At 35.1% G+C, this 144179-nt stretch overlaps 2 protein-coding genes and 1 long non-coding RNA gene across 5 annotated transcripts; all 3 read right to left on the bottom strand.

Moving 5' to 3' along the window:
* Positions 1-4206: 4206 nt before the first annotated feature.
* On the bottom strand, positions 4207-13947 carry LOC136027265 (uncharacterized). The gene is made up of 2 exons (XR_010617555.1): positions 13858-13947; positions 4207-4919 (listed from the first exon to the last, which is right to left on the bottom strand). It is a non-coding gene; the product is annotated as an uncharacterized LOC136027265 (long non-coding RNA).
* Positions 13948-37488: 23541 nt separating this feature from the next.
* LOC136027713 (uncharacterized) lies at positions 37489-37824 on the bottom strand. Its single transcript, XM_065705167.1, has one exon. It carries the CDS (start codon positions 37822-37824, stop codon positions 37489-37491), a length of 336 nt encoding a protein of 111 aa, XP_065561239.1.
* Positions 37825-47439: 9615 nt separating this feature from the next.
* On the bottom strand, positions 47440-125550 carry LOC136027264 (follistatin-related protein 1-like). Of its 3 annotated transcripts, none has more exons than XM_065704341.1 (9): positions 125471-125550; positions 102392-102451; positions 95869-95905; positions 94562-94741; positions 89841-89969; positions 83994-84234; positions 79473-79585; positions 72445-72508; positions 47440-47806 (listed from the first exon to the last, which is right to left on the bottom strand). In XM_065704341.1, the coding sequence occupies exons 1-9, from the start codon at positions 125477-125479 to the stop codon at positions 47581-47583; spliced, it is 1059 nt and encodes a 352-aa protein (XP_065560413.1). In that variant the 5' UTR covers positions 125480-125550; the 3' UTR covers positions 47440-47580. The 3 variants fall into 3 exon arrangements, with proteins under 3 accessions (XP_065560413.1, XP_065560411.1, XP_065560412.1); XM_065704339.1 differs by having other exon boundaries at positions 125439-125483; XM_065704340.1 differs by lacking the exon at positions 125471-125550 and adding an exon at positions 110022-110082.
* Positions 125551-144179: the final 18629 nt, after the last annotated feature.

Genomic DNA, 144179 nt, shown 5'->3' with positions numbered 1-144179 from the left:
ACTTCACACAAATCCATAATACTTCTAACAGAATAAAAGATAGTTGCTGCAAATAAAAAATACTGTTTAAAAGCAAGACCAGTGTCTTCAGCCAGTCTGCCACACCTTGGTTACCTGCAGAAAACCTACAGCTACCACAGGTACCTGCAGCCGGATACTGCAGCTGCATTACCTGCTGCCAACCCAATTTTTTTTACCTAGGTTATATTATGCTAATTGACTTAACCTAGGTTTGTTTGGGTTCAGTAAACGTGTCCGGACGTTTGCTGAACCCAAATGACCTTTTAAACGAAACCCAAACGAGATTTTAAACGAAACTCAAACGAGTATTTGTATTTGTTTAAAGTATTTATTTTTTTGTAAGAACATATTGATCGATTGATTTCTTCAGATTAGTCTTGTTTTTAGAGGTTGGTCTTGATTTATATGAATTCGTCTGGATTTATACGGATTGGTTGTGATTTTTATCCATTTGTCTCGATTCCTAGGGATTGGTCATGATTTCTAGGCATTTTTCAGGATTTCTACATATTGGTTTCTTGATAACTTTGGATAGTCTTAATTTCTAGAGGTCAGTCTTGATTTCCACGGGTTGGTCATGGTTTTCATGAATTCGTCTGGACCTTTATGGATTGGTCATGATTTTTTGGGGTCATTCTGAATTTCTACATATTGGTCTCTTGCTTTCTTCGGATTGGTCTTGTTTTTTCGAGGTTAGGCTTAATTTTTACGCGCTGGTGCTGATATTTATAAGTTCGTCTCGATTACTAGGGATCAGTCATGATTTTTAGAGATTGATCTGGATTTCTACATATTGGTCTTGATTTCTTGTGATTGGTAAGGATGTTTAGAGGTGGACATTGATTTCTACGGGTTGGTCTTGATTTGTGTAAATTTGTCTTGATACTTAGGGATTGGTTATGATTTCTAGGAATTCTTCGGGATTTCCACATATTAGTCTCTTGATTTCTTTTACTTGGTCTTGAGATATAAAGTTTGTCAGGTTTTTAAGGGATAGTCTTGATTTTTATGAATTCGTCTGAATTTTCTAGGGATTGTTCTGGATTTCTACATACCGGTCTCTTAGCTTTTAGAGCTTGGTCTTGATTTCTAGAGCCTTGCCTTGATTTCTATGGCTTAGGCATGATTTTTTTGTGAATTAGTCTTGATTTCTATGGATTGGTTATGATTTCAAAAGTATGTTTCCTTCATATGGTTTAAGCACCCTCAATCAGGGCTCACCTTTAGTCAGAATGGGTACATTCCTGACCTTAGATATCATTTTCCTTTACCAAGACTTGGCCATCGATGAGCAAAGCTTCTAGATTTTAAATCAAACAGTTCGTGATAACGAACGGTAAGTAAGGAGGGATGCAGCACAATATTAACAGAAACTCTAAGAAGCAGAGTTTAGATAACAATAGATACATAAAAAAAACTGAATTGTGGTGTTTATGCAAAATATGGAAAATCTAAATTTAATGGTACCCATTAAAAGTTGCCAGCCTAAGAAAATTTGAAATTTTTTTTGAAAAAAGAGGAGAAACCCCAATCAGAAGAACCCATCAGATTCAGCCTACCAGAGAGCCCTAATTTAGAGGTTTTAAGCCTCATGTACAAAAATGTGAAATTTTATATTTTTGCTAGAAGAAAGATCACGAATGCGTGTTTGTTTGTTTTTTTTTGTTTGTTTTTTTCTCAGGGATGGTCATATTGAACCAGTGATCTTAGAAGGTCAAGAGAGGGTTATTGGACCGGAAATCAAAAGTTCTAGGGCCCTCTTTAAGTGACAAAACTATTGGAGGGCAGCTAGCCCCCCTCCTACCCTTATTTTTTCTCCAGAGTCACCCGATCAAAATTTGGACATGTGAATTTCTCATGTGGAAAGGAAACAATATTAAAGAAAACAGAAATTATTGCTTATGTAGGGGGTTGCCACTCGTCAATACCTAGCTCTTTGCGCTAAAGATAGTTTGTACTTTTTAAAGAGTTATTTATTCTAATTATATGGTCAGGGGTCATTCTCACAGAATTTGGTTCGGACTTTATTATAAAACGTGAGGTATTGACGAGGTGGCGACACCCCTCATATACGTAATAATTTCTATTCGTTTAAGTCTTAATGTTGCTCATTACTTTCGGCTGATTTTTTTTTTAATTTTTTAAATGAGTTGGCTCTCTTTCTTCATATTGATTTGCTTAATGTTTTGCCGTATGTATAATAATCACAAAAAGTTATGTGTTTTTATTTTAACATTCTTCATTGTAAATTAAAACCAGCAAGGATGTGATTGATATAGCAACTATTTTAGACAAGGCTCAAAGACATTAATGAAGTTTTGTTTCCTTTGTATCTTAGTTCATATCTCTTACCGAGTACACATATTTTGATATGTGTATACATGAAGCATATACACATTAATCTATGTAATAGGACGGTAACAAGTGCTTTGATTAGGAATGAGAAACAAGTTATTTTGAGGCAAATAATATTAATAAGTATATATACGATATACGAATTCTTTGATGAGGATTGTCGGAGGCTGAAAGTAAACCTTGTTCAACTTCTCAGGAAAGTGGAAGGAGCACTAAATGACCAGGAAATGAATAAACACTTATCGGAGTACCGAACAGAGAGAAAAATTTACGAGAGGCTAATAAAAAAGAGAAAAAAACAAGTAGAAGAGATTATGGCCATAAAGATAAGCGAGGAATACTTGTCAAAAGACCCAAAACAGTTTAGGAGTGAAGTAAGGCAGGAATTCAAGGCCAACGACAAACACATACCTCCAGCTGAGTCGTGGAAAACATACCTGGAGCAGGACGCTAGCAAAAGGGAGCAATATGGAGACGGTATAGGGAGTTTAGCAGAGGAGCTATGGGAGCACAATGGTTTCCCCTTAAGATAAGAGGATTATAGTCTATTAGAACCGATCGAGGTAGAGGAAGTTTCGGCAAGTCTAAAAGGAATGAAGGGATCTTCGGCGCCGGGGGTGGATGGAATACCAGCAAAGATTTGGAAAATAGGGAAAACAGTTCTAGTACCAGTTTTAGCAGCAGTTTTCAGTTTTGTGACTGAAAAAAGGAAATGGCCTGTTCAGTGGAATGTTTCAGTAGGAATACCAATTTTTAAAAAAGGTAACAGGCAGGATCATTGTAATTATAGAATAATTAGTTTAGGAAATGTGATGAGTAAGATTTTCTGCAAGGTTATAGAATCAAGATTAGGGAAGTGGTTGGATGTAAAGGAACTGTGGAGATTAAGGATATCTTAGATAAGTGTGGATTAGGGAAATGGTGGAATGAAGAAAAGGGGATTATGGGTATGGAGGAAATAGCAATAAGGGAGGTACAAGAGGTTGAAGAACCAAGAAATACAGATATGGTGGGCAAGTCTGGATCGTTTAGGTCGTTAAAATTGTATAGACAGATAAAGGGTAGTTGGGGGAGGAGGTATTTTGGAAGGCTGGGTTAAGTAGAGAGGATTTGAAGGCTTATTTGGATTGGAGGGGAAATGGATTTTTGATTGGGGAGAAAAGAAAGTATCAAGGGAGAAAAGGGGAGAAGGTAGGATTTATTGCTTGTCCTATGTGTGGATCTCAGGATGAAAGTTTAATACATTTTTTGTGTGAATGTGTCGAATTGAATGAATGGAGGCGAGAGATGTATGGTAAAGAAAAATTGAATGAGATATGAATGGTAGATAGAATGAAAGAGACAAATTTCTTGAGTATTAAAAGGATAGCAAGACTTGTAAGGACTGCAGCGGCACATCGGGAGCGTTTTCTTAAATAGTATTAATTTAATTTATTTAATTTGTTGTTTGTTTTTGTTATGTAAATTTCCTATGGCCCACGGGCTTTTTCTGGAATAAATTATTATTATTACTATTATTATATTTTACGTTGCCTAGACTCTCAAAGTGGAAAAAACTCCTTGGTTGCAGCCATATTGCGTAACACATGAAACCATTAGAGGTGCTGTCCAGCATGAGCTTCGCTTGGATCCGACTCCTTCCATTTTCTTTTCTCACTCTACGATGTTCCTAGTCCCACTATATTAGGAACATATTCAGGTACTTCTTCTTGTTAAGACAATATTAAATAATTGTCCTTAAAATATTTTTTTTTTAATTATGCCTATTAATCAAACTATCAGTTCTAATGGAAGATGACTAGACCCCCAACAGACTAAGTGAGACTGCCACACTTGTGACTCTTTTATTAAGAAAATGAAATTAAATTACAACTCTATCCCTGTCTATTCTGTCGAATCAATCCAACAGTCAAACCAGTTAAAGAAAACCACAAAATAAAAATCAGCCACGAAGATCCACTTCCAATTCTTAGTCCAGTATCAGTGTACACACCACTTTGCTCTTCGTTGAAAAAATAATCTAAAGCGTCATAGTGAAATTTACAGTCCATGGAATTGATAAAAGCAATTGCAGTTTCGTTGGGTCTCCCAGCAATGTTGATCATGTTATTTTTTATAAGGATGTATCGAATCGCTGCACAAGTAGTTGCATATCCAACTGACATCATACAGGCTTGGACAATTGAAAGCATTGACATAACTAGACATACACAAAAAATGCCAAGTAGTACCATTCCATCATCAGTTTTCCCTCCTTTAGCTTGAATGAAATAGTAAATTGCTAATGGCAAGCAAACAAAAATGAAAAGTACCGGAACAAAAGCTACATAATCACAGTTTGAAACATTTGAACCATGTAATCCATAATATTGTTCACTTGAATATGTGTCACTCACTGACCCATATAGCAAACATGTATTATTCGGCAGATATCCTCTCCACGTTTCTGTAATAATCCCAACTGAAGTTGAGGCAACTATTGAAATTACGATTATACCAAGAGACACAAGAAAAGATCCTTTTTGGAATGTTGGTACAGTCATCTAAAAAAAGAAAAATACGAAAATTAGGGTAGATTTAATACAAAATAAATAGTTCAAAATAGAAAACAGCTAGTAAGGAGTGGCCTGGCCTAATTGTGATCAAATTCTCAATATTAGGTTTTTGGTAACAATATATGCACAAGAAAAGCTTTGTTATTTAAAGTTATCCATTAAATATTAAAGACCTGAGAAAACTTGCATAGATTTCGAAAAAGGGGAAACACCCAGAGGGCAAGGGATGTTGACGAATATTACACCATCAAATTTAGCACATCAGTCAACCCTATTCACATAAGATAAAGTCCAAACCCAAACACATAAGAGGTTTGAAGTTCCCATGTACAAATATGTTGAGTTAAACAAAAATTCCGAGAGGGAAGATCACTGATTCGGGTTTATTTGTAGTTTTTTTCCCCAGGGGTGACTGTGTCCTATCAATAGTCCTTGAAAACCAAGAAACGGCTGAATCAGACGCAAATGAAAAGTTTTAGAGCCACTTTTTAGTAGCCAACAAGATTTTGCCATAGAAGAATGGTGTTTTCTGCCATTTAGTAGCATGAAACTACAATTTGTCCCCAAATAGGGCCAAATTGTTATCCAACGAAAAGATTGCCAATCGATTTAAAATTATAGAAAACCTATACAATGAACTTTTCAGTTTCAAAGGTCGCCTAGCTGCGTAGTTGCATATTCGTTCCTAAAGAGTCACATAATTCAGATAAAAAAACGCTCAATAGAACCCTTTATTTTAAAATTTCACTTGTTTAAGTTGATTAACTTAATGCTTGATAGAATTATGTAGAGATGAATAGTAGCTCATCAGCTGGGTCGATGGGTCATTGTATGGGTGGGAGAGGGGGCACGGACATTTTTAGTCAAATCTTTTAGCCTTCCTCGAGACTTCAGAAAAATACTGAAGGGGGGGGGGTGAGAGGTTGATAAGTTGATATCTAATCTTCTTCAGTTTGATCGAGCCTGAAAAAAAGGTGCTGCAGGGTGATAAATCCTTATTTACTGCTGAAAAGGTTTTCTTCGTAATATAAAAGATTACGTTCATATTCTTACCAGCACAAAATACTGAGAGGTGGAGGGGGGCCATCTTGAGTGATTGCAAAGAATTTTCTCGGAGAGGACAAGCAAATATTACCATAAACTTTGTTTTTATCGACAGCCAAACGTAAATGCTGGGTTTTCTTTCAACGATATTTTATCATCAAACGAAGGGTTATATTACTTTCAAATAATATTATTCAGCAAATTATTATATTATATTAATTGTTTTATTATTATATTATTTTCAACGAATCGACGATATTCTATTATATTTTTTTCAACTATTTGCAAGTAAGGAGCTACTAGGCGTAGTCATAGTAATCAAAAGAGAAAAAATGTCTTGATTGCAACACATACATCAAAATCATTCAAAATTGTGGTTTGTATATTATATCCAGCAAACTATTGAGATTGTAAAGATTTATATAAATTTCTATAGAAAAAAGAATATAATTATCGACACAAATCGGTTATGTTATCGACATGTTTTGGATTTCAACAGTAGATGGAAATTTATTTATATTGAATTTGACTATTATGCCGTTTAAATAACATGTTAAATGAAAATGAAAATTAAATATTTGAATTTTGAGAGAAAAAGCAGAAGCTAATTGCCTTTTTGAGCTGAAACTATAATATAAAAACAAAGGGAATATATTTTGACTTAAACATGAGTCAAATTTACGTGTCTTCAAAGTGCACACACATAAATTTATGCGCGTTACTGTGTTGGTCCCTGGCGGCTTGGTGCTGCGATGAGTTGTTAGTAGTAGTAGTAGTTACGTGAAATCAGCTTATTTTTTGCAGTGCAAAAATTTTCAGCTTATTTTTTGCAGTAAGCAAACATATCAGAAAGAAAAAAAACGTCTATAAACGTATTTAAGTCTTTTACGTGCACAGATGAACCAAGAGCTTCCCAGAACTAGGGAATTTTTCATACACCACACATTTTGTCTGAGCTTAAAAAAAATACTACACTTTAAAAATATAGACAGTGCTTACAAAGCTAACTAAAGTTTAACTTCATTTTGCCATAGGATTAGTTGAGAAGGGAACATTTAGCCAGAAAGTTTTATCAAACAGATCATACTATTGGATTGTAATTAAGGAGCGGCTCAGCTCAATAGTAACCGAAACTCAAAAATAGAATTGATAAGAGTTGAACAAATTGGGGTTTTATGCAGATTCCAAATTTAAAAATATCCTTAAGTTTAATGTTACCCGTCAAAAACTACGATCCGCAGAAGAAATCGAGATTTTGATGGATTGATGGATTTTAAAAAAAGGGGGCCCTTTTTTCAAAATCCTTCAACTCATCAAAACCAATATTTATTTCCAGGCTCGTAGATTTTGATGGGTAACATTAAACTTAATGAAATTTATATGTTTGGAATCCTCAAAAAAAAAACGCAATTCTTGTCATTTTTTGTCCAAATTCCATTTTTGAGTTTCGGTTACTATTGAGCTGAGCCACTCCTTAATTACAGTTCAAGGCTATGAACTGTTTGATTAAACCTTTTGGCTAAATATTTAATTTTTCGAATAATCCGGTTGCAAATTGGAGTTATATTTTTGTTGGTTTTCGAAGCAAAATCCATACTTTTGAACTGTAGTATTTTTTAGCCTAGTTGAAACATGCGGTATTTTGAAAAAAAAAAATCCCTAGTTTTTGGGAATCTTTTGGTTCCTTTATGTACGCATAAAGGACTTAAATACATCTACAGGTATCTTCTTCCTTCTGAAGATTTTGCCTTCTTAGATAACGTTAGCAGCAAATTTGTGGTAAATGTAGGTAAGAATTTTTTTAACACTTTGTGGTGCTCATAGTAAAATGGCTTTCAGTGCGAAAATCAGAGCTGCTCTCACGTAACGATTTTGTTATTAATTATAAAAAATCTGAGTTCAGAAGGTAACATATTTTAAGCATTAGTATTGTTAAGTAGGGTAGCAGCTTTCCAGCTGCTACCTCAGTTTTCTATGATTAGGGTAGCGGATTTTCTAACTACATACTCACAAAAAAAATGCATTAAAAATCGCCTATAAAAGTTTTGAGATAATGTAATGTTTGCACATATATTTCTGTGTGTACGCTTCATAAACACGTAAATTCCACTTATTTCTAAGTCAAAATATGTTTCTTTTAGTTCCAGATTATTTTTTCCGCTCAAAACGGGCAATTAACTTCAAAATTTTTTATTTTATTATAGAGGTCCACTGTACCTCTTCAATCTTTGAGTTGTTCCAATTAATACCTGTAAGTTCAGTTAAACATGAAGCTTCTTGAAAAAAAAAAAAAAAATAAGATAAGTCTCCCAATAGCTTCATCAAATGACTCGTTTAATTTCTCAATACTAAAACTGGCAAAATTCTCTTTGACTTGCGAGGCTAAGTTTAGCCGTTTTGAAATTATGAGAATACTAGCTATTGGGGTAGCGCCAACTTCATGACACATACAGCTCAATCCTCAAAATGACGTCAGTCAACAAACATGACGTCAGTCGACACACAAACATGACGTCACTTGACACACACACACACACACACACACACACACACACACACACACACACACACACACAGACAACTTATTTTTATATATATAGATAAATTCATAATAAATCCACAAAAATTGATAGCTGACAAAACACTATCATCTGAAGGAATACGGTTATCTCTAACTATACCAGTGATCTTTCCCCACCGTACTAAGAACCAAAATACTGGAAACAATTACGGTTTGGAGCTTATTAAAGACTGGATGATTTCTGTCTTATGTAAACCCATGCTACCGATAGAAATGTCAATGCTTTTCTTCTCTTATAATTCCTGCACTTAAATTGAATTTCTCGTTTAATATGTTACTTTAAACTGCATATTAGTCAAATTCAATATTATATTAAAGAGATTTCAATCTACTGTTGAAATCCAAACCATTTTTATTAATAAAATCTATTTATGTCGAGAATTACATTTTTTCTACTGAGAATTATATACATCTTAATGATTTCAGTAATTTGGCTGAATTCAAATGTGAATCACAATTTTGACATAAATTTTTAATTTGATTTGACCGGCTTAAATTCCAGCGAAATTGGTTGGAAATCAATTTTTTTTTCAGTCAACTTCGTTTAACTGCTGATTTCTACCAAGAGAACTACAGTCACCAATAGGTGTCATTATCTGGAAGAAATTTGTTGCAAATTTCTGTTCTTGTGGAATAATTAAGTACTTATTTGGTGTTTATTGATGCTTCAGAAACTTGAAAGAGAACCCGAATGATAAAAACTAGAAATTAGACTTTATGTCAAGGAATTGAATAACGCTAATGATAGAAACCCAACAATAAAAAAAACTAAAAATCCAACAAAAAATATGGAAATCCAATAATCCTGCATATATTTTTGTCAACACATTGAAAACTCAATAAAGTAAGAGGACATCCAAGTAGTTAATTGTTGAAGAAGTGGAAAATTCGATTCGGGTGTTTGAACCCAACATTTTGTTTCTCAACAAATTGGAAGTTCAATAATGATCAGGCAATTGAGCATCATTTGAGCATTTAAATCGCATTGAGCTAAATGGCTTCAATTTCAACAAGGATTTAGTAAAACTGGGTTTGAATTTAATTGATGTTAACAGGGCTGGGTTAAAAGGGGATTGGTTTGAATGGGGGCAAGTTGCTTAGGGTTAAAATGAACAGGGTTTGAGTTTTCTGGAAGTTGAGTTAAATAGAGATTTAGCGCAGGGATAGAGGTTATTAACGAGAAGAAAATTTTGAAAAGAAATAGAGGTTTCTGCAAACTGGTGCTCAAGCAATGTGTGCTACTGAACGTTAGTTAAAGGGGCTAAGCATTAGTTAATTTCAACAAGGACTGAGTTAAATTGGTTTGGAATTAATTGCGTACAACAGGGTTGAGTTGATCGGGGTTGGGTTTCACCGGGTTAGTTTGAATTGGAGCTGGGTTAAACAGAGATTGAGTTGCACAGGGTTGAATTAAACTGGATTGAGTTGTAAGGTTGTTGAGTTAAATAGAGGTTTAGCTGCACAGGATTTTAGTTTAATGCGGATTAGGATAATCCGGTTAGGTTGGATGGGGTTGATTTGAATAGGATCGAATCAAATTGGATTGAACTGAATAGGGTTGATCTGAATGGGGTTAAGTTGAATGCGCCTTGAATAAAATGGGGGGTTGAGTAGTATGGAGCTGAAATGTACGGAGTTGAGCTGAATGGGTTGAATTATACGCTTCTTTCTAGACTCCTCCTCAGAAAAATCAAAAACTTGTTCCTCTGTGGGATATGCATATCATAAACAAAATAATTCATCTAAAGTGAAAACTTGGTTGACGCAACCTCTCCCCTTTGTTAAAACAACGCCATTTTTCTCTTGAAACCTTATGTTAATCACTGTTGTGGCAAAAGCTATATCGTAGTAAAGAGTAGATCTTATTTTTTAGGTGGTTGAGGGGGGTGGTTGTGGTAAAACATAAAAAAAAATATTGAGCAATCATTTTCACAGCTTCTTAAGGAAGTTTACGCACCATGCTTACCCTTTCGGGGCAAATAAACATGTGAATGTATTGTATGTTTCACTTAAAATGTTTCTTCAATAGGTGGAGAGCTGTAAACTGATAGGTTCCATTTCACGTGCTTAGTTAAAAAACACCCCATTTAGGTTTAATGGAGACTAGGTAAGAAACCTTTCCTGCCTCTCTTCTTTAACATTTATCTGATTGCTTACTGAAAATCAGAAGATCTAAACAGTCCATTCAGGGCTTCAGACATCCCACCCCTACCAGTACAAAGATCCACCAACTCTCCCCAATCGCTAGTGCTCACCGACACACCAAGGCTCGTAACTTTTTGATGTCTCAACTGAATAAAATCAGTAATATGGAGCTTAAAAGTAATTGTCGTTTGTTTACTATGTACTTCGTGCAGCTCTTGAAAAGTATTTGCCATTATAGCGAACGAAACTATGAAGCAAAATATATACTCTTTTGATAATATTAGCAAGTCTTTGGTCACTCAACACGGCAAGAGATAGTGGGTGTCATTCGGGGTTACATTGGAAGATAGTTAGTGCCTCACGAAATTGCATTGGGACGTAAGAGAGTCTTCACGGTATTGTGTTGGGTTTACCACATTTTGTCTTTATTAGACCAAGACAAATTCTTTGGTTTGTTGTCTACTGCTTTCATACCCTTTATTTGTGGGTTATTTAAATAACCACCTATGGCTATAGAATGTGATAAAGTTGACAATAGTATTTATAAAACATCTGTTTAAGTGGTACATAATATTCATCTTTATTTAGTTACATGGATAGGAGAAGGATATTAGCTGCTTGTTTTTTAACAGTCGGAAATTTAGGGGTACGAGGCGCAGTATACACTATTTTGAAAGGTTTAATTATTATAGGAACTTATTATGACTCTGAAAACTCTTTTCCAGAAACCCTTTTTAATTTTTAATCCTAAGAAACAGGGCTATGCAAGAATACGAAGTTCCCATTTTCATTTTTTTAGCTTATTTATTTTAATTTCTTCATCGAAATTTCTAGTTTTACTTTCTTAAACATTAATTGTAATTAAACCTACCAAAGGTAAACCTTTTTTTAAAACCAATTTCCAAAGAAAGTGATTTGTGCAAGAGTTTTTCACGCCAGGGAATAAGATCGTATAGGGTGAAAAGACCACCTCGTGAGACCATGAGGATTGGAAAAGACTACACCAAGTCTTAAGCAAGGGAAAGGTTGTCGTATGAGTGAAAATAGTGTCAGGTGAGAACAAGAAGGCTTGAAAAAATAGATCATGTCGTAAGACAGGGAAAGGAAATCTCATAGATGACAAACGGGCCAGGTGAAACCAAAAATGTTTGAAAGAATAGTTTAAGTCTCTAGCCAGAGAATAGAATTATATGGGGCAAAAAGAGGTCCAGGTGATAGCGAGAAGCTTGGAAAAGACTCGAAAAAGTCTTAAACAAGAGAAAAGAAGTCGAATGGGCGAAAAGAAAGCCAAACGAGACCAAGAGGGTTGGCAAAGATTAGACCAAGTCTTAAGCCAGGGTGAAGAATTCGTAAGGGGCTAAAAGATAAACAGGGCAGCCCTCCATTTTCCCAAAGAAAGAGTAGCAAACAACTGGCTCGTTTGGAGGTTGCTGCTTATAACAAGAATCAATATGTACAAGTCTACTACATGCCGAGTGCCAGGGCCCAGCTTCAAAATCAGCTATTTAGTTTTTGTTTCTTGACTGACATTTTGACGCTTCTTGCAACTAAAACAATCTAAAACGGTCACACTTTCAAGGACAAACTTGTATTTTCCATATGATGGTTGTATCAAGCCTATGGTGACGCCATGGCAAAAAGAGGCTCGCCTTTTCGGCGGTTGCAAGATAAGTAACAATGAGAATCAATATAAGCAAGCCTGTTGCGTAGCGATGCCGGGGCCCGGCCTCGAAATCGGCTACATAGTTTTTCCTCACAAAACTGGCAAATTGACATTTCTGGTGACAAGAACGGTCTAAATAGGTCATAATCTTTAGAAAGTATTCGTATTTTTCCCAGGATGGCTGTATCGAACCTGTGGTGAGGTCATGACATCAACAAAAGGCTCAAATTGTATACGGTTAGAAGACAAGTGACAATGAGAATCCATATATAGAAGCGTGAAAATTGTAAGGCTGGACACATTCAAATAAATGATAAACCTAGCATGGAATTGGAAAAGAAGTTGGCTCTACAGATCTAGCCTATGAGACTAGAAAAGAACTGGAATTCCTCTTTTTTCGAGGACCAACATCCTATCTATTCTACCTTACTAGGTACTAATCACACTAATTCAAGGTAAGACTTGGCTAGAGTAGGCTACTAAGGTGTGTGGAATTATTCTGATGAGACAAAGACGTGCCGATTGGGATGGAGACCTAGCCCATCCCTGAGATCTTCTGATTCATGTGTTTGAAGTAATCTGCTATTTCCATGGTATTGAGGAAATGTGCTGAGCACCAGGGCCCGGCGACGAAAACGCCAGGTTCCCAGTACTATTTATATATGTGCATACAGGTGTCGGTGGTTCTATGTTTGATATACTGGATGTGAAACATCTAGTTGCGCATAGGATGCGAAGTGCGCAAGGGCGTCCTTGCGCACTTCGATGAAGCTTAATTTCTTGTAGAGAGCCAAGTCAAATACCCAACACAAACTAGAAATCCTTTAAAAAACGATCGTTGCTCAACTGACCCTTTGGACTTTCTCGTACTTGTAAGTCTATCGGTAAAATGTAGAAATGCACTGTAACCTTTTTCTGTGTAAACTGTTATTTAAGCTTACCCTTCTTAAAATCACTTAAGAGGGAAGGGGCGTTAAATTCTTTGAGAATTTGTTTGCTGATATTTCGCATTATCCCATTTCTTCGTCAGAGCCAAGTCGAATTTTAGAAATGAAAATGCCCTCCTTGCAAAATGCTTGTTTTTAGTTATGCTTATCTAGCCAACTAAACCAATTGTTGTAATCAACTTAATCACTAGACTCCTCATTTTCTACCTTATCTCTTATCGAAAGACAATATTTGATATCATTTTCCTTATAACCCTGACGCTAAAGACCACATTTTCCTTCAAACCATGGATGCTGAAAAATAAACGGCCTCTAGCATATTGCTTGGAGCAAGGGAGTTGCCTTTGAGTCAAAGCCCATCAGCTTTAGAATTAGAGCTCTTTTCGAATCCTTGCTCCAACATTTTTCTTTACTGTAAATTGCATGCCACCAATCACAAGACTTCACTAGAGGAAAAGCAAATTGGATTCAGCCGATAAAGGTTTTACTCTACTTCATATACTTCCTGGTGAAATAATCCTTTAAGACTAAAGAGCAAAAAATTACCTTGAATGTTCCTCAAAAATAAAAAAAAAAACATTAATTCAAACTTAGCACACAGCAGACTGATATGGAGAATTACTACGACTTATGAACATCGTTTATTTGCTCTGTGAGATTATTTTTATCTTGCCCTAGATACCAAGATAACGATCCTGAAAGAAATTAGTGTTATCGGTAACTTAAAAAAAAATCTTCAGATAAAAAAAAGGCCTAACAAGATTCTTTTGCTAAAATTCTTCAACTTTACGATCAAAACTTTTGACCGGCAGGTTTCATTGTGATTCTAATGAAACATTGTCGGTTGGAGTCATTTTTTAAAACAATAATGCAATCAAAATTACATTAGCAATAAGATTGTTAAATTTTTTCTTAATGATTATTCTAATTTTTTGGTGAGACAAGGGTTCCAGACTTGCTTAAGCAAAATTTAATTGGTTTTAAATACAACTCAGATGATAAACAGCAAAATTGCATTACTTTTATATTATTCCTATATTCAAGGTGCCAGGTACTTTAAGGTATTTGATACGCCGCTTTTCCTTTTCCTTTGTTCCAAAACCTTGAGGTTTCAAATGTTTGTCGAATCTTCTTTTGACGGAGTCAATTGTGGGATTTGCAGGAATAATATCCCCAGGAAAGTTGTTTCAGATACAATTAAATAAAAAAAACGAGTGTTTTTAACTAAAAGTAATGAGCGACATTAAAACTTAAAACGAACAGAAATTAGTCCGTACATGAAATGAAAGGGGTTGTCTCCTCCTCAACACCTCGCCCTTTACGCTAAAGTTTGACTATTTCTCACAACTCTACCTTTTAAAACAATAAAAAACTTTAGCGTAAAGAGTGGGGCGTTGAGGAAAGGACAGCTCCTTTCATATACGGAATGATTTTATGTTCTTTTTAAGTTTTAATGTCGTTCGTTACTTTCAATTAAAAAAATTGATTTTTGTATTTAATTTCTGAACATTTTTGAATTAATGCAGGTTTTGAATTTGGTTCAACGTACATGGATAATTAAAACGATATTTGCATATTAACTTCACTTTTTTTGGCTCAATGGCTTACTCAAAGTTTTGATCGGACGAAAATAAGAAAAAAGGGGCGGGAGAGGGGGCCTAGTTGCCCTTCAATTTTTTGGCTACTTAAAAAGGCCACCAGAGCTTCTATTTTTTTACGAACGTTTTTATTAGTAATAAATTTATGTAACTTACAAATTAACTTACGTAACAAACTTCTACGATCGGACATTTTTAATACATATATGAGGGGGTTTGTCCCCTCGTCAATACCTCACTCTTGGCACTAAAGTACGGATTTTGTTCGAAATCTCTAAGAATGAACCCTTAATCATAAAGGCCGTTTAATTAGAATAAAGAGCTCTTTTGAAATTGCTAAAAATACTTTAGCGTAAAGAGCGAGGTATTGAGGAGGGTATGAACCCCCTGATATACGTTATAATTTCTGTTTGCTTTAAATTTTTTATGTTGCTCCTTACTTTCAGTAGAAAAAACCTTTTTTTTGTTTTATTTAATTTCTGAACGTTTTTGGATTAATGTAGTTTTTGATTTTGGCTCGCCGTACATGAATAATTAAAACGAAATCCGCATTTTAATTTTACTTTTTTCGGCTAAATGGCTTTTTCAAAGTTTTGATCGGACGATTATTAGAAAAATGAGGTGGAGGAGGGGGTCTAGTTGCCCTTCAATTGTTTGGCTACTTAAAAAGGTTTTTACTAGTAATAAATATACGTAACTTACAAATTAACTTACATAGCGAACTTCTATGTTTGTATACTTTTATTAAGTTTATGTGGAGGTTTGTCCCCTCGTAAATACATAGCTCTTTACAATAAAGTTCGAGTTTTGTTCCAATTTTTTAAGAATGGCCCCTGAATCACAAAAGCCGTTTAATGAGAATAAATAGCTCTTTTGAAATTACTAGCAATACTTTAGCGTAAAGAGCAAGGTATTGAGGAGGGTACGAATCTCCTCATTTACGTAATAATTTTTGATCGTTTTAAGTTTCAATGTTGTTCCTTGCTATCAACTGAAAAAAACTTGTTTGTTTTTTTTAATTTAATTTCTCATTGTTTTTTAAACAACGCTGAGAAATTCAGCACCCCCTTCATGGAAATTCTTTTCCCCTATGATAAATTCCTCCATAGAAATATCCTCTCACGCAAGGAGGGGCCTAGTTGCCCTCAAATTTTTTGATCACTCAAAAAGGGCACTAGAACTCTTAATTTTCATTAAAATGAGCCCTGTCACGACATTTTAGGACCAATGGGTCGAGCCGATCACTCCTGGGAAAAACAAAAACATAAAACCAAATAAACACGCATCCGTGATCTTTCTTCTGGCAAAAAATACAAACTTCCACATTTTTTCAGATTAGAGCTTGAAACCTTCACAGTAGGGTTGTCTGATAGGCTAAATCTGATGGTGTGATATTCATTAAGACTCTATAACTTTTATGGAGTCCATCCCCCTTTTTTTAAAACAGGGTAAATTTTTTCAGGTCATATAGCAATTTCCTTTCAAACGAGCCATCAAACTGCTCTCTATGATTTTCCAGTGCCCCAATAGCTGCAACCAAATAAAAGTGGAAAAAATAAAAGATGTCGTTTATGCAGAATATCGTCCTTGGAGCCACTTTTCTTGTTTTTCAAACCAATGAATTTTCCTCGTTATTCAAGCCAAGGGCCAGTTAGTTTCCTATATAGGGGTACTGGACAGGGCGGTTCTAACAGTGTACTTCTTTTTTTGGTCTGACTCTATTTTTAGGAGTTACGGGTTATTTTATTTCTTAGTATTGGACGTGATCGTCTCTTATAGTTTGTTAGCTACCGCTGTGCACGATTCAGGACAGTATTGGTTCGGTCGAAGAACCATTTGACGTGCTCTACCGTCGTCCTCCAGATTCGAGAATTTAGCAAAAGCCTTATTAAGAGCTTTAACCTTTGTTTTTGAATCTTGTACCACAGTCCCATTAATCTGTAGAGTAAAAATTGAAGCTCCCTTGGACTACGGTAAAGCTTCTTTTACAATTCTGCACCAACTCTTTGACGAAGCAAGTTGAAAACTGGTCACTTCTTACACTTGTAGTCGAACCAATGTTTATCTTTACTGCCTGCTCTGACCTGACACCTGGATCTGCTCTGAAAAGGTATATTTTTATTACTTCTCTGCAGCTTTCTCTGGGCCTTTAAGAAGGAAGGCTCTCTACTCTGAGAACAGAGAGTGTTTCTCAAACCGTCCCAATCACCTCTTTTGTACTACCAGATTGTTTGCTCACGCTCTATTGAAGGTGAAATATGAAGGTTTCCATTTGTAATGACGGCAACGTGGTCAGTTTTGAAAACATGACTGTCTACCTTAAAGGAGCCAGGATGATCTGTAAGGAAGGGGTCAAGACGGGATGATCTGTTTGGGCCTTGATACGCGTGAAAACTGACGAGTTGTTCCGGTCCGTATGAAAGAGATAGACCATACAAATCCAACCACTCTTTATCAGTATTTCTTAGCACTTTTTAGTACTCTTTATCAGTATTTTATCTCTATATTCCATGGTTGAAATTGGTATCAGTGATACAAATGATCGATGGTTTGACTGGGTCCACTAAATATAGGAACATATCTTACATCTAAGACCACGTACATTGCAGTTGGCTACCATAAACACGTCCACTTGGATGGTTGGTGGACGTGCTACAGGTCGTCTACAAAAGTGCTGTTTGGTCCAAGGCTTTTTATTATTGTCAATCATAACCACGTAAAAAAAAGCTTTGCCGAGTGGTTAGCCAAACCAAACCTATACATCCATTGCCATGTATCATTAGACAGGGGACAGTGCCACCTACTAACGCACCTCATTACTGCATCTTCAACATGGAGGTGGTACCCGTAATGGGCTTGGATTCGGCACAAGTGTCTCTCAACTTCTTATTTAGTCCCCCCCCCCAAAAAAAAAATCGTGCATAGTAATTGATTGGATTGGTGCAAAGTTTTTTTTTCTAAGCTAGCTACGAAAACAATAATATTCTTCATTCTCATCAGAGGAACTCCGCTTAATTAATTTTTGCATTCCCTTCCAGTCTAACCCCAAACATCATCGATAGCTCAGAGCTATGTTTGGCACAGATTCAGTTGATTTGTCCTCTGGATTTGGGTTTGCAAGACTCTCCCTGGAAATTTAAAAACTGTTTGGCTGGCCATTACATAAAGGTTGTGGGGCCTCTGACCCCAATATCGTGTCAGAGAAGTGTCTTTTTTCATGATTTATCGTTCTCTTTTAAGCTCATTCCTTCTTTTTCTCTTTTCCGTTGAGAATATTTTTGCGTCTTTTTATAAATAAACTATTTAATTAAGGTTCAGAGGAGAACAAGACTCGGCCAATACCCCAGACAGTTTTTTTTATGTTTTCTAGACGAATAGAAAAATTGATGAGTTCTCCTCGAGAAATTCATGGATCCTCTCTAATTAAGGAAATGTTTGGCCGTCCAAGATTGGTCAAAGTACCGGGCATGGAAGAAAGGTAGTAATGTTGGCGTTATTGCAAGTGAACCGAGAACCCTGCGCTGTTGTCCTTGACAGAGCATGTAATTCAAAACCAAACACGTAGCTCAGTTCAAGTTATCTGTCGGTTAACTTTACCTCCCGAGGAAAGAGTAGCAAACAAAGGTGACTCATTTGGAAGGTGTTATATTCCACGAGAATCAGTATATACAAGCCTGCCACATGCCGAGTGCCGAGGCCCGGCATGGATATCAGATGCATAGTTTTTCTGTTTTTTTTTCTTAACTGGCATATTGACATTTCTGGCCACTATAACGATTTAATAAGGTCACGACTTTAAGTAAGAATTTTTATTTTTCCCAAGGTGGTTGTATCGAACCTACGGCGACACCATGATATCAACAAAAGGCTGACATTGTCTGAAATATTCCGGTTTAAATTCCGATAAAAATCAAGTACTTGACAACCCTCTCCTGAAAATTCGTTGACGACGCTCAAAATACTCTTCCCACACATCTACGCTATTTGCTTGGTTGATCATAATCATTTGATCTCTTCTTGTACATGCACAAAAAAAAATTGCCACAAGTGGAGAGCTGTCACCCAGGGGTAAATTATATTAAAGGCTTAATCTAAAATATTCCCGCAAATGAATAAAGGCTGGAGATTATTTTTGACTTAAGACCCTTAATAAACCCTTTAATAAATTCTTAATAAACTTCATTTTTATAAAATCCCTAACAAGGGGGGTTAATGCTAGAATTGCCTCTCTCTCAATTGGACTATCTGTCTTGGCTTTTTCTACAATTAGCCGTGGCTTGATGACCACAACAATTTGATTCTAATTCAAAGATTCAATTAACTGTTAGAGTTAATTCAATTTAATGTTGTCGATTTATTTGAACATTCCCGGAGAATTAGAAAATTTGGGCACAAAAATACACCTCTTAGGCTTCAGTCACACTCCTTATCCCACCACGGGAAAGATCTATCAACACTCCTCAATAATAGCTTCTGAACAATTACACACCATCATACCTAATTTGATAAAACCTTTAACCAATTTACTCCGAAACTTGAAGCTTTAAATGCCTGTTATAACTGTTTATTTTTGTAGATTGCGTGCATAATTAGCAGCGAATGTAGCCTTGCACAGTTGTGCTACCTCTGAAATTAAAAGCATTAATAACTTATACATTTTTTTGATAATTCTAAATCGATTGGCTCTTTCAAAATTTTCAATTGATAGCTTTTTCTCATTCTTTGAGACATAGTTATTCTTTAGTTGCACAAAATGGCGGGAAACAAAAAGTTCTCGATAGTACAATATTTTTGATACTTGAAAAGAGCACCAGAACTTTAAATTTTGTTCCAAAGATACCCCTGCTTACATCCTAGAACTGTTGGTTCGATGAATTTACTTACGAGTAATTAACAAACAAACAAATAAAAAAACTCCGTGATCATTCTTCTCGGAAAAAATGTAAAATCTATTTCAATGCTACTTCTTTCGGAATATCGGTTACTTTTAACACGAGTTTACTCCTCATGTCCAGCTCTTTATCATGAACTGTTTGACAAAATTTCAGCAAATAGATTAAGATGATGTTTAACCCCCTCCACGTTAATTGATTTGAGGTCGGTTGGCTAAGATTTTATTTTGCTACTAATATTACTATTAGATTATAACTGATGCAGTACGTCCATGTGATTTATTCAAGGAGCGATGACCTGGCTTTACATGAAAACAAAATTGACCTTACATTAAAAATTTAATCTTCTTTAACATTAAAAGCTTAAGTGCTTAAGTACTTCTTAGATGGTTTTGTTTACTTTCAGTATGAGCACAAGCTCTCCAATTCATTGAAATAAACAATTATTGGAAATAAACTTCAGATCTGTCTGTTGATTTTTCTTAATTTTAGAGCACTCTTATTCGACAGCAGATCCAGAGTTTGAAAAAGTTAATTATTTCTCTCATCTTAACTATTCCCTCACATTTTGTACGACATTCCCCTTGACTGGCTTATTCCTTCAGAATTTAAGCTGCTATTGCTACAAGTGCCAGGATTCCAGAGCTTCTTTTATTTCGATATATTTCACGCATGATTTCTAGGTGTTTCGAATATCTTGTTTCACAGAGAAGTAAGGTGATCTAGTAACTCATTAGGATTCAGACATTTAACAGAAAGAAATAGCAAAAGTAAGACTTTGATGGTATTTTTACAAGTATTTAATAATGAATTTCACAATGAGTAATTATAATATTTCCTTTAGTTGTGAATTTCTGGGTACAGAGGATAGGCTTGCCTTGTTAAATTAGAACCTATATCTATCTACTAGTTTAAAATTTGAACCTTTTCATAAGCTTACAATGTCTTTAACGGTGATTGTTTTTTTCTTCTATGGTTTATCTCTACACAGTTTTTCCACTTTCACACATTTTGGGTCTTAATAAGTTCCTGTTACATTAGTAGGGACATTTTAAAAGGGATGTTTTCATTAAGGTCATTTCCGAAGAGAAGTATTTGGGAGATTAGAAGACCTGTCGTTTGTAGGTGTAAAGGTAACTCCTAGTTATAGCTGCATAGAAGAGCCTCCAGTTCTTGCTTTAGTAATTAAAAATAATAATAATAATAATGAGGCCTCGAACCTCTCAAGGGAGCAATTTACGTTCCCTAAATGCTTGGGAATAGGTTTGCGTGACTCACTTTGAAAAGCTTGTTTGTCTGCGGAAAGATTCAAAGAACACAAGTCAAAAATCAAAAGACAACTACTTTATATTTTTGTATAGTTACCTCGGTAAATAGTTTAAGGTTAGTAATGACATAGATAATAAAATTCATTCTGTTAAGCTTTAATCATGAATAAAATTCAGAAGATTATTACATAAAAAAAACTAGTTTTTCTAACTGAAAGTAAGGAGCGACATTAAAACTTAAAACGAACTTAAAACGAAATTACTCCGTATATGAAATGGGTTGTCCCCTCCGCAATCCCTCACTCTTTATGCTAAAGCTTTTAATTGTTTTAAAAAGCAGAATTGTGGTAAAGAGTCAAACTTTAGCGTAAAGAGCGAAGGATTGCGGAGGGGACAACCCATTTCATATACGGAGTAATTTCTGTTCGTTTTAAGTTTTAATGTCGCTCCTTACTTTCAGTTAGAAAAACTAGTTTTTTTACGTAATTTCTGAACGTTTTTGAATTAATGCATATTTGATTTTGGCTCTCCACACATAAATTATTAAAATGAAATTTACATTTTAATTCCTTTTTTGGCTAAATGGCTTTCGCTTAGTTCTGATCAGGCGATTTTGAGAAATAAGGGATGGGGAAGGAAGCCTAGTTGCCATGCAATTTTTCGGTTACACAAAAAGGCAACTATAAATTTTAATTTTTAACGAATTTTTTTTATTAGTAAAGACTATACGTAACTTAAGAATTAACTTACGTAACAACCTTGATGAGGGGGTTTGTACCCTCGTTAATACCTCGCTCTTTACAGTAAAAATCGTAAGTTTTGTGCCGATTCTTTAAGAATGACCCCTGAATCAGAAAGACCGTAGAATAAATAGTTGAAATTACTAAAAATACTATAGCATAAAGAGCGAGGTATTTATCTCCTCCTAAATACCTCGCTCTTTATGCTAAAGTAATTTTAGAACCCCTCACATGCGTAATAATCTCTGTTCGTTTTAAGTTTCAATGCTACTCCTTACTTTCAATTGAAAAAACTTTTCCATGTTTATTTTTTCATTGTTTTTTTTTTTTATAGTAATTTCAGAAAATCCTGCGCCCTTTTCATTGAATTTTTCTTCCCTCATGACATATTTCTCCAAGGAAAGCTCCACCCACATAGCCACCTCCCCTCAACCCCACCCCCAAAACCAAAAAATCCCCTGAAAACGACTGTACACTTCCCAATAACCAGTATTATATGTAAACACTGGTCGAAGTTTGTAACTTGCAGCCCCTCCCCCAGGGACTGTGGGGGAGTAAGTCATTCCCAAAGACATAGTTATTATGGTTTTTGACTATGTGGAACAAAATGGCTATCTCAAAATTTTGATCAGTTGACTTTGGAGAAAAAATGAGCGTGGGAGGGGGGCTAGGTGCCCTCCAATTTTTTTGGTCACTTAAAAAGGGCACTAGAACTTTTCATTTCCGTTAGAATGAGCCCTCTTGCAACATTCTAGGACCGCTTGGTCGATACGATGACCCCTGGGGAAAAGAAAAAAAAAAAAAACAAATAAACACGCACCCGTGATTTGTCTTCTGGCAAAAAATGCGAAATTTTGCTATAGGGTTCTCTGATACGCTGAATGCGATGGTGTGATTTTCGTTAAGATTCTGTGACTTTTAGTGACTTTTTCCCCTATTTTCTAAAGTAAGACAAATTTTCTCAGGCTCGTAACTTTTGATGACAAAGACCAAATTTGATGAAACTTATATATTTAAAATCAGCATGAAAATCCGATTCTTTTGATATATATTTTAGCATCAAAATTCCGGTATTTAGAGTTATGTTTACTATTGAGCCGGGTCGCTCTTTACTACAGTTCGTTACCACGAACTGTTTGAAAAAAAGGAGCCCGAAGAGATGGTTTCCATTTGGTAGAACCAATTGTTCAGGTTATGCTCAGAGCTAGGAAAGTAATCACGGCTATAAAGAATTCTATTGAACTGGTAGGTTCTTTAGACATAAAAGGCTATTCAATTTATCTATAAAATTTTTAATATTCGAAAATTTTTACCACGTTTAGATCATGCTAGTAGATCGAAACTAATAGGTGCGCGCATAGAGATTTCTTCTTTAAGGCCCCACTAACCGACGAAAATGTAGGGAGGAGACATATTTTTTTCTTTTTTTTGAAAATTAAAAAAGTATTTTCACAAATCTAGGGGGAGGGATAATCAAATTTTTCTTCGATGCTTTCCAATCTATATATATATAAAAATAAGTTGTCTGTCTGTGCGTCTGTCTGTCAGGTGATGTCATTTTTCTGTGTCGACTGACGTCATGAAGTTAGTTGTCGTCATTTTTGCTATGACGGTGACGTCATTAAAGATATTTAAGACATGCGTTCACGGAAAAATGTTTAATTGTAAAATGACTGAAGAACCTACAATGGCAACAGCCGAGGAAGCTGCTCAAAGAGTCTATGCCAAAAAACTTGCTGCTGATAGAGAAAGTAAGAAAAGAAAGCGTGCCGAGGAATCACAAGAACAGCAAGAAAACAGGCTTGCAGCTGATAGAGAAAGTAAGAAAAGAAAGCGTGCCGAGGAATCACAAGAACAGCAAGAAAACAGGCTTGCGGCTAAAGAACGCAAAACCGCGCAGTTAGATGAAAATCCACCTGGAAAGCGAGAGTCAAAACATATCAAAACTGAAAATGATAGCGATGATGATTGGGTTTGGGATTTTGACTTGGATAAGGTCATCAATGCCTACCAGATTTAAGTTAAAAAACAAAGGTTCGGCGATATGTACTTCATAGTGACGCTGAAAAATAAAGAAGAAAAAAAAAACTGAAAAAATATAAAAAACTAAAAAAAACTAAAAAGAAAAAACACTCAAAGATAAATTACAGACCGGGACACAAATGACGACCGACACAGAGGGAATATAAATGACGACCCGGAACCTCAAAGAAAAATTACAGACTGGGACACCCGGACACAAATCACGACCGGGAATATAAATGACGACCGGGACACAGGGACACAACTACAACGGGGACGCCGGGGGCACAGGCGGGATATATAATTGACGACTGAGACGCAGGGATTGTTTGAATAGAAATTACAGACCGGGACACCGGGACACAAATGACGACCGGGACACTGGGACACAGGGAATATAAATGACGACCGGGACGCTCAAAGAGAAATTACAAACTGGGACACCAGGACACAAATGACGACCGGGACACAGGGAATATAAATGCTATTTATATGCACAGACAATGGGACAGCGAAGAATGTTGTATATTCGCATGTTTTACATAGTTAAAAATATATATTTATATCTATCTCTATTCACAGGTGGGACACAGGGACACAGCTACAATGGCGCGTAACTAATATGGCGCGTAACGACTTACGCGCGCGGGGGGGCTTGGGGGGGGGGCGCGAAGCGCCCCACCAACTAGGTGTTGGGGTGGCGCCAAGCGCCACCCCAACAGCTAGTAAATATATAAAATGTATTATACAAAATCTACGGGTTATTTCTTCTCCCCCCTTTTGGTGTCTCTGGCTGCAAGTTAATCAGAACTCCCCAAAACATGTAGTTAATACACAAACAAGAAAAAGTGCAAAACATGGGCATTCTAACGAACCAGTGTCTCACCTCTTGAAATAAACACTCATCTACAGAAAAACAACTTATCGACGATATTTGATTTAAAAAATCATGAGAGATGATTCCAGGCCCTTCCTCCATGCTCTCTCCCCTAAAAAATATTATTGACGATTTTAATTCCAAATTTTATGGGAACTCATCCCTGGCCCTCCATTTCCCGACCCCAGCCCCTTATTGTCGACCCCACCCCCGCTAAAAAAAATTATTAACGACATTTTATTCCGATACTTATGGAAGATGACCTGTCCCTCCATGGCCCGATCCCCCTCGCTCCTAAAACTTATCAATTACAGAGCATGTGAGCTTATCCCTGGTCCTCCTTCCATGGCCCAACCTCCTCCAAAAACAAGTTAATCAATGATATTTTATCCCATAAATCCTAAGAGCTGACCCCTGGCCCTCGCTCCATGGCCCAATCTCTCCCCCCCAAAAAAACTTACTGACAATATTTTATTCCAAAATTTATGGGAACTCACACCTGGCCCTCCATGACCCTTTCCTCCTCCTCCACACCAAATAAACTTATCAATGATAAATCATAGTCAGCTTCCATAATATTTATATTAAATGTCTTACTGCATTTTTTGTTGGGGGCGGGGGGTACGAGTCACCTTCCATTATTTTTGGAATAAAATATCGCTAAAAATTGTTTTCTTCGGAGGGGGTCGGGTCATGTAGGGAAGACCAGGTGTCAGCTCCCATGATTTTTTTGATAAAAATCCGTAATAAGTTGTTTTGGGGGGTGGGGTCAGGGTCGGGCCATGTAGGGAGAGCCAAGGGTCAGTTCTCACGATTTTTGGAATAAAATATCGGTAATGAGTGTTATTTTTTTAGAGGGGAAGTCCAGCTATGGAAGGAAGGCCGGGGGTCAGCTCGTATGATTTTGGGATGATATATCGTTGGATAAGATGTTTTTTGGATAGAGATAGCGCCATGGAGGGGGGACTGAAGGTCAGCTCCAATGATTTTTGGAATAAACAATTGTTAATACGTTTTTTTACTGGAGAGGGAGAAGGGAAGGTTGGGCCATGGATGGAGGGCCAGGGTCATAACATATATTTTTGGAATATTCTATCGTTAATATTTTTTGAAGGGAGGGGCTGATTTCTGGAATAAATGTAAATAAGCCCCTGGCCCTCCCTCCATTGCCGATCGCTCACCCCCCAAAAAACAACATATTAACGAATTTCATTCAAAGAGTCATAGGAATTGACCCTTGGCCCTCCCCTCCTTCATGCCCCCCCCACCTACCAAAAGAGCAACTTACTAATGATATGTAATTCCAAAAATCATGGGAATTCATTTTGGTTTTATTAGCTTTTTCCAAGATTGTTCAAAATACCTATAGTTTTCACAACAAACAAGATTTTGGCTACTACCCATATCCCTTTACGGTAAAAGCAAAAAGTCTACCGCGCATTTGGCGCTTTACTAAACGAACTATGTTACAAATATTTTCTTTTGTACTTGTTACAACATTGAAAATAACTATTTTGAAATAGGAAATTTTGAAAAACTTGAAACTTTGGCAATTAAAAACGAAGAGAAATTAAATGAAAAATATAATTTCCGAAAAAGATATTTTTCAATGAAAAGCAAATTCCAGATTAAACTTTAGATCAGAAGAAATAGAAACCTAAAATAACTCTAACTCAAAACAACCAGATATCACTTTTAAAAATAAATGAAACCCAAAACGAACAGAAATTACATTAATAATCATAGTTAAAAAAAAACAACATACAACAGGTGCTAATATGTATGAATAAATAAATCTTAAAACGAGTGATGCTTAAATTGAATATGCAAATCAAGCGTAAAATGAACAAAAATAATTAGCTATTGAAGTATAAATGAAACCCGAAAACGAACAGAAATTAAATAGACAATCACAACAAACTAACATGCGCTACGTATTAATATAAATGAACAAATGAATGTAAAAACGAGTGAAACCTAAATTGAATATGTAAATCAAACTTGAAACGAACAAAAATCACTATAAACACGAGTTTGGAATTTGCCTCCTTCTCTCACTGTAGAAGTCTAAAACCTACTGCATCATTGGCGCTTTACTGAATTAAATAAATAAAAAAAGTTTTTTTAACGGAAAGTAAGGAGCGGCATTAAAACTTAAAACGAACAGAAATTAAATAAACAATCACAACAAACTAACATGCGCTACGTATTAATATAAATGAACAAATGAATGTAAAAACGAGTGAAACCTAAATTGAATATGTAAATCAAACTTGAAACGAACAAAAATCACTACAAACACGAGTTTGGAATTTGCCTCCTTCTCTCACTGTAGAAGTCTAAAGCCTACTGCATCATTGGCGCTTTACTGAATTAAATAAATAAAAAAAGTTTTTTTAACGGAAAGTAAGGAGCGGCATTAAAACTTAAAACGAACAGAAATTACTTTGTAAGTAATTTCTGTTCGTTTTAAGCTTTAATGCCCCTCCTTACTTTCCGTTAAAAAAACTTTTTTTTTATTTAATTTCTGAACGTTTTTGAATCAATGCATGTTTTGATTTTCGCTCTCCGCAGATGAATAATTAAAACAAAATATGCATATAAATTTTTTTTGGCTAAATAATTTTCTCATAGTTTTGATCGAATGATTTGAGAAAAAAGGAGCGGAGGAGGAGGCCTAGTTGCCCTCCGATTTTTTGGTTACTTAAAAAGGCAACTAGAACTTTTAATATTTTACGAATGTTTTTATTAATAAAAGATATACGTAACTTACAAATTAGCTTACGTAACGAACTACTGTATTCTCATGTTTTTTTTTACGTATATGAGGGTGTTCACCCCCTCGTCAGTACATCGCTCTTTGCACAAAAGCTTAAATTTTGTCCCAATTTCTTAAGAATGACCCCCTGAATCACAAAGGCCGTAGAATAAATAGTTGAAATTACTAAAAATATTTTAGCGTAAAGAGCGCGGTATTAGGAGGAGGTCATCCTATAGTATGCGTAATAATTTCTGTTCGTTTTAAGTTTTAATCCTTCTCCTTACTTTCAGTTGAAAAAACTTGTTCAAATTTATTTTTTCATTTTTTTTTTAATAATGATAGAAAATCCTGCGCTCCCTTCATGAAAATTTTCTTCCCCCATGACCAATTCCTCCAAGGAAATTTCTCCCAACATATCCCCCTCTTCTCAACCTCTGCCCAATCTAAAAATCCCCCTGAAAACGTCTGTACACTTCCAAATAATCATTACTATATGTAAACACAGGTCAAAGTTTGCAACTTGCAGCCCCTCCCACGGGGACCATGGGGGAGTGTCCCCAAAGACATAGTTATAAGGTTTTTTGACTACGTTGAATAAAATGGCTACCTCAGAATTTTGATCCGGTGACTTTGGGAAAATAATTAGCGTGGGAGGGGGCCTAGGTACCCTCCAATTTTTAACTTTTGATGGGTAAGACTAAACTTGATGAAACTTATATTTTTAAAATCAGCATTAAAATGCAATTCTTTTGATGTAGCTATTGGTATAAAAATTCCATTCTATTTTAGTTTTGGTCACTATTGAGCCGGGTCGCTCCTTACTACAGTTTGTTAGAACAAACTGTTTGAAAAAAATTATATTACAAATATTTTCTTTTGTACTTACTACAACATTGAAAATAAGCATTAAAATTGCAGAAAAAAATTTAATTTTGAACTGATGAGCTTTTAGCAATTAATATAATTAATTGATTAAACTTAATTAATATATTCAGTTTAATTTTATTAGTTCTTTTCGAAGCCATTCAAGACAAATATAGTTTCACCACAAACCAGAGCTTGGATACTGTCCACTTCCCTAACTGTAAAAGTCAACTTCGTCACTGTCGCTTCACACAAAACAAAATATATTACAAATCTTTTCTTCTCCAGTTATGATAGCACTGAAAAGGAAAATCAAATTACGGTGAAATAAAATCTTGGACAGGTGATCTTTCAACGATTAATCGCGTTATATATCAAATTTTCAGTTTGATCTTATTTGTACTTTCCAAGACTGTTCAAAACACCTATAGTCTTCAGTAAACCGCCAATGACGCAGTAGGCTTTAGATTTTTACAGTGAGAGAAGGGCCAATACCCAAACCCTTGTTTGTAGTGATTTTTGTTCGTTTCAAGTCCCCTGCTCTAGCTATTCTATTTATTATAATTATTTGTGTTTTACTATACTTTCTCAAGGAATTAACTTTAGAGTAAGAATACATTTTATTCCGAAAATGACTGGGACATTCTAATATTTAAAGAAGTTTGTTTCAGTTAAGCTGGTCCTGAATTTTCTTTACTGGAATAGGTTGATAGAAATTTGGCAAATGATAATCAAGTTATTACAGTTTGCATTAAAACAAAATAATTTAATCATTCAACTCAACTAGGAGTTCAACTTGCAAGCACATAAAGACACTAACTCGTTTAAAGTAGGAATAGTCTGACAGCAAAAAGAAAAAAATAATCGGTCAGTCTCTTTCCATATAGGCTATATATATATTTTCTTGCTCTTTATCTTTATCTCTCTCCTTCTCTCTCTTGCTTTCTCTCATATATGAAATAGGGATCCAAAATGTTTCTGTTTAAAGAATGAATGAAGACATTTTTTAAGAGCCAAGTATTTCAATCTTTTTTAATTATATCGTGAACTGTCCTCCATTGTGTTAAAAAAATAAACCAGTAATACTATTTCTAGAATCAGCAGTTCAAAGGCCTTTGAACAACAAAGCATGTATGTCAGAGAACAATAATCACCAATGAAATAAGGAGTCAAATTTCGTATAATATTCTCATAATAGAATATTTTTCTTCTTATTTTCTGTAGGCTGCTTTTCGAGGTCATATAATCAGGAAACAAATGAGGGCACTAGCTGAAGAAAAGGACTCAAAGAATGATGAGGTGGACATTGATCTGGAAGATCCCGACGTAAAGAATGCTGCCGCCAAAATTCAAGCTTCATTCCGTGGTCACCAGATCAAAAAACAGAATAAAAAAGGGGACAACATTAGTGAAGAAGCAAAGGATCCCAACCCGTCGTTAGATGTGAGTATATTCAGATATGTTTATTCTGCATCTCTCTCCTTCTCCTTTCTAACCCTCCCCTCTCTCTTTCTCTCTGTGTCTTTCTATATGTCTCAGTATCTCTATATCTCTTTGTGTTTTTGTGCCCAAAAGTGTATGCCTGTGCATGTACATATCTGTATGTGTGTCCCTGTGCATATTTGCATATGGGTGTATACTCGAGCTTGTGTGTACGTTTGTGTGTTTATTCGTATTTATTTTTGCAGGTGTGAGTGTATAGTAAACTTGCACACTTATATGTTGTCGGGTTTGTGTGGGTGTTCGCACGTGTCTCTGGGTGTACATATGTTTATCTATGTATGTGTGTATGCGTGCCTGTGTGTTTATGCATATATTTGCATATGCCTCTTTAGGCAAGCAGTATATTTGTGAATATATATTATATAAATTAAAGGATTATCTATATATATATATATATATATATATATATATATATATATATATATATATATATATATATATATATATATATATATATTGATGGGGGCACTTCGCGCCCCCCCAAGCCCCCCGCGCGCGTAAGTCGTTACGCGCCATATTAGTTACCCGCCATTGTAGTTGTGTCCCTGTGTCCCACCTGTGAATATAGATAGATATATATATATATATATATATATATATATATATATATATATATATATATATATATATATATATATATATATGTTTTTAACTACGTAAAACTTGCGAATATCCAACATTCTTCGCTGTCCCATTGTCTGTACATATAAATAGATTATCAGGTTTACCGACTCTTGAACATACAACATATAATTGTCCATGGGAAAAACAATCCGTATTCAGATCTATACCTCATTATTCTAAAGACTGCCCTTGAGCTTTGTTGATGGCGATTGCTAATCAAACATTCCCTGTGTCCCGGTCGTCATTTATATTCCCTGTGTCCCGGTCGTCATTTGTGTCCCAGTCTGTAATTTCGTCAGTCGACAAACAACTTCATGACGACATACAGCTCAATCCTTATAATGACGTCAGTCGACAAACATGACGTCAGTCGACACACAAACATGACGTCAGTCGACACACACGTCCCAGTCGTCATTTGTGTCCCGGTGTCCCAGTCTGTAATTTCTCTTTGAGTGTCCCGGTCGTCATTTATATTCCCTGTGTCCCGGTCTGTATATACATTCGTTTTTGAATTGGTATATGATGAAATAAATTTTTTGTTTTTTCCTTTTTTTTCTTTTTAGTTTTTTTTAGCTTTTTTAGTTTTTTTTCTCTTTTCTTTTTAGTTTTTTTTGTAGTTTTTACCTTTTTTAGTTTTTTTTTTATTTTTATTTTATTTGGTTTTCTTTTCTCCTTTATTTTTCAGTTTTTCCCTTTTTTAGTTTTTTTTCTTTTTCAGTATTTAGTTTTTTTTAGTTTTTTATTAGTTTTTTTTCTTTTTAGTTTTTTTGTAGTTTTTACCTTTTTTTAGTTTTTTTTATTTTTTTTTACTTTTTAGTTTTTAGTTTTTTACTTTTTTTATTTTTTTTTAGTTTTTTAGCTTTTTTAGTTTTTTTAGTATTTTCTTTTTAGTTTTTTGTGTAGTTTTTACCTTTTTTAGTTTTTTTTCTTCTTCCCGGACCTAGAACCTGGAACATAACGCTTTACCAACTCAGCTACTTCGGCTAGAATACATTCGTTTTTGAATTGGTATATGATGAAATAATTCAGACGTCATATGCGGACAGACAGACAGACACACAAACAAACAACTTATTTTTATATATATAGAAGATATATATATATATATATATATATATATATATATATATATATATATATATATATATATATATATATATATATATATATATATATATATACTAGCGCTTCGCGCCACCCCAACACCTAGTTGATGGGGCGCTTCGCGCCCCCCCCCAAGCCCCCCCGCGCGCGTAAGTCGTTACGCGCCATATTAGTTACGCGCCATTGTAGTTTTGTCCCTGTGTCCCACCTGTGAATATATATATATATATATATATATATATATATATATATATATATATATATATATATATATATATATATATATATATATATATATATATATATTTAACTACGTAAAACATGCAAATATACAACATTCTTCGCTGTCCCATTGTCTATGCATATAAATAGATTGTCAGGTTTACTGACTCTTGAACATGCAACATATAATTGTCCATGGGAAAAACAATCCGTATTCAGATCTATACCTCATTATTCTAATGATGTGTCCCTGTTTCCCGGTCGTCATTTATATTCCCTGTGTCCCGGTCGTCATTTGTGTCCCGGTATCCATGTTTGTAATTTCTCTTTGAGTGTCCCGGTCGTCATTTATATTCCCTGTGTCCCAGTGTCCCGGTCGTCCTTTGTGTCCCGGTCTGCAATTTCTATTCGAACAATCCCTGTGTCCCAGTCGTCATTTATAAATCCCACCTGTTCCCCCGGCGTCCCCGTTGTAGTTGTGTCCCTGTGTCCCGGTCATGATTTGTGTCCGGGTGTCCCAGTCTGTAATTTCTCTTTGATGTTCCCGGTCGTCATTTGTGTCCCGTTGTCCCGGTATGTAATTTCATCAGTTGACAAAAATGACGTCAGTCGACAAACAACTTCATGACGCACACAGCTCAATCCTTAAAATGACGTCAGTCGACAAACATGACGTCAGTCGACACACAAACATGACGTCACTCGACGCACACACACACACAAACACACACAGACAACTTATTTTTATATATATAGAAGATATATAATATATAATATATATATATATATATATATATATATATATATATATATATATATATATATATATATATATATATATATATATATATATATATATATATATATATATATATATATATATATATATATATATATATATATATGCTCTTCGCGCCACCCCAACACCTAGTTGGTGGGGGGCTTCGCGCCCCCCAAGCCCCCCGCGCGCGTAAGTCGTTACACGCCATATTAGTTACGCGCCATTGTAGTTGTGTCCCTGTGTCCCACCTGTGAATAGAGATAGATATGAATATATGTTTTTAACTACGTAAAACATGCGAATATACAACATTCTTCGCTGTCCCATTGTCTGTGCATATAAATAGATTGTCTGGTTTACTGACTCTTGAACATGCAACATATAATTGTCCATGGGAAAAACAATCCGTATTCAGATCTATACCTCATTATTCTAATGATGTGTCCCTGTGTCCCGGTCGTCATTTATATTCCCTGTGTCCCTGTCGTCATTTGTGTCCCCGGTGTCCCAGTTTGTAATTTCTCTTTGAGTGTCCCGGTCGTCATCTATATTCCCTGTGTCCTGGTGTTCCGGTCGTCATTTGTGTCCCGGTGTCCCGGTCTGTAATTTCTATTCGAACAATCCCAGTGTCCCGGTCGTCATTTATATTCCCTGTGTCCCGGTCGTGATTTATGTCCGGGTGTCCCAGTCTGTAATTTCTCTTTGAGGTTCCCGGTCGTCATTTATATTCCCTCTGTCTCGGTCGTCATTTGTGTCCCGGTCTGTAATTTCTCTTTGAGTGTTTTTTCTTTTTAGTTTTTTTAGTTTTTTACCTTTTTTCTTTTTTCAGTTTTCTTTTTCTTCTTTATTTTTCAGCGTCACTATGAAGTACATATCGCCGAACTTTTGTTTTTTTTAACTTAAATCTGGTAGGCATTGATGACCTTATCCAAGTCAAAATCCCAAACCCAATCATCATCGCTATCATTTTCAGTTTTGATACGTTTTGACTCTCGCTGTCCAGGTGGATTTTCATCTAACTGCGCGGTTTTGCGTTCTTTAGCCGCAAGCCTGTTTTCTTGCTGTTCTTGTGATTCCTCGGCACGCTTTCTTTTCTTACTTTCTCTATCAGCAGCAAGTTTTTTGGCATAGACTCTTTGAGCAGCTTCCTCGGCTGTTGCCATTGTAGGTTCTTCAGTCATTTTACAATTAAACATTTTTCCGTGAACGAATTTCTTAAATACCTTTAATGACGTCATCGTCATAACAAACATGGCGACAACTAACTTCATGACGTCAGTCGACACACAAACATGACGTCACTCAACAGACACACACACACACACAGCCAACTTATTTATATATCTATCTATCTATATAAAAATAAGTTGTCTGTCTGTGGATGGATGGATGGATGTGTCAGGTGACGTCACCTGAAAAAACTGGATTAGGTGACGTCAAAACTGAAAAAACTAAAAAAAGGCAAAAACTACAAAAAAAACTAAAAACTAATAAAAAAAATAAAAAAGCTAAAAAACTAAAAAAACTATAAAGGTAAAAACCAATAAAAAACTAAAAAAAAACTGAAAAAACTAAAAAAAGGCAAAAACTACAAAAAAAAACTAAAAACTAATAAAAAAAGTAAAAAAGCTAAAAAACTAAAAAAACTAAAAAAACTAAAAAAAGGTAAAAAACTAAAAAAAATAAAAAATAAAAAAAAACTAAAAAAAAAGGAAAAAACTGAAAAATAAGCTAAAATAAAGGTAAAAACCAATAAAAAACTAAAAAAAAAAGGAAAAAACTAATAAATGACGACACTCAAAGAGAAAGCGACCAGGACAAAAGGAATGTTCGATTAGCAATCAACAAAGCACCGGGACACAGGGAGTATAAATGACGACCAGGACATAAGTAAAAAAAAAAAACTATCTATATATATAAAAATAAGTTGTCTGTGGATCTGTGGATCGTGGATCAGGTGACGTCACCTGAAAAAACTGGATCAGGTGACGTCAAAACTGAAAAAACTAAAAAAAGGCAAAAACTACAAAAAAAACTAAAAACTAATAAAAAAAATAAAAAAGCTAAAAAACTAAAAAAACTAAAAAAAGGCAAAAACTACAAAAAAAACTAAAAACTAATAAAAAAGCTAAAAAACTAAAAAAACTAAAAAAAAGGCAAAAACTACAAAAAAACTAAAAACTAATAAAAAAAATAAAAAAGCTAAAAAACTAAAAAAACTAAAAAAACTAAAAAAAGGTAAAAAACTAAAAAAACTAAAAACTAAAAAAAAACTAAAAAAGGTAAAAACTAAAAGAACTAAAAAAGAAAAAAATAAATGACGACACTCAAAGAGAAAGCGACCAGGACAAAAGGAATGTTCGATTAGCAATCAACAAAGCACCGGGACACAGGGAGTATAAATGACGACCAGGACACAAGTAAAAAAAAAAATTAACAAAACTAAAAAGAAGGTAAAAACTACAAAAAAACTAAAAAGAAAAAAAAACTAAAAACTAATAAAAAAACTAAAAAATCTAAAAATCTAAATAAACTAAAAAAGAAAAAAAAAAGGAAAAAAATAAAGGAGAAAAACAAAACTAAAAAACGAATGTATATACAGACCGGTACACCGGGATACAAATGACGACCGGGACACAGGGAATATAAATAACGACCGGGACACAGGGACACAACTACAACGGGGACACCGGGGGAAACAGGGGGATATAAATGACGACCGGGACAAAAAAACTAAAAAGAAATAAAAACTAAAAACTAATAAAAAAAAACTAAAAAATCTAAAAATCTAAATAAGCTAAAAAAGAAAAAAAAAGGAAAAAAATAAAGGAGAAAAACAAAACTAAAAAACGAATGTATATACAGACCGGGACACCGGGATACAAATGATGACCGGGACCCGGGACACAGGGAATATAAATGACGACCGGGACACAGGGACACAACTACAACGGGGACACCGGGGGAAACAGGGGGATGTAAATGACGACCGGGACACCGGGACAGGGAATGGTCGATTAGCAATCACCATCAACAAAGCTCAAGGGCAATCATTAGAATCATGAGGTATAGATCTGAATACAGATTGTTTTCCCATGGACCATTATATGTTGCATGTTCAAGAGTCGGTAAACCTGACAATCTATTTATATGCAAAGACAATGGGACAGCAAAGAATGTTGTATATTCGCAAGTTTTACGTAGTTAAAACCATATATATATATATATATATATCTATATTCACAGGTGGGACATAGGGACACAACTACAATGGCGCGTAACTATTATGGCGCGTAACGACTTACGCGCGCGGGGGGGCTTGGGGGGGGGCGCGAAGCGCCCCCACCAACTAGGTGTTGGGGTGCCGCGAAGCGCCACCCCAACAGCTAGTATATATATATATATATATATATATATATATATATATATATATATATATATATATATATATATATATATATATATATATATATATATATATATATATATATATATATATATATATATATATATTTATATATACGCATGCAATATGATTGTATAAATTTTTTCTTCAAAACACCTCCATTTTCATTTGTTTATTTATTTACTTTTTATTTATTTGCACTATTGGGTTTCCTGGCCTGAATTCTTTTGCAGCCTTAATTCTGTAAAAGATTCATGTGAGTGACGTCACATTTACATACATTTTAAGACCGGAAATTACATCACTTTTCTCCAGGAGTTGGCATATATGACTCTTTCAAAATTACACAAGATGAGGAATTACTCTGAACAGAGTAGTGAACTGAGTAGAGTAGAAGACAAAACGCAATTACAATAGAATGAAGGGGCATGTTAGTGCAGCGTTTATGAGTCTGTGAAGGATAAACAAGAGGGAATAATTGAATTAGTGCCAGAACGACTTAATTCAATTGAAATTGCTTATTTTTCACTCTAGAATGAAGAAGTGTTATTTTAGCGTCTGCAAAGATAAAAAAGAAGGAGAAAATGAATCGATGCCTGAATTTCTCAACCACCCAGGAATGGAATAAATTTATTTAGGTTTCTCTGAAGATTAAACAGCAAACAGGAATCTAAATCATACAAGAAAAAAAATCACGTGAGTGTTGTCAAATTTATATGCATTCAAAGAGCAAAAAATAATAATTTTTCCCAATGTTGATCTTATCATTTTAGTATCTATGACGCATGCAAAAATTACAAAGATAACAAATGACTCTGAACAGCTAAAGAAAAAGGCATGGAAGAAGAAACAGCAAAAATCACGTTGAATGAAAATGTTTCGAAAATGCAAACGGAAATGTTTCAAAACGAAATATGGAGTAAAGTTACAATAAAGTGAAAAAAACATGTTAGTTTAGCATTTGTGAGTCTGCGAAGGATAAACAGGAAGGAGGAATTCATGTTCTGTATTTATGACACGTGCAATATTACACGAGAAGGCAAATGACTCTGAACAGCTAAAGCAAAAAGGAATTGAACATGAAACACTAAAAATCACACTGAATTGCTAACAAAAATTTTACTTAAAACCAAAGAATAACAACATAATTATGCAATTGCGCAAATAAGATAATTCAGAAATTATAATGGAATAAAGAATGTGTTATGTAAGCGTCTGTAAAGGATAAACATGCAGGAGGGTTTGAATTCTCACAAAAATTTCTTAACTCAACTGACATTGTCGTTTTGCTTGAAATTAAAGAATAAAACGATAATTCACCGGGTACTAGGCGAATCATCTTATTTGATATTCTAATAGTGCCGATTTTTTAAATTAATATTTTATTGCAAGTGAATAGGCACAGCTTTACTGAGCAATGATTTGAAGATTATGATTTTGTTGTTACAAGGCTCTAGTTAGCTTTTAACAATTAAACTGCTTATACATTTAAAAACTTCTGTTAAATTAACTTTAGTTAACTCCTGATTCAATATAGAACCAGCTGCTAACCTTATTTCCTACCTTGACCGCAGCAGTATTATTCTCGTACATAGCACAAATCACTTTAATGTATTTGTCTGGTATACCATATAAGGATAACAGCTTTGCTAAAGCTCCTCTATCAACAGAACCGAACGCTTGCTCATAATTTATAAAACTGACCAAAGATGTCTGACAATGAGGACACTTCTCAATCATTAACCTAAGATTGAAAATTTGGTCGATACATCCTCCACCTTTCCTAAAGCCGCACTGTTCTTCTCTTAAAACTTTGTCTACAGCCTCTCTCAGTCTAAAAAGTATCATATTTCTAAATAATTTGCTACCTACAGAAACTAGACTAATGCCTCGATAATTACAGCACTCACTTTTGTCATCTTTCTTATACAGTTATTTATTTAAGGTTTTCCTAAAATCATTAGGTACTTCCCCTTTTCAAAAATCATATTCATAATCTTCAGTAGCTTATTTCTAACCTCAGAGCTACCGTATTTAAGAAACTCATTTATCACACTATCAGCACCTGGAGCCTTATTATTTTTTAGTCCTTTTAGTACTGCCGCTAATTCTTCCTCACAAAACAAATCTTCCTTCACATCCAAGGTATCACAAACTTTTTGATTTTCATCTATATCATTTCCTACAACTGCATCTCGGTTTAGTACATTCTTAAAATGTTCCGCCCATCTCTCTTTAACTCTTTCCTTATCACTAATTGTAGCCCCATTCCTATCTTTAACTGGGACTAGTCTGGATTGACGTCTCCCTCTCAATTTATTAACATGCCGGTATAATATTTTACTATTATGCCGTCTAGCTGCATCTTCCAGATCCTCGGCAATTTTATCCACAGCCTCCACTTCACACCTCCTTAGTTCATATTTTAACGCTTTTTCCACTTTCTTAACGTTCCTTTTGTTTCCATATGATCTATCACTCGGATAATTCTCGTACAAACCCCTTCTGCTCTTTATTAAACACAAAGCTTGTTCACTAATATTCCTAGCTGCAGTCTTAACTTTCTTCCCTAAGACATCATCAGCAACTTCACAAACTGTTTTTCTATAGCTATTCTATCCATCTTCCACATTGTCAAATTTTGAACTCTCAAGTTTAGTATTCAACAGTTCATGGAAAGTTTCTCTCAAATTTTCATTCGTGGAGTCTACTAACATCATGACTTCCCGTGAGGTAGTTACCCTTCCGAAACTTCAGCTTCAAATCATCCTTAGACACTACTAGATGGTGATCTTTACTTTTAACATCAATAACAGCACTGTTAAATACCTTAGTAGCTTGTATTGATCCTGCTAGTTTCCCGTTTATATTAGCATAATCAATAGAGTTTGCTGTCTTCACCGTATTGGTTATAACTTGGTTGTTATACCTACAAAACTGCAAAAGCCAGTAGCCATTACTGTTTTCTTTTCCTACACCAAATTTACCTAGGCTAGGATACCATCTATCCCTATTTCTACCAGCCAGGGCGTTAAAATACCCTTGTAGAAACACCATATTTCTACCTGGTACCCTGTCTTTTTGCTCCTGTAACTGTAAGCAAAATTCATCTGAATCACTAGTATCTCCCTCAGTTGGTTCAACAGGGGCATATACTACTATAACTGATACCCTGAACTTTTTAGTCAAAAAATGAGCAATTAGTATTCTATTATTAATAGCTTCCCAGCCTAAATAAGACTTAACAGCTTCCTTATTCGCCATGAGCCCTACTCACTGCCTATGTATCCCATCCTTCCTACCTGAGCAAACAAAGTCTAAGTCACATAATTATATGCTTCCTACCCCTAGGATATGAGTTTCTGAACCTCCTAATAAATCCAGTTCAAATCTTCTGAATTCGCTAGTCAAAATAGTCATTTTTTTAACGTCGTAACATTCCAAGTTCCAATTTTCATGTTCTTTAAATCATTGAAATTATTTTGGCCTCAGAAAAAGCAATGATCCCGGATACTAGTGTAGGACGGGAACAAATATATCTTCTAAAATCTACACAGAAGCGCTGAAGCCGGCTTAGAACCGGACAGCAAGAAGTCCCTGGGTCCTCCAGTTTGGTTGGAGGCTTTGTGACATCCTGAGCCCATCTTGGTCACTACATGGTTTTCAGCACTTGGTGATGCTCTTCTATCAACAAGAGTCGAAATTCTGCACAGACAGTCCCAAGCCTATAACCTAAGACTCATTATATATTCATGCCTACAAATATTATGCTACTAGATAAATTAGCTAGGAAGAGGTTTTTCAGCCCAAAAACGCCCATCAAAACAGATCAAGCCCAGAAACAATACCCAATAATCAGAATCCCGTGCGAATGCTGTGTTGTTTACTAGGCTATAATTTCCACGAGAGGCGCCACTCCTCAAGTGGGAAAAGTTGACCGCGAGTGTTGCAAAGTTGACCAGTGTTGCAGGTACCCCGAAAGGATCGAGGGAGCCCTTTGCAGAGGCCGTTGTACATAGATCTGGATCTTACACCCTGCCGCAGTTGTCCTCCTATAGAGGATCCTCCCACGATGGTGTTCTGCATCATCATGCAATTTAACACATTACTGGGACACGCCAGTTGGCCCTGTTGAGTGCACATTTGAGGGGCCTTCTTCGTCCTTCACCTATATTTTTGAGACTAACTTGTTTTAACAAGAACTACAGAAAAAGTATATAGAGACCTACAAAAAAACATACGGAACTACGAAAAGTAGATAGGGATAGGGAAAAACTATATAGGAGCTAGAAAACAACTAGATAGGGACTATTTACAAGGTGACTAAAAAATGAGGTCTTAAAATTTATAGAACGCACTTCTTAGGTATATTTTCCAATCTTGTGAAATTACGCGTTAGTATTCTTTGCATTTTTTTTTATGTAAGAAAACATGAGAATCTTTAGTCTTTTTTGTTTTATTTATCTAGAGCAGGATGGTAGAACAAAATTGAAGCCCCCCCCTCCACCTTCACACAATTCTAGAGATGAAGGTGTCATTGCATGGCTTCAAATAAAGTAGGAAATTCTTCATGATCCGCGGAACGACTGATCACCTCCGTGATAAGTTCTTTGCGTCCAGCAATAAGATTTACTCCCTATAGACTAATGTCCAAGCAGCCCCAAAGAGGAAACTTGGGATATAACTTCTGTAATGTTGAATATCCTCTCAAAATACCTTTCTAAACCCCTCACACGATCTCCAAAGATCCTTTTAAGCCAGACATCTTAACTGTGAAGGCTCGCTCTGTCTTGTTGAAGCCGGAAATGCGTCTTAATTGGCCATTAACAGTCCAATCCTATCTGTAACTTCACAAAAGTTGCAAATATTTTGAGGTTTTGCACTTGGATGTTTAGTTAATAAGTAAATTATATATAGAAAAAATATGCACAGTGCCCACTTGTATGGGTCACCCTTAATGTTCCGACTAGGTTACGATTTTTTTTTTTTCTTATTTGGAATAAGAGGCTTTTTTAAGTCCTAAGACCTTAGCATAAGGTGTAAGTGATTGAGGAGGGGATAGCTCCCCTCATAAACGGAATAAAATTTGTTTGTTTTAAGTTTTAGTGTTGCTCCTTACTTGTTGTGTTGTTGTTTTTTTTTTTATCTAATCAACAACTGGATTATATTATCAATTGCAGCTTATCAAATAGTAAAACTTTCTTTTTCTTGAAAAACTTTTTTTTATTGTCGTTTTTTTGGTTGTAAATGATAAGGTTTTTGTACTGATAGTACTTATATTAAGCTATTAAATTAAATTAATAATTATTTAATTGTAAACTAGTAGTAGAAACGTTATCATAGTGTAAGTAATTGTCTTAAAAGTTGTCATATAGGAGTTTTAGACTTATCTTTGAGAATATATCCCTTAAATTTTTAGTAAACAGCCCCAGAAATCTTTCCGATGACGTTAAAATTTTAGCAGTTTCTTTATTATTATGTGTCCAATCAAACAGTTCGTGGTAACGAACTGTAGTAAGGAGCGACCCGGCTTAATAGTAAATGAAACTCTAAATAACGGAATTTTGATGGTAAAATATACATAAAAAGAATCGGATTTTCATGCTGATTTTAAATATATAAGTTTCATCAAATTTGGTCTTTGTCATCAAAAGTTACGAGCCTGAGAAAATTTGTCTTATTTTAGAAAATAGGGGAAAACACCCCCTAAAAGTCACAGAATCATAACGAAAATCACACCATCGCATTCAGCATATTAGAGAACCCTATAGCAAAATTTTCAAGCTCCTATCTACAAAAAGGTGGAACTTCGTATTTTTTGCCACAAGACAAATCACGGGTGCGTGTTTATTTTATTTTTTTTTCCCCAGGGGTCATCGTATCGACCAAGTGGTCCTAAAATGTTGCAAGAGGGCTCATTCTAACGGAAATGAAAAGTTCTAGATCCCTTTGCAAGTGACCAAAAAAATTGGAGGGCACCTAGGCCCCCTCCCACGCTTATTTTTTCTCCAAAGTCAACAGATCAAAATTTTGAGATAGCCATTTTGTTCCGCATAGTCAAAAATCATAATAAATATGTCTTTGGGAATGACGTACTCCCCCACAGTCCCTGGGGGAGGGGCTGCAAGTTACAAACTTCGACCAGTGTTTACATATAATAATGGTTATTGGAAAGTGTACAGTCGTTTTCAGGGGATTTTTTTTTTGGTTTTGGGGGTGGGGTTGAGGGGAGGGGGCTATGTGGGAGGAGCTTTCCTTGGAGAAATATGACATGGGGGAAGAAAAATTCAATGAAAAGGGCGCAGGATTCTCTAAAATTACTATAAAAAAAAACAATGAAAAAATAAACATGGAAAAGTTTTTTCAATTGAAAGTAAGGAGTAGCATTGAAACTTAAAACGAACAGAGATAATTAAGCATATGAGGGGTTCTAAAAATACTTTAGCATAAAGAGCGAGGTATTTTGGAGGAGATAAATACCTCGCTCTTTATGCTATAGTATTTTTAGTAATTTCAACTATTTATTCTACGGCCTTTCTGATTCAGGGGTCATTCTTAAAGAATCGGCACAAAACTTACGATTTAGTGTAAAGAGCGAGGTATTAACGAGGGTACAAACCCCCTCATATACATAATAATAATTTAAGAATATAAAAGTTTGTTACGTAAGTTAATTCTTAAGTTACGTATAGTCTTTACTAATAAAAAAATTCGTTAAAATTTAAAATTTATAGTTGCCTTTTTGTGTAACCGAAAACTTTAATGGCAACTAGGCCTTCTTCCCCACCCCTTATTTCTCAAAATCGTCTGATCAGAACTAAGAGAAAGCCATTTAGCCAAAAAAGGAATTAAAATGTAAATTTCATTTTAATAATTTATGTGTGGAGAGCCAAAATCAAACATGCATTAATTCAAAAACGTTCAGAAATTACATAAGAAAAACTAGTTTTTCTAACTGAAAGTAAGGAGCGAACATTAAAACTTAAAACGAACAGAAATTACTCCGTATATGAAATGGGTTGTCCCCTCTGCAATCCCTCGCTCTTTATGCTAAAGCTTTTAATTGTTTTAAAAAGCAGAATTGTGGTAAAGAGTCAAACTTTAGCGTAAAGAGCGAAGGATTGCGGAGGGGACAACCCATTTCATATACGGAGTAATTTCTGTTCGTTTTAAGTTTTAATGTCGCTCCTTACTTTCAGTTAGAAAACTAGTTTTTCTTATGTAATTTTATTTCAGAACAGCAAATCTACAGCCAATTCTTCGAACTTTGTTTTATGTTCTTTAAATTTACACCATGCTTTTTGACCGAAACTAATATAGAAAGGAATCTTAAGTCCGTACAAAATATAATTCAAAACATTCGAGGATGTATTAGACAGAATTAGGCTTGATGAGCCTGACCTTAACAAGGCAGCAACGAAAATTCAAGTAGCGTTCCTTGGCCGTAACGCTCCTAATCCAGTTCAAGTATCAAGTGATTTGTATTTAGTGATGTGATTAAGTTTATTTTTCTTCTTACAGGTAAATCGGAAATGATTTTAGAAGACAGTGTAGTATCGAAAATATTTCTAAAATTCTACAGAAGACACGGTGCTAATTCATTATCTTAAGCATCGATTTGTTTTTAAAATCAGTGTTTGTTATGTGTGTCAAAAGAAAAAAAAATAGAAGTTTTCATAGTAGTTTTATGAATTATTTAGTTTCAATACAAAATCTAGAGATAACATATATTGGATTTGGTGGTTTTTCTGAACATTTCTTAAGTATTTTCTGGCAATTTGCATTATTCCTTAGAGATGTTTCCTGAAACAATTAAACATGCTTCGAAACTTCTTTGTAACTATTTATCAGGACACTCCGTTGGAGACAAATTTGCGTTGAGACCTCCTCTTTTTTACTAACAACTTATGGTCACAGATGCCATTTGAACTCACAATAGCGTAATCCACAAACCGACCACAAAAATATTGCTTCACAGCAGGAATTTCAATTAACTCAAAATAAAAAGTGCCTTCCATATATAAAACTCGACTATGCAATGTTCACGTAAAGGGTCTCAATGATTGCTAGCCTTTTGCACCTTTTCAGCCAAATTGCATGCAAAATTTATTGACATTTCGGTTTTGAGACTCTTTCTCAGGAGCTTTGATCATGGGGTTGGTTTTGGAATTTTTCTTCTAACCATCATCCTTGTTCAACCAGAGGGGTGGTTGTATCTTTAGATGATCGACTGCCAAGAGCATATTCTAAAGTTCGCATTGTCACTCAAACGAGTTTATGTATTTAATTTTGGAATGTATATAACATCAAATCACTGCAGTCTATTACAGACGAACGAATTAAAGAGCTAGAAAAACATTCATTAGAGCCACAGCATCCAATTAGACAGTAAACGACCAGCCGGTGGAGATTGAAATGAAATTTTAAAGGCGTTGGGGGAAGGGTGCATGCCATTGGTGGCACAAAATGCACGTCTTAGCCCCACAGTGTCTGGGGCAAGTGTTGCAACTTATATAAGTTGTCCATTGCTTACATACAAGATAGATTATTGGGAAAATGGGCAAATTTGATCCTGGATCTCCAAAAAAAACTAAGAATCTTAAGATAAAAAAAAAAAAAAAAATTAAGGGGCATTTCAAACAAAATCAAAGCACAGTATAGTATAGTACTTTGCAGAAAAGTTTTCAAAAGGACAAAACAGTAATATCTAAGGGACAGCTAAGAGTATTAAGCTTGAATTTTAAAGGCATGCTGATAGGAATGATGAAAAACAAACTAATATTTACCCCTCCCCCCCTGTTCTCGCCCTTTTAGATGTTATTCTTAACACTGATATCCATTTAAAAAGATCTCAAAAAGCCATTTTATTCGGAATATTCACAACGATTATTAGCTATGCCTCTGGGAGTACCATACCTCCACATTACCCGAGGCAAGGAACTTAAATCATGCAATTTGTCCATTTTTTTTAAAGTAGGACTTATCATTAGAAAAGAGGGGAATGTTTGATCCTGGATTTGTCCGAAAAGCCTAAGGGTATTGAAGTAAAATTTCGGGAAATTTTCAGGATATCTAGATCTAAATCGAAGAAACCACAGCCACACAAGTTATCAAAAAGTGTGTGTGCAATATCTTAGGAATGGGTAAGAGAAACTTTCAGGGCCACTGCTGCTACTGCTACTATTGCGGTGGAAAATGATACAGGTTGCGACTGCAGTTGTGACTTCTTCCAACTGCGACAGCTTGCAACTGCTACTGCTTGCAACTACTATCACATCTATTTCTGACTACTTTCAGGGAATTTTGATGGGCTTGTTGAACTTTGAATCTTCAGTGTTGAAAAAAACATTTCTTTGATGTTTTGATTCTTTGGTAAAACTTTGATATTAAAAATAAAAGCCTTGGTGTTGAAATGGGAAACGTTGAAAAACTTAAAACTTAAGACGACAAGATATTAATAAAAAAATCCAAAATAGAGGTTTTTCACAGAATAGTTATTAACATATAAAAAAAAATTATATGATAATCCAAACTCAAAACAACCAAAAATTACTATTAGAGAATAAATGAAACCCAAAGCGAACAGAAATTCAGCGAAGAAACATAAAATTGGTACTATTATAAGTGAATAAAATAAATCTTAAAACGAGTAAAACTTAAATTGAAGATTAAAACCAAACTTAAAACGAACAAAATTCACTACGAACAAGAGATCGGCTACTGCCCCCTTCCCCCCCTATATGTAAAAGTCTAAGGCCTACAGTGTCATTTGCGCTTTACTGAAAACGAATTATATAACATATATTTTCTTTTGTACTTGCAACATTGAAAATAAAATTAAGATTACAGTGAATAAAATATTGAATTGCTGATCTTTCAGCAATTAATATAAATATACAGTTTTCATCTTTCAGTATATATCGAATACACAGTTTTATCTATAAGTCCTTTCCAAGGACTGTTTTGGATACACAAAATTTTCTATCTCACATAGCGTTCTATACCTGCCAAACCAAATTTGACAGCAAAAGTGGAGGCAAGACAAAAAAGTACATTGGTTTAAGTGGTAAGTATTTCCAGAAAAATTGTGACATCCAATTTTAGTACTAATTTCAAAGGATACTTCTTTCGTTTTGCATCGAGGATTTCTGATTCTAGACAAATCACAAAGGAGATCTCTACTTTTCAACTGGATTCAGAAATCCAACTTAAAACAATGAAAAATATAGAGCTTGGGATCCCAAGGTCTTTGCTTGAGAATGCAGCGCTAATCAGATACATAGGCAAAAAAAGAACGCGAAAAAAATTCGTTTATATTCATTTTTGTTATGTTTTTATGACTCGGGCAAATATTTCAGGGGGATAGTTCCCCTACCCCCTCTCCCATGGATACGGCCTTGGTTGGCCCTTTCCCTTTAAACATCAAGGTCTTGACATTCACCTTATTATTCCAAATATTTTTTTTATATTTTAACTTTATTTTTGAGTCTACAACACCCAACACCCCAAAATAGAATCATACGTACGTTATAACATATTTTCTGAGCACTGGTGTATACAGTGAGTACTGCTCACAGGTCAAAAGTATCAAGTTTGTTAGAGTTAGTTTCTAAGCCTAACAAGATCGAAACAGTAAATTTTTTGTCTCTCAGATCGAAAACGGATGGATTCCGTTGTTCAAAATTATCCTATTTCAGTATCAAGTCACTTGATTTACTTTTACCTTTTTTATTGTTCAAACATAACTTTGTTCAAAATAAGGACTGGTATCCGAAAAATAACCATAAATGTCTTGGTTATCGAATACTGAATAATTTTTAAGATGAAAGTTTGACTAAGTCCATACTGCAATGTGATTAAGCCTGTTTACCATATTGACATGACTAAACAAACATCAAAACATCCTGAATTGTCTTTTGTCAAGTTATTAGTTTTTGTGTATTTTCAAGCCCTAATCAGATACTCACCGATCTAAGCCCAAATACGAATGTGACACCTATAGAAGACAAGTAACCACAGGGGAAGCTGAAAAGAAATACAAAGTGAGAGAGTTAAACGTTGCGTGAAATACTTCAGGAGTTTAAAATGGAAGGACTTTCAAAGTTAGGTCCATTTTAAGGATCACTACTGCGGGTACAAGTGTCAATGAGATTAATGACGGCAGCCTAGATTGTCTTCAGGTCATGTTAGTTGTCGGTGTCACTCAAGCGTGTATTCTACCGTTGCTAATTCAGTAACGAACACATAATATTTTATTTTGACAGTTTTACTGATTTTCAAATGGTGTTTCATTCATTCTTACAAGGAGGCAACAAAAGAAGTAAAACTATAATCAAGTCTATGGCAAAAGCCGCACACTGAAGGGATAATTTATCACAAGGACAAGATAATAAGTATTGATTGATTGGATAATTAAATGATTGCTATGATTTGCAAATCTGAACTTGTCCATTACTAAAGACGTTGATAGTAAAAGTTTATTTGAGGTTTAAAGCTTTTGTTGTTACAGACGGAAGACCCATGATTAAGCATGATACAACATATGGAAAAATACAAATATAAAATAAGCACAAGGTAAAACGTGCGGCAAAATCTCCTATTTAGTTATATTTTGTTTCCAAGTTTTTTCAATAGTTTTTTCCAGTCTTCTGGACCAAGAATATCCTCATCACTATCAAAATAGTCATCATCAAATGGCTCGTCCCCCAACAATTCTTCTATTTCTTCGTCTGAATAGTCATCATCCGGGTCTGAGCTGTCGTCAATTTCATTTTCTTTGCTCTTATCACAACTCCTAGAAGTGCAGACCCAACTGCCACACGCACAGACACTAAAAATAATATTTACTGTAAGTAGCTGATATTGGAACTAAAGTTTCTACCTTCTTTAAATTTTTCTTATTAAATCTTACCACCTTATTCCAGGATCACCCAATTTTTGTTTATCCAAGCCTATTCACTAAAAGTAGGACTTTTGAAATTGCTAAAAAGTCCAACAAATATATACTTCATCAACAAGACTTGGTCTTGAAGTTTCATAAACTTTTTTTTTTTTTAATGATACCCTAGAAAGTGTGGAAATACCATGTTTTTGACACATATTTTTTTCACTGTGTTTTGATAATTAAAACAAGGAAATGAAAATACCAGTTGACAATTATCTTGGAAAATATTTAGCATACTTTTCTCAATCTTTTGAAACATCCAAGTTACCTCATCAGTGTCATGTCGCCGGCTTCAAGTCTCCTATTCTTATTTCTAAGACTTATCCTCTAATAATTGTCAAACATTTCTCAATTACTAAAAAAAAACCTAGGTCATTTCAATTTTTATATTTTCGCTGCATCCAGCATTATTACCATTCATATTACTTAGGGAATTGAAAACATCTACTCAGTCAATTTTGTAGAACATTAAATTATCTCTTCGACCTTTTTGTACCTTTCCGAAATGGATTGGTTTCCATCAAATCAGTCTTCAAAACTTCTTCCTTATATCGAATTCTCAAAATAGCAAAAAAAAATTCATTATTTCGCTAGCATTATCATTTTCTAAAATGGTCTTTACTGTGTTCCTTAGGACAGAGCTCATCAAGACAACTCATACAAACAGCAAAAAGGTACAACCTAGCTTAACTACTAATTTCATAACAGACTAACTACTAACCTTACTTCCAATTCTAACTGCAGTAGAATTATTTTCCTACGTAGCACTAGTGACTTTAACTACAAGAATAAGTTCTTAACTGGGGTTTACTATCAGCTTAAGCAAATGCTTGCGTATAATATACAACAGGCATTGTTTAACAGGTGTGATGATTCATATACTCCTCGGTAACCCATCTAAATGTGAAAATTTTATCAATGCTTTGACCCCCCCCCCCCTCATTTCTTAAACCGCACCTCTGCTAATGGCGGTTAAGCCGGCTTCAAACCCGACAGAACGAGGTCTCCGGGACCATCAGTTTAATAGTCTTATTGAAAATTTGGGTTCATCATCGGCACAACATGGATCTCAGTATTTGGAAATGCCAACCCTACTACAGGAGTTGATATCCTGCATAAATCATTGTTAAAGAAAATATATTTTTTTTGAAATTGTAACCACAAATTTTAATATCGCCATGCATGATCATGTGTCACACACTAGAGTCAACACTTGTGTTCTGATGAATTTCTTTGGGAGGTTGAATCTTTCTCCTTATGTTCAGCTCAAGATGACTTTTAAATTTCATGAAAATACTTTGACAAATTTCTATGTTTCTTACTTGTCTTATATGTGATTAACCAAAAAAACCTTTTCCACAAAAGAAGTCTTTCAATGTAAAGAAAAGAGTTACATTAAACTAAAAGATGTGAAAAAAAAAACAATCCAATAATATTTTATCAGGGGTAAAACTAGTATATATCACCATAAATAAACAAAAGAAACACACAACGAACGGAAATTACAATAAATAACCGACTCAAACTAAAAACGAGCAGAAACTAACCACAGTAGGGTTGACACCCCGCTTGCTCTTTAGAAACCAATATATAATTGACCAATATACGAATGTGAACTGACAGTTCAATATATATATATATACTGATATTTGTTCCTGAAAATTGTAATAATTTTGGATTTATTAAACTTAAAAAAAGATAAAACATTTAGAATATATTTTGTTTTCGGTAAAGTGCAAATTACGTTCTGGCCTTCAGAGGTCAAGTGTGACGTTGGCTCCTCTTAGTTTTTGAGTTTGACTCGGTTATTTATTGTAATTGAAAAAAAAAACTAGCAATTATATTTATACTTCACCACGTAAACTGTTCATATAGGGATTACCCACTTTCTGAACTGAGCTCAGGTATGTATGTCAAAGCACCTGTTGTTCTGCACGTGTAGCATTGAGCTCAAATTCCCGCCATCATTCTCTGACAATTATTCCTGAGACAGTGCACACACCATTTTAATATGTTGGGTTACATGGTAATTTTTGATTTAATCTAAAATCCCCTCAAAGTATCAACTAAATACCATTTGCCAATCAATCTTCAAATATTGCACACAAGCATAATTGACAGCTGGGAAGCACATAGTCGTGGTTTAATTAAGTTCAAAATCCCCCCAACTCTGGAAGTTTCAACTTAATACCCTTGCCTATTCCAGAGATATAGCACACATGTCATTTTGACAATCAGAACGCATATGATTTCTTTTGATTCCGTCCAAACATCGTACCACATTTCATGAAACTTTCACCGTACTAATCTGAGCCGTTCCTATGATATTATAGTAACGTCCACGAACAACTGGTATGCACATAGTGTCTTTAGGTTCAGAATCCCCCTACCATTCTGTGAATGCTTCAACTTGATACCCTTTTCTAACTTTTCCTGAAATGTGAAAATATGTCATTACGACAACCTGGATACATGTAGTATCTTTTTATTTTATTTAATATCTCTCTTAGTATTCTGTGAAAGTTTCAACTTGACATACATAGCTGTTCCTAAGATCAATAGTCAAATTAGTCGCATTAGATGACACAAATATTCACAGCCACAGTCACGAGTGGTAGTAGCTGCCGTCACAAGTAGTCGCAGCCGCAGTCCCAGTCTAAAGCAGAGCTGGTCGAAGTCACAAGTAGTGAAACTTGCAAGTAGTCCCAAATAATTTTAGTCGAAGTCAGAAATAGTCAAAATCTCAAGTAGTCGCAGTTGCAGTCACAGCGGTAGCAATAGTAGTAGTCCTGAAGGTGTAAAGTTCATATCCATTAGCCGCTTTTAATATATTGAAGACATAACCTAAAATGGGCACCTGGAGAAATCTATGGAAGGTAAACAGGAAGAGTGTGCGAAAGCATAGAATATACCCCCTCCCCTCATTGAACTTCCTGTCCGAAGGGCAATGAAACGAAGATCAGCACCGCATGTTTAGACTTTAGAGTCTAGTGCCGCATCTTTTACCGTCTTTTTTTTTTACCTTAAATAGTGTCTTCTGGTTTAATTTAACATCTTCATCGACATTCCCTGATATTTCAGCTTAACATCCTTAGCCTTTTCGGACACACTCAGGATCAAACTTTCCCTTCTCTCCCAACGATAAATCTTGCATGGAGCTCTGAGGGGTACGGCATCCCCAGAGGCATTGTTATTAGACCTTTTGGCTATTTTGAACGAAAGTGGCTAATTCATAATTTGGATCAGTGATTAGGAGGAACAAAAAGGACAAAGGAGGCCCTTTGCCCTCCAACCACGGTTCAGTGTGCCCTGAAAGTTTCAACTCAATTCCTTCAGCCGATAGTGAGAATTTGCTAATGCGTCCTTTTGACAATCAGCATGTACATAGTCTGTTTTTATTTTTTTTTATTTTCAGCATCTCCCTCTACATTCCGAAATTAGTCAAAACTATACCTAGTCGCAGCTGCAAGCTGTCACAGTTGCAGGTGAAAATTGTCGCAGTCGGAAGTAGTCAAAGTTGCAGTCACAACCAGTCGCATTTGCAACCGCAGTAGCAGTAGCAGTAGTGGCCCTGAATTTTTCAAGTTAACACCCTTAATCATTCCAAAGATATTGCAGATAACCCTATTGCTATCCTGGGTGCATGATGTAACAACTGATTTAGATTAGCAGCCCCTTAACATTCCCAGAAGTTTCAACTTAACACCTTTACCCACTCCCAAACTAAACATTCCTCTTTTCACAATGAAAAGTCATTTATATAAACTATGGGCAAAATAAATTATTTACAATACTTAGCCCAGAGGCTGTAGGGGGGGGGAATCTTAATACCTCCACTGGCATAGTTATTAGACATTTCGACTATTTTGATTCAATGTATTTTTTTTAAGTTTGATTAGTGTTGGGGAGGAGGATTTAAATAAAGTGGATGGGGGAGAGGCTTGCTGCCCTTGGAGCAGTTTTCGAGCATCCTCCTAAATATGCCCTAAAAGTTTCAGCTTAATACCCTCAGCCGCCTCTGAGAAAATGCTGATATGCTCCTTTGACAACCAGTATGGAAATAGTGTGTTTTGTTTTTGTCCAATATCCTTTTCAGAATTTCTGAAAGCTGTCAACATGTTTTTGTTGATTTTACACATGGTGCGTTTTATTTTGCTCAGTATCATTCTCAGAAATTCCTAAAAGCAATCGAAAGTAAAAGTAGTCGCTGTCACCAGCAATTGCAGTCACTGTCACGAGTAGTCACTGTTGCAGTTACACAGCAGTTGCAGTACTGATTTCCGTGAAGTTTTCAAGTTAATACCCTTACCCGCTCTTAAGATATTGCAGATACACAGTTTTGATAGCTTGGATGCACATAATGTCTTTTGATTTAGCTCAAAATACCCCTCAACATTCCCAGAATTTCACCTCGAATCCCTTGGCCTTTTTGGACGAACCGAGGATGGAACATCCCCAGTTTCACAACGATAAATGTTGCATGTAAAAAATCGACAAATTGCATAATTTACATTCTTTGCCCTGGGGGCTATGGGGGGCACGGCATCCCTAGAGGCATAATGGTTAGACCTCTTGACTATTTTGAGTAAAATAGCCTTTCAAAATTTCTACTAAAGTTAAGGGAGACATCTAAAATGTAAGCAGGGGTCCTAGTTACCCTTTGATCTCTCTTTAACATCCAACTCGAGATACTTCAAAAGTTTCCACTTAAAACCCTTATCCGATCGTTAGATATTGTTGTTGCATTTTTTTTTACAACCATCCTGCATATAGTATTACTTTATTTTGTTCGACACCCCCCCCCCCAACATTTTCTAAAAGGTTTACCTTATTACCTATAGGCTTTTTGGAGACTCAGGATCAAATGTGCCCCGATTTTCTAATAGCCAGAGTCACAAATAATCAATGGACAGCCCATATAACACAACACTTTCCCCAGGTCCTTTGGGGAGGGGCTATGTTATCCCAGGAGGTATAGCTTTTTAATCGTTGGACTACTTTGATACAAGATGGTTGTTTCAAATTTTGATCCTACATCTTTGGGGAAGGGCAGCAAAAATATGTACGGGAGGGGGCCGTTTACCCTCCAATCACTTTTCAACATCCCCCTTAACATACCCTGAAAGAATAAATTGAATAGCCTCAGCCGTTCTTACGCAGACACACTTTTTTCATAAACTAGATGGACATAGTGCATTTTGATTTAGTTTAACATACCCCTCAAATTTCCTCTCAAAAGTTTTACCTTGATATCCTTAGCTTTTACGAACAAAAACAGAATCAAATATTACGCCTTTTCCTAACGGTATTTCTGTATATTAAGAAATAGGAAAATTGCACAATTTGAAATATTTGCACCATGGCTGTGTTGGAAGGGGCTATGGCATCCCCTAATGCAAAGTTACTAGAATGTTTGACTGTTTTGACCAGAGTTTCTTTTTCCAAGTTTTGAGCAGTGTTGAAGGGAGGAGGCACACAAAAACGGCAGGGGGGCTGGCTGTCTGTCGATCACTTTTCAACACACCCTGACAGTCTCAATTTAATGCCCTCAGCCACTCCTTAGATATTGCTGATATTCCCTTTTGACAGCCATCATGCACAGAGTGTGTTTTATTTGTGTTCAGCTTCCCTCTTAATATTTCCTCAAAGTTTCACCTTAATACTCCGAACCACTTTGGAGATCCAGCACAAAATGTGCCCCCTTTTCCTAATGAAAAACCTCATATGATAGCCATGGGGAAATTACAGTTTTTACAGCTGTTGCCCTGGGGGTTGTATTGGGTTTCGTCAACCCCAAAGGCGTAGTCATATGACCTTTGGACTATTTTGAACAAAATGGCTATTCCAAAATATTGGTCAGATACATTAGGGGGATAAGGGTGTGGGAGGGGGACTGGTTGCCTTCTGATCGCTTTTAACTCTTAAGTGAGCACTAGAAACTTCAATTTCAAATCAAATGAGCCCCTTTCGATGTTCCTATGACCACCCTTTCCATATAAAGTGGTTCTGGAGAAAAGTAATAATAAACTAACACATCATGGCTCTTTACTATAGTTATTGCTAGAGCGATGCCTTTAATTTGAAGATAGTGGCTATTTTATAATTGCGATTAATTTTAAGGCGGGGGGGGGGTCTAAAAAGAACAAGGAGGATCTTAGCCCTCCAAATACTGTTCAACATGCATTAAAAATTTCAACTTTAGGCCCTTAGCCGTTCTTAAGATATTGCTGATGCACCTTTTTGACAATTAGCATAAACAAGTTTTTTTCGATTTTGTTGCAGTCAGTTGTTGCAGTCAGAAGTAGTCACAGATGCAGTCGCAATCAGTTGCATTTGCCGCCACAGTAGTAGAAGTGGTAGTAGTAATTGTGGCCCTTGAAGTTTTAAGTTAATACTCTTACCCATTCCCAAGATATTGCAGATACGACTTTTTCGATAGCTTGGATAAAGTGTTTTTTGATCTAGCTCAACATACCTTCAATATTACCGGAAATTTCACCTCAATACCCTTAGTCTTCATAGACAGACCCAAGACCAAACATCCTCTCCCTTTCCCAATGATAATTTCTGCTTGTAAAAAATGGCTAATTTAAATTTCTTGCCCCGGGGACTATGGGGGCATGGCATCCTCAGAGGCATAGCTATTAGACTTCCTGACTATTTTGAATGAAATTGCTTTTTAAGATGTCTATTAGTCTTAAGGGGTGCAGAAGAAAAGGCCAGAGGGGGGTTTGGTTACCCTCTCTTTCTCTTTCAACATCCCATTCAGTATCTTTTTAACCCTAGAATACTAAAGGGGGGTACCGAGGAACATTACTATTAAAGGTGGGTAAATTATAGCCATTCATCTTCGACGTCGATGATCTCGGCAAATGTTTATTCAAAAGGATTGGGATGAAAATCAGACATAAAAGCATACTATTTTTTTGAATCACTGATTTTTCCTAAATCTTTAGGCTATTCTTGTCCGCACTAGGTACAATAATCGGTCTTAACTATATAATTGTTTCTGGCATGAAGTGAGTATTTTTGCGGCGGTTACTGAATGGACAGAACCGGCAGTTTGTCCTCTTGCCGTCCCTGAGACTGTTGTTTGACAAACATGATTCACCTTTAGAATGTCTCTGATCGTATCTCAGAGTCGAAGTAGAAAATCTGGTGTTTCACAACGTTGTTGCATATGTGACCTTACGAGCGTCTCATACAAAGTCATCATGGAGCCACGTCACCGAAGAGGTTTTTGTTCACGGTGCAAGTGATAAACAAGTTGATGAAAGCTACATCCGTCATGTCGTAGAGCACGCACATTGGCCCACACCTCGTGTTTTCACTTGCGCTCATGCTCAAACACGTTTGATCAAAGGAGTCGACTCTCCCTTAGCTCTATTATAGAACTCAATTGAGGCGGGCTTTTTGGAAGATTTTGATAGAGCATATCCTTCGTGACAATTTGACAGCAAACGGACTACTTTGCCCTTCTTCGGGCAGTATGGTCTATCCTGAGGCGTCACTTGTTCTGAGTCGTCACAAGGAACGCAGGTCGGATCTTCCTTGTCAGTGCCAGACAGTTCTAGGTCCTCTGCTTCAACTGAACCGTCTTTACCGCTGCTGCTGCTTTCTTGTGCATCTTCATTTTCTCAAGCCTACTCAAGAAGCTGGGGAATTTCTTTTTCAGAAAGCAGACGCCGGCTCATTACAGAAAAAATACCCTGAACAGACCCCAATAGTAATACCAAAAGTGGGTGAAATATATACTGTAATTGCTAAAGTATGACCTAACATCGGTAGAGCCTCGTCAACTGCATAAAGAAACTAAAAGCAAAGCCAGGTTCGCAATTAAGCCCCAAATATTAAGAAATCAAATTACTGAAAAAGGTGCATAAATACTACAGATAAATAAAATTTACCCACTGAACTCCTGTATTTCTGTCTCTGTCGATATTTAATGCAAGACCAATTGACCGACTAGCTCCCTTATGGGCGAAGACAAAATACAAGAAATCCCAACTCCTCTTTACAAACATCAGGTTAAGACTAAAGATAGATTAAATTTCACAGGGGTAAAGGTTACCCTCCCTTAGCATTCCGGGGTTAAATATTTCCAGTTAATACCCCTATCTGCGCCTTAGGGATTGCTGTTGTACCTTTTTGATAGCCCTATTGCATATAACGTTATGTTCTTTGACATCCCCCTCAAGATTTTCTAAGAGTTTTACTTTAATACTCTTAGCCTTCTTGGAGATTCATGACCAAACATACCTCCTTTTCCGAATAACCAACCTTATAGACAACTTGACAATCTTACAACAGTTGCTTCAGAGTCTTTGGGGGTTTATCTTGTCCCTAGAGGCATAGTTATTTGACTTTTTGACAAAATTGAACAAGATTGCAATTCCAAAATTTTGATCAGTTATCTTTGAGAGGAGGGAAGTTAAAGAAAATGGGAGGGGACTGGATTTCTCCAGTCCCCTCCCATTCAGGGAGGGGACTCCCCTCCAGTGTTAAGCATCTGACTTAACACTGCTACAAGTTTATAGTAAATGATATTTTACGGTTTTGTCTCCAAAGTGACGTGAGTTGAAAACAAGTTTTAGTAATTAACGGTAAGTGAAGTCCTAGAATGTTTCTTTCTCTGACTAAGCCATCACATGAACAAATCATGTGATGTCACGTAGAGGTATCATTAATATTTAGCTTTTAATTTTCTTAATGGCAATTCCTTAGAAGTGTTGTACTTCACAAAAGACCAACTAGTACCTTAAAAAAAGGTTGGATGTGAAGTCGGTGACTGTGCTCTTAAATCTTATACCTTCGTCTATGGAGCTTCCTCCAAATGTACCACCATCTGCCAGTTAAATCAGACAAACATTGAGACATAGAGCTTAATGTGATTATCTAGACTCCTTCAGGATCCAATTTCCAAGTAAAACCTACGGATGAGTGATTGAAAAACAGTTTTATCCTACGCTATCCGTCCATCTGGAACCCAGCCCTTAAGGTGTAATTCCTTTAAAGCTACATGTTGATCCTTCAAGCTATAGTCCAATAGATAAATTAGCAAAGAGCAATTCAAAAGTAAAAAAGAAACGGCAAATGGGGATAAATTGACCCTAACCCGAGTGTCATATCTGCGATGACGCAATATTATAACTTTCCAATATAATAACAAGTTTATTCCTGAAAAATTTTAGTTTTATCGGCATTACTTCAAGAAACGTAACTTGAGATACAATACGCTGTAACTCAAACTATCAAACAGTTCTTCGTACAAATTGTATTTTTTGCAAGAAGAAAGGTCACGAATGCGTGATAAGTTATTTATTTTTTCCCCAGGGGCGATCGTGTCGACATAGTTGTCCTATAATATCATGAGAGAGCTCATTCAAACGGAGATTAAAAGTTCCAGTGCCTTTTTTAAGCGACAGGAAAGATTGGACGGCAAACAGCCCCCCCCCCACCCCCTTTTTCCCCAAATCGTCCGATCAAGATTTTGATATTGCTATTTTGTTTATCATTATTGAAAGGCCCAATAGCTATGGTTTTGGATATAACATGACTCCCTTCAGCCCCAGGGGAAAGGTCTTTAAGTTATAAGAGTTCCCCATTGTTTACGCATAGTGTTTGATATTGGTAAGTATGTTCATATTTTTGTATGGAGGGAGGAAGAATTTTCTACAGGTGGTTTTTCTAGGGGGGAATTTTCTATGAGGAGGGATGTTTACAGGGGAGAAATTATCAGAGGATATTATACACTGGAGAAATTTGTCCGAATTCCTAAACAAATTATTTTTATGTATCTTGCTTTCTCTTTTCTGTCTCAATTTTACGTGTGGAGTTGTTAAGGGTAAAGGTCAGGACTAGTATCCCATCAAGGACTAGTGTCCCCTAACATCCCTGTCAGATCCCTACCCCTTACTCTTTTCTTCCTTACGGGTTTAAGATCATGAAGAAGGCTTAACGGCAATTCCACTAGTGGAATCCAAAAGTCATCTATGCAACTAAATTCATAGATGGTGTTGTTGTTAACAGCAGTAATAAAATGCGACATGTTTTCTTTTCCAACAACACATTTTCTAGCAGCTAAGCAGTTTTTTTCTTATGAATTTATGAAATTTGTGTCTGGTGTAGGAATTGAACATGAGACCCAAGATTTCCTATGGTAAAAGAATGACGCGTTGGTCAATTGATCCAGCAAGTCATTATTATTATTATAGTCTTAGAAATTCATTCAAGCCCAATGTTATCAGTGCAATGTTTCCGGGCGCAAGCCACCTGGTGTTAAGCATCGCTGTATCGTACCAAATTATTGTCCAATTGCTGTGCCTTGAGATAAATGTTTCCGGGAATTTCTTGGCATCATTCTAACAAATCTTTGTTTCCGGTAATTTCTTGAACGTATCTCAGTTTCCAGTTGATATGCAATTGTTTGCCAAGAATAAGATCTGGTCAAAATTCTTAACATTACTTGAATTGAGGAGATCAAATATAAAGAAATCAAACATAAAGAAATCTTGATATGGATTCTAATACATATGGGGTTCATAATCTATGTATTTTTTTTTAATGTATGATTTGTGGATGGGGACTGCTTTTTCACACAATTTTGTTTGGTACTGAGCACACTGGTTCTTTAAATAGTCAATCATTTTAGCATCATTTCGAGAACATACATACCACAGTGATTTGAGATGACTCAAAGCAGACACATTCTTTTCTTTACTCTAATGGTACCGGGCACAGTGGTTCTAACGATAGTCAATGACACTTGTTGCGATTCCAAAAATTGTAATGACTACTGCCATCCAGGTATCTTTTTTGTAATGTAATGATCCCGAACACACTAGTTTTCCATTACTTGGCTTGCGCATGAATTTGGGTCCCCAAGTTTCCCTCCAGAGGCAATGCTCCCTTCAAATTTTTGCTTCCATCCCCAATTTTTCGCCCCCCTCCAGTTTTTTTGGGCTTATATTTTCTTAGACTTAATTTTTTTTACTTAAAAATGTTTTTAACTAATTTTTTTTAACTTAATTTTTTTTTAAGTTTTTTTCATGTCTTAAAATGGCATGCAATCTTTATTGAACATGATTTTTGGATTTTTTATGCGGCAGTCCCCGTGGTATTCTGTGCTTGGTCATTGACAGTAATTGGTTTATTGTATGTTTCGATAAATATTAATTTCGCACTGAAAGGATAAACCCAAACATCTTATTTTAAAAAGTAAAGATGGAATTACTCAAGAAAGGGTGTCTACATGATAGAGTTGTCGTAGCATTGAATGCTAACAATGATAAATATTTGAGCAATAAAACAAGCACCAATGGTGACATCATTGGAAATGTATGCGAGCGTTGACATGGTAATGAGGGATTAAATTTCTTTGGAGTACCGAAAAAATTCAATAGTCGTAGTGGTGGATATACCAGAGTCAAATTTCAAGAGATGATAGTACTTAAATATAATGCAAGCTTAAAACTAAGAGTTGATGACAAGGGCCAACTTCTTGCTAGCGCTAGTGGTAACAAGTTACCTGTTGATAAATCATATGAGAATCTTTCTGGTATTACCATTCAACGGAACGTAAAAGGAAGAAGAAAAGAGTAGCATACTCTTCTACCATTATTATAAACCATATCTTGTCTTTGTATCAGAACTGTTACTTTTATAAAAATGATGTGGTAATTGGCAGTTAAATCAAAGGAAAAATGAAAAGGGTATTGGCAGATAACATTACCAAGGAAATTAAAGACAATTCAATGAAAAGCAAATCATGACTGAACCTTATTAAGTATCATTGGTGTCTTACTAGCAGATGTCATCACTGAACAGAATAATATCAGTGATGAAAAAGTTAAGATAAAATACTTCAAGGAAGTGTGTAGACATGATAAAATTATCGTAGCATTGAATGCTGACAAAGACAAATACTTGAACTACGAAAAAAGCACTAATAGTGACACCATTGGAAATAAATGTGAGCTTTATCATAATGGTGAGAAATTAAATTTCTTTGGACTCCCATAAAAAATTCAACATTGCTGACGGTGGATAAACTAAAATAAAATTTCCAGAGATGGTACTGCTTAAATATAATGCATGTCCAAAAGTTGACAATGAGGGTCAACTTCTTGCTCACAGCACGGGTAACATGCTATCTATTGATAAATCCTATCGCCATCTTTTGAATATTAGCATTCAACGGAAGGTAAAAAGAATACAGGTGTATTGGTGCACCAATGTCATAAATCATATCCTGTCTCGGTGCCGGAGCTCTTACCTGTATAAAAACAATGTTGTAATAAACAGTGAGATCTATTGCAAAATAAAAGGGGGATTGGTAGATAAAATCATTAAGGAAATTAATGACAATTCAATGAAAAGCAAAGTATCGGTGGACATTAATAGTATCATTGGTAGTTTAACATCAGCTACCATCATTGAACAGAATAATAACAATGATGAAATGTTTTGGAATTGACTCGAAACATTCAAATTTTTATGATAATATCCTACATGCCATTATTTCAATAAAAAATATTTCATTGCATTACTTTATCATGCTATCAATATTTTTAGGATACAACAGTAGCTCCAACGTTTTGAATTTTTAATTCAAAAGTCAGAAATGCGAGAAAAGGAATTTTCAGATACATATATATTACTAATAGGCTAATAGGGGGTTTACTGGTCTGAGATAGGTCAACAGAGTTTTTACCACAGCCTAGAGAGTTTTTTAGAACAAGAATTTTTCGAATTTGGTTTTTGAACAGAAATTTGTCAACTTTTTTTTAACAAAAGAAATTCACTTTTAATATTTTCGGGATATGAAATGAAAATTATTTGAGTGTGCTAGAAATGATTTTTAATTTAGAAATGTAATGTTTGTGGTGTATTTTTCTTACTTAGTTGTTTTAACTTCGAAAGCTTTTCTTGTCTTAAAATCATACTATGCTTGACGAAAGCATTCATTTGTGATATTTTTGAGATATAAAATGAAAATAATATACTTGCGTTAATCATGATTTTTCTATTCGCAAAATAATGTTTGTATTGTCATTTTTTATTTAGTTTTTTGCTTTTTTTTAACTGAACATTTTTCAATTTTATTTCCATATGTCATAAAATAACATTACACGTACTTATAACAGACTTCAGAATGATCACATTGTGAATAAATAATTTTGTTCACAGAAACATATGAGAGATTTCACTCTGTTGGAAGTTGAAGCTTCCGAGTCGTTTAATTGGTGACTGAGTATCAAAACATTAAATAAAAGCAATTTTGCATACAACAAACTCACCTAGTATGTAACTTCCGAGTGTCTTAGTTGCTGCCTGAGCACGAAAATTAACAAAAATAGCTTCGACTGCAATAAACTCAGGAACTTGATAAATTCCGAGTGTTTTAGTTGCTGCCTTAGTACAAAAAAGATTAATAAAACCAATTTTGACTACAATAAAATCAGCCAGCTGGTAAATTCGGAGTGTTTTAGTTACCAACTGCGTATCAAAAAATTTAATAAAAGCAATTTCTAGAGCACAAACTCATCTACTTTTCCAAATCTTTTAATTACTGACTGAGTATCAAAAACTTAAATAGAAGCACTTTTGCGTACAACGAATTCAGCTAGTAAATAAATTCTGAATTTCTTAGCTTCTGACTGAGTATCACAATTTAATGAACGCACTTTTCAGGGCAACAAACTCAGCTACTTCGAAAATTCCAAGTCTTTTAATTCGTGACTATCAAAAATTTCAATAAATGTACATTTTTATACAACAAATGCAGCTACTGGGTAAATTCCGAGTGTCTTAGGTGCTGATTGAGTATGGAAAAATTAATAAAAGCGCTTTTGACTACAACAAACTCAGCTAGTTGGTACATTTTCAGTGTTTTAGTTACCGACTGCGTATTAAAAATGTTATCAAAAGACTTTTGAGTACAGCCAACTCAGTTACTTGGTAAATTCCGAGTCTTATTATTTGTGATTATTAAAAATGTCAATACAAGCCCTTTTGCAGGCAACAAACTCAGCTAATAGGTTAATTTCGAGAGTCTTAGTGCTTAGTTGCTTAGTTCGAGAGTGCTTAGTTGCTTCAGTTATCTAAGTGATAAACGAACTCAGATAATTGATACGTTCCGGGTGTTTTAGTTGCTGGGTGAGTATCAAGAATATTATAAAAAGCATTTCCGACTAGAACAAACTCAGTTAGCTGGTAAATTCCAAGGATTTTAGTTACCGATTGCGTGTCAAAAATTTAATAAAAGCGCTTTTAAGTACAACAAATTCCGTTACTTGGCAAATTCTAAGTCTTTCAATTGGTTACTGAGTATCAAATATTAAATTAAATCACTTTTTGATACAACAAACTCAACTAGTACGTAAATTTTGAATGTCTTAGTTGCTGACTGCGGATCAAAATATTAATAAAAGCACTATTGACTGCAATATACTCAAGTAGTTGATAAATTTCGAATGTTTTAGTTGCTGGCTCAGTAGCAAAAAAATAATAAAGCACTCCTTACTGGAACAAACTCAGCTAGCTGGTGAATTCCGAGTGTTTTAATTACCAACTGTGTATCAATTTTTTTTTAAAAAGCACTTTTGAGTATAACAAACTCAGCTGCTTATTAAATCCTAAGTCTTGTAATTGGCGACTATCAAAAAATTAAATAAAGGCACTTTTTCATACAACAAACTCAGCTAGTCGGTTAATTCCGAGTGTCTTAGTTGATGACCGAGTATCAAAAATTTGATAAAAGCAGCTTTGACTATAATAAACTCTTGTAGATAATAAATTCTGAGTGTTTTAGTTGAGCCTTAGTACAAAAAAATGAATGAAAACCCTTTTGACTACAATAAACGCAGTTACCTGGTAAATTCCGAGTGTTTTGGTTACCAACTGCGAACAAAAAATTTAATAAAAGTACTGGCAGATCCCTGACCATCTGGAGAGCCTTATTGTCATTAATTGAATAGCGATTTGTTTGACAACATGTCTATCAAAACAAATCTTGATAAGCATTCTAATATATCAACAAGTTCAATTTCTATGCATAATTTTTCCAAAGAAGAGATTGTTCAACTTCTGTTCAGTATTTATTCAAAATATAATTGGTTTTTAAGCTAACAAACAGTTTGTAATTTTTTCGTTTGTTCGCGACATCAAATACTTTGCTCACGTCCCTACTGCAGTCATCTATTCATTTAAAGTCGTAGATCACAGCATTTTTCATTTTCCTACCCCAGTGCCACCATCTTTTTTTCACTAAAGTTATAGATGGCACCAAAACTAATTTTCTATTTAGCTTACCTTACGGTAACTGATTTTGAGTTAGGTTCGTTTGGATTCAGTAAGCGTGCTTGCAAGCAAAAAAAAAGATTGGGTTCAAAAGTGGGGGGGCAGTGGAGCCCCTGGAGGGGAATATAGGTACCCAGACTCATACAAAAGCATGGTAATGGGAAACTAGTTTGCTCAGGATCATTACATTACAAAAAGGATACCTGGTCGGTAGTAGTAATTACAAGTTTTGGAATCGGAACAAGTGTCACTGACAGTCAGTAAAACCAGTATGCCCGGTACCATTAGAGCACAAAAAAGAATATGGTCTGCCTAGAAATCATCTCAAATCCCTGTGGTATGCATATCCTCGGAATGATACCAAAATGATTGACTATCAAAAGAACCAGTGCGCCTGGTACCAAACAAAATTGTATGAAAACAGTCCATATCCACTAAGCATACGTTAAAAGATATATAGAGTATGAACCCCTTGTATATCAGTATCCATATCAAAATTTGTATTATTTGACATCTAACAACTTGGACCAGTTTTCATTCTTGGCAAACAAATGCATTGTCACCAAAAACTGAGATACGATAAAGATTTTCTCGGAAAAAAAGATTGGTCGAAATGGTGCAAGGAATTTCTGGAAACATTTATCTTAAGGCACAGCAACTGCATATTAACTTGGCACGATATAATGATGCTTAACACCAAATGGCTTGCACCGGGAAACATTGCACTGTTAACAGGGTTAGAATGTAATTCTAAGAACATAATATTAATAATGACTTGTTGGCTCAGTTGACTAATGCATCGTTGTTTTACCATAGGAAATCTTTGGTCTCATGTTCGATTCCTAAACCAGACAAAAACTTCATAATTACATTGGAAAAATTGTTTAGTGGCTAGATTATGTGTTGTTGAAAAAAAACATGTCGCTATCTATAACTGTAGTTAGCAATAACGCCATCTATGACCTTCTTTGGTAGATGAAAGCACTGATGGAATCGCTGTTAAACCTTCTTCATGACCATAAAACAATAAGGAAGAAAAGAGTAGGAAATAAGGCTCTGACAATCCCTGTTGAGGGGTTACTACTGTCAAGGGTAAATTTTCACCAGGATTGAATTGTCTAAACAATATTTCTGTGAGGAGGGGGATTTCTTCATGGAGGTTGGGCCAGATGTTCTGGCATTATTTAAAAACGATCAAAAGTTAAATAAAAAAAGTTTTGAAGGGGATTGACTTCTCCTCAACGCATTGCTCTTTACGCTAAAGTTTGAATTTTGTCTCAATTCCTTAAGAACGACTCCTAAAACACAAGGGTCGTTTAATTAGAAGAATAAAAAGTTTTTTTTTAAGTAGTAAAACACTCTAGCGTGAAGAGCAAGGTGTTGAAGAGGGGGGAATTCCCTTTATATACGTAATAATTTCTGTTGCTTTAAATTTTAATATCGCTCCTAACTTTCAGATAAAAACTTTTTTCGTTTAATTCTGTCTTAGCACCAAATGTTAATGGCTAAATCAGTAACTTGATAAGCTGAGGAACAGTTTTTAGCCAGGAAAATGTTATTGGATTAGCGTTGGATAGATTATGAAGCCGTACTTCCAGAAGGGATCTCATGATAGCCCTTTGTTAAAAAAAATGAATGGCTTCCTGAAAAGGCTTCTTGTAAAAACGTAATAGGCTTTTGTTAGGTTCTAACAAACATAATTATTTAAGGGTGGCAGCCCAAAATCCCACTTTTTACGCTGCAATGTAACCTGTGATTTTGTGAGAACGTATTAGAAAGTTAGTCATGACAGGCCTTGTCTTAACGACAAAAAGTGTCAGTTCCAGAGACCCAATGGAAAGTAAAGCTAGCGTCTTACACATGGTTGGCAAAACTCTCACAAACAGCGACTAAGAAAATAAGAGATTTGAAAATCGGCCGCACATTCATTGTTCTGATAAATTTATATCAATAAAGTGGCATAAATGATCTCCGTTATGGTTCAGCTAGGTTATCAAAAATAATACTCATTTATAAGGTAATTTATAAGACAAAGAAAATAGGAAACTTCTCAAATTGTATCGTATTGTATCAGATTAACGACGCTTCTTGACTACTAAGGTCCCTGCGTCGGCCCTGCAGTGCATTTCTGCAGCATGATTCGATCTCTGGGTCCCGTATTACCAAGCTAAGGTCAAACCCACTGCGCCACCACAGGACAAAAAAATAAAAGCGATGAGTACCATAATTTGAATTTAACGCTAAAACACTAGCCAGAAGCACTTTCCACTTGCACCCTGTATTCACTTTCCATATGTAGTCAATTTATGTCTTCAAGGTAATGTTGGCCTATCAAATTTCTGCTAGTTGCAAATATTGAATGGAAAGCTGCTCGAGTTTTATTAGCCATCTCGCTAATAACGCCCTTAGAACACAGCGAAAATAGCAAGTTTTCCTAGGTTATTTAATACTGAATGCCTCCATAACAAGCCATGGAATTAATAAGCCATCGTAGCATTAAAGAAAAGATGCCATTTTTTGGCACCCGAGGGGAAGGGATGCCTTTCAGCCAATGTCCCCTGAAATCTTAAGATTTGCACCACTCTTCCAAAAAATCTTCATAGAAAAAAGGTAGTGTCTTTAGTTGTACCCAGTTAAAGACCCCAAATGATGGTAACGCCCTATTCATGACGAGTTTGTTATCAATGAGTTTTATTTTAATTTGTTTGTAGACTTTTGAACTATTAAGGCCTAAACAGGTCTATATAATGCTTTAGTTTCATTTTTTGTTTTATAATAATATTCATAGCACTGTTAGTTAATCTGGCACGCAACATATCTGAAAATCAAATAAATGAGATTCTGTGTGGAGGGGAAATCATCGATAAAGAATTATTTAGAGGGGAATAGTGCGAAAACAATGCTATACTCAGTGCTGTAGAAGGTTAAATTGGACATATCAGAGACTTGGATCTATTTTTACTCGAAAAAGAGAACTCACTACGGACTATCTTTGACCCGAAGTTTGTTGTCAGATTGCCTTAGAAAAGAAAACAGTAGTACATTTTTATATTGAGATTCTACACGATTCTCGTCAATTTTGTACAATTTTTACAAAAAATATCGTGTACCAAAAAGATTTTGCATGTTTCAATATCAGGGAGACGTTTGCATATTGTCAATTTTCAATTCTCGCTGTCGATCTACCAAAAAAGTTGTATATTTGGGCCATCACAACTCGAAGCTAGTACTTTAGAGACAATCCGATCAACTATACTAGCAACTTCTGACTTCATGTCTTCTGCTGCGGAATGACAAATAAAGACATCACTCTTTTTACAGCCTGGTTAATCTTTTTTTCAGATCTAGGATACTCTTTAAAAAATGGGGTCCAAGAGCTTTGGTTGACAAATATAAAAACTTGGATCGCTTAAAGGATAAAGATAGCAAACAGGTCTAACAGGACAACTTTTCAGCATTCCTTCATTTGGTGTACAATTGCATATTTGTCTTAAGACCATGCTGTTTTTGAACTTACATTTTACCCATTCTTATCCCAAGTGGTTCATTTTCAGGCCGCAGCTTTAAGAGACCTGTATCCCCGATCTAAATTGTTTCGTCATTCAAGCCTCCTTGGCCACGTGACTTGTGAATATAAGCTTCACAGCCCCCATTTCCTCCCCAAAAAAGAAATAGGAAGTCCTCCAAAAGTCCCCAATACTCATAGAAAGCCTCAACTTGATCCCTCTAAGTTACTCCCAGTAAATTGCAGATTTGCTATTTCGATCAACTGGATTTACACAGTTGTTTTCAATTTACCTTGCTTATTCTATGTGCACTGATTCTGTGCTTATACATTAAGTTTTAGTCAGATCAGGGACACCAGTTTTTCAACAGCCCCTTTTTCTCCCCTCTCCCAAAACCACATATGAAACAATAAGGAGAGAATAGAATAAATGAAAAAAATCAAATAGCAGTAAAAAAAAAAACGAAGGTTAGCATCAGCCAGTGGAACAATATGAAGCGAGAATAAGCAAATATTTCATCAAGGTCCTCCGCCAGGTCGTCCTCAGTAGTAAAAAAAAATTAAAACGAAAAAAAAACTAACCTTTTGAAGTAAACTTAACAAGAGACAAATAGACAGTGAATCAAAACAAACCAGAATAAATGAAAGACACATTCACCAATTTGATAGTGCAAAACTTCTTTGCTTAGAAATAGATTTAGCTTGTCTACAGACTTGATTTTCAGTAAAAATGCGGACAGGTGGTTTTACTTTTAACTGAGGAAAAATTTCATTTGAATCTTTTAATATTCAGTTATTGTAACTGAAGGTTAATCAGGCCTTTGGATATTTCTTCAGTATCTCTATTTATAGCAAGGTTCCTATTTATAATTTTTTTTTTTTTAATCTCAATTGCCTCTCTAAAAGATTATGGTAAGCCATTTACATTAGATATTGAAGATTGCCTTCTCAAAAAGAACTAAATGATCTGGATTTTCAAAAATGTGGATTTTCAGAATCAAAACTGTCATTTTTATTTTTATCCTAACATCTTAGGTGTTTATCTATTGAAACCTTGTGTTTATGCAGTCGTTCCCCGTGCTACCCAATACTGGATCAGTTTTAAGCCTTCCCGAGTTGAAAAAAACGTTCAATCTTTAGTTCATTTTTGGAACAAACGGAGAGGTTATGTTTTTTTAAAAGTTTCCCAAGTTTGTCACTGAGTTTCGGGATATAAAGTATAGTGGCTGAAGTTTTGTTTTCAATTGCTGGAGTAATTGAAGAAATGGGGATGGGTTCATTATTTTTCTGTTCTATCTTTTTTATTTTCTGTCTATGATATTTTAAAATAAGCTTAATTGGGTAGACGTTAAAAAATAAAATATCTTTAGCATATTTTATTAAGATTCTAGATGATTGCGTGAACATATTTTTAGAACCCTTTCGACTAAAGAGATTACAACCTGTCTTTTTACAGAAGGATGTTGGTTTGATGAGAAATGCAGATAACGATCACTGTGTTTAATTTTCCTATATATAGGACATTAAAGGTTGTGAGTATTTTTGATAATTAAAACATCCAACATTGGAAGCTTTCCTGCATCTTCCAGTTCTAGAATAAATTGAAGATTCGAGCCGAAATTCTTCAAATGTACCAAAAAATAATTTAGGGAGTCATGTCCATGTTTCCAAACAGATAAAATATCGTCAACAAAGTGTTTCAAGTGGAAACTATTCAAAAAAGAATTTCCAATGAAGTCCATGGTTAAATTTGCCAAATATGGAGATAAACCGGTTCCATTGCTAAACCCGTAATTTCAAGAAGAAATTTGTCTCGGAACCTAAATACAAAGAAAATCTGTTGCAAAGACGAACAAGCGTCATTATTGCATCAATCTCTAAGGTTTCATAATCTGCCCAAGCCAAATTTCGCTCTAATTACCTTTGTATGGCTTGTTCACATTTGTGGACATCACAGGAAGCGCACATGGAAACTACATCAATACTGGCTAAATCAAAAGAAATAATCAAGCCTAACATGAAAAAATAATAAATAAAAATAAGATTAGGGCGGCCATCTTCTCAATTCCTTCAAAGGCGAAAGTTTCATTTGCGCTTTATGCTATAATTATATGTATTTGAAGGAATGTGTTTTTATTTCTCATAGCATTAACACCAACAGCAAAACCACAGTACTAATCCAGTTTACAGGAAAGAAAAAATGTCTTAGAATTATTTCTATTTCCTAGAAAACAGTTTATTTCGTAACTACTTTCCTTTTGATGGCATGTCATTTGGAAGTATAGACAACTGATTCCTAAATAAAATGTTCTGAACAACAGTTGGTAATTTTTGAAGCCATTTATTTAGTTTGCCGATGTAATGTCTTAAATTGACCAATAAATAAATCATTCACCCTTTGATTTCGCAAATTTCTGAAAGGAATACGTTTTAACAGCAAAAGTGTTGGTGAAATGAATTTGCAGTTGTAAATCTTAATGTGATAAAAATTTTATTTGTTATCTAAAATTTGTTGAGTATTTTGATAAATGAAACTACATAGATCGTTTAAGGCATAAGGACGCATAGAAAAAAAGAATTCATGGAAGTTGGAGCTTCTTTTAACTTTCTTCCAATTTGAGGGGCTTGGGGGATCTAGCCGCCAACGTATTTATCAAATTAAATGATCTTCGTTAGTTCTAGTAAATATCATAACGCTGCTGAAGTAAAAAAACGATATGTCTCCATTATTTATGTTTCCCCAAAGCCATTTCATATTGTACCCATTACAAGAGTAAGGGGCACCTTGCTGAAGTAAAAAAATGATATGTCTCCGTTGTTTATGTTTCCCCAATACCATTTCATATTGTACCCCGTACAAGAGTAAGGGGCACCTTGCTGAAGTAAAAAATGATGTCTCCATTGTTTATGTTTCCCCAAGGCCATTTCATATTGAAGGAGTCGACTGGAAACTGAAAATTCTAGTCCCCCTTACAAGAGTCAACAGTAATTTAAGGGCTAACAGTCCTCCTTTGCGCCTCCTACGCCCTTTTTAGCTTTCCGTACCCTCAACCACCAAAGAAATCCGATCAACATTTTGAGATTGCCATTTGGCTCCAAATATTCAAAAGGTCCAACAACTATGCCTCCAGGGATGACATGACCATGCAGCTAATGGGTAAAGTAGTTGTAAAATGTGCGAGTCAACCATTGTTTACGAATCGGTTTATCATTGGGAAAAGGGGGGAGGATGATTGATCCTGGGCGTCCAAAAAAGGTAAGGGTAATACCGTAAAACTTTCTAAGAATGATGATGGGGATGTTGAGCTATATCAAAAAGCCCTATGTGCATACAGGTTGGCAAAAGGACATATCAGCACTATACAAGGAACGGCTAATGGTGTTAAGTTGAAACTTTCAGAGTATATTGAACTGAATTAAAAGACAACATGTGCATCCATGCTGTCAAGATGACATGTCTGCCATATATCAGGAACAGCTAAGAATGTAAAGTTGAAGCTTACTTGGGGTGCTGAAGCCGATGTTGAACTAAATCAAAAGACACTATGCATATCCATGTTTTCAAAAGAACGTATTTGCACTATTACAGAAACAGCTTAGGGTATGAAGTTAAAACATTCCAGGGTATTCCTTAATCAAGAAACATTATGTGCATGCTCTAAGTCCATTCAGGTTGTGAAAGGGAGTATATATACTGCAATATCTAAAGGCTGGCTAAGGATAACAAGTTGAAACTTTTAGGAAGTGTTGAGGAGGATACTGAACGAAACCAAAAGTCACTATGCACAGTCCTGGTTTTCAAAAGAGTGCATCTGAAGTATATAGGGAAAGTCTAAATATATCAAGCTGAAACTTTCAAGGACTATTAAGGGGGACTTAAATTCAATCAAGATGCACCATAAGCAATTAGGTTTAAAAGAGGGTGTCTCTGCTAAAAATAAGAAGCAACTAAGAACATTAAATGTGAGCTTTCAGAGTATTCCAAGGGGGATGTTTAACTAAATCAAAAGACACTAAGCGTATGTAGACCTCCAAAAGGGCGTGTCTGCAGTTTCTCAGGAACGGCTATATACAATATCTCAGTTGAAAATTTAAGGGCAATTTGAAAGGATGTTGGTCAGAGCTAAATGCATCCAGGCTGTCAAAAGAATGTATCTGAAACATTGAATTGCAATTGTTACGGGTTGTTGCACTTAATCATGAGACAACATTTGCATCCAGCTTGTCAAAAAGGCACATCTCCAATAACACTGGAAATGTTGAAGGTTTCGAGCTGAAACTTTCAGAAAATATTTAAGAAAATTTGATATACGTCAAAGGACACTACGTGTCTCTTGGTTGCAAAAAATATCTCGTATATAAAATATCTCGGGAGTGGCAAGGGGTGGTATTAATTTCAGTTTAGGGGACACTGAACTAAATCAGAAGACTCTTTTTGCATCCAGATTGTCAAATAGGAGTATCTGCAATATTTCAAATACGGCTAAGGATACGAGTTAATGGCTTAAGGATTCCAACTGAAACTTTGAAAAATTTAGTTATATTGTTTCTCAGAGCGAAATATCCTTTCTTTTGTATGCTGATTAGCTTAAAACTTAAGATCATGACGATGGCTCAATTAAAGCTGTAGAATCAAGAGGACCTCAATCAAAAACAAGCCTGGCAGCATTGGTCCATGACGGCCTATGTTTTTTTAATTTTTAAACAACAAAACAGTGGCCTTTTTAATTAATAATCTAAAATGTATTTATTTGAACAAGCAAGCAGTTGAAATTAAATTTCATAAAATAATATTTTTTCATAAAATAGTGCATCAATGTTCTTTTATATTAACAGTTGTAGCCGGATAGGGGTTAAGATAACTTCATCTCTATAGAAGACCGTAAATTAACCGGATTTTGAATCCATTTACTTGAGTAATATTTCCATTACCCATCTACCCAGAATTCTATAGTGAACTATCATTAGAATTTGTTAAAAAATTGTATTAATGGTATAAATAGCAACCCTAAATCTTCAGTCTTGTGCAGAGAAACCAAAGAAACTTTACAAATATTCCTTATAGTAACGCATGAAAAAACAACGTCAATCAAAAAGCAAACAGGACGTGATTTTGAAAAGCTTTTGTCCGTAAACAAAGTTTTTCAAACATAAATATAGAGCTACATTAAGCCAAAGACAAGCAAAAATAAAGTAAACTATCAAATCAAACTTAAAAAAACAGAAATCATTATAAATGAATATATGAGACCAAAGACGAATAAAAATTACAATGATTATTAATTTTCGGTTCTTTTTTATCTAACTTATGAATTTAGACAACGCTCTAACACGGCGTTTCTAACTAATGTTTCGATTCCTTTATGAATCGGAGCTCAAACTTCCGTGGTCTGTATGTACTTTTTTATGTATTCTCCCCTATTTTTTTCTCTTTTTTGTGTGCTATCTGTGGAAAGGGCCACTCATGGCGGTCCGCACCCCTTTAGTTACGACACTGGGCGAAATATAGCTGTTCAAATTTCTTTGGAAAACTTCTTTTTCAGAAAGTTTTTTAAAATTGATTCTCTTGGAAATACTGCAATCTTGAGTTCACAGCCTTATGAATAGGAAAAAAGAAATGTACTCGGTCAATCTTATCATGAGATACTATTTCTGAAAACCAGCTGTAGGGAATTGAAAAACACGGAAAAATAATTGAGGAAGGAACGATAAGACTCACCAATCATTGCAATCAACGTCAGTTTCAGCTCCGTCTTCATATTGCTTTCCTTCTAATGAACACACTGAAAGGTAAATCAATAGATTAATGAGTTGTTTACAAGGTAAAACGCAAACATGTTCATTTGTGTAAATTTTTAAGTTGCAGAGCTTGCTAGTTTTTCTTTAAGATCTCAATACCCCAAAACATGTTTGAAAAAGAAACATTCTTTATGTTTGAATCCCTAAAATGATAACGGTAAAGTAGGTATGTTATGTTGGTCATTTTAATTCATACCATTATATTCTCAAATCAAGGTGTTTGGTGTTCTGGATTACATAGATTTCTAAGAAAATTTACAGCAGGAAAGCAGTTCAGTGAATGGCAGGAGGGAGAGATATGTATAGCAACTTTCTAGACCCAAACATCAAGTCTTGAAGATAGATTCTTCTAATATCAATTTATTCTTTCTTTGGCCAAATCACACACTTAGCTTCTCCTCCTCCCATATATTGGCGTAAAGTAATACTCATGATCAATTAGTGATACTTAGCTATTTAAAGTGGAGTTTGTTTATTTATATATGTCATAGTAAATAGGATTTAAAAAATGTTCTCGCCCCATTTCCTCCCACAATTTTTTAATATTTATCATGGCTACTTAACTTTCCTCTTTCCTTGAAGAACAGACATTTTTATATCATGATTCCCAGTGTAAAATAAACTTGCAAAATTATATTTCCGCCATTTCAATTTTTATAACCTTAACTACATAGGCTAATGATTAAGTTGAAATACATTTTCCATACAAATACTTCACTGAGAGTGCTATTCTGTTATCGCCTCTTTACTGTATATAAAATCATGCCATATCATAGGCTATCTCACTAAATTCCACATCTAATTCTTTTAATCAGCAGAAGTAAAAAGGACTGTTCCTGTCTGCTTTAGTAGCAGGAGCGAAACTTTACACCACTGGACTTTTTCTAAATCTTTTAAAAGTGTGAAAATATTATCAATTATACTATACTACACCTCCTTCAGTTTGCATATCATTTTCCATTTCGTCGGTTTCTACTTTTAGGTAGTTGGGAGTTCTTGATAGAAAATCCACAAAACCCATCCAATTCAACTATGCAAAAATTGCTGTAAATCGAAATAGATATAAAGAAAATCTTTGGCTAATTATATTCGGTTTAAGCAAAAAAAATTTTTCCACGCTTAACCAAATTTTTCATAAGAAAAAGATGTCAGTTTAGTTCATTCATATTATTGCCGATTTTCTCGTTCTTTGCTATATCTGCATCTACGGGATATCTTTAAGTGTCCTTAAGGACAGCTTAGAGAATAAAAATCGAGACCTCAAGTCTGTCTAAGGATTCTCGTATATAGGCTTAATCCTTACAAAGCTTGTTGGCAAACTACCCTAAGGCACACATAACTGTTTTCCCATCCATAGTGGCTACCCGTTTGATTTAGTTCTTTTTTTAAGTGTTTTATTTTGCTTATTTTACTGTTAATCTGCTTTCTATTTTGTAGCTGGTTAAAAATAGACATAAATATAGCTAAGCCCTAAGTAATAGAACCCATGCTTTGTTCCAGAGTATGACCCTCTTTAAAGTCGCTTCAATGATTTAGTTCTTGTAGTCACGTTTGGTTGGCATTTTGATTCTGTTTTAGTATTTCTTTTGTGTTGTTTTAAATGTGCACTATTTGTAAGTTTCAGATTCTATTTTCTCTGTAGTGGATTGTAAAAGAATTATTGCTATAATTATTTTATTAACAATATTTCTTATCAGATGTGTGTATATCAGGCAAATATTTTAATCCACGTTAGCTTAATATCAAAAGTAGCCTCAGCAGGTATCATGCGCATGTTTAAGCTTACACGGATGTTCAAAATTTTTGTTCGAAGCATTGTTACCCCTGAGTGACAACTTACTTCATATTACTTCAAAGCCTAAGACTCACACATCCAAAAGAAAAAATGTGACAAGTGCTGCATAGATTCAGTTCTTTGTTTGCTTCTGAATTTGACACTTCAACCAGAATTAGACATTTCATTGGGCGGTTTCTTTGGCAACTGATGGACTCGAGTCTAGACTCGGTTTTACACAGCTTCCTTTAGTATCAGTCAGGTGACCAAGGTACTTGAAGTCCCCAACATCTTAATCTCTTCTTCTTACACGTAGAAAGGCTGCATCAGATTTGGCTTGTTGAGTATAAGGATTTCCTTTCTAAAGACACTGATTTCAGAGACCCCTGAATGAGCAGTGTTTGGAAATCTTGTCAGCATTTTTTCTACCTTTTTTGACTGGGTAGATTTTTGTCTCCTGAGAACTCGATAAGCTTTGAATACCATCTTAATAATCACCAAAATAAAAACGAGGATAAGAGGGTCAGTCTTCAAATATCCTCTATAAGAAAAATTTCAGTGATCTGTCCCTCAGCCTGGACTTTGGGAATTTTTATCATCACAGTACGCTACCAGATATTCCGTTCCAGATGTTCAGTCTTTAATCATGTTGCATGTGCTAATTTTACAAGCATATCAAGTTCCGTTATAAGGGTTATAACCAATCATAATTTTCTAGTGGTTTTCTCCGTGATTCTGTCATTGCCAGAGCAAAAGAACCGACCAAAATGTCTCATTTCTGATCGAAAGCCAGCGTAATTGTGTGCAGTTCTTGTATTACGGCAAGACCTACGCCAGCTGAGGAGGACTGTGACACAATTTTGCTGCAATAAAGATCTGAAACGTTCCTCTATAGTTTTTTACTGATTGCCATGATTCTTCTTGAGAATAGGTGGGATTATAGAGTCAATGTATTTTTGAAAGAATTGTTCTATTTTCCAGATTCTATGTGTTACAGTGCGCAGCTTCCCTGTCATGAAAGGAACTCCATCAATAAAGATTTCTGCTAGTATAGAATCCGGACCAGGAGTTTTATGCCTTATATACTACTTTATACCTCACCTGGGAACCATTGGGGTTAGTTATTGAAGCTCTAGGAACCCGGCTGTGCAATTAGTGGCGAAATGATAAATGACTGAGTGCAAAATAGCGGTAAGGGGCTGCAGACACTGTTTAGATTTATTTTTAGTTAGTAAGAGACTTTATCTCCGAGCCCCCACCCCTTAAGTTGCAAGGTTTGCTAGGATGAGGTCAATGAGCTTATTCAAGCGGCTGTCAATAAATTTGTCTGACAATTTTCAGATAATTTCCTCTCTCATGAGCACAAAATGAGTACAACACTCTCTTTTACTGCACATGAAAGTCAGGCCAGCTCTTTATTTTTATTTTTATTAGCAATGCTTTCTTTTCCTAAAGATGACGAAGTATAGTCTACATGACAAAAAACATGGGACACTTTCAATTATTTACGCCATACACCAACAAAGTAATGTTAAGAAGTCAGCTTCCTGAAATACTGTAGTGGGCTATGTCAACTTATCTTGGTCGACTTATCTACACCGACATATATGAAAGAGAGAACTATAACAAAATAAACTACTTTTAAGAGAGAGACAACAAAGTCATAAAAAAATTAAAGTAAATGTTACGATCAGGCTACATCAAACAGTTCGTGGCAACGAACTGTAGTAAGGAGCGACCCGGTCAATAGTAAACGAAACTCTAAAGAACAAAATTTTGATACTAAAAAATACATCAAAAGAGTCGGCTTTTTATGCTGACTTTAAATATATAAGTTTCATCAAATTTAGTCTTTTTCATCAAAAGTTACGAGCCTGAGAAAATTCGTCTTATTTTGGAAAATAGGGAGAAACACCCCCTAAAAGTCATAGAATCTTAACAAAAATCACATCATCGCTTTCAGCACATCAAAGAACCCCGTTGTAAAAGTTTCAAGCTCCTATCTACAAAAATGTGGAACTTTGTATTTTTTGCCAGAAGACCGATCACGGGTGCGTGTTTATTTGTTTGTTTTTTTTCCCAGGGATCATCGTATCGACCGATTGATCCTAGAATGTCGCAAGAGGGCTCATTCTAACGAAAATTAGAAGTTCTAGTGTCCTTTTTAAGTGACCGAAAAATTGGAGGGCAACTAGGCCCCCTCCCACGCTCAATTTTTCCCAAAGTCAATAGATCAAAATTTTTAGATAGTCATTTTGTTCAACATAGTCGACAACCTTAATAAATATGTCTTTGGGATGACTTACTCCCCCACCGTCCCCAGGGGAGGGGCTGCAAGTTACAAACTTTTACCAGTGTTTATATACAGTAATAATAATAATAATTTATTTATCACCCAGTTCACAAAACAGAGGTTAAGTGGAGCAAAATACAAAAGAAAAACAGCAAAAGTAATACAAGAGAAACAAATTTAATCGCATACAGAAAAAAGACGGATAAGGCGATGAAAACATCCTAGCCTATAAAGCGCTTCAATAGCTAGCTTCGCAGATAATTTTTCGAAAGCACCATTAATATCTGTCGCACAATACTTTTTAACCAGTTTTGTAATCCGGTAAGAACGAGATAGATATAAAAGAAATTTGCAGTACCGGTAATAATTTATGCGAATACGTTTTAGATCACCAGTTAACAGAAGTGGCCAAATGCCAGAACAGAAGAGCACTGTTCTACTCTTCTGTTCCCAACAATGGTTATTGGGAAGTGTACAAACGTTTTTCAGGGGGATTATTTTGGGTTGGGGGATTTGAGGGAACGGGGCTATGTGGGAGGATCTTTTTTGGAAGAATATGTCATGGGGTAAGAGAAATTCAATGAAGGGGGCGCAGGATTTTCTAGCATTATTACAAAAAAAAAAATATGAAAAAGTTTTTCCAACTAAAAGTAAGGAGCAGCATTAAAACTTAAAACGAACAGAGATTATTACGCATATGAGGGTTTCATCTCCTCCTAAATACGTCGCTGTTTACGCTAAAGTATTTTTAATAATTTTAACTATTTATTTTACGGACAAAATTTAAACTTTAGTGTAAAGAGTGAGGTATTAACGAGGGGACAAACCCCCTGACATACATAATAAAAATATAAGTATATAAAAGTTAGTTGCTTAAGTTAATTCTTAAGTTACATATATTTTTTCTAACAAAAACGTTCGTTAAAAATTAAAGGTTCTAGTTGCCTTTCCAAGTAACCCAAAAATTGGAGGGCAATTAGGCCTCCTCACCCACTCTTATGGCTTTTTGTCAAGTATTTGTCTTGAACTTACTTTTGTGCAACAGAATTTATTTTAGCCACTCAATAGCAGTTTGCCCCAACATTGTGATTTTTGATTCTAATGGAAACGATGAAGTTGTAATTGTTTGATTGTTACATTTCTTTGTTTTATTTTAAGTTAATAAATCACAGATGGCAATAACATTTTCACTTTTCCAGTTATAAGCACTATTACTCATAATATGCTTAATTATGAAAGGGTTTCAAGTTTTCTGTAGCCGCTTACTCGGTGGTGGAATTGTTTTGGCCCCTTCTGGTATTTGAGTTCGGAAGAGTAACGAAAAAAGAATAGTTAAGTTTGCCAGGTGCTCGGATATCACCAACGGCTCGGTGTGGGATAAAACTACTCGAAATCTACCAAACGAAAAAAATGATGACCCTTTTTAAGGGTAGAAAATGATTAGATGGTAGCCAATCTCCCTCCAGAGTACGTTTTACTACCCCCCTCACCCTTCGCCTTAGCCAGCCATGATATCAGGTCAAAACTTTAAAGTAACCACTTTGTTCAAGATTATCAGAAGGTCCAATTAATACGGTTCCTGATATGACATGTCCCCCAGCCCCTGGTGTAATGTCCGTAAGTTATAAAATTTACCATTTGTTTATGGGTATTTTTTAGGGGAAAAAGGGTGAAAATATTTAATCTTCTAGGTCTCAATGGCTCGACATTCAGGATTTGTTCCCTGAAGTAAGACGGCACTAGACCCTTAAGATCCAAACTGGCGGTGCTGATCTTCGTTTCATAGCGCTTCAGCCAGGAAGTGCAATCCCTGGGCCAACAAGAATACATATTTTGAAGGAAAAGTGTGTTAGGAGCCCAGCAATGGTCCAAAAGCTTCTTTTTGTTTGGCTTGAAACTTTCAAGAATTATTGCCTGGCTAAGGAGACTAAATATTTTTGGGAGGGAAAATGGAGCCAGAAAACGAACCAGAAAATTTGTTATTTCCGATCAATTTGAAACTTACACCTGCAAATCCCTGGTCCAAGGGGAACTCCGTGCAAAAAAATATTTTACGGACGCGGCCACCCAAGAAATGGAACACAAAAGGGCCAAAAACTTGTCTACATTAGAACAGATTTTTATAGTACTTAATTTATAGTGCTTTGTTGTTTTATTTCTAGGATTCTAGTAGCTTTTTTTTAGAAATTTTAGTTAATTTTAAAAATCCAGATATTTCATTTTTTTTTCAGACCATATGGACAGGGAATTAAAGGTAATGGTTTAACAGAAATACGTAGCTAATAGACTTTATTTGCGACGGAAAGGTTAATGAATTTATCTTCGGGACATGAGAGAATTAATTCGGGACAAATGCATTTATAGCGGGAAATGCATCATGAAGGTTGTCAGGTTGTCCTGATACAGGATTGAAGAAGAAAATTAGATAAGGCTTTTATCGGAGTTTTCATTAAATGAGAACCATTTTACTAATCTATAATAATATTTGTCTTAATTCAGTGGTAACAATAACTTATCAATATTTATGGCATGTTTCTCAATTACAAAAAAGGAGCTCACTTTTGGTATTAAGTCCAAAAAGATTGGGAAAAATGACAATAAAATATAAGTATAAAGTGAACTGAAAAAATATGTAGTGAAAATAGGAGCGCCATTTAAGAAACAATGAATAGTTTTCAAGTCACCCTCACACAGATTTATATAAATTCTGGTCTTTGGATTGGCCAAGTGCTAGTGAAACCAACCTCTTTTCCTCTTTACCAGCCTCTTTTCCTCTTTACGTACCTTTTTCCCTCTTTAATCAGTATTAAAACATGAATCAAATTTCGAGAGAGCCTTTTCAGCACCACACTAAAACAGATAAAAGATAAAAAACACTCACTTTTATTTTTTGGTATAAAGTCAGGATCAACTAATGTCTTAAACTCTTCAAAATCTAGTCGCCAGTCTGAGTTGGTGTCACCTGCATCAACAATGGCATCCACGCAGAGAGCCCTTGACAAAAAGTTCTGTTAATCAAAATTATTGCAAATAAGTCGAAAAGAAATTGATCACCTATATACATCTATATATATATATATATATATATATGTATATATATATATATATATATATATATATATATATATATATATATATATATATATATATATATATATATAAGTTGTATGTTTGTTTGTTTGTACGCATATGACGTCATTATAAGTATATAAGGCTTTGTATATGACGTCATTATAAGTATATAAGGGGGCGATTAAAAGAGAAATTTTTGGTATAAATCCTACAATGGCAAAAGAAACAGCCGAGGAAGCTGCTCAAAGAGTTAATTCCAAAAGGCTTGCGGCTAATAGAGAAAGTAAGAAAAGAAAGCGTGCCGAGTAATCACAAGAACAGCGTGAAAACAGGCTTGCGTCTCAAAGAGAAATTATAAAAAAAAATTGTGCCGAGGAATCACAAGAACAGCATGAAAACAGGTTTGCGGCTCAAAGAGAAATTACCAAAAGAAAATCATGTCGAGCAACGTCAAAATTATCGCCTGGCATTCGAGTACAGCCCAGTCGATGATTATAGCTTGAGTAGATGTGTTCAAATCGGGACTATGGAAATTTGTCCCTATTACAAGGCCTTGAAATTTAATGGTGAAACATTGGGAATGTGTTGCGCCTCAGGAAAAGTTAAACTTCCACAACTGGCTGCACCACCAGAGCCATTGAAGACTTTATGACGTTACAGACCGGAACACCGGGACACAAGGAATATAAATGACGACCAGGACACTCAAAGAGATATTACAGACCGGGACACCGGGACACAAATGACGATCGGGACACAGGGAATATAAATGAATACCGGGACAGTCAAAGAGAAATTACAGACCGAGACACCCGGAAACAAATGACGACCGGGACACAGGGAATATAAATGACGACCGGGACACAGGGACACAACTACAACGGGGACACCGGAAGGGCACAGGGGAGATATATAAATGACGACAGGGACACAGGGAATATCCGATTAGCAATCACCATCAACAAAGCTCAAAGGCAATCATTAGAAAAATGCGGTATAGATCTGAATACGGATTGTTTTCCCATGGACAATTATATGTTGCATGTTCAAGAGTCGGTAAACCTGACAATCTATGTATATGCACAGACAATGGGACAGCGAAGAATGTTGTATATTCGCAAGTTTTACGTCGTTAAAAACAGATATATATATATATATATATATATATATATATATATATATATATATATATATATATATATATATATATATATATATATATATATATATACATATATATATATATATATATATATATATATATATATATATATATATATATATATATATATATATATTCGCAGGTTGGACACAGTAGCTAATATGGCGCGTAACGACTTACGCACGGGGGGGGGGCTAAGCCCCCCCCCCCTACTAGGTGTTGGTTTTCCCATGGACAATACGCATTGTTTTCCCATGGACAATTATATGTTGCACGTTCAAGGGTCGGTAAACCTGACAATATATTTATATGCACAGACAATGGGACAGCGAAGAATGTTGTATATTTGCAAGTTTTACGCAGTTAAGAACAATATATATATATCTATATATATTCACAGGTGGGACACAGGGACACAACTACAATGGCGCGTAACTAATATGGCGCGTAACGACTTACGCACGCGGGGGGGGGGGAAGAGGGCTTGGGGGGGGGGGCGAAGCGCCACACCAACAGCTAGTATTGGAATTTCCGTTGAATTTGCACCTAAAGTATTGAAACTAGAGCCATGAGTGATTATGCAGAGCAATTTTAAAACTACGAGGATAGATACGGCCTACAAAATTCTAAAAAAAATATAACCAAATATCACCCCAAAAAAGGACATGTGACTTCAAAATAACGAGCGTATAAGAGCTAGGGGCCCAGAATGTTAATTCTGGCGAGCAAAGTGAGTAGAGTGAGCCTTGTCAGGCTATATTAACGAGTCTGTTAATTATGAAAGCTAAAGGTCTGATCGAGCTGACAAAATTCTGTGAGGCCAGCTAAAAAATCTCCAAAACTAAAAAACTAAAAAACAAACTTTTGACATCATGATAACACGCTTGTTATAATACGGCTGACTGTAGCAAAGAAGCGAGTAGACATCCAGTTATGTCTGAGAGAGCTGAAAGCGAGAGTGAGGAGAGGCAGACAACAAAAACCCACAAAGCCAGATTTTTGCTAGACAAATAAATGGTGGATATATTGAAATTTAGGTTTGCATGTGTGGGTCAGGTTTTATTTGCGAGGGCTGAAGGACTAAATGAGGAAAGGATAAAAATCCACCGAAGCCGGATTTTCGCTATCAAAAGGGCCTTTAGTGGAAAAAAAGAAAAAAGTTTTTAGGAAAAAGGTGAAACTGTAAGATTTTTCCTGAGGGGTAACGTAGTAAAGAACGAACCCAAGCCACAGTACCGAGATTTTAAAAGGGTGTTCTGAGAATAACAGTCAAGTGAGGAAGAATCACCATTTAAAGTTAATTAGAAATGGGAACTATTTTGATTATTTGATTATGATGTAAGTTCTTTGCAATATTTATTACTTTGAAGAACTGCTTTGGTAAAAGTTAAAGCACCAAAACAAGATTCAATAATTGAAACAAAACCAAAACTTTTAAACAAAAATCAACTAGTCAGGAAGCCCACATATTGCTAGTTTTGGACAATATTCTTGCATAAAGCTGTTTTTTTTCTAGCAGCCTAAGTTTTCGTTTCAAAATTCTCTAAAATTGTCTTGATTGGATTCCAGGTGTTGCAGACAAATAAAACCATAGGGACAACATTCTACAGAGACTATAGAGTTAAAGAAAAAATAGGTTCAACATAAAAAATGATAATTGAAAACTGAACCACAATATTGAATAAGCGTTAGGCTAATGTTTGTAAAAATCTAGAATATCCAAACTTAAAAAGTTATTTAAATATTTACTACGCCGTTGACCAATTTGGATACAGATTGTTTGGTATATTTTAACACGCTCAAATACCCAACCCATATTCATCTTGAACTGAAAACTTACATTTAACGAAATGATTAACTAAAGTATAAAGTCTATAACATTCCAAGACCTTTATCATCAAATTCGGCCTAGCCTTTGTAAATACCAATTACATTTTAAATGCTGTTCAAGTAACTATATATGGAAATTAGCTTAATTATACTTTAAAAAATTCAGCTAAAAAGGTTTCTTATGCGTTTTTTTTGAATTTTGAATTTTTAATTTTGAATTTGCAAAATCATGACGTCCTTCCGTTTCAAGTTTATGGGCTTTTTATGTAATTAATTTAGAATTTTAGGGATTCCTATAGTTTAGAACAATGCTCATGATCTCCAAGCTATTCTGAACAAATATCAAGTTTATCACTTGAATAATTTAGCTGTTTTGACAAAACAATTTAAGAAACACGCAAATAAAGCATATATACACCTTGAATTTGCATATGAGTAGAGAGGTGACTAAAAAAAAATACCAAAAGAGAGCAGAATACTTAAGTTACACACTCTGGTATAAAAAAAACTTTCCTTTATTTAATTCCCCAAGAATATAATCATTCTAACGACAGCTTTCAAGATCTCATTTTCGCTTTCCTTTAGAACTATACACATGTGCAGTATGTCCAATAGCTTAGGCCACGATAACGTCGAATTTTAAATTTATGATTTTTTGACACGCCAGACCAACAGCTACTTAAGCTCGTAATTTTAGCTGCAGACTTCAAACACAATCCTTCAATGTTCCCTTTTTCAAATGAAAGATTAACCGATGAATATATGATCGATTTCCGTTAATGATGTTGGAAACCGAGCCAAGCACTGCTAGCCTTGTAGGATTTGGAAGACCTAAAAATTTAATTATCAGTGAGGGAAAACAAAAATACAAATATTTATTTTGTTACTGCTGTTGAAAAACAAAAAACTCAAGAAAAATAGTAAAGTTGCCACAATTTGAGCTTTTTGATAGGCTAGAAGAAACGTCAAAATGTTCGTCAATGTGCCTTATAAAGAATTTAGTGAAGTAAGAAGAAAAAAAAAATCCAGTTTGGAGAAAATAAAACTAGAGTGATAGTAGTTATTTTCACTAGATTGTAAACCGAGATTATAGGTAGCATTTTAGAAATTTTTCCCCTTTTTCTTTTTCTCGGCTCCTCACCAAATCTAGATGGGGCTGAAACAAACTCAAAGAAAATTTAGAAAGAAACTTCAATATTCAAAAGTTAGACATCTATTAGGCATATATCTATTAGAATTGAAAAGTGGTTGGAGATCTGGCATTTGAAAATAATTTTGAATTAATTTTTCAACATTAACAAGAAACAAAGCAGACAAACGAAAATAAATATGATATACTTTATTAAATTGCTATTCAAAGATGTTGAGCGAACAGTGGTTGGGATCCATCGAATACAACGTATAAATTCTGTAGAATCCACAAATCCATCCTGCCCCCCGTCGCATTCGCTGAAATGTGACCAAACCTTGTCATTGTGGCTCACCCCATGTTTAGTAAAATGGGTAGCTGATGAATGCTCATCAAAATAAACGGCTATTTGCTTCAATAGCTGGTCTCGTTCTGATTGGAAGCACACAACTACAAAGAGGAAAAATTACCTTAAAGACAAAATCAAGTCTAGGAGTCTAATTAAAACTAAGAGGGCAAACTACTTTGAAGCTTATGAAAAGGTCCGTATTTTAAACAAATTGTAGTTTTATAAATTAACGAGAGAGAAATGGAAATTGACCTATAAGGGCTCCTTGGGAGAAAAGAGATATTGGATTTGAAGATTAAGGATAGTATTTCTTACTGGAACAATTTTTTCGTTTTTCTTTTTCGTTTCGTGGACTAACAAAACAATCTAGCAGTCAATTCTATCTTTCCAGCAGTCAATTCTGCGATAGAAAACTCGAAGAGAAATAATTGGAGCTTAAATTTGTTCGTCATTGATATCATTGCTTTTGTGAGATAAACGGGAAATATTACTGAAAAAAGGGGAGAAAGGAGATTTTACTGACTGAATTTTTACTGACAATTTCAAGCTCTGCGTTTTTGAAGCGTCTAAGACCGTTTTTTGGCAGCTGAAGTATAAATGCTTTGTTAACATTTTTCTCTATATTGCACTCGGACACTAGTTCTCATACATGCATGTAGGAACTTCAAAAATCAACTTAAGATTTTATTTCATATCAGTTACATAAGAAATTAGGTCCGTCCGGAGATCATAACTATTTATTTTTGCTTTAATTGCGTTGTTACATAGTTCAATAACAACAACTATGTAACAGGCATGTTTCAGAGCACAAACCCTCTGAAATGTCTAAAGTACACATTAGCATAATTATCGTGTTATTCTTTAGTTTTAAGTCATGGAAGTGGCAATTCAGCAAGTTCAATTGAATTCAGAAATCCTGGCATGAATCTAATTCCTCCTTCCTATTTATCCCTCAGAGAATGATATCCTTTATAGCATTTTTATTCTATAAATTTAATTTTACTTACTTATTTTTTTTCAGCAGCGCTAAAATAGCGCTTTGCTTCATTATACTGTAATTTTGATCACTTTGTGAATTTTTCCTGTTCGATTGATGATACTGTCGCATGTCTTTTAAATATTCCAAACACAGAATTAGTTGTACCTCATTTTCGTTAATCATTGCCTCACACATTTTTTCCATGTCTTTTGCTTTAGCTAATCGGATTCATTTGTCATCTTGTATAACTTCGTAAGATTTCATACATTCCAAAAACGATACGATGACCCATAAGGAAAAAATTGCGAATGTTTCTCATTAACTGCATACGAATGACATCGTCATTCATGTGAAAAATATTTTTTCCGAAATTTAGGCTCTAAACGAGTTTCGTCAAAGTTTTCTAGATCGTATTATCAGATACATATTATTGCTATATAATGCATTTACATACAATTCACAATTATTATACACACAATTATTACTCGCTTAAAAAGAGTAGACTAAATTGAAAATACTGAAATACAGGATTGTGAGTAATTTCTTTACAACCATAGCCTATACGGCGGTAAAATATCGGCCTGTAACCGCTAGATTCTTTTCCTTTCAATACTTATTGCAACAATTGTCTGCGGAAGTTCTTCGTCATCGAAAATGTTATTCAAGCTGCTAATAGAAGAACCATATCTTAAAAGGTGTGCTTTCAATCGTGGTGCTTATCAAACAGTTCGTGGTAACGAACTGTAGTAAGGAGCGATCCGGCTCAATAGTAACCAAAACTCTAAAAAATTGAATTTTGATATAAATAGCTACATCAAAAGAATCGCATTTTAATGCTGATTTTAAATATATAAGTTTCATCAAGTTTAGTCTTAGCCATCAAAAGTTACGAGCCTGAGAAAATTTGCCTTATTTAGGAAAATAGGGGGAAACACCCCCTAAAAGTCGTAGGATCTTAACGAAAATGACACCATCAGATTCAGCGTATCAGAGAACCCTACTGTAGAAGTTTCAAGCTCCTATCTACAAAAATGTGGAATTTTGCATTTTTTGCCAGAAGACAAATCACGGGTGCGTGTTTATTTGTTTGTTTTTTTGTTTTTGTTTTTTTTTTTTTCCCCAGGGGTCATCGTATCGACCAAGTGGTCCTAGAATGTCGAAAGAGGGCTCATTCTAACGGAAATGAAAAGTTCTAGTGCCCTTTTTAAGTGACCGAAAAAATTGGAGGGCATCTAGGCCCCCTCCCACGCTCATTTTTTTCCCAAAGTCAACGGATCAAAATTTTGAGATAGCCATTTTGTTTGGCATAGTCGAAAATCTTAATAACTATGTTTTTGGGGATGACTTACTCCCCCACACTCCCTGGGGGAGGGGTTGCAAGTTACAAACTTCAACCAGTGTTTACATATAATAATGGTTATTGGGAAGTGTACAGACGTTTTCAGGGGGATTTTTTTGGTTTTGGGGGTAGGGTTGAGGGAGGGGGCTATGTGGGAGGATCTTTCCTTGGAGAAATATGCCATGGGGGAAAAAATTCAATGAAAAGGGCGCAGGATTTTCTAGCATTACTATAAAAAAAAAAATGAAAAAATAAACATGAAAACGTTTTTTCAAATGAAAGTAAGGAATAGCATTGAAATTTAAAACAAACAGAGATTATTACGCATATGTAGGGTTCTAAAAATACTTTAGCATAAAGAGCGAGGTATTTAGGAGGAGATAAATACCTCACTCTTTATGCTAAAATATTTTTAGTGATTTCAACTATTTATTCTACGGCCTATTTGATTCAGGGGTCATTCTTAAAGAATTGGAACAAAACTTACGATTTAGTGTAAAGAGCGAGGTATTAACGAGGGTACAAACCCCCTCGTACATATAATAAAAATATAAGAATATAAAAGTTTGTTACGTAAGTTAATTCTTAAGTTACGTATATTTTTTACTAATAAAAACGTTCGTTGAATATTAAAAGTTCTAGTAGCCTTTTTAAGTAACCGAAAAATTGGAGGGCAGCTAGGCCTCCTTCCCCACCCCGTATTTCTCAAAATCGTCTGATCAAAACTAAGAGAAAGCCATTTAGCCAAAAAAAAATTAATATACTAATTTCATTTCAATAATTTATGTGCGGAGAGCCAAAATCAAACATGCATTAATTCAAAAACGTTCAGAAATTAAATAAAAAAAACTAGTTTTTTTAACTGAAAGTAAGGAGCGACATTAAAACTTAAAACGAGCAGAAATTACTCCGTATATGAAATGGGTTGTCCCCTCCGCAGTCCCTCGCTCTTTACGCTAAAGTTTTTAGTTGTTTTAAAAAGTAGAATTGTGGCAAAGAGTCAAACTTTAGCGTAAAGAGCGTGGAACTGCGGAGGAGACAACCCATTTCATATACGGAGTAATTTCTGCTCGTTTTAAGTTTTAATGTCGCTCCTTACTTTCAGTTAAAAAAACTAGTTTTTTTTATTTAATTGAAACTAATGAACGAGATCAAAGAGCAATGTTATCTTCTGTTGAAGATTCTCACTTTATAGCATATCTAGTGCCCTTTATGTAAAAAATAATGAATAAATACGGAATACGGGCACATATCTCATCTGATACTTTATGATTTTCTGGAATATTTTAAGATAATTTAGATAGATGATAGATATATCATACAGTCTTGACCGCATTTTTCAGTTTAATTAAAAAAAAACAAAAAAAAAACACTTGAGTTCCACTTTATCATGCAAAACGTACAAGACGTACACACTTTTTCTAGTTTTACACCTTCAAAATTTTGAAGAATCAGGAAATCTTCATCAGAATTTGAAACATCATATATTGCAGATGAAGAATCTACAAAATCATGCTTTCATTCCTTTGTGTCAAAGATCCCTCAAATGCTTTTCTTTAAACCTGATTTTGAGATAGGGATGAAGGTTCAAAAATTACTTTGATGGGAATCTTATGCTAAAAATTATTAACTGCTGGAAAGCTTGAGTTTTAAAGGTTTAGGTGGGGTTTTGTTCGGTATGTTGCGGCGTACACATTTAGAAATATATTAGATCGCTTCCTATCCGTCGACGGCAGTACTTAATAAGACGTGTTTAAAACAGATAATTTCTTTATACATGTCATATCTCAATAAACTGTGCCTATTTAACTAGATTTTATTGATTTTCTTTAAAATTTATTTTGTTTCTTATTGGATGATTTATCAAAAAGTTCACTATGGTAAAGAAAATGCAAGTAAGGAGAAACTCGGCCTATAGCAGCCAAAACTTTCAAAACAGAATTGTAAAAACAATAAATAAAAAAAAAAAATTTATATCAGTATTTATATGCTGATTGATATGCTTCATAAGCATATAAAATTCATTAAGGTTAATGTTACCCCTCAAAAGCTACGAGCCTGAGAAAAAAGGGGGGGAACTCCCCGGAAAATCAAGCAACCTTAATGAAAATTGCATCATTAGACTCAGCATATCAGAAAATCTTATTGTATAAGTTTTAAGCTCCTATCTATAAAAATGAAGAATTTTGTGAGTTTGCCAGATGAAAGATCACGGATACGTGTTTATTTGTTGTTTTTTGGTTGTTTTTGTTTTTTTCCAGGGGTGATCGTATAAAACCAATAGTCCTTGGAGATTGGGAGAGGGCTAATTCCAAAGGAAACCGCAAGTAATAGTTTCCTTTTTAAGTGGCAAAAACGATTTGAGGACAAGTAGTCTCACTCCCGCGCCTCTTTTTTCTGCACAAACATCTTATCAAATTATAATATAGCCCTTCGATTCAATAAGCATGCCTCTGAGGATGACATGACCCCCAGAGTCCCTGAGGAAACGGCTGTAAGCTACGCAATTTGCCCATTGTTTACACACAGTATTGTTTACTGGGAAACAAAAAAAAAATTTGTTTTGGGGGGCGGTTTCCAAGGAAATAATTTTCTGCTGGGAGCAAAGTTTCCATGGGGGATTTCCAGGAAAATTTTATACAAGGGGAGAGAGAATAAGATTTCCTAGTATGATTTGAAAAACGGCCAAAAAATAAAATTAAAAAAAAAATTTCTCAACTGAAAGTAAGAGCAACATTGAAATTTAATACAAACAGAAATTATTCCGTATATGTGGAGGGCTTCCCGTTCCTCGACCTTCGCTCTTTACGCTAAATTCTTACTTTTTGTCACAGTTCTTTAAGAAAGACTGAATTCAAATGAAAAGTATTCTAAGGACCTCTAAGACTTAGCGTTGAGCAAGGGGCAGCCCCTCTCATATTCGGAATAATATCTGTTCGTTTTAAGTTCTAATTTTGTTCCTTACTTTCGGCAGGAAAAACTTGTATTTTATTGAACCATTCACATGTTAAACATTTTGGTTTCTTATCAGACAAATTACTTCGGACAAATGCTTATATTTTATGCTCTCTGTCTGCGTATATTTTATGCTCCCTTGTCTGAGTTACCAGTGAAACATGTTTGAAACTAGAGTTTATGTCCCTTTTTTTATCATGACGGGGTTTTGGTACTTGAAAAATGTACAAAAAAAACTCATTCAGTTTTTTTGTGAACATACAAGTTAGTATTTCCACTAAGACCGTTTTTGTTTTTAGTACTTCAATGAAAAATTAGTTTTCCTCAATGGTTCACTTTTTCATACAGTGTAGGGTGTGCATATTACTATGTTTCCGTATTTTCATTAATATAGAGCACTTGCTATGGCGGAAAAATTTTATTGTTGCACTTACTTGGCTCTTTGCTAGTTTTGACGGACATTATTTTGTGTTTCCTTTTCATTTCATATTTCTTCCTGTATCTCTTGCCAAGCTTCAGCTGTTCCGGACAGTAGCCATCACTCTGAATTCTTATATGAGTTCCTGAAACGCAATCAATATGTTTGTCTTAAGATCTCTTAATTCCCAATAGAGTCTAAGAGGATAGAATCTGGATTTAAATGACTAGAATTCTTCAAAATATTTACTGTGTTTTTCTAAAAAGTCCAGGGTTCCCAAAAAATTTATTTTTACGCCACTCTTCATTGTCTTAAGTAATTAATTCTTATGTTATCTCTTTATATGGAGAGGGGCAAAAGTGATAAAATCGACTTTATAGGCCATTTGGCCTGTATTTTGGAAATTAAATTACTCTCTCTAAAAACAACTGAGGTTAAAACCCTTTAAGCTAATCAAAGAATTAAGACAGTAGTGACCAATAATTTTCGTCAGTAATTAGACTTATTCATTTTTAAACTTATCCAACAGTTCGTGGTAACGAACTATAAGTACGGAGCAACACGGCTCAATAGTAACCGAAACTCTATAAATCGAAATTTTGATATCAATACATATATCAAAATATTTGGTGTATCATGCTGATTCCGAATATATAAGTTTCATTAAGTTTAGTGTCTTCCCTTTTCGCCTTAATATTCTAAGCCTTATAAGTTGTTGCAATTGAAGTGGTAGTTGGAGTAATTTAGTAGCAGCAGTAGCATAAGGAAATGTAGCAGTGGTATTAGTGTTAATAGTGACATGCAGATGTTACCTTTTTGTCAATTGATCTTCCCCTTTAAGTATTCTTCGAAAGTTTCAACTTAAAATCCAAATAAATTCTTGAGATACGCCCTTTTGACAATCTGCATGCGCACATTGTGTATTGATTTAGTTCAAATCTCCCTCAACATTGTGTCAAATTTTCACCCTCACACATGTAGCCTTAAATGTAGTAGTATCACAGCAGTAGTGGCAGTAGTAGGAACAGTAGTAGTAGTAATAGTGTATAAATATCAGTAGTAACAGTAGTAGCAACAGTATTAATAGCAGCAGTGACAGGTACATTTTGCCTTTATTTACAGGTACATAAATATCAGCAATATTTATGCATAAAGTATCTTTTGATTAAGTTAAACTTTCCCCTCATCCTCAGATATTTTTTTCAATATCCTCAGCATTAGTATTACTCTCTACAGAAGTAGTAGTTTTAGTTATAGTAGTAGTAGTAGTACTTGTGGTAGCAATAGAAGCAGCAGTAGTTTTAGTAGAAGTGCACATATTGCCTTTTTGGTCAATTGATCATCTACCTAATCATTTCCTGAACATTCCAAATTAATATGCCCAGTCATTCCTAAGTTACAAACTTTTGACAACCAGTATATACATAACATGTTATGATTTAGGTCAACACTTCCCTCAACATTCAATGAGAGACTCATCGTAATGCACTTTGTATTTTTCGGAAGTAGAAGTCAAAATTAAATTAATAAATTTTAGATCTTTTCACTTTTATAATTTCAATAAATCAAATATTATTAACATCTTAAGGAATACATTTCAGCATATACAAGCACATTCATTCGTATTTTTTTCAATAAAGTGCAAATTATGCTCTGGCCTAGTAAAATTTCTGCTGGTTTTTAATTTGACTCGATTATTTATTGTAATTTCTGTTCGTTTTGGGTTTCATTTATTTATCGATGCTAATTTGTGGAAATTTTACGCTTGGTAGATTATTTTATTTTATGTTTGCTCATTCCTTGTTTAATTCAGTTGTCTACTTTTCTTCGAAAAACTTAATTTGTGGAAAGTGTTTTTTATTAATTTCCATAAAAACTGTCTTGGCTAACAATTACAATACATCTTCAAATAATTTTCATATTTAAAGAATTTAACCATGTTCTGATAGTTAATGTTTTGACTTTCAATCTCAACTTCCTATTGCCTTATCATGGGCAGCACAATAGCACTACCAAGATAAAGAATGTATTATTCGTTTTCCCCAAGGCACATCGAAGAGAAGAAGTTGTGGTAAAGGAGTTGGGGGAAGTTTGACAAGCCGTCTGCATAAAGGTTGTCACACGAGCGTATCAACAATATCTTAGGAATGATCTGATGTGTGAAGTTGAAAGTTACAGGGCTTGTTGTGGGGGATATTAGACTAACCAAAAGAATACTATTAACACTGCTGCCACTACGGCTTACAGTATTAAGTTGACGATCTCAGGACTAGTTGATGGATGTGTACAACTAACAAAGAGACACAATGTCATTTTAACACTACTACTAATGCTACGACTGGGACTTCTAATGAGGCTAAATGCATTAAAGTGAAACATTTTAGGAAATAATTATAGGAATGCTGAGCTAAAACAAAAAAAATGTACAGTTAGGTTGTAAATAAGGGTGTATGAGCACTATTAGTACTGCTGCTAATATAAATCTTATGAAGGCAAATGATGTTAATAAGGAACATTCAAGGACTATTAAAGAAGATGTTGGGCTAAATCAAAAACATTATACGAGTGCAGGTTATCAACAGGACATAACAGAAATCTCTCCGAAACAGCTTAAATTATTCAGCTGAAACTGTCAGGAAAAGAGGAGGAGATGTTGTACTTCGCCAAAAAGGCACAATGTGAACACCATTGCTGCTTACTACTAATACTACTGTTGCAGTCACCAATACTAATCCTGTTGCTCCAACTATTACTTTTGCTAGGGTGTACCCCGGAATAGATATACAGTAGAAACTTTCATGAACAGTTTATGTTGCTTTGAGACTAAATCAAAAGGCACTATGTGTATGCTGGTTACCATTAAAACATCTCAGCAATATCTCAAGAGCAACTGATGGTATTAACTTTCAGGGCTACTACTATTACTACTTGATCTCTTATAGTTGAAATGAATCAAAAGTGTATAATTGTATCCACGTTGTCAAGACAGCACAGATACAATGTTTCGGGAAAAATATACAGATTTCGAAAAGGGCACATGTTATAAAAAATTGGTGAAACATTTCCTCCAACATATAAATAGTAAGCTAAACAATGGATTTTTACAGAAAAAATCGAGAAGATTTAAAATAGTCTTTTCTTTCCCAATGAAAAAGATTATGTCAACAGAAACGAACATATGCTTATTTTAAAAAGCTTTTTCCACAAAATAAGTTTTTCAAATAAAAGTAAAGAGTTATGTTAAACCAAAAATGAGCGGAATAAAAGTCAAATAATTTTTCGAGTGCAGAACTACCACAAATCTCCATAAATTAATAAATGAAACCCAAAAACAAAAATAAATTACAGTAAATGATCGATTTAGACTCAAAACAAGTAGAAACTAAGATTAGTAGGGCTGACACCCTCTATGCCTTCTGAAGACAATTGGACTTTACTGAAAATATTTATTCTTTAAACTCTCAACAATTTTGGATCTTTTAAGTTGAAAAAGTCAAAACATTTAAAATGTATTTTGTATTTAGTAAAGTGCAAATTGTGTTCTTGTCTTCAGACTAGAATATTATTTAGAACTTCTCAGACTAAGACATAATCAGAACTTCTAAGTTTCAGCTTGGTTTGAGTTTGAATTGATTATGTATTGTAATTTCTGTTCGTTTTGCCTTTCATTTATTCATTGATGGTGATGTGTGGTAGTTTCACGCATGGAAAATTATTTAACTTTATTTTTGTTCATTTTTGGTTTAATGTAGCTCTTTACTTTTCTTCGAACACATAATCTTATGAAATTTTTTTGGGATTAATAACAATAAAAGAAGCATTGGACTCAGGGATTTAATAAGATATTATGGAGACAGTAATAACAAAAAAAGCAGGTAATTTTTTACTATGAATGTATGCTGAATGAAATAGTCAGTCAATTATTCAAACAATTGATGGTGTTGTTTCTAGAGATGTTAAGTTAAAAATTCACTACTTAGCAGTTCTAAGTTTCAGTTCTTAAAAAAAAATCACCCTCGTGTTTCGGTTGCTTTCTGGCTCGAAAGGTTGACTAGTAAGTCAATCTTGAGATGTTCAGCACAAATCCACTGATAAAACAGCAATGGAAAACTGTTTTTTTTTTTTTTTTTTCATATTATAATGGTCAGATATTCAAAACTATATAGAGCGTGCCATCAAGGTTTTTGTATTCCGTACTGCGCATAGAAAGACTAATGCTCTTATTTGCGGACAAAAATAACCGAGGGTATCAACACAACTAGCCTACACCATATTTTGAATTTTTTCGTTTGATACGTTTTCTCCAAGAAATATTCAAATGTGTTTAAAAATATGCACTGGAAAATGAGTAGCTAGACATTGTTTGCTTCGAAAAAGTCAACCACTTAAGCTATTCAAAAAAAAAACGTCTTCGTACTGAAAAAACGATTTCGTACTGAGATTGGATTTTTTCAAATCAGATTTCAAGTTCCAATCTTTTCAAATATGAATCATATGCTTATAACTGAGTCACTTCAGACACTTGCCTAAAGTTCTTCCTTTACTGTTAAGTACACCCTATAGTTTGTATTGTTTTGACTTTTTTCAAGATGCAACAATTCTGTACGCCATACTCCCTATGTTTTGTTCGGCTTACTGAAACAGCTTAATGGTGTATTTTTATAATCATTAATTTACAATGAAGTATTTATGACCATAGATCACAAAAACCTTTCAACTTTATTTAGAATTGCTTACCTGAAATACAGGCTTCCCTGTGAAGCAAGCAATGATTATCGTATGACCTGCCATCTGATCCGCAAGCAGGGTTGAAATGATCTGAACAATCTTGGACACAAACACACGCAGGTATACCTAATGAATCACTCTTACACTCTCTTCCAGCACGGCAAATAATCTTTGCACACATATCTTCACCTGAAAGTTAGGAAATAAGCTTCTATTTTTGTATGTTAAACAATCTTGTAGTCAATAAGCATGAGAAAGAAAGGTCATATATAAGCTTTCGAATTATATTTTTGTTCAGGCTTGTATATCCCTTCGTTGAATTAATTGAAAAAAAAAACATTCCTAAGAGCTACATTAAACTTAAAACCAGCAGAAATAAAGTACTATAATAAATAAAACTAAAAGGGATAGGAAATACTATCAAAGAATAAATGAAACCAAAAACGGACAGCAATTAAAATAAATGATCATACCAAACACTATTAGAACAGATAATAATATAGAAGAGTAGCCCTAAATGTATTTTGAAAATACTAAAAATTAAATTGAATACTCAAGACAAACTTTAAATAACATAAATTACTACAAACAGGAGTTTGGCTACTACCCCCTTCCCCTTTTTCCAACAGTAAAAATTTCTAAGGCCTATTGCGTCACTTGCGTTTTATCATAAAACAAAGAGACAAAACGAATCTCAAGATAAAAAATACAAACAGGACTAAGGTCAATTATTAGACCCTTTAATTATTTTAAACAAACTGACTGTTACATTTTTGATCAGTATTGAGAAGGCACTTAAAAACAACAAGGAGGACCTTTTGCCCTAAAAGCATTTTCAACACGCCCTTAAAGTTTTAACTAAGTACACTAAGCTGTGCCTGAGATATTGATGATGCATACTTTTGAAAAGCTGGACACCGCATAATGTGTTTTGTTTTGGCCAGCATCCCCCTCAAAATGTACAGAGAGTAGTAGTAACAGCCGCAGTAGCGGTATTAATTACCATGAAAGCTTCAAATTAGTACCTTTTACCGTTCCTAAGACACCGCAAATTCCCCTTTTGACAATCTGGATGCACATAGTGTCTTTCGATTTACTTCCACATCCCCTATACATTCCCTGAAGTTTCAGCCCAGTTCTTTTTGTATTTCCTCGATGAACTTAACAGTAGAAATGAAATCATTCAGGGTAGTAGCTTGCTAATTTCCGGAATCAAAACCTTCTAAATTCAGAATAACCACTCGTTATTTTAGTATCATTTGAAAGGCAATAAATAAAATAGATGACATAACACTATACAATGGTGTAATTCTTACCTTTTCTGAGGCCTTCCTGGTCATACTCGTCGATGCCCTGCAATAAATTAAAAATAGTGATAGTAGAAAAATGTTCTAAAACCTTGGAGGCTGAGAATGGGCAAAAAGCAAATAATTTGAAATTTTATATCAATTTGATAAATAACATCGTCAATGTTTCTGTTGGTCATACGGCACAAAAGTCCCAATAAGAGAGATTTATACTTTGAAAAATACGAATGTTGACCGAAAAAAGAAGACCTATATTTAACATTTTTAAAAGCTAGAGAATATGAGGCATCCCATATCTCCGTGTAATGTTTGATTGAATTTTAGAAACCATCAATAAACCACTCGTGAGTCTTATCTGGGAACAAATATTTGAACTATTTTAGGCAAGATTCAGATTTTGAAAATCGATCATGGCAGCGGCTGTGGCAGCAAAAATCCAAACTAATTAGACAGATTCGATAAAAAATAAACAAACTAAGATCTGACTTTCATCTTACCTAAAATTGCACCGCCTTACAAAAGGTTTCTCCAGGACATTACCGAAAAACAAACGGCTAATGTTGCCACAGAAGGAACGCGTTGGCTTTGTCCAGTTTTTTTTCTTTTTACTCTAGCAGTAATTATTTTAACGCAAGAAACTGGTAAGGGCCTAACCTTTGCAGTTTTACACAAAATATTAGCCTCAGGCAGGACTGATGAACATGAAAACACAGTTTAGAAAGGCGCGCGTAGTCCTTGCTTAGGGCCAAAAGAGATGGTCACCACTTGTCCTTGATCAAGAGCCTACGGTTCATGAGCTAACACAGAGCCTTATAGATAGTGTCGAGGGAACTATCCGAGAGTGCTCCTTGATCCTTCAGTTTTTTCAGGTCATGCGTCTCCTTCAATGTTGAAAGTTACGTTCTAGCTTGCAGCCAGATCGGCATCAGTTTCAAACTGAAGTTAGACTAAAATATGAAAGCTTAATGTACGACAGTTTCGTGGTCCTGTTATCAAAATTAAACGAAAAAAAAACAAGTTTTTTTAAATGAAAGTAAAAAGCAACATTAAAGCCTAAAATGAGCAGAAATTACTCCGAATATGAAAGGGGCTTTTCCTCCTCAACACCCCGCTCTTTACGCTAAAGTTTGACTCTTTGTCTTAACTCTATTTTTAAAACATTAAGAAACTTTAGCATAAAGAGCGGGGCGTTGAGGAGGAAAATACCCTTTCATATTCGGAGTAATATCTGTTCGTTTAAAATTTTAATGTTGCTCCTTACTTTCATTTAAAAAAAACTTGTTTTTTTTATTTAATTTCTGGACGTTTTTGAATTAATGCATGTTTTGATCTTGGGTCTCCACACATAAGTAATTAAAACGAAATTTGCATATTAGTTAACTGCAATTTTGAAAATTTTTGGGAAGATTTTGAGAAAAAACGAGCGAGGGAGGAGGCCTAGTTCCTAGTTAGGAGATCCTCCGATTTTTGATCACTTAAAAAAGCAACTAGAACTTTTAACTTTCGCAAACGTTTTCATTGGTAAAAAATATACGTAACTTACGAATTAACTTACGTAACGAACTTCTATATTCGTATGTTTTTGTTTTTATTGCGTATATGAGGGGTTCAATCCTCGTCGATACCTCGCTCTTTACACTAAAGCTTAAATTTTGTCCCAATTCCTTAAGAATGACATCTGAATTACAGAGGCCACAGAATAAATAGTTGAAATTACTAAAAATACTTTAGCGTAAAGAATGAGATATAACGAGGATGTAAACCCCTCATATACGTAATAATTTTTGTTCGTTTTAAGTTTTAATGCTGCTCCTTACTTTCAGTAGAAAAAACTTTCCATTTCTCCATTTCCATTTCCAAGTTTCTCCATGGAGATATCCTCCCACGAAACACACCCTCAACTCTCCCCCTAAACCGAAAAAATCCCCCTGTGAACGTCTGTACACTTCAGTGTACAACGTCAGTAACAGACGTTCATAACAGACGTATATGTAAACACAGGTCAAATTTTGTAACTTGCAGCCCTTCCCACAGGGACTGCGGGGTAGTAAGTCGTCCTAAAGACATAGTCATTAGGTTTTTCGACTATGGTGAATAAAATGAATATCTCAGAATTTTGATCCAGTGACTTTTGGGAAAAATGAGCGTGGGAGGGGGCCTAGGTGCCCTCCAATTTTTTTGGTCACTTAAAAAGGGCACTAGAACTTTTAATTTCCGTTAGAATGAGCCCTCTCGCAACAATCTAGGACCACTCAGTCGATACGATCACCCCTGGGAAAAAAAAAAACAAAACAAAAAACAAACACATGAACACGCATCCGTGATCTGTCTTCGGGCAAAAAATGCGAAATTCCACATTTTTGTAGATAGGAGCTTGAAAATTCTACAATAGGGTTCTCTGATACGCTGAAGTTGATGGTGTGATTTTCGTTAAGATTATATTACTTTTAGGGGGCATTTCCCCGTATTTTCTGAAATGAGGCAAATTTTCTCAGGCTCGTAACTTTTGATGGGCTTAACTGATCTTGATGAAACTTGTACATTTAAAATCAGCATCAAAATGCGATTCTTTTTATGTAAATATTGGTATCAAAATTCCATTTTTTTAGAGTTTCGGTTACTATTGAGCCGGGTCGCTCCTTACTACAGTTCGGTTCCACGAACGGTTTGATACTTTTTCAAAATGATAATAAGAAAATTTAGAGATCCAAGACAAACATTCGTCAGATAAATCCAAAAAATGAGTCTAATAAATGGGGGCTTGCATGGCTTGGAAGATATACCTCTGAGGCTGATATTGGCATGTCCCTTCTGGAGATATATTTTACTTACCTTTTGAATCTGCGAGAAAATGTCAATTATATCCTTTTTTAAGGCTGAGAAGCAACCAGGGGAAAAGGAGTACGGGAGAAAAGACTGCCAGCCCTCTAAACACTTCGAACAGTCAATAGGGAAGCATACATTTCTATTCCAATTGCCTGCTACCTAGTTTCTAGACCTTTCGTATGAAGTTAATAAAAAAAAGAAAACAATATAATTCGCATTTCTGAAAAAAATTCAAATGAATGTGCATTGTCAGTTCAATATACATATGCTGATATTTAGTTCTTAAAATCTTAATTAAGTTTTGCTTCTTAAAGTTACAAAAGTAAAAACATTTAAAAGAATTTTTCAGTAAAGTGCAAATCATATTCTGGCTTTTAGAAAGCATAGGGATTTTGAGCCCTACTTATGTTAATTTCTGCTCTTTTTGAGTTTGACTCGGTTATTTATTATAATTTCTGTTCGTTTGGGATTTCATTTATTTATCGATACTGATTTGTGGTAGTTTTACGCTTGGTAGATTATTTGATTCTTTTTTGTTCATTTTTGGTTTAATGGAGTTCTTTGCTTTTAAAAAAAATTATTTTGCGGAAAAAGGTTTATTGATTAATTGCTGTTCGTTTTATATTCAAATAGTCTTTTTCAGGGAAAAATAAAATAATAGTTTCAATCTGTATGGTTTTTCTTTAAAAATTCATAGCTTGGTATGCTATTTGCATGCTGGAGAAACTTTTTTAGCAATTTTAAACAACATAAACCCTCTTGAAAATCCTAACACAAATAGTACTATTTGATTTAATTAAAATACTGATTGATTTAATTCTCTAGTTGACCTGATAAATAAAAATAAATACCATTCCCAAAAAAAACTATATTTATGCTTTTTCACAGGTTGGATTCATTTACAATCTTTTGATTCTAGTCAAATATTAAAAGCGAAAGTAGTAATAGAAGTAACCCCGAAAGTTCGAGCTTAATACCCTCAGTCGTTCTTGGTATATAGCTGAGATGTCTTATTGGCAACTAGCATATAAACAGTGCGTTTTGATTTATTTTTAAAGTAATATTTAGTTTTCAAGCATAACGGCAAATAACATAACTGTGGGGGGAGGGTTGACCTACCCAATATCCCCAGAGATATAGTTACTAGGCTGTTCAGCTATGCCGAACAAAATGGTTGTCTTGAAATTTTGATTGGAAGTTTCTGAAAAATTATGAGCTAAAGAGGAGGGCTGATTACCCTACAATCACTTTTGACTCCTAAGAGGACATTAGAACTTTTAATTTTCAATCAAATTAGCTCCTTTAAAATATCAATGATATTACTAGCTATGATAGAGCATCACTGCCTATTTCCTTATATGCCCTATATTGCTTATATGGCCTTTTAATACCTGCATGCATATAGGTTTTTCGTTTAATTGAAACTCCCCTTAAACATTCCCTAAAAGTTTCAACTTGATGCCATTTGTGTCGTTAATTACAGTGACCGTAGAAACAGCATTAAATGTATGCACAGATTGTCTTCTGGCAAGCTCAAAATCTGCAACCTATGAAGGTATGAAGGTGAAATTTCCCGAGAATATTCCTGTTGTTATAATGACAACCTACCATCCGTATGCAGGTTGTCAAAAGGGCACATCAGCAATATTTTAGGAACAGTTTCGTGTGTAAAATTAAAACTTACAACACTTGTTGGGGGGATGTTGAACTAACCAAAAGACAACATTTGGGTCATAATACTACTACTTCTACTCCTACAACTACTCCCCTAGACTCTGGTGGTTTGCATCAACCCCAAAAGTCTTGCTATATTATCTTTGGACTATTTTGAATAAAAAGACTTTCTTAAAAATTGTTATTCAATGTATTGCGGGAAAACACGACGTTTTGTTTTTTTGGGGGAGGTAGCTGCCTTCTCATTACTTTGACTCTTAAAAAGGGCACTGGAAATTCATATTACGAATCCAATGAGTCCCCTCCGAAGTAGATATAACCACTTTTTCTATAAACACCTTAGATGCCCCAGGGCCATAGCTTACAACCCTTGCCCTGAGAGCTGTGGGGGCGAGAGTTTCTTCCTGAAAGAAATAATTTCTGGACTCTTTAACTACAATGAACAAAATTTATATCTCCAAATTTTGATTGCCTTTGGGGAAATGATAAGAAGGGGTGGTTGCTCTCAGATCACTTTGACTCTTAAAAAGGGCAATATAACTTTCAACTTGAAATCAAGTGTGCCCCATATGAAGTTTTTGCAATCACCCATTCCATAAAAATCCTACATGACCCCAAACCATGACTTAAAACCCTATTCCCAGGGCACTGGGGGGGGGGGTGTCAACCCTAGTAGCATTGTTTTAATTCCTTGGATGATTTTAAGCAAACTTACTATCTCACAATTTTAATCATATTCATTTGGTAAAGAGGGGTTATCAGAATGGAGGAGGCTAGCTGCCCTCCATCAATTTTGACTCTTAAAAGGGAACTTTTTCCCTTTCCATTTCCAATTTTTAACCAAACTTTAACCAATTTTTAACTCTAAAGTTTATACAACTATCACTTCCATAAAAACCTTTAAAACCCCCTGGAAATGACTTACAACCCTTGCCCCTAAGCTCTGGGGTTTGTTTCAACCCCAAAAGCTTTTCTATGTGATATTAAGACTATTTTGAATAAAATAGCTATCTCAAATTTCTATTAGATCCATTTCGGGACAATACGACGTGTGTGTGTGAGGGGGGGGGGTAGCTGCCCTCCGATCACTTTGACTCTTAAAAAGGACACTAGAACTTCTGATTACCAATCCAATAAAACCCCTCCGAAGTTTCTTTGACCACGCATTCTATAAAAACCTTATTTGCCCCCAGGGCATAACTTACAACCCTTGCCCTGAGGACTGGGGTTTTTTGTATCCTTAAAGACATAATTTCTCGGACGGTTGTTAGTTGTCCTCCCATCACTTTTGACTATTAAAAAGGGCACTAGCCCTTTCAATTTCCAAACGAATGAGCCCTTTTTGAAATTCTACGACAACTCCTTCGATTCGAAGTCCCGGTGTAAACATAAAATAATAAATAATACATTGTGCCAACATTTTCCTTCACTTAGGCACCGCTATTGCGTTGTCTATGATAGTCATATATTTCGATACATACTATAGTTCACAGACTTCCTTATTTCAACTCTCGAAGAAAATTTTCGTTCCTACAAAACGATAAAAACTAATCTTCACTTCCCTTTACTTTTTTGGAAACGTAAAACACACTTATTCGTCTGAAGTAGGATGATAATCACAAAAAACGGTCTAGTATTCTATTAAACTATTCGTGGTAATGTGCAGCAAATAAAGAGACGGATATGAAAGGAATATGAAAGTGATGGGTCGTAGAACTAGCTCTGCGTAGTAATATCAAAGGGTTGTACTATAGTGTTTATTTTTATTTTTTTTTTTGCAGATTTCTTCTAATTTTTGATTTTCTATTTCGTGGAAAATTATACCATACACAAATTATGAAGTAAAAAGGTTTCGGCTATAAATTATGCAAAAATAACAATTAAGCCCGCATCGTGAATTTCTGCCGCAAAAAAGCAGAATATGTTGTCCTGGGTCTATTTAAGGCTAAGACTTTGGGATTTTGACAACCCCCTCCCTCTTCTCGATTGTCCTGAGTGCCCCAGGCTTTTAATTAAAAAAAGGAATACATACCAATTTAAAAGAAAGCGAAGAGCATATCCAAGCACAAAAGATGAAGCCGACTTTCGTTTTCTGAAATAATAAAGATGCGAATCGTTAGTTCAAACTGTTCAGACAAGGTGGAACAAATTATTCTTTCACCAATTCTAACCCTTAAATTTTCAACTTATTCGGTGTTTGCCATCGCTAACGATATTCTTCTAGTTGCTTTTAGAAGAATTTCCAAAAATGTTCAAATCGATACCACTTTATTTCAAAGATTCTAATCAATTATGGATTATGGATTCTAACTTTATTTCAAAGATTCTAATCAATTATGGATTATGGATTCTAATCAATCTATTTATGGAAAAAAACAAAACAATCATTACTCATTACAAGCAAATCCAATTGTAAATTATAGTACGAAACGAGGCTGAAAAACCTAGGGATTGTCTACACGCAAAAAATCAAAGACTTGCTCAAATATTTTCTTAAAGGAAAGATGCGATATTTTTACTATTTGTCAACGTTTTTACCAAAGTCCTCAGGTTAAGCAGGCTTTTCGCAAGAGATTTTTGTTATTTTTGCCGTTCAATCAAACAGTTCGTGGTAACGAACTGTAGTAAGGAGCCACCCGGCTCAATAGTAACCAAAACTCTAAAAAATGGAATTTTGAAACCAATAGCTACATCAAAAGAATTGCATCTCAATGCTGATTTTAAATATATAAGTTTCATCGAGTTTAGTCTTACCCATCAAAAGTTACGAGCCTGAGAAAATTTGCCTTATTTTAGAAAATAGGTAGAAACACCCCCTAAAAGTCATAAAACCTTAACGAAAATCAAATCATCAGATTCAGCGTATCAGAGAACCCTCTCGTAGAAGTTTCAAGCTCCTATCTATAAAAATGTGGACTTTTGTATTTTTAGCCAGAAAGCAGATCACGGATGCGTGTTTATTTGTTTGTTTTGTTTTTGTTTTTTTCCCAGGGGTGATCGAATCGACCCAGTGGTCTTAGAATGTTGCGAGGGGGCTCATTCTAACTAAAATGAAAAGTTCTAGTGCCCTTTTTAAGTGACCCAAAAAATTGGAGGGCACCTAGGCCCCCTCCCACGCTAATTATTTTCCCAGATTCAACGGATCAAAAATCTGAGATAGCCATTTTATTCAACGTAGTCAAAAAACCTTATAACTATGTCTTTGGGGACGACTTACTCCCCCAGAGTCCCCGTGGGAGGGGCTACAAGTTACAAACTTTGACCAGTGATTACATATAGTAATGGTTATTGGGAAGTGTACATGTGCTTTCAGGGGGATTTTTTTGGTTGAGTGGAGGGGTTGAGAAGAGGCGGATGTGTTGGGGGAGCTTCCCATCAAGGAATTTTTCATGGGGGAAGAAAATTTCCATGAAGGGAGCGCAGAATTTTCTAGCATTATTAAAAAAACAATGAAAAAATAAATATGAAAAAGTTTTTTCAACTGGAAGTAAGGAGCAGTATTAAAACTGAAAACGAACAGAAATGATTACGCATATGAGGGGCTAACCTCCTCCTAATGCTTCTCTTTTTACGCTAAAGTATTTTTAGTAATTTCAACTATTTATTCTATGGCTTTTGTGATTCAGGGGTCATTCTTAATGAATTGGGGCAAAATTTAAGCTTTAGTGTAAAGAGCGAGGTACAGACGAGGGGGTGAACCCCCTCACATATGTAATAAAAAATGAGAATACAAAAGTCCGTTACGTAAGCTACTTTATAAGTTACGTATATCTTTTACTAATAAAAACGTTCTTAAAAAATTAAAAGTTCTAGTTGCCTTTTTAAGCAACCAAAAAATCGGAGGGCAACTAGGCTTCCTCCCCCGCTCCTTTTTTCTCAAAATCATTCTATCAAAAGCAAGAGAAAGCAATTTAGACAAGAAAAATAAATATGCAAATTTCGTTTTAATTATTCCTCTGCGGAGAGCCAAAATTAAAACATTGATTCAAAAACGTTCAGAAATTTAATAAAAAAAACTAGTTTTTTTAACTGAAAGTAAGGAGCGACATTAAAACTTAAAACGAAGAGAAATTACTTCGTATATGAAAGGGGCTGCTTCCTCATCAACGCCCCGCTCTTTACGCTAAATTTGTTTACTGTTTTAAAAAGAAGAGTTGAGAAGAGTCAGACTTTAAACTTTTTGAGAAAAGCCCAAAGAGCTGCAATTTCTTCTTTTACAGATAGAACATACAAAACTAGTTTTTTTTTAACTGAAAGTAAGGAGCGACATTAAAACTTAAAACGAACAGAAATTACTCCGTATATGAAATGGGTTGTCCCCTCCGCAATCCCTCGCTCTTTACTCTAAAGCTTTTAATTGTTTTAAAAAGCAGAATTGTGGCAAAGATTCAAACTTTAGCGTAAAGAGCGAGGGATTGCGGAGGGGACAGCCCATTTCATATACGGAGTAATTTCTGTTCGTTTTAAGTTTTAATGTCGCTCCTTACTTTCAGTTAAAAAAAACTAGTTTTTTATGTAATTTCTGAACGTTTTTGAATTAATGCATGTTTGATTTTGGCTCTCCACACATAAATGAAATTTGAATATTAATTCCATTTTTGGCTAAATGGCTTTCTCTTAGTTTTGATCAGACGATTTTGAAAATAAGGGATGGGGAAGGAGGCCTAGTTGCCATGCAATTTTTCGGTTACATAAAAAGGCAACTATAAATTTTGATTTTTAACGAATTTTTTTATTAGTAAAAAATATACGTAACTTAAGAATTAACTTACGTAACAAACTTTTATATTCTTTAATTTTTATTATGTATATGAGGGGGTTTATACCCTCGTTAATACCTCGTTCTTTACACTAAATCGTAAGTTTTGTCCCAATTCTTTAAGAATGACCCCTGAATTAGAAAGGCCGTAGAATAAATAGTTGAAATTACTAAAAATACTTTAGCATAAAGAGCGAGGTATTTATCTCCTCCTAAATACCTCGCTCTTTATGCTAAATTATTTTTAGAACCCCTCATATGTGTAATAATCTCTGTTCGTTTTAAGTTTCAATGCTACTCTTTATTTTGAATTGAAAAAACTTTTCCATGTTTATTTTTTCATTGTTTTTTTATAGTAATTTTAGAAAATCCTGCACCCTTTTCATTGAATTTTTCTTCCCCCGTGACATATTTCTCCAAGGAAAGATCCTCCCACATAGCCCCCTTCCCTCAACCCCACCCCCAAAACCAAAAGAAAATCCCCTGAAAACGACTGTACACTTCCCAATAACCATTATTATATGTAAACACTGGTCGAAGTTTGTAACTTGCAGCCCCTCTCCCAGGGACTGTGGGGGAGTAAGTCATTCCCAAAGACATAGTTATTATGGTTTTTACTATGCGGAACAAAATGGCTATCTCAAAATTTTGATCTGTTGACTTTGGAGAAAAAATGAGCGTGGGAGGGGGCCTAGGTGCCCTCCAATTTTTTTGGTCACTTAAAAAGGGCACTAGAACTTTTCATTTCCGTTAGAATGAGCCCTCTTGCAACATTCTAGGACCACTTGGTCGATACGATGGCCCCTGGGGAAAAGAAAAGAAAAACAAACAAACAAACAAATAAACACGCACCCGTGATTTGTCTTCTGGCAAAAAATACGAAATTTCCGCATTTTTGTACATAGGAGCTTGGAAATTATGCTATAGGGTTCTCTGATACGCCGAATGCGATGGTGTGATTTTCGTTAAGATTCTGTGACTTTTAGGGGGTGTTTTCCCCTATTTTCTAATATAAGGCAAATTTTTTCAGGCTCGTAACTTTTGATGACAAAGACTAAATTTGATGAAACTTATATATTTAAAATCAGCATGAAAATCTGATTCTTTTGATGTATATTTTAGCATCAAAATTCCGTTTTTTAGAGTTTCGTTTACTATTGAGCCGGGTCGCTCCTTACTACATTATTATACCACGAACTGTTTGAAAATTTTGGAATATTTATCTCTAAGTATAAGTTAATAATACTTTGGCTATTTTCAAAGGTTCCATTGCTTGGAGAATTTTGTTTTAATTTTATTTTTTGTAAGAAATTTATTTTGATGTCCAAACTACGTTCAATAGAGTACAATAATTACACTTATTCATTCAGTTATTGCAATTAATTTCATTCAATTGCTATTAGCTATGTTAAGTCAGGGTTCAGTTTTTACATTATTACTTAAAGTTTGTGTTCCCTGTGGATCATACAATTTTGTGAAAAGCCTAGAGCTGTAGCTCACACCGAAACAACAAGATGCCGACATCATTAAACTTGTGAATTGCGAATTTACTTCAACTTTTCTCGGAAAATGATCTAAGCTTACTTAAAAGCAGGAAAATTTTCATATTTTTGGAGGTCTCTAAAATACTTTCATCTTACTTCTCAATCTAAAGAAATTTGGGTAAATAGAGGTAGATGGTAGAATAAATAAAGGTAGAATAAACAAACAAATAGTTGGTAGATGAAGTTGAATTTGGGTTGCAAGCTCTTTCACAATATTTTTACGTATCACATTTTTCTCTTTTAAAGTAGACAAGTTTATATTTTGTCTTAATTTATTTACTGACTCTTTGGTTAAATATATACTAGTTTATTGTTTATACAGGAGGGGGATATGGGCTCAAAATGGACTAACAATCCTGTTGACCCTTTTGAGACTTACAACCGTAAGTTCTTGGGCCATTAGGAGCCTAACTAAAAAAAAACTTCCAAAACATAATACCCCCCCCCCAACAAGAAAAAATAGGCCTAAAAAGGGCAAAAAAAAATCAGATCGGCTCGTAACTTCTACCCTTAAGTCTCTGGGCAAAGAGAGTTCAATATAGAAGGAAAAACGGAAAAAAAATGTTGGATTCTGACAAAGGCCTAGTAAACTATTTCCCCACCCCCTCCCTAAAGAAAAAAGTCATTTAAACTTTGAGGAGGATAATCCTCATAAAAATATAAATTTGAATGCCCTTTTAAGGGCCAATTGTGATTTGAGTGCAGCCAGTCTATTGGTCTACCTCATGTTCTCTTTTGTTGCCTAGTCTCCATGTAGCCCCTAGATATTAGATCCAACTTTTGAGACAGGCAGTTTTATTCATAAACGATGAAAAGTCTAACAATATGACTCCAGGGACAACATCATCCCCGCAGCCCCAGGGACATGGCTGTTTCCCAGGTATCTGCAATACCTGGGAAACAGCTTGGAGCATCAGATTGTAGGTTTTATGTAAGGTAGCAACTGAACCTCAAATTTTAACTTTGAGGAGGAGGGGCAGAGTTAAATCAAGAGACAATATATGAACCCTGGTCGTCAAAATTGTATATACGTTCTATCTCTGGAACAATTTAGAGGATGAAGTTAAAACTCCCAAGTATTATTGGAGAAAGAATGGGGAAGGTGAGACAAAGGGACTTCAAATTTTGTGTTAGGGGGAGGAAAATGATTTAAACAATATTTGTCTATATCCACTAAGCATTTTGCATCATAAGCTTCTATGGGATTTATAATATATGCACAGTTAGATAGCGATCTAAATCAAAAGACACTGTTTGTTTTCAGGTTATCAAAGTGGTGTATCTGCAGCATCTATGGAACGCCTTAGATTATCAAGTTGCAACTTTAACGGTGTTTTGAGGTAGAAGGGACAAGTTAACATCGAGCTTTGACTTAAGGAGGAGGTTAGAGCTAAATCAAAACAGACAAAGTGCAGCCTAGTTACAAATTATAATGTTTGAAATATCTCAAAAACGGCCAGGGGGTCGAGTTAAAACTTTCAGGTAGTATTGTGAAAGGAAGGGGAAAGGCTAAATATGTTTGTCTGTGGTCAATCAAAATTTCCTTGCACTATAAACTGCAATGAGACATGGAGGCTATTTATGATAAAGTAGTGATGTAAATCAACAGACACTACATGATCTCATGTTATCAAAATATCACATCTTCACTAACTCGGAAGATCAAGCTAAACTTTTCTTGCAACATCATTTTTTGTGGTGGGGGGATTTATTCTTTAAATTTGGGATTGGGGATGGAGTAAAGGAGGGCTAAATATATTCTGTCTCAAATTTGCCAAAAAATTTGGCACTTTAAGCTTCTATGAAACTAGAATCTATTCACGGTAATACAATGGAGTAACAATGTAAATCGAAGAACACCAAATTTACCCAGTAACGAAAACAAAAGTTTAAGAGTATCTCAAGAATGGCTTGGGAAATCGAGTCTAAACTTTAAGGAGTGTAGGGAGAGGGATAGACCTCAAAGTTTCAATAGGGGAGGAAGCATGGGGTGGATCTATTGATACTAAGCGAATTCAGGCTATCAAAATGGCATACACGCAATGTCTCAGAAACGACTTGAGGTGTGCAATTTAAACTTTCAGATAGTGTTCTGTTTGTGAGGTGACAATGGGATCAATCCACCAAATCCGTTTTTGGGCTGGGATAGGAAACGATTAAAACTGACATATCTCCAATCTACTTAAGTTTTCTTCTATGAGCCCTCATGGAAATTCGATTTTTCTTCACATTATAGTAGCAAGGTAAATCAAAACACAATACTTGACATGAGGTTATCAAAATAGTGTAGAAAGTTTTGATCTTTGTTCCATTTTAAAAATATTGGGAACATTAGGTATTGTTCGAAAAGATTCTATCCTCGGTGAGGTAGCGAAGTACATCGAAAGAGATCATGAATACCACGCCTATCAAAACAGCATGTCTGCAAAATGAGCCAACAATTTTCACTTGGAGGGAGGCAGAGGTAAACAGAAACAACTATGGATCTAGGTTATCAACGTTACTTTCTTGTAAATTCTCAGGAAAAGAAGATGGGGATTTAACTGGTGGACAGTTGGGGAGAGGAAGAAGGCAAATGTGTGAATGTGCGAAAGAACATGTTTGTTTCAAGTCCGTCTTAAAGTTTTCAGACTACTTGCCGCTTGGATCCTTGAAACTCTTCACTGATCCCCCTCCCTACTTTTCCAACCTACCAAATTGTTTAAAGATTTTTCTGTAACTTAAAAATGCATTGTCTTCGTCAGCGAAGAAACTTTTTTATATTTGAAAAACTAACCTTACTTTTTTTGTTTTTTTTTTAATTTCGTAAGGAATTTATTTGACGCTCCAAAATTTTGCGTTTGTATATTAACTTTGAAACTCTCGTTTTATCATCATAACAACAAATGTCATTATGAATTTCTTTTTTTTGTAACTAAAACTCTATGCTTTAACTTTACATTTAAGAAAAACATTCTTATAGCTTATAAAATACTAATTAAAATTTGTATCTCTTTTTGTAACTTAATTTTTTTATGTCGACAAGTTTTGTAAAGAAACTTCTTAGAACTTTAGAACAATAAAATATTTATGCGTTAACTTCGAAGAGATTCTTCTTCTTCCTTTAAGAAACAGTCGAGTCAAATTGGAATTCCATGAGAGTATAAAAAATTAAAATTAAAGAATATAATCAGCAGAATGGACAAGAAAGAAAAACACCTTAAACTCTCCAATTTATGCCATAGAAGAAAGAGGGAATCACTGCAGGAAATAAAAATAGAAAAGGCACCATCACCAATGCTCTCGGGCACTACGGCAATCATGGGACAGAATATACAAATATTAGCTGACAATCATAAAGATCAAAGAATGTTACTTACGAGAAAAGTCTCCATATGGGGATCATTACTTTTCACGATTTAATACGGAAAGTGACTATAAAGAGACCTGGAATGCATAAGGCTTTATCTTTGTCATTCTGAAAGGGCTCAACAAAAATTAGATTTAATTTTTATCGCAACTTAAGACGAGTTTATGTTGCACTCTGTAAAAAAGAAAATCGGAGTGTGAAGTTCTCTTGTAAAAAACTCTCCTTTTAATTGACCTCCAAAAGGATTTTGATATTTTCTAGTCAGTATTACTGCATCTTTTCTGTCAAATAAGGCCCACATTTGCTCTGTTGTTAAACGGGCTAATAGATCTCTGTCTCTCCTTAAGCTATTTGCTAAATTTTCATACCCAAAAGCACATATGCTCTGCCTTTATACATCTGTTATCCGCCCACAGCTTGAGTATGCTTGCCCGGTGTGGCATTTTGGTCTTACGGTAGATCAGTCGAATAGGCTACAAAGAAGTTGTCCAGAAGAGAGCTCTGAGAATTATTCACGGTCAGAGCAAAGTGCCTTACATTCTCATCCTCAAGGAATTCCTTCTCCCTACCTTGGCAGCCCGACGTGTTACTCTTTTTACCAATTTCGGAAAATATCTCCGTCATAACCCACACTTTCAATGTATCCAAAGCCCAGTTTACCCCGATCAAAAGCACAAAAAATCAAAGTTTATATCTTATTAATGCAAGAACTGAGCGTTACAGAAAGAGCTTTGTGCCAGCGTTTGTTGAAATCATAAATAAATGAAATTTGTAATGCATCACGTTAATGGGTCATTTGTATTGTTAATTGGTTAGTTTTGTTGTTTCATTTTTATTTGACAGGCCAGTTGGATTCGTCGTTGTATTTTTTTTATAATGTACTTATGTTTTTACTTATGCCCTCATTTTTATTCATTTTACTTAAATTATCTACTTTTACTTATTTTACTCACTTTTTACTTATGTACTTTTGCTTGTTTACTTAAGTACTCACTTGTACTCATTTTATTCATTTTATTTCACAGGTCAGTTTGGCTCGTCGCTGTAAGCAATGTTTTAATATTTCATTTATGTATTTATATTTTTTTTTTTTTATACAATGTAGGCTAGCTAACTGAAACCAATAAGTTTGGCAGTTTTTTATGTTGTAAGAGTTGCCTTGATAATAAAGTACTATTCTATTCTAAAAAGAGTAAACAAAACGGATGCAGGAAAACTAGAGGAAAAAAACTCCATTGATACTTTGTTTTTAAGATGTTTCATTAATAAAACAGCATTTACATATGAAAAGTATTTCCTTTGATTGTAAATATAGGCTTAGGAGTAAGGTAGAAGATAATTCTTTCAATCTTAATCAGTTTAAACTTATAAAATATTTTATTAAATTTGTAGTGACAAGAAAAAATTATAGCTACAATTTTTTTTCTAATTTTGAGGAAATAGTAGAAGAACGATATAGAACTTTTTTTAGGGCTAATGTTTAAAAGTTTTATATTTTGAAGTTCCAAAGTTACTTTACAAAATAAGCAATCCCCCAAAAAAATATGGTGAGGAAAGAATTTTAGTTAGTTTTTATTAAGTAGTTTTTAATAGTATTTATTAGGTATGAAGATTTTTCAAGTATAAACACCGAGTTTTAAAAGTAAAAAACAATCAATTCAGAATTTAAGAATATAAACCAGAAATGAACATTTTCAAAGTTAATAAATAACCTTACATTGTAAAGTGTCGAAAAGATCTTTATAAAGTTTATAGTAATAAAAAAAAAACCTTAAGCTAGTTTTGTAAAATGTACAAGAAAATGTTTCAAAGTTGAAGCACAACAATGAATCTTAAGTTAAAAAAAATGTTTAAAAATTTCAAGTTACAAAATAAGTGGGGGGTCAACTATGAAAGAAAACTGGAAACGCAAAAATGGAAGATAATGCAACTTTGCTTCATGGGAAGGTCCGTTGACATTATCAAAAAAAGAAAGTGAAAATTTCACAACTTCCCTAGTTACATTAACATTTAAGAGTTTAATGACTTTTGTTGGGTTTTGCTGCAAAAAATTCCATGCACCAATTTTAACAGAGTAGCGAATTTACCAATCTGTCCTATCTTTGGTAAAACTGAAACTGAAACAGTTTCACGCCATGTTCACAATAGTTTCAACCATAGTATCTCCGGTGTTTATGGTGTTGATAATTAACATCTTTCAGTTAAAAATGGAAATTTTTAGCTTCAGTTACTATAAACTACAACAGAAGTAAATGTATAAAAAAAACTATTTTGGGCTGTCACTTCATAAACTTTGAATATTGTCTGCGTATTATCTGCTTTATGGAAAGAATATTTATGTTTATGTTTAATATTTATAATATGTTTATCGTTTATGTTATTGCACTTTGTTCATGGCTGTATATTTGGATTTAAAATACACTTATCTACCTCTCTATTCTACACTTATTTAATAAATTTGTTTCAGTTCTTTTCTTGGAGACAAGGCCTAATCAGACACGTACAATCAGGAAAAGTTTCTGAAAAAAGGAACTCCTTAGAAATGCCGTTTCATGCACTTTTGTTGTCTCTTTAATGAGAATCAACACTTCAATGAAGATTTTATCTTACCCTATTAAGGTCGTTGTTCTTTCGGAATTAAACCAGTAGTTTTTTTCCTCAGCTATTTTGTATGCAAGGGATGGTCATAGAAACTTTAAAGTTTTTATTCAATTCGAAATTGACTATCCAAGTACCCTGGAATTAAGCCCATCCCGTGTTCTTAACATACTAACACTTTTTTTGTCCCCTGAAACCCCCATCACCCATTATCAAACCGTCTCAAAATTCTTAGGTACTCACTTTGCTCAAAATGATTGAGACATTAAAACGATTGCATCTTCAGTGGAGGAAGATATGAGCCCAGTCACAAAGCAAAAGGCATAAAATTGTGTATTTAGTCAATTCTTAGCACATAAGGTAGCCTTTTTCAAAAATAAATAAGTTGCTGAATTTCATAAAGAAAATAATGTAAAGATTTCAATCTGCATTATAAGAGGTAATCAACTTCGAAAAGGACGGAATCTTGCAAACTTTTTTGAGCCAGAAGCGAGCAACTATTTTCAAACAATATGACTGGAGAGCGATTCATGTGGCCCCACTAAATACCTCACTTCCCAGCTAAACTAAAAAAAAGGAAAGTAGGCATGTTGTACATTTGTTTAGTTGCATTCCCTCAACAACTTTCAATTTGAGGGATTTAAGAACCAAAGTTGGCTAGTAGCTCCTCTAGCCCCAGAAGCTCCCCTAAAGGTATAAGGAAAATATTTTTTTACGAATCTATTAGAAACTTATGGGGCAAGTACCTCGTTGAAAGTATCAGATAATTACCAAGATTCTTTAAATGGCCTGCACCCCTTTTCCAACCTTTATAAGAGAGTCCTCCGATCTATTTGAAACTTATGAAGCAATAACTTTGGGGTAAGGGGACACAGGGAAGTGATTTTCTGAACTGTGAGCCACTTCCAAGCCCCACTTATTTTCCGCACGAAAATAGGAGATAAGGATCCATTTGGAACCTGATGCACACACAGTCACAGTCAATCAGACTTCCTTTGATGTACTTTAGATCATCTGGCTTTTGGTTGAGGTGCCAGCAGACTTCATCGTTTTGAAAATCGGGAATTTCTCGAACTAAGAATTCGCAAACTAATTCTCTTTCCACAAATTTGCTCAAAACATACAAGTCTTGTTGAATGGATCAAAAAAGGGTTTCATTAGTCCAGTGAATGAAGAGTTGCCGGAAAATTTGTTTGTCAAAAAATTGGGATTTTTTTTTTTTGATTGACTTGAAACATGAAAACATACAGACATGGACTAGGATATCCTGATAATACAAATAACAGTTTTCAAAATAATAGTCTAGTCGATTCACTCAGTAACGCGATTAGTTTTCCAAACTTTCACCCCTAAACTAAAGCCTAAATGAGTTATTTTTTCTTTACACCAGTGTATTTGAAATGTTCGGTTTAGATGTATCAGTTTAATAGAATATAAATTTATGTTAACATTTTCTTCTTATAGTTTCCTTCCAAAAACCAATTAGTTCAAACTTGCTTAAAGAATCCCGAAAGAATTAAAATACGTATTTATTCAAGACCAAATATCATGTAGATTTTCAATCGGTAAGTAGTATAAGTGGATCCAGTTTATGCCAGGACAATGGTTAACAATCTCCGTCCTTGAGTGAATTTTGCAGTTATAATTAATGGATAATGAAACTCGTGTAAGACACTTGAGTGTCACCCCGCCTTGTGCTGACTTTCTGAATGGCCTTGGCTATATCCGCACTGTAAGTTAACACGTTTTGTTATTAGTCAATCAAGGAATTTAATTGGTTCCAAAAATTAGTCATAGAAATACTAATTTACTTTTTTTCAACTTTTTTTTTCTAAAATTTAAAAGCATATGAAAAATTTGACTGATGTGGGAATCAAAGTTGCGTCATTTTGTTGTTAATATTGACTTGTTAAACAACTTAGCCATAACCTATTGAGTCATGCAACTAAGTCCAATTAGATACAATCAGAATCGATGAAACAAAATAAATAAATAATCAGACATGGTTCATCGCACCCGAGGCTTTCCCATCGTTTGCCTTGAAATAGCACAAGAAGATAACATGAAACATATTAAGCAGATATATTTCGAAGGCGTTTGAGGAAAATTCAAAGCAATAGTAGAATGAAATACACTTTCTGTGGCTACATTTCCAGGCATGAGAATATTCGTAGTTATAATTTTAGCAAATCAGAATTTTCAGTGACAGTCATATGATAAATGAGATGATATTTACATCATATTAGAGTGAAAAAGTAAAATCATAAAACTTATTCTGCTCTTATATGTAATTTAATGTATTTACTTGACTTGATTGCCACTTTTTTAGCTTTGACCTATATTCCCCTCTTTGTGAGTACCCCTAACCAAAATATAGAAATTCAGAGATATAATGAACAATTAGTTACATTCATAGAATATATTCTGCTTTCATATATAATTCGTTATGTTACTTAGGAGGCCTAGACTTGAATCTTAAGAAATGAGGTAATTATGTGTCTCAATACCCTTTGTTTAGTTACATTTCCAAGCTTGTAAATATTAATTGTCATCATTTTGGCAGATCAAAGTTGTCGATGGCACTTTTGGATATTTGACATGATATATATATATATATATATATATATATATATATATATATATATATATATATATATATATATATATATATATATGACGCATTAGAGTTAATATGCTGATTTTATGACAAATTCTTCATCTTATATACAATTTACTGCATACACGTGACTTCTCAGCTTAAACATCCTTGTTTGAGACTACAAATAGCCAACATTGAGCAAGTCAAATCAATAATACATCATTAATTACATTCACAAGACAAATTCTGCTCCCATATGTGATTTGATATAATGTTTAAGAGAGCTGGGTCTTAGACTTGACAAGTAAGGTAACTCCATAGCTCAATACACTTACTTCGTCTTTATTTACTTTGTAAGAGAGTATTCAGTCAATATTTTAGCAGATCAGAATTGCCAGTTTTAGGTTTAATATTAATTGGTTACATTTCTCTCATTGAAGCATCTCACAAGGATTACCTTGTAGTGAACCAGAGGCACGCACACGTTTATTATTTTTTCTGTCATATTTTTTTATTTAAACATCTCACGTCGATACTTCTTAGTGAATAAGAGAACTTTTGAGGACATTTCGGGAAATTTACATACCATATCAGAGTAAGTTAGATATAATCATGAGAATTATTTCGTTCTTTTGGATAATGCACATTATTTATCCTATTGTGTTAATACTTTTTGGGCTACTGTTTGTTTTGTTGAAAATGGTCACGGTCAAAATCTTTATTTACCAGCAATAATGATAAAAAAAAAATGATAAAAAAACCTAAAAGATTAATTTAAAGATATTTTCCAGCCATCTTAAAAACTACACCCTTAGTCTTTGGTTCAAAAAAAAGAAACAATAGAAAATATTCATTCACTCAAAAATGGAGCCCCAAAAAATACAAAAAAGCTTTGTGTTCTGAATGTCTTGAAATCCAATCCATAATTCCTTAGATCAAGGGGACTTCAATACATAGCCAATCAGAAAAAACTTAAGAGCTCAATTTTCAGGGGCTCCTGTCCCCTATCTAAAGGGTTGTTTTTATTATATTCTTCTTAGCCAATACCTTACCATTATGAGATTCAAAAGAAAAAACACCTTTCATGGCCTTTTTATGGGCCTCAACATAGAGTGAACAATTATTATTTGCCATTTTCATTGTGTATTGAGGTCCATCGGGCCCAAGGACTTAACACGTTCACAAGCTCAAATGGACACAAGCACATAGCTCAAATGGATCAACAATTTTTTCGCTCTTTGCCATGTCCTGTTTTTGGGGCACCCGTGTCCTCAACGAATAAATGCTTGTAAGTTCCTCGAACTTTTTTTTATAGATGACTTAGAAATGCATTTATTTTACCACACTAAAAGTTAAAACTACCAGAACTTGAACTGGTTCCTTTAAAAAAGTATTGGATTGCAATGTTTCTATATTCAAAGCTGTCTAAAGGGATCTGGGTCAAGGGGGGCTTCAGCCCCATACAAGACCAAAAGTATGCGCATTTTTAACCCGTGTCATTGAAATACAGCCAAAACTTTAAAGTAAAAATGGTTTTTAATGTCAATGCATAAAACTATTGCTTGGACATTTTGAATGAATACTGAAGTCTTGTCTAAATTTAAACTACAATCTAACATTCTAGTTCTTAATTTGAAATCCCAGAAAAAACATTAAAACCTTCCTTAATATATCTGCTGCTACTACTACTACCGCTTTACTGAAATATTAATCAAAAGATCAACAAAAATAACAGCAATAGCTACAAAGAATATCATTAAAGGTCCTCAAAGAAGAGCCGCCAAAAATTAGAGTGAAGTTATCGTATGTTCAAACCCCTAACAGTTCAGTGTCATTTCCCTTTACTGAGAGTGATGTGTGCTTAAGTCCAAAAGTCCCCAAAGCCCACCTGTTGGAAGTAATGCACTCTTACTTGGTCCATATTAGCCAACCGGTTCTTTAAATAGCCCTCCAATTCAAAAAGAGGCAAAGAACTCTTACTTGGCCCAAATTAGCAAATGGGTTTCTTTGGCCGACATCTAAAGCCACTTGTAGAGTAATGCACTTAGCCAGTATTAACTAACGGGATTGAGGTAAGTTACTGCAAGTCATCACACACGTACTTATTGTGAACTAAGAGATGACAGTTTTCATGAACTATGGCATTACGAATGAGTGTAAATGGTTTATACAGTGAACGATAATGGGTAAAAACTAGGATGATTTTTAAATTGTATGCAGAATTTTGACTATTGCAGGAATTGAACCTGAGACTCTATAGTTGGTAGACGCACTAGCTAACTCAGCTAACATGCCTTTGCAAATGGCTAGTTCTGAATTTTTACAAAAAAAAATTGACTGGTAAGATTTGAAAGGAGGACTCAATTATATAAAAAAAAACTAGCTTTTCTAACTGAAAGTAAGGAGCGACATTAAAACTTAAAACGAACAGAAATTACTCCGTATATGAAATGGGTTGTCCCCTCCGCAATCCCTCGCTCTTTATGCTAAAGCTTTTAATTGTTTTAAAAAGCAGAATTGTGGTAAAGAGTCAAACTTTAGCGTAAAGAGCGAAGGATTGCGGAGGGGACCCCCAGGGACTGTGGGGGAGTAAGTCATTCCCGAAGACATAGTTATTATGGTTTTTGACTATGCGGAACAAAATGGCTATCTCAAAATTTTGATCTGTTGACTTTGGAGAAAAAATGAGTGTGGGAGGGGGCCTAGGTGCCCTCCAATTTTTTTGGTCGCTTAAAAAGGGCACTAGAACTTTTCATTTCCGTTAGAATGAGCCATCTTGCAACAATCTAGGACCACTTGGTCGATACGATGACCCCTGGGGAAAAGAAAAAAAAAACAAACAAAAAACAAATAAACACGCACCCGTGATTTGTCTTCTGGCAAAAAATACGAAATTCCACATTTTTGTAGATAGGAGCTTGAAAATTTTTTCTATAGGGTTCTCTGATACGCTGAATGCGATGCTGTAATTTTCGTTAAGATTTTGTGACTTTTAGGGGTGTTTTCCCCTATTTTTTAAAATAAGACAAATTTTCACAGGCTCGTAACTTTTGATGACAAAGACCGAATTTAATGAAACTTATATATTTAAAATCAGCATGAAAACCCGATTCTTTTGATGTATATTTTAGCATCAAAATTCCGTTATTTAGAGTTTCGTTTACTATTGAGCCGGGTCGCTCCTTACTACAGTTCGTTACCACGAACTGTTTGATAGTGTTGAGCCGCTTGCCAACACAGCTAAAAAGCCTTGCTAATATTCTTATTGCAACATTCTACATCAAGAAGTTAAAAAATTACAAGCTAAAATTAGTAAAAAATTTGAAAATTGACAAATTAGTTAATTGAGTGAAAAAAAAAAAAAAACAGTGAACGATACAATCCTTGCATAATGAGGAGAAACATCTAAACAGATGGGATTGGAGTATTCCATCAAATAACTATGACCATGAGAAAATATGGGCCAGGAACCCACCCATCTAAACATCCTTGGATGGTCCAAGCAAGGAAAATGAATTTTTATTCGATTGACCTAGACCCAGGGCCTATGTTCCCTTGTTATTGCAATTTTAAAATTTGTCTTGATTAGATGGGAATCTTTTTACTCGCAGTCTTTCTGATTTGTATTAAACTCCCTGCATATTGAGGGTAAATATTTGAATGGATGACCTTTCAATTTTCCCCAAAACAGCCGATATATTGATCCACTTCTGGGTTATTAGTATCTTAGGATTAGAAGGACCTATTGGGATGAAATTTTTGCGAAGCTAATCCCCGAGGCAAATGACATTTACAGTCAATTCTGAATAATGTTTTTAGTTTTTACCATTGGGGGTTCCCTGCCACCAAGGAAAAAAGGTTATAGATGACATGAAAAGTCAATATCCAAGAATTGATTGGGGTTATCGAGTTGAAATTTTTTAGATTGTTAAGAAGGTGACTGTGGAATCTAACCTAGACCTTCAAAAGAAAGTAACAAATAATATTAAAATAAAAATATATATTCTCAATATCTCAAAACGAATTGCAAACTGAAGATATCTAATTACATAAAAAGATTTTTCTGTGTATAAACAGGCAGACTGAGAAAGCAAATGGATATTTTTATCCCTCCAGGTCAAAATGAGTTAAAGATCTTTCAAAAATCCATAACTAATATTCAAGAAAAGACTGGAATTTTTCAGGTGAAACTTTTGAGATTGTTAAGGAGAAGGAATTTTGAATTCCATCTACGGATCCTTTTGAACTTGAACCTTCTAAGGAAAGTAAAAAGCAATAATTAAATATACAGAGTAAATAAACAAGGCCTTCAAGAGGTATTTGAAGCTAGCCCTTGAGGCAAATCTCATTTATTGAACATTTTCAGCACCTTTCCCTAAATTATCCCCTCCCCATCCACCCAAGAAAACTTTTTCAAAGTATAATTTCTTGAACTAAAACTTCTTGATTTGTTTGTAAAAAATATAAATTTTACCATCATTTTCCTTTTTAATTTCAGGAGAAAAGTAACTCAGCCCCAACCAAAAATAAGAGTTATATTTTTAAAATATTGTTTTTGGAATTGAAACTTTCTGACCTGTAAATAAAACTATACACTTTTGATCATATTCATTGCTATTATTTAGCAAATCGAACTCGTCAATGACAGTTTTCAGATGTTACAGATGAGACATTTGTTCCACTAGAGTAGTTTAGATTTAATCAGAAGACATAATATGCTAACAAATGTACTTCATTTAACTAACGAAATAGGCACATTTTCAAATTGCAAATCTAAGCTACTCCGTTATAACTAACGAAAGGTGCACATTTTCAGATTACAATCTATGACAGAACATATTCAAAATAATACCCGGTTATTTTCTTAGTGGACACATGCAAATTCCACTTCCATATAGAAAACACTCAACAACGAGAACAAACAAACGGAATCTAATTTAGCTGTTACCATTGATACAATGTTACCAAAGCTGATACAATTTGAACTATCCTGTAAACAAAAAATACCGTATGCTAATTGCTTAATTTTTACCAAAATAAAAATTTATTCTTGTAATATAGTCCATGGGATTTGAAAACATGCTGCTTATGGTAAACTAATGCCAATCATGGTAAAAGCATAAAATGTTAAAATCGTCTCAGCTAGCCCCACTCTGCCCTGTGATCTGATTTGACAAGATGTAGCGTAAATACTCTACTAGTAAAAGGTTTGTAACACATGGGAGTGTTTGAAAGTCCATGGCAACATTTTGTACCTTTGATCATGTAAATCGAAAATTATTACACGGCTTATGATTGCACGACGACTACGTCTCTGCAAAAGATTTGGCTATAGAGGGGGATGTTGGTGAGAAATTGGCTTGCTCTATACCTCCAATCACATAGTGCAATCACAGGCAGATCGAATTGCAAACATATGTACAAACGATAGAATACAGTATGTTGGAAAAAGTGTGGACTCGATAATGTTTTGTCTTGGATTGATCGCACGAGATTGATCACTTTCATAAGAGCTTGGGAAGCAGGTGATCGAGAGACGACAGTACTGAAATTCTCTTTAAATTTCATATTCAGATGCTTACAGTCATTTTCTCCAAGAAACTTCCAACTACTGACCTTTATGGTCCAGGCAATAGTGGGCTCCAAACTATAGTTCGCAAAGCCTTTTGTTTTACAATTTTCAAGCCTAATAGCACCATAACCGTACGGGCCAATGGTTAAAATTTCTTGGGAAAGTCTCCTTGACTGTAGTTGTGTGCATATCTATTTTTAATATATTTTTAGTTTTTGAAACTAAACTTTCATGCACAAAATAGGTTAGGCTTGAAAGGAGCGTACGCGTATGAAGATCCCCTCCCTCCACTCTCAATGTTTGGGGTACTTGCCCCATTATTTTCAAGCAAAATTGAGCAATACCGTTAAAATGGAGGCTCTCTACTAAAAATTTACAAATCTCCCAATGAACGAATATACTTGTCCTACAATTGGACTCCCCGTTGATGAGAGCAAAAAATTTCTAACACTCTGCAAAAGGGCCCATACATAGGGAAGGGGGCTTCAGGCTTGGACCATTCTCCACCCGAAATTCCCAAATTCTTACGAATTTCATCTTCATATATTTCATTATGTTTTGGATCAATTGCAAATTTGGGGCAAAAAGGAGACGGGTTGACAAACTTGACCCTTGGCCATACTAATTTCTATAACTAGGTTTCCTGCAAGAGGTGTCTTTTGAATTTATCTAAGCAGAATGTATTAGTTTTTATGACACTTGGTATTAGCCAAGTGACATATAGCGATCGCAAATTCTGTCGGTCTGTCTGTCTGTCTGTCTGTCTGTCGGTCTGTCTGTCTGTCCCCGGTTTTGCACTTCCAGGCAAGCTAGGACGATGACACTTGGCATGGGTATCAGGGACGAGACAAGATTAAATTGGAAATAGTCGTTTTCCCGATTTGACCATCTGGGGGGACGAAATCTTAATGAAATTTGATGTTTGGAAGGATATCGTGTCTCAGAGCTCTTTTTTTAAATACCGACCAGATCCGGCGACATTGGGGGGAGTTGAGGGGGAGGAACCTAAAATCTTGGAAAACGCTTAGAGTGGAGGGATCGGGATGAAACTTGGTGGAAAAAATAAGCAGACAATAAAGTGGGAAAAATAAGCAACAAGTCCTAGATACGTTATTGGCATAACCGGAATGCATCTGCTCTGTTTGGGGGAGTTGGGGGGGGGGGTTAATTCTGAAAAGTAAAAATGAGGAAATTTTTAACTTACGAAGGAGTGATCGAATCTTAATGAAATTTGAAGTTTGAAAGGATATCGTGTCTCAGAGCTCTTATGTTAAATCCCGACTGGATCCAGTGACATTGGGGGAATTGAGGGGGGAACCTAAAATCTTGGAAAACGCTTATAGTGGAGGGATCGGGATGAATCTTGGTGGGAAAAATAAACACAAGTCCTAGATACGTGATTGACATAACCGGAACGGATCCGCTCTGTTTGGGGAAGTTGGGGGGGGGGGGTAATTCCGAAAAAGTTAGAAAAATGAGGTATTTTTAACTTACGAAGGAGTGATCGGATCTTAATGAAATTTGCAGTTTGGAAGGATATCGTGTCTCAGAGCTCTTATTTTAAATTTCGCTGGGATCCGGTGAAATTGGTGGGAATTGAGGGGGGAGCCTAAAATCTTGGAAAACGCTTAGAGTGGAGGGTTCGGGACGAAACGTGGTGGTAAAAATAAGCACAAGTCCTAGGTACGTGATTGACATAACCGGGACGGATCCACTCTCTTTGGGGGAGTGGGGGGAGGGTTGATTCTGAAAAATTAGAAAAATGAGGTATTTTTAACTCACGAAAGAGTGATCGGATCTTAATGAATTTTGATGTTTGGAAGGATATCATGTCTCAGAGCTCTTATATTAAATTTCAACCTTATCCGGTGAAGGGGATGTTGGGGGGGTGGAACCTAAGCTCTTAGAAAATGCTTAGAGTGGAGGGATCGGGATGAAACTTGGTGGAAAAATTAAGCACAAGTCCTAGATACGGGATGGACATAACCGGAACGGATCTGCTCTATTTGGGGGAGTTGGGGGGAGGTTAATTCTAAAAATGAGAAAAAATGAGGTATTTTTAACTTGCAAAAGAGTGATCGTATCTTAATGAAATTTCATATTTAGAAGGACCTCGAAACTCAGATCTCTTATTTTTTTTTTATCCCGACCGGGTCCAGTGTCATTAAGGGGGGGGGGGGAAATCTTGGAAAAAGCTTAAAAGCGGAGAGATCAGGATGAAACTTGGTGGAAAGAATAAGCACAAGTCTAAGATAGGTGATTGACATAACCGGACCAGATCCGCTCTCTTTGGTGGAGTTGGGGGGGGGGGGTAATTCGGAAAAATTTGAAAAAAATAGCCATTTGTAACTTACGAACGAGTGATCAGATCTTAATGAAATTTGATACCTATAATGATCTTGTGCTTTAAAACTCTCATTTTAAATCCCGACCAGATCCAGTGACATTGAAGGGAGTTGGAGGGGGAAGCCGGAATTCTTGGAAAACGTGAAATCGAGGTATCTTACGAATGGGTGATTGGATCTCAATGAAACTTTATATATAGAAGAATCTTATGTCTCAGATGCTCCGTTTTCAATTGGAATCGGATCTAGGGACATAGAGTGTTGGAGGGGGGAAACAGAAATCTTGAAAACAGGAAATCTTGGAAAACGCTTAGAGGGGAGATATCGGGATGAAACTTGATCGGAAGAATAAGCACAAGTTATAGATAAGAGATTGACATAATTGGTACGGATCCGTTCTCTTTGGGGGAGCTGGGGGTTGTTAATTTGTATAACTTAGAAAAATTGAGGTATTTTTAACTTAAAAACGGGTGACCGGATCTTAATGAAATTTTATGTTTATAAGGAACTCATGTCTCAGAGCTCTTGTTGCAAATCCCGACCAGATCTGTTGACATTCGGGGGAGGTGGGGGGGGGAACCAGAAATATTGGAAAATGCTTATAACTGTCGTAGATACGTGACTGACGTAACCGGACTGGATCCGCTCTCTTTGGGGGAGTTAGATGGTGGGGTTCAGTGCTTTGGCGAGTTTGGTGCTTCTGGACGTGCTAGGATGATGAAAACTGGTAGGCGTGTCAGGGAGCTGTACAAAAGTCGTTTTCCACGATTCGAACATCTGGGGGGCTGAAGGGAGAGGAAAAATTAGAAAAATTTAGGTATTTTTAAATTGCGAGTGGGTGATCGGATCTTAATAAATTTTGATATTTAGAAGGACCTCGTGACTCAGAGCTCTTATTTTAAATCCCGACCGGCATTAAGCCTCTGATTTTCCTTTTAAAGCAATCTATTAGTTCTTAGAATTTTGCTAGAGCTCATACCATATGAGCTCTTGGCTCTTCCGACTTCGTCACAAGTATCATATGAGCTCTTGGCTCTTGTTCTAAATGACACTTGTCGGTTATTGTAAACACAGTCAAGAATTACGCTTCAGTTATATATCAGAAAACCAGTTTAATATCTACAAAAACAAGTGATGGATAATGCAATGCACTGGACTTACAGAATGTATTGGACTTGTATAATGTGGCTATGTATTTGCACATTAGGGATGGGTGTGGGGGTTAGGTTAGGTTACGTTACGTTGGGTTGGGTTAGGTCTGGTTAGGTTTCCATAAAAGATTAAATTTTATTAGTATTATAATACTTTATAGTAGCATTATAATACTTATATTACTAAAGTATTAAAATGCAATTTGAACAAACTTTTGAAGGAAGGAGGCAATTTGAACAAACTTTCGAATTTGTTGGAGTAGGTACTAGCTTCAGTGTCATTTTTCTATTGGGATATTCTATCGTTATTAATTTCTGATTTGCACCACTTTCTATAGCTGATGATCCTTGGATATTTTCCGAGCAGAAATTCCCCTATATTTTCGCATACTGTTCCCGTGTGAACTCTGAGGAAAACGGATAAATTTGTTTTACTCTCTTTACCCTTCCCTTGGATAATATCCTCCCCTTATGATTATAATCGATTGTAAAATACCTAATACTGACACACTTTTGTCGAGCAGAAGCTTAATTGTAAGGATTCGTTTAAAGTATTTTTTTACAATACTTCGATTATATAGTAAAACCAATAGAATAAAAGGTGCTCCCCCAAAGAGACAACATTATAACTTTACGAAACAAGCACATAAGCATTACGCTTACGGAAACAACTTCTTTTCAGATGACATTGAGGTTAGAAATACAAAAAGTTTAAAAGATATGAATAGTAGGTACTCCAAACGTAGATAATTATTCAAAACCTTCTTAAATGAATATTTAGGAGAGGCTCCACGAAGTTCAACATTATATCCTTACGAAACAAGCACAGAAGCATTACGCTTACGGAAAAAACTTTTTTCATATCATAGTAAGGTTAGAAATACAAAAAGTTTAAAAGATGGGACTAGTAGGTACTCAGAACGTAAACATTTATCCAAAACTTTCTTAAATGAATATTTAGGAGAGGCTGGGTTGGTTACATTTTTACAAATAAGGCTTAAACCGAAGAGTATGGATAACTGATATGGGTAGCTATCAGTTACCCATTCTCTTTGGCTTATACCATCTAGGAATTTTTTCCCAATAAATTCAGCTTCATCCTGATTTGTTTTAGATAAAACATCACTGTCTGGGTTATATTAGAAAATTGTAAAGTACTGACCAATACACCGCAATAATTTATAAAACACATACCATCGTCATGTTACAGTGAAAGCCAGAGTTTCAACTAAGGATCCTTCGCACGCCAGGGTTCTTGATGTATTCAAACATTATAATCAGAACTTGTTTAGAGCTACACACATAATTTCTGCATCTAATCCTAGCATCTCATGATAGATCAGGCACAAAAATTCAAAACAACATAAAATTTGCTTGGTCTGTTTTATTCACTTTAATTGTCCATCGCTTTTCCAAGTTTACATCCAATTATACTCACAATTATGCCTCTGAGAAGTGTAATAAAAGTATTAAGGCCTGCATAAAATGAAGGTGTCAAATTCCAGCCTGATAATTATTTCAGCAAGACTTAACTAGGGTGTCTAAAAAATAAGTTTTTATTTAAAAAACTTATACTTACCGGGTGATTTACCTTTTTTTCAGTCTGAAATTATTAAACCTGAAGAATAAGCGGTTTAGAGTTAAGAGAGTTTGCCTGAGAAGGTTTGAGGGCTTGAAATTTAACTGAAAAAAATATTTTGGTACAGTGGAAAGATTCCTCTTTTAACATTAATTCAAAATATGCACAGATTTACATTCGGGCAACAGCTCAAGCGCAAATGCGGATGGTTGACGTTTGCTATCGCCCCATATACCATAGCCCGATTTTTATCTCTCTCAAATTTGAATTCGAGAGTACAAGAAAGTTTGTTGATTAATCGTGGTGCCTGATAAATGATGACCCAGGACCCATAAATTGGCTACTTCTTTTGGGTTTCCCCCTTTTTGCCTGTGGGTTGTCGGGTGTATTAATCCCCCGCCCCCTCAAGCCAAGACCAGCAATTACATCACTATATTAGCACGATCATTTTCCACTAATCTGGAAGATTCCCTTCTTCGAAATCTGAAGCCAGATGCAATGACTATGTAGCCCATTACCCCAATTGTTCGACATTGGGCACGTTCTGGATGACAGTAGATCGTAAAGCTAATCTGTTACCTAGCTGCAATATGGACATAGCCAGAGATAGAAAATTAGAAGGTTTTATTTGACATTTTGAAGTTGGTGTTTTGCGATTTCTTTGAATTCTTGGAGATTTCTGACCAGTGGGGTGTTGTGGTGCCATTTATTTTAGGTTTGGTTTGTTGGGTCCCAGGCCCTAGTAATCAGATAGGCCATATTTCCGTTTCCTCCTCTATAAACTTCACTTGTCTTGTGACTTTACTTGTTTCTGCATTAATAATCTCCTAGTAGTTCAAGTTGATAATGGGTTGATAACAAGTTTATGATAGGTTTTAGTTGCAGTCGAGTTTAAGTTTTTTGTCTGACAATCTGGTTAATAAAAGTAAATCCTATTTTCTAAGCTTGCTTTTGCTTAATCCCCACCCTGCTTAGATTGGGGAAGGGATTTTTAACTGAGCTCTTAGTATACCTTGAGGTGTGGCACCTACATTTACCAGCCTTAGTAGATGTCCCCCTTCACCCCTCAATAAACATAATTTCCATCTTTATGATAAAGCTCCCACCCCCAAACGCTTAGAGAACAACTGTCACAACTTGGTCAACTAGGAAGGGATAAAGGGTATTTCTAATAACGCCTTAATAATGGAAAAGGTTATTGATGTGCATTTCCTTTAAACATAAAGTTTTATTATTTAAATGTGTTAAAAAGTAATCGGTAATTAAAACACCTACAATTCCCAATTAACTAAATTAATTTGATACAAATAAGTTTAGTTAAGACCTATATAAGTTTCGCGTAAAAATCAGGGAGTTAAGGGGAAATGGTAGCCCTTCTCTCAAGTAAGAAATTGTTCCTATTAAATTAAGAACCAGTTAAAGACAGTTCCTAAAATTTCTGTATGTTTTAAGTTTCAAGTGTTACTCTTTACATTCATTTTATTTTCTTATTTAATTTCTGTCCCGCTCTTATATTCTTATGTTCAGCGTAATATAAATATAAGGGGAGCTGTCAGCCCAATTGTCCTGGCTTTTACGGTAAAGTTCATCTCTTGCCTAATAGTGCTATGCAAAGGAATCATCTCCCAAAAAAATAACCCCTTAAGACTTCTACAAGAGTGACCTGAAAAGCCACAATTCTTTTCATGAAGTGAGGTAAACAGTTTCAGAGGAGGATTTGTTGAGAAAATACTACTGAGAAATTTGTTGAGAAAACACTGCTCCTGGGAAAGGACCTTCTTTGGTACATATAAGCATGTTATAAGGAGTTTATGACAAATAGGGCTGCTGTGTTATTGCCAAAAAATAATATCATTTGAAATGATTTCTAAAATGAATGTTTTATCAAATTAGCCTACAATACTGGACAATTTTCAATGTGCTAATAGGTATTTTGATGAGTCCCCCAGCCACTTATTAGTACAATGCAAATGCAGCTTTAAAAATGTTTGCAGTAATCGGGGATCCATTCTCCTACTTAGTAGCCATATTGCCTGCTTAGTCCAAAAGCGCTATTGCAAATGAATGGTTATTAGAGGTATAATCCCCTCTCAACATTGATCAGGATGACATTTCGCAAAAATAGATGGTTCTAAGTCGACTGACAATCTAGATTCTTCCGATAGCATTTTAACAGTATTCAAGTCAAAATTTCTATTTTGCGGGACAGAATGACAGAAATTGACACTTTTCTACGGAACTATCTCGTTTTTACTTAATTGAGACATTAGAACTTTTAATTTCCCTTAGAACGAGTCATCTCTTACCATTCTACGATTAACACTTCGATATTACCACTCCTGGAAAAACAACAACCAATAAACAAGCACCCATTGCCAAGGGTGCAAGTCTTTGCACATAAGAGCTTGAACCTCCGCAATAGGCCTAATGGACATACTGAATATGACGACTCAATTTTTATTAAGATCCTATCCCTTTTTCTTAAGTTATGCAAAATTTCTCAGGATTTGCGCCACTGTCACTGAACCCCAGTGCAGCTGAACCCCCGAGAACTGAGTTAAGGACGGCTCAGACGGCGTTCGTAAAGTTCGCAAGGTTTGTAAAGTTGCTTCGTTAACCTTCCGTAAGCCTTTACGTGAGCAAGCATTAAAATTAAACTTTAGTTAACTTTTTTCATAAAGTTCATAAAGTTGACCAATACGGAAAGAGTTCCAGAGCAAAAGTTTTAAACAGATGTGGAAATTTGGGATCAGGAAACTGAAGATATGTTGATTTCTTTAGTGCAAGAACAATTCAAACCTTTTTTTATTAGACCACTCAAATATAAACTGTTTCCTACCATTTCAATTAAATGTGAATTTTTTAATACTATTAACTAAAAATAGCAATGATTTTTTTTGGTTTAAAAATTAGCTGTTGACAGTTCAAGATAGTCTACATTCCAGTCCAGAGTATATATTTGCACATTAAGGGGGTGGGATAAAGTTTATGGCAAATTTGCAGTGGACCATATAATTTAGCTAGGATGAAAGTGAAAATGTCATTTGATGTTTTTTAGTCCCTAAAGTCCCTAATAGTCCCTAAAGCAATTATTGAATTATGAAAGAGCACGAAAAAGGCATCAAATGAAATTTTCCCCTTCATCCTGATGAAATGTTAAATATGATATATGAAATGCTTCAGAAATTTGAATAGTTTGTTGCTCAAAACGTCCGTAAAGTACAAGGCTCATATGAGCGGTGGAAACTTTACGGAAAAACACTTTGCGAACGACTTTCAGAACTTTTCAAACGCCGTCTGAGCCGTCCTTTATTGTGCAACTGAATCCCGTTTCACTAAATTCTCGTGCAACTGAACGCCATTTAGTTGAACCCGTGTGCCACTCAACCTCCATAATCAGTTTTCCAGTATCCTACAAATTTGAGGCAATATCATGGGGTAAAACAAGGGTTGAAATCTATGCATTTTATATCTTTTTGTAATTTTTTATTTTTAAAGTCATGAAATAAATGCCTGTCAAGATCATTCATAACAAAACCTCTGTTTTGTTTTCACAAAAAAAAGAAGATCAGACATCATAAACCATTAACACCAGATATGTCTGTTAATAGGGGTCCTCTTAGCCCAGTCCCTGTCTACATACTGTAATGGTTTCTGATAAATTTTCGTTTTTTGTTATTTTCACTTAGCGATATTTTCTCGGCTAGTAGTTCGTTAACGTCTGGTTTGAAAAAGGTTAATTACCTGTTTTGGCAGAAAGAGGTGGCGCGAGCTACTTTCGTTTTGTACGAATCTTTTAATATGAATTTTTTTTTCAGATGAACGTTGAATGATAAAATCTGTGTTGATTAATTTCAGACTGATTTTAGGACTTGTGTTCTGATTTCTGGTTGTTGTGGAAAAAGTTACCACAAATACTCATAATTCTCAAGCGAATGAGCAAAGAGACGAGAATTCCACTCAAAAATCGATAAGATTTTAGTAAAATTAGAAACCTAAAAATAGATTTTTTTTTTTTTTTTTACTGAGTTGGTTGTCTTCGTCAAAGTTACCTAGGCTCAGTCCACTCATACTAAAAGTCAATTATCTATCAGAGAAATTCAACTCTTGGTCCATTTCAGGGGCCATGAACTGATGCGCCGTAAACTTATTTAAAACTTTATAGTTAAGAGATTACGTGGGCTTTCTTTAAATCAATGAAAAAGATTTTTCCGAAAAATTTTGTCAAAGAAACGTTAAGAGCCATATTAAACTTAAGAGCGGCAGAAATAAATTCATATAATAATTCAAACTCTAAATGACAAGAAATTACTACTAAAGGATAAATGAAACCAAAAACGAACAGAAATTAAGATAATCAATCCTGGAACATCTGGAGATTTTTGTTGAAAAAAACATGGGACTATGGGGGGTTTTGATATCCCTGGAAGAGTAGTTATTAGACTTTTTGACTATTTGAACAAGATGGCTATGCCAAAATTTTGATTAGATGTCTTTGGGAAGGTTTCAGCTCTAAATAGCATAAGAGGGGGACTGGTTGCCCTTCAATCATTTTTCAACACACGACCAGAACAGAAAGTATTTTTGGATTGTGTTTGGCATCCGTCTCAACATTTCTTTAAAGTCTGACCCTAATACTCTAAGCTTTTAAGGATATCTAGAATCAAACATGCTCTCTTTTTTAATTAAAAAAAGAACATTAAATGTTAACTATAGACAACTTGCATAACTTACAGCCCTTGCAGCGGAAACTGGGGAGAGCTGATCGCCGGAGGCATAGCTACTTAACTTTTGGATTGTTTTGAGTAAAATGGCTATCTACAAATTTTGATTGGATGTATGTGAGGAAAAAAAGGCGCGGAGGAGGGTTGTGATCTGATCACTTTTGACTCATAAAAAGGGCACTAGAACTCTCAATTTGCAATCCAATGAGCCCCCTCCAAAATTTACAGGACCATCCCTCCCATATGAAGCGCGCCTGGCAAAAAAAGTATAATAGTCGCTGACGCTTTATGGCTCTTTAGTATTGGCAACGTTATAGTGTTGCATCTGATATAATTCTTTTCCCGGTACCTATTAACCTTTTTTGTTGTTTTTGTTGTTGTTGTTTTGTTTTTTTAAGAAGTTATAACTTAGATAGGGAATTAAGAATAAATTTAGTTTTTCCTCGTTAGTAAATTCTAATTACCGCAGGTTGAACTCCTTTTACTTATCTACCGATGGAGAGTTTTATGGCACGAATTCGGGGAACCTAAGAAAAGTGATTATATGGAAACCAAACCCCTCCCATGCCCATCCATCTTGCTCAAAACAGTCGAAAGGTCAAATAACTGTTCTTCCACGGATGAAAAAGACCCCCAAGGCCCCATGTTTTCTGCTTTCACTAAAACCCCCCGAATCCCCATGGTGTTTATTATTGTTTACTTTAATTTATGTTCGTTTTGGGTTTCATGTGTTCTTTAGTAAAAATTTCTGGCCATTTCAAGTTTTAATCATTATAGTGATTTATTTATGTTTGTCTTAAGTTTAATTTGGCTCTCCAGGTGTTGATAGTATGGTAAATGAGTTTCTTAAATATAACGGTTCTGAGCTTAGAAATAAGTTACTGAAGATTATGAATATGATTTTTGAAAAAGGGGAAGTACCTAGTGATTTTAGGATAACCTTAATTAAAGCACTGTATAAGATAGGTTATAATAATGAGTGTGGTAATTATTGCGGCATTAGTCTGCTCTCTGTATGTAGCAAATTACTTAGCAATATGATACTTTTTAGACTGAGAGATGCTGTAGATAAAATTTTAAGAGAAGAACAGAGTGGTTTTAGAAAAGGTACAGGATGTGTCGACCAAATTTTCACTTTTAGGTTAATTATTCATAAGTGTCCGGGTTATCAAACCCATTGGTCCTCACTTTTATAGATTATTAGCAAGCGTTTGATTATGTTGATAGAAGAGCTTTAGCAAAGGTTTTATCCTTGTATGGTATACCAGGCAAATACATTAAAGTGACTAGTGCTATGTACGAGAATAACACTGCTGCGGTTAAGGTAAGAAATGAGGTTAGCAGCCGGTTTCGTACTAAATCAGAAGTTAAGCAAGATTGTCTTCTATCCCTCTTTATATGGATCATTTTTATGAATTTTGCCTTACGAAGCACAGGAAAGGCAAGGGGAGAACACGCACTCAAATGGGGAGGAAAAATTCTTAGATCATGCTGATAATTTAAGCATCCTAGATGAAAGTGTGGGCAAAATAAATGAGCTTTTAGATGTTTTGCAAGTTCAGGGTGCTAGAATAGGCATGAAAATAAATTATAAGAAGACCAAGTCACTATAGCTCGGAATAAGTGAAGATGAAGGGGTGACGCTGGGTAACGAAAAGATTGATCAGGCGGACAGCATCACTTACCTTGGTAGTACTATTAGTAAAGACGATGGGAGCTGTAAAGTAGAATAGCCAAGGCTCAGGGTGTTTTCCTCAGTTAAAAAAGGTCTGGAAGAATAGGAAGATAAGTCTGAAAACCAAGATTAGAGCATTAAAAGCTACAGTGATGACAGTGGTCAAGTATGGCTCTGAAGCTTGGGCACTGCGAAAAGCGGATGAAGATTTGCTAGATGCTTTCCAAAGCAATTGTCTACGGATTGTTCTGTGTACCCGGATGACTGACTGTATCTCAAATAGTAGGCTGTACGAAAAGTGTGATTCAATCCCGCTTTCTAGAGCTATAATGAGAGAAATGTTGAGATGGCTAGACTACGTTCTGCGGATGAAGGATGACAGATTGCCAAAGATTTTCCTTTTCGGCCAGCCGTCTAGGGCTAAACGGAAAGCAGGTCGTCCGCGGTGGGGTCGGAAGGATGTCATAAAGAAAGATCTAAAGGAAATGGGAACTTCATGGAAGGGTGTACAGGGGAGGGTTTAAATAGATTGGGCTGGAGGAGGAACCTGCATAGCTGTGTTGACCTCAGGCAGCTTGGTGCTGCGGCGACATGTTATTAGTAGTAGCAGCAGTAGTCACAAATTAGAACTCATAATACCCCATTAAGGGTCAAAACCATTTACCAGGTAGCCAACCCTGGGTAAACCCATATTTTTTCCATGGATTTTCCCCACTCTGTTCTCTTCTCTTTTGTTTCCTCACAATTACTACACAGTCTGCAATTTTCGAAGGGAATCACCCCCTGTCCCCCTTCAAGCTTCCATAGCTGAATCATTATAAAAGATGCCAAAACAATTTCCTTGTCGTTTAATTTTTTTTTAGGTAATAATCCGTTCAAAATAGTTTATATTGTTCAAGCACCCATAGTATTTGCTTAATGATTTTTGGAAGTTCTATGGAACTATAGGTATTTCAGAAAAAAAAAATCAAAAAGATGAAATTACGCAGAAATTGTTGGCATTAAAAATGGCTGACTATGTTTTTTAATCCAGCGAGAAAAGTATCGTTAAGAAAAGTTCCAAAACAATTGTTAGAATCACTTTCTGAAATTTCTGATAGGAACAATTAGACATGAAAGAACTTATTCATTTTCCTGATATCTGCTCTGTACCCATCAGAATATAATGCAAGTATAAGAAATCCCCAAGGGGATTTTTCTTTTTTTTTACACGAAATTCCAATTTGCTACAAAACATGTTTCGCGTCATAAATTTAAATTAATTTTAAGCTGCTTAAACAGTCGAGAACCATACTTACAGATATACTAGGAGATAATAGAGAATTTTAGCATAGAGACTGGTATAAAGAGAAGGAAAATGTCTATTTCTTTTTTGCTTAACCTACACTTACGAACGAATCAGAACAAAAAAAGGTGATAAAAGGTATGAGAATCATTACAAATCGATCCCTATGTTGATTATACAAATACACCTACAATGCAGCAATCCTGAGCCTTTTTTCTTATTTAGTGCTGTGCAAGGAATTAATGTTATATAAAAAAAACTATTATATTCAGAAATGACAGATGCACAACGGTGAAAAATTTTTCATGATCCAGCAAAGCGTAGATTTCTCTCTTCTCTGCTTTGTTTTTATTTTCTATTTTATGCATGGCATGCTGTTGATTATTTTGTAATTTGAAAGAGACATCGATCAACATTTACTTTTGCTTCAAAGCTTGGTAATTTTGCATTCAAATTATAACAGTTACAAAACCGGTGGAGTACTCTTTGCTGATTCATGAAAAGGGGCTTGGTTTTGGAACGGAAGTCCTTTAGCTAAAGCAACATGATCTTAATTCAAAATAAATTTCTTGTGCTGAATAGTTTGAAGCTAATCAGTGACACCATATGATAAATAAACATTTTCATGCTAATTGGTTACGTGTTCAAGACAAGAATTTACAGAAAAGTTGTGTGCACTATGCAGGTGGTAAAAAAGTATCCATTTTTAGCATACGAACAGTCACATGTATATACAGTCCTTATTCCAGGGGTAGGGTCCCCATTATTTATTGGGGGAGACTGCTTTGAAAAATTGCTCAACATAGGCTTATTTTAAGGGGGGAATGGACTTCGGAATTTACTCCAGGGATGGGGAGTAAATTAGAAAAACTCCAAAGACAGGCGTATTATTCGCAAATTTTTAAATTACGAGGGAATTGAGATAGTTCTGATATTATGACAGAAAGGTTTGAAGCATGACCAAAGATACCAAAAATGTAAAATTTTGTGCGAATTAGCATAATTTTTACCAATTTCAAGAGGAAGAGAAAAGGGACCTTGAATAGTTCTTTGCAAGAGAATCCCTCCTATTGATAGCATTTGAATGGATTTCTTTCCGGTTAAAAGCCCATACCTCACAAACATGAACGTAGTTTCAGCATTTTATTGGGGAGGGGGGAAGAGGTTCTTCAGATCTGGGGAGCCAGGAGCATGGGATAACCTTCAGGGGAAAGGAGTGTGCCTGCCCTGTGTCTTCAATAGCACATTTTTTTCTAGCAGTGGTGAAGAAAAGTTACTATTTAGCAAAGACACTACTCCGTTAATTTCAAAACAAAAGATATTACATGATAGAGAATAGACACATCAAACAAACGTAGAATTAAGTTCTGGTGCTCGGCTTTTACTAAAATTGTCAGCAATGAGTTGCTGCCGACGACACTAATGTAAATAAGCTTTCGGTTGGGTGATGGTGAGTCTAATATAAGCTTGGCTTTTTTCGCCAGCTTCACCACTAATACTAAAGTGCCTATCCCCCTCCCAATTCCCTCAACTCCCGTGCCCAGCACATAAGACTAAATCTCGCCGATGAACTAAGCACTATTCAAAAAGCCCCATGCATCGCGTCATTCAGCTGCATGCGAGTTGAAAATGGAATAAAAAAAATAAAAAATACACCCTTTGAGTCACCTTGTCGAAACCTTATACAGGAAAATTTCAATCCCCCTCCCTTAAGAAGAAAAAAAAATCTCTTTTTTGCATCAGAAGCAAGGATATGTCGCTTTCTTCTCCTGTTTTTTCTTTGTCCCTAACGGGCACTGGAACATCATAGACTGCTGTTTAAGGTTCATTTAAAGGCTAATTTTTATATCTTATCGTTTTTATAAATTCAACTCGATATATCCATCAATAACTGTCATATGGATCAACCGCAATATGAGTGACATTTGTGGAATGGAGAGACTGGGCCAGACATATGGACATCATAGAGAGCCAACTAAGGACTCGTTTATAAACTATTTTTATATTTGATCGCTTTTCATAAATTCAAATTAATAAGGTAATTATGAAGTGCCATTTGACACCCAAAACTGCACTATGGGTTGTTTTCCCTGTTTTATAAGTGATAATAACAAAAAAAAGGGCCTTGCCCAATAAAACTCCGCCAACAAATTTCCCTTGGAAAACTCCCCCACCTCTGCGAAAATCCCCTACCAGTGAAAATTTCTCCCTAGGGCACATTACAACAACGATCGTATTTTTATTCAAAAGCATTCGAAAAATAAAATTAGGATTATTAACTCACCCATCGGGCATTGTTTGATAAAGAATATCAATAAGATCTAAATAATTCTTGGCAGCATTGCAACAGAAACGGTGGATTGATTAAATTTTGCAATGGATATCAATCAGATGGGAAAAATTGACACCTAGAGTTTGAAAATTACCCTCCTCTTTGTATCATTGTTTAAAAAAAAAAAACTAAATCAAGAAAAATTAAGAAAAGTTTTTATCTGTGTAAATCAGGTCAGGGGGGCATACATTTCCGAAGGGTGGGGGATACATTGAAAATAGTTTTATATCCAAAATCCCCTTCACTAGACAAAGCTCGGTCCCCTAGCAACGCAGATTAAAACTGATCAAAGAGTATAGGTTGATACCGCTTATATCTGCATACAAAATTTCTAAATGTGAGAAAAATATACGTACATTGTTTGAATTCACTTTATCCTGCTTGAAGCGGATATTTCATGCAGCATGCCGATCAAGAGATGTAAATGTTCCACAAGCAGCGCTGTCGTTGCATGAAGCATTGAAAAGGCATTTTAATTACAAATAAGCGAATTTGGAGCATTACTGGAGTTTTGATTAGATGCTGGAAGTAAAAATTAAAGAAATTAAATAATTCTTGGAGGAGATCCCTCCTCTCGCCTCCCTTCCAAAATAATCAAACTACAACCAATTTGACCTATCTAGTTATTTTACATATATTGTAATAAAATTATATAAAAAATATTATCATAAAAATATAATTCTTATTTTCTCTTTCATTCAGAAAAAGAAATTAAATTCACAAAATTAGAATTAACAAGAAATTATACTGACTTCATAGTTACCTTCTTATTTTTCAACTATTCCAATTCTGTTCTTTTTTGTATTTCCTTCTTATTCTTCAATGATTTCATTTCTGTTCTATTTGCCAAGTAAATAAAAAAAACAAGTTTTTTAACTGAAAGTAAGCAGCGACATTAAAACTTAAAACGAATAGAAATTACTCCGTATATGAAAGGGGCTTTTCATCCTCAACACCCCGCTCTTTACACCAAAGTTTAACTCTTTCTCTTAACTCTACTTTTTAAAACAGTAAAAACTTTAGTGTAAAGAGCGGGGCGTGGAGGAGGAGAAGCCACTTTCATATACAAAGTAATTTCTGTTCGTTTTAAGCTTTAATGTCGCTCCTTACTTTCAGTTAAAAAACTTGTTTTTCATTTAGTTTCTAAACGCTTTTGAATTAATGCATGACTTGATTTTGGCTCACCGCACATAAATAATTAAAACAAAATTTGCATTTTAATTTTTTTGGCTAAATGACTTTCTCATAGTTTTAATCGGAATATTTTGAGAAAAAAAGGAGCGGGAGAGGAGGCCTAGTTGCCATCCAATTTTTTGATTATTTAAAAAGGCAACTAGAATTTTTAATTTTTTACGAACGATTTCACTAGTAAAAAATATACGTAACAAACGAGGGGGTTCACCCCCTCGTCAATACCTCGCTCTTTACACTAAAACTTGAAATTTTGTCCCAATTCCTTAAGAATGACCCCCCTGAATCACAAAGGCAGTAGAATAAATAGTTGAAAGTACTAAAATTACTTTAGCGTAAAGAGCAAGGTATTACGAGGAGGTGAACCCTCATATGTGTAATAATTTCTGTTTGTTTCAAGTTTAAAATGCTGCTCCTTACTTTCAGTTGAAAAAACTTTTCATATTTATTTTTCATTGTTTTTTTTTAAATAATGCTAGAAAGTCCTGCGCCCCCTTTATTGAAATTCTCTTCCCCATGAAAAATTCCTCCATGTAAAGATCCTCCCACGTAACCCCCCAACTTCCCCACTCCCAAACCAAAAAAAATCCCCCTGAAAACGTCTGTACACTTCCCAATAGCCATTAGCATATGTAAACAACGGTCAAAGTTTGTAACTTGCAGCCCCTCCCACGGGGACTGTGGGGGAGTAAGTCGTCCCCAAAGATATAGTTATTAGGTTTTTCGACTACGCTGAATAAAATGGCTATCTCAGAATTTTGATCCGGTGACTTTGGGGGAAAATGAGCGCGGGAGGGGGTCTAGGTGTCCTCCAATTTTTTTGGTTACTTAAAAACGGCACTAGAACTTTTAATTTCCGTTAGAATGAACCCTCTCACGAAATTCTAGGACCACTGAGTCGATACGATCATCCCTGGGAAAAATAAAAAAAAAAACAAATAAAAACAACAAATGAACACGCACCCATGATCTGTCAAAAAATACGAAATTCCACATTTTTGTAGATAGGAGCTTGAAACTTCATGATACGCTGAATCTAATGGTGTGATTTTCGTTAAGATTGTATTACTTTTAGGGGGTGTTTCCCCCTATTTTCTAAAATAAGGCAAATTTTCTCAGGCTCGTAACTTTTGATGGGTAAAATCAGCATTAAAATGCTATTCTTTTGATGTAGCTATTGGTATCAAAATTCCGTTTTTTAGAGTTTCGGTTACTATTGACCCGGGTCGCTCCTTACTACAGTTCGTTACCACGAACTGTTTGATGTAGTATTTGTGTGGTGCATTAATATCCACTTTCAAAAGCTTTAAAACAAGAACATATAATCTTGAAGTGGTAGATTCTAAAGAGCAATTAAATAAAAAAAACATGTTTTTTTTTAACTGAAAGTAAGGAGCGACATTAGAACTTGAAACGAACAGAAATTACTTTGTATATGAAAGGGGCTGCTTCCTCCTCAGCGCCCCGCTCTTTACGCTAAAGTTTGACTCCTTCATTCAACTCTACTTTTTAAAACACTAAAAAACTTTAGCGTAAAGAGCGGGGCGTTGAGGAGGGAGCAGCCCCTTTCATATACAAAGTAATTTCTGTTCCTTTTAAGTTTTAATGTCGATCCTTACTTTCAGTTAAAAAACTTGTTTTTTTTATTTAATTTCAGAACGTTTTGATTTTGGCTCTCAGCATATGAATAATTAAAACACAATTTGCATATTTTTTTTTTTTTTAGCTAAATGGCTTCCTCGTAGTTTTGATCGAATGAGTTTGAGAAAAAAAGGAGCGGGGGGGGGGGAGGCCTAATTGCACTCCAATTTTTTGGTTACTTAAAAAGGCATCTAAGACTTTTAATTTTTTACGAACGGTTTTCCTAGTAAAATATATACGCAACTTACTAATTAGCTTACTTAACAAACTTCTGTATTTGCATGTTTTTATTACGTATATGAGGGGGTTCACTCCCTCGTCATTACCTCGCTCTTTACACTAAAGCATAAGTTTTGTTGCAATTCCTTAAGAATGACCCCTGAATCAGAAAGGCCGGAGAAAAAATAGTTGAAATTACTAAAAATACTTTAGCGTAAAGAGCGAGGTATTAGGAGGAGGTGAACCCCTCACATGCGTAATAATTTCTGTTTGTTTTAAGTTTTAACGCTGCTCCTTACTTTCAGTTGAAAAACTTTTTTGTATTTAATTTTTCATTGTTTTTTAATAATGTTAGAAAATCCTGCGGTCCCTTAATGGGAATTTTCTTCCCCATGACAAATTCCTTCATGAAAATTTCCCCTAGCATACCCCCCTCTTCTCAACCCTTCCTCCCAACCAAAAAATCCCCCTAAAAACATCTGTACACTTCCCAATAACCAATACTATATGTAAGCACTGGTTAAAGTTTGTAACTTTTAGCCCCTCCCACGGAGACTGTGTTGGAAAATAATTAGCGTGGGAGGGGGCCTAGGTGCCATTCAATTTTCTTGGTCACTAAAAAAGGCACTAGAACTTTTCATTTCCGTTAGAATGAGCCCTCTCGCAACATTCAAGGACCACTGGGTCAATACGATCCCCCCTGGGGAAAAAGACAAAAAACCTCCTTCCTTTCCCTATTCCTATCATTTCGAAAGCTCTAGCTAAATCCTCACATGAGACACTGCAAATCGAAAATTTTGATAACCTGGATATACAGTATTTTTTCGACTTACCTCTGACTTTTCCTCCTGGTCAAAGTTCAAGGACCACTTTACCCCCCAAAACCCTACAAATTTTAGCTTTATCCCAAAGACAGATTAGAAGTTTTTTTTTTACAGATTAGAAATCGAATCTTGAGACCATATTTGGATAAACTCATGCCAGATAGTGCTTTTTATTTACTTTCCTTCTCATATATGGAAATATTTTTTTAATTCTCATGGGGGCTTATAGCCTTCAAGTTTAGGTAGATCGGAAACAAATCAGTTCCCCCCCCCCCCTCCAAAGAAAAAACAGTTGATCAGAGACGAAACATTTTAGCCTCCCCAAAACACAAAATATAAAGTCCCTTTTATCCCCTCCCCCATACTAACTTAAATTGTCGACTGCATAGGTCTATCCCAATCCGTTCCTGAGACGTTTCCAAATAAGCTATTCTGACAGCCTAGGTAAGACTAGTATCTCTTTATTTACCTCTGTACATACCCCCAAATCAGAATGTTTGTTTTAAGCTTGAATTAAGATATGACTTTATTTCTGCCCGTCTTTAGTTTAATGCAGCTCTGTACCTTTCTTTGAAAACTTGTTTTTTTTGTTTTTTTTTTTTTAATTAATACTCCAATAATACCAACTCTGATCCCAACTTTTTGACATAAGGGTAGGGATGTACAAGCTTTTCGAACCATGATCATTTGCCCATCAATTGAAGATTTAAAGTAGGCCAGTGGCTTCTACCTCACCTTCTCCTATTCCCAAATTTTTAGTAGATAGGTAGGTAAACCGCATCTTGTTTGAAGCGGAATCATGCAAGGATTTTTAATCTGTATGACTAAAGAAGCAAAATGAGCCATTGATTATTTAGTGCAATTTCTATACGTTTTGGAGTTCATTTTTAAGTGATTATGATTTATGTTCGTTATATGCTTGAATTACTGTTTGAATTTATTTCTGCTTGTCTTAGGTTAAATGAAGCTCTCTACTTATTTTTAAAAACTTCTTTTGTGGAAAAAATGTTCGTTTTTATTTAACATAGAACTTTTTTTTATTGGTCAATGAAAGGAATATTTGAAGAGCTTTTTTCGTTTTTCTCCTTGAGAATCAAGAATTTGGCCTGCTATTAATATTCAGGAAAAAAATTTGCAACAAACTTTAACGTGTTTTTGGTAAGTTCAACATCTCCTTCAACATGCCCGAAAAAGATTCAACTTAATACCAACTAAATATTGCACGTAGTCACAGTCACAAGCAGTCACAGTCGTAAGTAGTTGCATTTGCAATCAGTCACAGTCGCAAGCGATCGCAGTCGCAAACAGTTAGAGTCCCAAGTAATTAGAGTCGCAGTCACAGTCAAAAGAAGTTGCAGTCGTATGTAGTTAGATTCACAGTTAGAAGTATTCACAGTCACAAGTATTCGCAACCACAATTACTCAGAGTCACAACTAGTTGCTGTCACAGTCGTAAGTAGTCAGAGTCAGAAGTATTCATATTCAAAAGTAGCCGCAGTTGCAAGTAATTGCAGTCACAATTACTCGTAGTCACACAACTTAGTACCACCTTAATATTGCACGTAGTCACAGTCACAATCACTTAAGATCGCAATTAGTTATAGTCACAGTTTCAAGAAATCTTAGTCGCAAGTACTCGCAGTCGCAAGAATTCACAGTCGTAAGCAGTCCCAGTCACAATTAGTCGCATTAGTAAGTAGTCATAATCATAAGTAGTCACAGTCAAAAGCAGTCACATTCGAAAATAGTTGCAGTCGCAATCCCCCAGTATGTACATGCATAATAATAGCACACATATATGATAGTGACTTTTATTTAGTTCATCATCCCTTTCAACATACCCTGAAAGTTTCAACTTAATACCAACTTATATTGAAAGTAGTCACGGTTAAAGCAACTGCAATTGCAAGGAGTCACAGTCACAGTCGCAAACAGTTTCAGTTGCAAGTAGTTGTAGTTGTAGGTAGTCGCAGTCACAAGTAGTGACTCTCGTGTGTTCATAGTTGTATGTATTTAGAGTCGTAAGTACTCATAGACACAAGCAGTTTCAGTCGTAAATAGTCACAGTCGCAAGTAGTCACAGTCACAAGTAGCTGCAGTCATAAGTAATCACATTCACAGTTGCAAGTTTTCGCAGTCACAAGCGTTCATGACCACAAGTAGTCAAGAGTCACAAGCAGTTGCAGTTACAAGTAGTCACAGTCACTAGTAGTCGCACTTTGAAAACTTTCTCACCAGTAAAACCTTCACCAACCCGGACGAGGCATAAATACCTTCGTCGACTTCATCGAATAGCGAGCACCCAATATTAATATAAACATAATTGATCAATTCGCATTTTGTTGGCAAAAGGGCAGCGAATCAAATAGCAGTTACCTCTGCTAAATTGAACAAGTGATCAGTGAGATATTAGAGTTTAAAGAAGACTCCCATAATCAGACAAAACTTTTGAAATATACTCGCTAGTGTTTATACGAGTATCGGATTTATGCTTGACTCAGATAAAATGCAAATATTTAATTTTCATGGAAATAATTCGTCTCATCCTTCGAATCATAGTTCATTTGGCATACCACAAGTCAATTCTTTTCAATGTCTTGGGATTTCTGTCTGCAAAAGTCTTTTCACTTTCAAACACTTCACGATATTAAGAACAAGCTTAAACTGGAGTATTCTAAAATTGCTGGTAGTCTTGGATATTTCCAGGGGAATACATAACATAGCTACATTCAAGTTTCTATGATCACTCCGTGTTATTTTGTGCTGGGGTTCATACAATTTTGAGAAACGGTGACGCAAAGAGGGTCAATAAATTTTTATTTTATTAGCTTCTTTTATTTTGGATCTAGAGGTTCGTTAGTCAGGAGGCAAGAAGAGGGATTAATATCATTACCGTAAATATTTAATTTATTACCTTCTTTCATTTTGGAACTGGAGCTTATTGATCAGAGACGTGAATTATTCTCTCCATGGGAAAAGTTGAAAAAAATTTAAAAATTCAATAGATGATACATAAACCAGTCTTGATCCTAAGGACCGTCTCACCCATTTCTTTTAATAATTTTATGTTTCGTTTTCTTTTAATTTCTTAATTAATAGCTTCTGCCTTTCTTTCCTATTGCCTTTTTAAGTGAGTAACAAACACATTTTCACTATTATCATTATTATTAGTGGGGCAAGTGTGATGGAGAAGCCGAGAGTCCCTTTTTCCCTCAAGTTGGTTTTTCCGACAATTCAGGCTATAGTTTATTTTTTTTTTTTAGCAATCATTATCCAATTATTTTTCACCTGTGTGTACCAAAAAAAGTCTGCCAATCGATATTTTCGAACTAGTCGTTCTAATGGGCGAGTTTTGTACAAAGAATCAGACCCCGAAACACATTTATTAGATGGCTTACAAGAGTAGATAGTAGAACTCATGGACTCATCAAAAATACTCATTTTATGGAGGTATGAGTTATTCTATTTATTAAACTTGTAAAATGTTTTGGTGAGAGGGCAAGATTATCTTCAAACACTGCAGATGTTGTTCCCACGACGCAATAACAAGTCGAATGAACAGGCGATACTATGAATGAATACCAATTTAACCTAGTAAGGAACCAATTAAAGCCCATAGTAACCGAAGATGTAGAAACGTGCTCTGAAAAAAAAAACTTTCAAGCGAAGAAGAATCAACATGTGAAGGTTATCGAGGAATGGTAACTGTTATTTCGGCTAATCATAACAGTAAGTTTGCTGCGAAAAAAAGATTATGGAATTTCGAAAAATAGCCTAACTCAATGTTAGTACTATGAAAAGGCAGGATATGTTCATAATATGTGCTCTATTACTTCGCCCTAAAGCTAAACCTAACATAATCTTTGTTGTTAACTCGAAAAATGCAACATACGCAAGATAAGGCTCCGTTACCTTACCTAAAAAAAAAATAATGCCCAGTATTTCTTCTGAGTATTCGCCGGCAAGAACGATTTAATTCTGTCTACTCCCGATTGACTGACGCATAAATATTTACCAATAATTGCGAGACATTGTCTGTGTTCGGTGTTTATTTTTTATCCATTTACACTCGTAGTGTATCCACTTGCTGGAAAAAAAAAACGTTCTTAGCCTAAGATTTATTGGCAACGATTTTTTTTTTCGATGTACATTCTAACAATCATTTTGTTAACCCCTCTAAACTTTCAAAATAGTATGTATCATGAACAGGTTTTTGTACAAAAAAAAATACTATAATTCACTTTTTTGCTTCCAAAGATTACTAATCATCGCTAAATAAAATTCTTCCCTTTCTTAGTTAAAAAGTAGATTTATTTCCCATGGACCAGCTAAGATAAGGGCAACGAGTAAGCTTATATCCCTTGAGCACTCAGAGGACTATTACATTCTAAATGATACGTGTGATACTACTCCTCTGCTTTCGTCCTAAACAC

Source organism: Artemia franciscana, chromosome 5 (assembly GCF_032884065.1).
Source record: "Artemia franciscana chromosome 5, ASM3288406v1, whole genome shotgun sequence".
Classification (NCBI taxonomy): Eukaryota; Metazoa; Arthropoda; class Branchiopoda; order Anostraca; family Artemiidae; genus Artemia; species Artemia franciscana.
This window is presented reverse-complemented; position numbering and strand designations above follow the sequence as displayed.

Bases quoted from the DNA above. Each gene is read 5' to 3' on its own strand.
- LOC136027713 (XM_065705167.1), bottom strand. From the start codon at position 37,824: ATGATACTTTTTAGACTGAGAGAGGCTGTAGACAAAGTTTTAAGAGAA.
- LOC136027264 (XM_065704339.1), bottom strand. From the start codon at position 125,468: ATGTGTTTTATAAATTATTGCGGTGTATTG. The intron at 102,452-125,438 runs GTCAGTACTTTA...TTATTATTTCAG, and splicing joins TAAATTATTGCGGTGTATTG to AAAACGAAAGTCGGCTTCAT. The intron at 47,807-72,444 runs GTGAGTCTTATC...TATTATTTTTAG, and splicing joins GACGTTGATTGCAATGATTG to TGTCTGTGCGTGTGGCAGTT.